The sequence below is a fragment of the Rhamphochromis sp. 'chilingali' genome, assembly GCF_963969265.1.
Source record: "Rhamphochromis sp. 'chilingali' genome assembly, chromosome: 20".
In the NCBI taxonomy this organism is placed as follows: domain Eukaryota; kingdom Metazoa; phylum Chordata; class Actinopteri; order Cichliformes; family Cichlidae; genus Rhamphochromis; species Rhamphochromis sp. 'chilingali'.
The window spans coordinates 26,383,876-26,528,054 of record NC_137947.1 but is presented as its reverse complement, the minus strand read 5'-3'; the positions used below and the strand labels follow the sequence as shown (position 1 = coordinate 26,528,054).

At 39.8% G+C, this 144,179-nt stretch overlaps 2 protein-coding genes across 6 annotated transcripts; one reads left to right on the top strand and one right to left on the bottom strand.

Annotated features, from left to right (window-relative positions):
* The first annotated feature begins 26,190 nt into the window (after window positions 1–26,190).
* Window positions 26,191–121,322, top strand: LOC308388062 (contactin-associated protein-like 4). Of its 3 annotated transcripts, none has more exons than XM_080868536.1 (25): window positions 26,191–26,326; window positions 31,280–31,572; window positions 48,552–48,662; window positions 59,198–59,391; window positions 64,118–64,265; window positions 65,850–66,053; window positions 75,235–75,410; window positions 75,530–75,655; window positions 77,390–77,654; window positions 78,332–78,481; window positions 78,712–78,883; window positions 83,646–83,752; window positions 85,979–86,098; window positions 86,275–86,475; window positions 87,107–87,269; window positions 96,700–96,827; window positions 96,966–97,136; window positions 101,222–101,440; window positions 103,229–103,468; window positions 107,922–108,158; window positions 113,457–113,590; window positions 113,830–113,917; window positions 115,253–115,471; window positions 117,311–117,382; window positions 119,198–121,322. In XM_080868536.1, exons 2-25 carry the CDS (start codon window positions 31,338–31,340, stop codon window positions 119,392–119,394), a joined length of 4,077 nt encoding a protein of 1,358 aa, XP_080724662.1. In that variant the 5' UTR covers window positions 26,191–26,326; window positions 31,280–31,337; the 3' UTR covers window positions 119,395–121,322. The 3 variants fall into 3 exon arrangements, with proteins under 3 accessions (XP_080724662.1, XP_080724664.1, XP_080724663.1); XM_080868537.1 differs by lacking the exon at window positions 26,191–26,326 and adding an exon at window positions 30,949–31,069; XM_080868538.1 differs by lacking the exon at window positions 119,198–121,322 and having other exon boundaries at window positions 117,219–117,332.
* LOC308388063 (uncharacterized protein) lies at window positions 87,535–96,627 on the bottom strand. 3 transcript variants are annotated; one of them, XM_080868540.1, is made up of 3 exons: window positions 96,211–96,627; window positions 95,930–96,103; window positions 87,535–90,108 (listed from the first exon to the last, which is right to left on the bottom strand). In XM_080868540.1, exon 3 carries the CDS (start codon window positions 89,721–89,723, stop codon window positions 88,041–88,043), a length of 1,683 nt encoding a protein of 560 aa, XP_080724666.1. In that variant the 5' UTR covers window positions 89,724–90,108; window positions 95,930–96,103; window positions 96,211–96,627; the 3' UTR covers window positions 87,535–88,040. The 3 variants fall into 3 exon arrangements, with proteins under 3 accessions (XP_080724666.1, XP_080724665.1, XP_080724667.1); XM_080868539.1 differs by lacking the exon at window positions 96,211–96,627 and having other exon boundaries at window positions 95,930–96,137; XM_080868541.1 differs by lacking the exon at window positions 96,211–96,627 and having other exon boundaries at window positions 87,535–90,098; window positions 95,930–96,137.
* Window positions 121,323–144,179: the final 22,857 nt, after the last annotated feature.

Sequence of the window (144,179 nt, the reverse complement as noted above, 5' to 3'; positions counted from 1 at the left end):
ATATTGTAACAGAAAACAGACAAACTTGAAATGTCAAGTATCATTGAGAGCTTTTCCTAAAGACTTCTTCAAGAAATTCTAAGAAAGCTTTCCTAAGAGAATTCAGACTGTTAAATAATAAAGGTGGTCATACCAAATATTGATTATCAAGCTCATTAGAATTGTTCAAAATCTGCTTTTGTCTTATATACTGTATTTCCATACATATTCAACAAATCTAACCTGAAAATCTGGGCAAGCAACGATTGTGAAACATGTGGCGCTTTCAGATTTCAAAGATCAGAAAAAAAAGCATAAGCACAGGGGATGTTTTATTTCTAACAACAAAGAGACAGCCAAAGGATGAGCTTTCCTCCCAAACAGATGGCTCCTCTTCGCACACTGCCAACCACAGAGAAAAAAGACACAGATGAGGGCAAAGTGGAGAGAATGCCAAGCCAAAATGTCCAGCATCTAGACTGACACTTGCGATGAGGATGTTTGTGGTTTTATGGTTTGTTTGTTTTTTTACTTTATGGAAGTAATTCCACATGTGTCATCCTCTTACTCTCTGAAATATAAACTCAGAACCTGGTTCACAGCTGACATAGATGGTGGGATGGAAACATGTACCAGTGAACCCTTTTCTGTGCATATATAATCAAACAGAATATGAAATATTGAACATAATGAGGAAGCCAAGCCAGAACTGAAGCAAGTGCCTCTCTATTGGCAGTCCAGTTAGTTCAAGCAGGCAGAGTACAACACTACACAATGCAAATTCAGGAATTTTAATAATTAATCATCCTAAGCTGGAGAGTTTTCTCTTTTTCTTTTGTTATTGTGCAGCTGCCACCTCTACATTTCTGGCATGCAAACATTTGCATACAGAATTTGTTCTTGTTTTTGCCAAATAGTTTATTCTGAATAACCCTTGCTATGAAGTGCTTTTAAAGTGGTTTACACTGACATGATACATACCATAATGTACAGCTGTAACTAATGAGAATAGGTGTAATTCATTTCATGTACGATTAGGGCCTTAATTTGTTTGGCCTCTTCACAGTACAACAGAGTATTTTAAGGGGATGGGGATGATATGAAGTGCAGACTTTCAGCTTTAATTCTATGAGTATTTCATTGTTGAAACCTTGGCACACCAAAAGCAGCCTCAGTGTGTCCTTCTCTGTCCAAGTTCCATCCCTTTCCTGATATATTCTAGTTTGGATTGTGGTTTGGTTTGGAATTTTTGTGCCTTCCATCAATCCATCAGTCAGTTCATCCATACATCCCTTATGTATGGATCAATCATCCCCTCGAATCCACTGGTAAAAACTGACGCCAACATACCACCAACATGCCGCTTTTTCTGAATGCAACCCAGACTGGAATAAAGATCACCTCCTCTCCAGGAGACTGGTTCCAGAGCCCAAGCACAGCATTGAGGTGAGCTTGACTATGTCTATCCTTACGCACTAGTTCAGGCTCCATCCTCACCAGACAGGTGACGTTCCATCTCCCGGTAATTTGGGAAGTAATGAAAAGGACGGGTGCATTTAAAGTATTGATTCCTCAAAGTTCCTGTGTAGACACCGGCAATTTGGTTACAAGAAGTAATTTACAATAAATATTCTTCTAAGTAGTTTTTCTTTTAAATTTGTCATCGGTTTCATACAATTCAAAATTTAGATTGTTTAATAATAAAAGAAGAAATTGAACTAATGAAAAAACTTTTGAACCTCAAGTCATACATGATCAGTTGCAGGAAACAAATAAAATGAAGCACTGGCTTTCAGATTTACCTGGTGGAAATGAATCTATTAATGAATAACCGACGCTAACAAGCAAATCTCAAGAAGGTCAACATAAATTTTTCAAGAAGGAAAAAAAAAGCTTAAGCTGGCATGATGATCCCAGGTGGGATTTCTGTATTTCAAAATCTGAAGTTGGGGAGTAAGTTGGGAACGACTGACTTAACAAATGGGCCCATCTACAGTTAAACTGTAAACAATAATACATACACATTTATTTATCACAGGTGTTCAGAAGATTTCATTTTAAGTCAATGTGTAAATATGAATCAGCCCTGTTAATTAAGCTTTAAAGTTATTCAGTTATGTGACAATTTTAACATTTATAAAGTTAGATTTTAGCATTTGCACAGAATATATAATGTTACACTTATATATGCATTCCCAGGTAATACACTGTTATCACCTCCAACAGTGAAAAACACACATTCCTCCTTTTACTGTTGCACACACTAGCACACAGATAAGGTCCGATAGAACAGATACAGCCCACAGTTGGTAATCGTGTGTTACTCTCACTGTGCAGAGCTGTTTATTCATCCAAGTTGACTCCCAGATAGTATCACTGATGCACTGTCGACACTGCCCTGATACAAGTGGAACCACGGCTGTTTTTTAATGAGACAAAATAACACACTCTTCTCACTGCATCCTTTTAGCTCTGACACCAAAGTGTCTGCAAGGCAGATTTCCTACACAGTTTCATACCTCCTGCTGCTTGAGGCGTGTGTCTGTGAGTTTGTTAAAAACAGAGCGATAAGCTGGCTAGCAGGAGGTACATTGAATGAAGGGAGGTGAGAATAGAGCCGACGAGTTGAATCTGTTTTTCAATAGATTCGACACCACAGTGTCTGCTCCCACCCCCACAACCTCACCTGCAGTCAGCCTGGAATCCAGAGCCACACCACTGTGCCAGCCTCTCTCTTCACATGTTGCCTCCTGTGAGATTCCTGACACCCCTCCCCCACCCATCACCTTCACTCAATACCAGGTTGAGATGCAAATGAGGAGACTTCACTCAGGCAAGTCTGCTGGACCAGACGGAGTGAGTCCCCTTGTCCTCAAGGCCTGTGCCCCCCAGCTGTGTGGAGTCTTTCATAAACTGTTTATGCTGAGTCTGAGTCTGCAGAGGGTCCCGGTGATGTGGAAGACATCATGCCTCGTCCCTGTACCAAAGACGCCTCGTCCCAGTGGCCCCCAGGATTACAGGCCCGTGGCACTGACCTCCCACATCATGAAGACCCTGGAAAGGCTCATCCTGGACCAGCTGCGACCCATAGTAAGACCACATCTGGATCCCCTTCAGTTCGCTTATCAGCCTCGTCTCGGAACAGAGGACGCCATCATCTACCTGCTCAATCGTGTCTACACCCATCTGGACCAGCCGGCGAGCACTGTGAGGGTCATGTTTTTTGACTTTTCCAGTGCTTTCAACACCATCAGGCCGACCCTCCTGGGTGATAAGTTAGCAGCGATGCAGGTGGATGCTTCTCTGGTGTCCTGGATTGTTGATTACCTGACAGGAAGACCACAATATGTACGTCTCCCACAGTGTGTGTCTGACAAGGTGATTAGCAACACAGGGGCACCACAGGGGACTGTCCTCTCCCCCTTCCTCTTCACCCTCTACACCACAGACTTCAGCCACTGCACAGAGACCTGCCATCTTCAGAAGTTTTCTGATGACTCTGCGGTGGTTGGGTGCATCAGCAGGGATGATGAGACAGAGTACCGGGCTGTGGTCGACTCCTTTGTCACGTGGTGTGAGCAGAATCATCTGCAGCTCAACGTGGCAAAGACCAAGGAACTGATCGTGGACTTCAGGAAGACCAGGAAACACTTGACCCCTGTTTCAATCCAGGGGGTCAGTGTTGACATTGTGGAGGACTATAAATACCTTGGAGTACACATTGACAATAAACTGGACTGGGCTAAAAACACCACAGCACTTTACAGGAAGGGCCAGAGTCGTCTCTATTTTTTGAGGCGACTGAGGTCCTTCAACATCTGCCAGAAAATGCTGAGGATTTTCTATGAGTCTGTGGTGGCCAGTGCGATCCTCTATGCTGTTGCATGCTGGGGGAGCAGGCTGAGGGTCGCAGATGCCAACAGACTTAATAAACTGATCCGTAAGGCCAGCAATGTTGTGGGGATGGAGCTGGACTCCCTCAAGGTGGTGTCGGAGAGGCGGATGCTGTCCAAGATAAAGACAATGTTGGATAACACCTCCCACCCACTCCATGACATGCTGGTCAGTCACAGGAGCACGTTCAGTGAGAGACTGAGATTACCGAAAAGCACCACTGAACGACACAGGAAATCATTCCTGCCTGTGGCCATCTCCCTGTACAACGCATCCACTTAACACACTGTTTGCTGCTACAACTACACATGTTTCTTTTCCAAATATTTATTTATAAGTGACTTATGTATGTATGTATGTATATATATGTATATATTGTACTATTCTTAGTTAGCGTATTGTCTGTCTTGTCTTAATGTTGGTTTAAAATGGAGCACTGTAACAAAAAATAATTTCCCCCAGGGATCAATAAAGTATTCTGATTCTGATTCTGATTCTGAAACAGTGAGACAGATGGAAAACAGAGAAGGCAGGACAACGACAGAGAGGGTAAACACAACAAGATGCAGAGCATATGGAGAAGCAGGTGGAAAGAAATCCCGCTTAGCCATGCTCCCACTCCTCAGTGGTATTTCATGCCTTCATCCTTCTTAATGCATCGATAGTTATCAAATCATTAATTAAACTTCATCAGATCTCCATGGCTCAGTGTGGAAATGGAGGCAGAAGATATCAAAAACAATCAACCACCTGCTCCCCACGCATAGTTAGCATGGTTTCAGAAGTGGGATGTGATGCACCAAACGAGGGCAAAAAACATCTAGGCAATAGGGGTTCTCTTAATTTACTAATCATTGCATGTCTTTAGTTTTGGTGTTATCTTGTAATTTGGGTTAGTAAAGCAATCTGTGAATTAATTAATCATTAAAGTGCATAATAACCAAATCAGCAGTCATCACAAGTCACTGGTGGAACTTATCCAGGTTTTGTGGCTAGGATGTTCTTGGAGGACCATGACCTTCTTAAAGGCAAGTCATAATATCAATATAATATTACAGCAAGACAAAGACACTTGCCTGTGCAAGTGTGGGTATGAATGGCGACAAACTATCTCATCTGACAGCAGGTGTGGTCCCTGAAAACCTTTGGTAAGTACAAGTATCATCCATTTACAATCAAGCTTGGTATTTAAGCTCAAACTTCTCCACTACTCATTTGCAGTTTGTTGACCTCATCTAATTGTATTGTGTTGCTCAGGTTCTAATATCTGCTGGTGCCGAGTAATCTATGAAACATTCGTGCTCCTTTCTTCTCCTTTGCTCAGGATCCTCTTTGGAAAACCCATCCCATTATCATTGTGCCTGTTTGCTATTCCCACTCCTTTCTGCGTGCAATACGCTGCTTTACAAGGGCCAAACACAGTCACTGGTATCCAGCAAGGAGAAGGGAGATTGGTCGTTACTGTGGAATTCATCTACCTTCTCAGGAAACAGATCGTAGGTTGCAGAGTGTCCAGAGACTATGAATCTTTTTGCATAACTAAACATTCCAGCACTCAGTGGCGTTCCTGCTTGCTCGTAAACCTGAGAATACTTGTCTAAGTTTTGATTACTGGTCTGCTTGCACACCTTGCAAATCCACCTGTACCCTGCTGAATTAACTCCTGATTTACTTATATTAAAGTATCAAACTTTTTAGCATTTCCTGGGCCTAAATCAATATAAGTAACATTGCTAAATCATGTCTCTTAAAAAAATGTTTCCGGTGATGCTTCCAGTGATGCGTGCACTTTCCTAACCAAGCAGACAAAACAAAAAAAGTTATTTAATTTATGCTTTTATCACAGATATTTTGTGGCTCCTATAATGTAACTTACATAGTTTATATAGTTAGTTTACATAGCTTACATAGTTAAACATAATGCATTTTTATTTCAGCCCTGAATGATAAGGCTGAAGTCCCCTGAAACCGACAGACTTTTATGTCTATTTTACATTTGAAAACGCTTTCAGTATAGATCTAACGGATGATGAAAGTTCTTCAATATACACTTGGGGAAAATCCAGTTATTTATTCAGCAGCAAGGACTCAAACCTTAAAGTCAACCAGATTCAGCTGGAGGCCAGTAGAGGACAGCCAGTGCAACGAAGGCGTTTGCTGATCAGGAAGTCTGGGCTTTTTTGGAAAGCATATCCACTGATCTAGTGTTCTTGACTGTGAATGTCTTGCAGTTGTGCTGCTGCATCTGCCCTTGACCTTTACACTCCCTGAAGGAGGACAAATATAAAGATAAATTCCCCACAGAAAGAAATCAAAGCACATTATTATGATTAAAACTACTTTATGCAGCTTTTTGCCTTGCACCATTGAAAGCGTGACTCCCATTACACTTGACCTCAGTGGCTCACATCCCCTCATGTCACTCAACATGATGAGCTGTCTGCCTTGAAACGGCATCAGACTGAAGCTAAAATGACAAGTGTCTAGAGGAGCTGAAGAAAGCAGGCAGTGAACATAGACTCTGTAATTTCTTACTGATGGTAAGACTATATCTGAACAGCTCATGCCTGCAGTAAATGTGTGCTTGTATAACATGCATATACTTGTTGGTACCGTGTAATTTATGACATTTTATTACCTTTAACCCTCTCAGGCTCAAATTAAACTTTTTGTTGCTAATTGTCAATAGGAAATTGTACTTAGTAGTCAGTATAATCTTTTAATGATATAAGTTTGCATATGGTAGAATACTGCATGTAATCATTAGTGTTTAGAAGTATATAGTTGGTGGCATATTGAAAGAATGTCTCATCCTAGGAGGCCTGTAACTTTCCAAGGTGCTCTAGCTTCACCCCCACATCCTGGGAGCATGGGAAGAGGTCGTACCTTGTCTTATTGTTTTACGGTAGGATTAACGTAGCTATATCTGTCTTAGTCTAAGTGCTTTTTGGTTTGATGAACTACTGGACTTCGAGACCAGTCATTCGAGTCATTTATGGGGTCACACTCTGACCCCACACACACACACACACACACACACACACACACACACACACACACACACACACACACACACACACACACACACCTCCACATTTCAATGTAAGGAACAAACACTCACCGAAGCATATAAATAAAGACCGGGGCAGTTTCTCAGTGCGAGTCTCAGTTCTGGAGGCTGCCCTTGCTAGCAAGAAGTTCTGTGTTTTTCTCTTCTCTGAGTCTTTACTGAAGAAGTGTTTTAGAGTATACTTCTTGACACTAATGCTCAACCAAGTCCTGCAGTGGTACTTCTGAGTAAAAAAACCTTGTAAAATATGTATGTGGGGTAATCAGGTTGTTAATTTTTAACCGTTGCAATTCGGCAACGCCTGCCTCGAGAGGGTTAAAGTAAAACAGATTCTGGTGGGACTACTGGTTCATAAGATTTAGGATCACATTATTTAACCTTCTATACAGGAACAGGATTAAATTTCAAATGTGGCTCATCAGCATCCTCGTAGAAGTTAGGTAAAGTTAGTCTGACAAAAGTTGTGATTCTGCAGTCCAACCACAGTTGGCTTCTTCGGGCCATATTTCACTGAGCCGGTGTCTCAACTTCCATTTCATTCTGTTAACGGAGCAATGCAGAGGCTGTTCCAACTGCTGATTACTCTAAGATTATATATGTATGAGGCGGTGATGACAGGTAAACCTCTCAATCCCAGATTTATCTGGACAAACAAGAGAACCCAAATCACAGGCAGACCCCACTGCAGGTTTGACAGAAAACTGTAATGTTTGTTTTTAAGATGTAATCACAGCTTTCGGATTGGCTTTGATTGTGCAGAGCAGTGAAAATGACACAGTTTCTGATTCCACAGTCATAAACAGAATACTAAATGGCAGCGTTGGAGCAGCTGCACTCTAAAAGTGAAAAGGCTTTGAAGAACATTTAGAGGATTCTTTTTTTTTCTGACTGCAACGCAGAGGAAATCGCAGAAGCTTTCTTCAGAGGTTTCACTCTGACTGTGATGACATGATTATATATGAGTTTGCGTCCATTTAAGCTCTGCTCCTTTTGAAAAAATGCGTTGATCAGTCATGTTGTGGTATGTAAGCTTGCATCACTGCTGATATATTTCAAAAGGAGTCTTCACTGCACACATTCTGCTTTATATGTTTTCTGCCTTTTTACAAATATTTTCACAAGGTGAGGAAGTCTAGGGAGAAAAAATGGGACAAAAAACTTAAAGAAATTCAGTCTATATTTAGCTTCCTGACAAAGTATCTTCTACTGATAAACCCTTTGGTGTTGGAGCTTCTTTGATTGCGCTAGAAAGTGAAAGTGTAGCCATCAGTTGCTTGTATATTATTCAAAATTTTTGTAGGATTTAAAAAGGCTCAGCAGTAATGCAAATAATTCATGACATGCACTGGACCTTCAAAGAATCTCAGATAAAGTACATTTTTTAGAGCATGCAAGACCTTCTCAAATGAAGAACAACAAAAGGGGAAAATAATTTTTAAAAACTAGGAGGAGATCCAAGCCTCCTTTTTCCATTTCCCTTATCACTGCGTGCACACAACAGAATGAAATGCAAGAAATGACAAATTTACAAAGGGACAGGAATGCATTAAACAGGCTGTTCACTGTGTGTCCCAAAGTGAATACAGTCCTTTCATCTGGCTGGGTTTTGTCACCACTTCTTGATAATCATTTAATGCACATGAAGGACCCAATTTCAGCTGTTTGTTGCAATTTAATATGTTAATCTCACCCCTGTTTGGAAGCAATTTTCAGTGATTTGAGTTTGTCTCTTCCTACATCTTTCAAGTACATGTTGACTTTTTGCAGAGACTAAATTTACTAAAAATCCTGCTGCCTAAAACAAGTACAAGAATATCACAACACCAAAAACCCACAGTGGACTGTATTTGCACTGAATTACATAATTTCCTGTACATCTAACCATAATTCCAGAGGTGGGAATTAACGAAGCACAAATACTTTGTTACTGTACTTAAATACAATTTTCAGGTATCTATACTTTACTTTGGTAGTTTTTCTTTATTTTCACTGCTTACATTTTAAAACAAATATTTGTACTTTTACATTTCAAAAAAGGTTAGTTACTTTTGCTTTAACGCAATTGGGAGGAGTTATTATTTCGTCACTTCAAGCCTTCGAACATCAAACTGATTTGAGCCCAAATAGAAACAAATGAATGGCACTCATGTTCGTTTATTAATCACCAGAAGATGTCGCTTAAAAAGAGATGATGTGTGTCAAAGTCAGGGGTTATAGTGGGATGGTGTTTTATGTTTTGTTTTTGCCTGTTTTATGCCACAGCACCTGAACAACTCAGCATCTGGCTAACTCTATAAAAGAAGAGCAAACATAAAGGGAGTGACTTTTTAAAAGTGTTAGGTAATTTAAAATGCAACATTTCTATCAGCTCAACAAAGAGTTTGTCTGACAGTGTGCTAGCTAAAGATCCAATTGCTGTATTTCACAGGGAGAGAAAAGAAAGAGACTGAACTTCACTTAGAGATGGAGAAATTTAGAAAGACAGGACAGGAGACGAAGAAGAGATGTTATATTTAAAGGTAAGGACTGCTCAGTGGTGTTTAATAAACTGGAAATTTAAAGTCCTCATGTTTTTAAATCAGATATTGGGTTTGTACATGTGACATTGTGTTTTTTCATAGTGTGAAACATGCAAAACAAACTGAAGTAGACTAACTGTTATTTAAAGGCAACATGAAAATACTCTGTTCTTTACTTTAAGTCCATCACAGTAGACTAAACTAATCTAATCTGTTTATCCTGCACTAACCTGCAGTGTGTGGCTGCTGCACTGGTTTCATGGTCGGAGGTAGATTACATCAAGTGTAGCAGATGTAGTGTAGCAAATATGAATTTTGGCTGATGATGCTTATATTCATCAACTGAATTCCACCTTTATACCATCTAGAAAAAAGACAGCATAAACAGTGTACTGTCAGTGTAGAGGATGGAAATCAGCCAGGACAGCTCATGAAACATCTGCTGACATCTGGTTAAATTCAGTTGTGTACATCCACAAAGAGCAGCAGGTCAGCTGTGCACTAAGAAAATCTACTCGAGCTCTCAATATAAATTACTGTGAGTTGTGATTCTTTTCCTCAAACTGAGCAATTACAACCAATTTTAGGGTTCCCCCATCTGCTGAATCCCACTCACTGCTGTTCAGAGGCAAAGTCACCCTCTACAGTGTAAGCAACAGAAAATAGATATTTTTTATTTTTCTTCTTTTTCTTCAGATTCAAGCTGATTATAAGCAGAATAAAAAAAGTTAGACTGAAGTTTGTATTCTTATCTACTGATATTTTCTTATTATAATGTTTTAATGGCAAAATGTTGTGTTAGGTTTGCACAAAGATAGAAACATCTTCCAAAGAGCTACTCTTTAGTTTGTTACTTTGAGTATATTTCAGAGACTGTACATTTTTACTTTTACTTGAGTAAAGAAGTTAAATCAGTACTTTTACTGGAGTATTTATAAACAGTAGTGCTTGTACTTCTACTTAAAGTATAGAATGTCTATACTTTCACCAAGTGTGCATAATTCCCACCAATCCTAACCTTCCCACCATGATATCCTTTATCTATTGTACCACTCTCTGTTACACCATGAGTAATAACTGGACAATACACACACATGAACACCAGTATAACGGTGTATTTAGTTACAGTTATGTTCTGTAGATTTATTCATAAACCATATGTGTAAAATGCACAGGCACACATTGACTCATTAGTGCTTTGTGGACCATTAGAATGCTCCAAAGGGCACCATCAGCAGGTTTAATGACTCAAAGTAGTGAATGAGGCCTAAAAGACTGGCTCCAGCTGCCCGTGTTAGGAGACAGCATCAGTGTGGTAATACTCCTTATTCAATTATAGAGACTGATTTTTTTTTTTTTAGATCAGTTGTTATAATGGGCGAAACTATCAATAGAGGCCAAAACTATAACAGGCTGTCAGTTTTTTTTAATAATAGTAATAATTTCTTGTGCTATTATGTTGGGCATTTTAGCTTGGGGGTCTGTGGTGATTGATTGGAACCAGCCTTTAGTGTTTGCCACTTTGTTGGCTTCATTTTTCAGATATGGAGGTGGCCTTGTGATACACAGACCGAACCGTGCAGGGAATGCAAGTTTAACAAGTCTCTCTTACACGTAAGCCCAGTTTGTTCTTGTTGTTGTGACTCTCATGGACCGTGGCCAAAAGTGCTGGTGCACACCAGGCTTTGGTATCATTTTGGCTTTCATGAACTGCAGATTGCGACAGCTTGATAGGTGATGTTCTGGAACAGACATTCAAGAGCAAACTGGGGAAAAAAAACCACAACTTGATATCTTTTCTTCCTGCTTCTACTTCTACTTCTATACCACTGCTGATAAACTGCCTTTTTTCTGGTGTTGTCGGAGCCAATATGACCATAAATTTATCTTCACTCTTGAAACCCTGTCTATGTATAAAACTGCTCTCTAGCAGACAGCTGGTCTCTATTTAACATTCCATGCTGTCATTGCTCAGATGACATATTTTCAATTAACAGTATCCTTTGCTCCTAATGCTGGCCTCAAACCTGAAGCTCACAGTTCAGATTAATTTAACCTATTACCGATCGACTTTACTCCACTATTAATTTTCTTCCCGTCACTTCAAGTTGCCGAATTTCATTGACGTTCAGTGATCTCTGTTTATCATGTAGCTTCTTGTCTCTTCCGTGTGCTCATCTCTCATGTGCTCAGCAGGTCATTAGCATTTCAGGTTAATCCTTTTCAAAGAAAATCAAAAAGCGCCCACCTCAAAATGCCTTTATTCCATTTTTATAATGGTAAAATAGTTTTAAAAACATTTAACATAGGAGGTCTCAGTCTTAACTAACCCTAACTATGTTTTTGAAAAAAAAAAAAAAAGCATTTATTTAGAATAAATAAAAAATGCTTTTTTTCTTGTTTGTGTGTTTCCAAGATTTGGTAGAACAATTCTAAAAATAATAAAATAAAATAATATGTTCTGATAGCAGACGTTGTCATAGTTGTGAAACATTGCCTATGCTAAGACTGTCAAGCAAAGTGCTAACTCCAGAGCTATTAACAAAACAATCCAAGCTGCAAAAACGAAACAACAATTCAGCATAACTGATGACACTGCACTAAAATAAGTTAGTCTTACTTCAGCAAAAATGAAGTTTTTTTTGTTTATTTATTTCATTTTTTCATTATTACCACTGCAAGTGTCTTTGGCCCCACAGACAAAAGGAAAAGTTTAGTTATCTGATTTATCATCCTCTTCCTCCAAACAGACAGAGAGAGACAGAGGTAGAGGCAGGCAGCTAAAATTAATTTTAGCTCGGGTGAAAAATTGCCCACATGACGACCTTCAGTGCAACAGTGAGCAGAAACACAACAAAAAGACAATGCAAAGTCCAAAACTGCCACACAAGTAAAACAACTGAAGACTGTATAGTGTAATCAAATGGTAACAGTACCTAAATTGTGGTTAAAACAAACAGGTTAAGGCTCTGCCTAAGTTACGAGTGCATTTATGGTAAGGGACTCTTTACTCTAATATCCAGGCTGATATTAGGAGTGTGACACTGAATAACATGTATTTTAATATTGAAACTCGAAATATATGAATATCTACAGAAAATGAAAATGTCTGAAATATTTTGTCTTTGACATTACGCAGAACATATTAATTTTGTGTGTAATTTGTCTCAGACCAGAACCAAGATGAACAAAATAGATTTCTGTAACTGAGCAATCATTCCTATCATTTGGTCCTCCAGTCTAACAGCTACTACAGTCTAATAGTGAGATATTTATAATTAGAGCTATTTTGTTACATTTAGTAACTTTTGAATGTGTTGTATTGTTTAATATAGTTTAGTTACTGTCCCTACTTACTTGGAGCAACGGTGAGCACATAATTTCTTCAGGGATTGAATAGTATTCTGATTCTGAATACCTGTGAGCCTGTCTGAAATGACATTTAGGGGCATTTTCACTAGTGAGAATCAATAAAATCTGTCTTATATATGAAGCAAGGGAGCAAGAAGCAGGACACACACACAGCTTTTGGCCACTAGAAAGGTCTTTGAGTCTTTTCCATAGCAGTTCATTCTTCTCAGTATAAATGATAGACAGGCTGCTGACATGTGAATACCTGACTTTTCTTTGCTCCTCTGGATACACACCACACAAACTCAACATTGTGCACTTTGTAAAGAGCATGGATACACTTGACCTATCAGGAAGGTTTAGCAAAGTCTCTTTTGGACGGTTCACAGCTTTCTAGGTCTGTTCTGTGTTCCATGCACAGGCTGCAAAGTCACCTGCTCTCCGAGTCATTCTGTCCCACCTTTCTTCCTGGAGCTGAACTAGAGACCAAACCTCTGTCTCTTACAACTGCTTTTTGCTTTTGTTTTCACTCAAAGTACGACATTAAAAAATGTCAGAAAGCTTTATCCTCTGCATTTTCAAGGTTTCAGGTTTCACCCCGTCTAAAGGGGCTAGATTCATTTTCTGAAGTAGAATAGTCACCCCCACCCACTCCCTGTGTAACTAAACATGTAGGTAAACAAATATAAAGACAGAAGGTCTGGCGGTCACCACCTTGCATCATCCTGCCAGACCACAGAGTATGTTCAGTTTGAAAGTAGTGTGGAGCATTTGGTTTTGTTTCCATGAAGGTCATCACACTATTCCCCTCATCTAGTTTAATATTCCACACAACCAGATCCTTAACCTTCTGCTTTGGGTTTATATTGCAATTGATCAACGGCAATGAGTAGTTGACTGCAATTAAAACCAAACATCAGTGTCATCAAACGTTAACTATACTTATGAGAAGTGAGAACAGAAACAGTATCCAGATAATGCTTCAGTCTCATTTCCTCTGTTTTCCCTTCTTAGTTTTGCATTTCTTCACCCTCCTATTGTCTCCTACATGCTTCATCCTGTCCTTCTCACATCTCTCTATAGCGCATTACTTGTCATCGCTGTCTTAGATAAGTAATACCCCATTAGCCTGGTGAACCTGACCAAACTGGTTTCATAAAAGGTCGGCACTCCTCAACAAACACTCGTAGATTACTTAATTTAATAGACTACTCATACAATAAAAACATCGAAACCATAATATTATCTCTAGATGCAGAAAAAGCATTTGACAGAATTAATTGGAAATTTTTATTCGCAACTTTACACAAATTTGGTTTTGGAAACTCTTTCATAAACTGGATAAGAATATTATACAATTCCCCAACGGCTCGTATCAGAACAAATGACCAGACATCCTCCAGCTTCTGTCTCCTGAGGGGCACCAGACAGGGATGCCCACTCTCCCCTTCACTTTTTGCAATTTTTATCGAACCTCTAGCAGCAGCATTTAGACAGGCTACAACAATTAAGGACATAAAATGTAAGAACATAGAACATAAAATCAGTCTCTATGCGGATGATGTGTTGCTTTTTCTGCAAAACACACAAACCAACCTCTCTGAGGTAATTACTTTAATAAACTGGTTTTCAAGAGTTTCAGATTATTCAATTAACTGGCCAAAATCTACAGTTCTCCCCATTAACTGCTCCTTCCATAATTCTTCCTCTGCCCCACTGCAATCCGGAAATATTAAATATTTAGGTATTAATGTCTCTCCTAAGCTTTCAGACTTAACTAAACTAAACCACATCCCACTTCTAAAGAAAGTAGAAGGCGATCTGACTAGATGGAAATCTTTACCCATATCACTCATGGGAAGGGTCGCCACTATAAAAATGATGATCTTGCCAAAAATAAATTACTTATTTTTGATGATCCCTAACAAACCATCACAAGATTGGTTCAGATCTCTGGATTCATATATTTCCAAATTCCTTTGGAAAGATAAATCCCCGCGTATTAGCTTAAAAACGCTACAAAGAACCAAGGATAGAGGAGGATTAGATCTGCCTAATTTTCACCAATACTTCTTAGCCAACAGGCTTCAGTTCATCTCAGAATGGTTAAAACATACCTTCTTAGTTGAGCCCTGGCTAGATGTTGAACAGGCACTATGCAAGGATCTAGAGATTTCAGACCTACCATTTATTAGCTCAAACATCAAAAGACATGAATGCTTTAAAAGTATCAACATCAGCTTTTCTCTAACAGCATGGTGGGAGTTTCTAAAAATAACGGAGTCTTCATTAATCCCATGCAAACGTACACCTATCTGGAATAACCCTGACATATTACAAAACAATAATATGATTAATTTCCCAGAATGGAGTTGTAAAGGAATTAAATACTTAGAACATATATTAGAGGGAACAGAATTTATTCCATTTGACAGACTAGTTGAACAATATGGGATCAACAAGACAAGGTTTTTAGAATATCAACAAATTAAATCCATAGTAAAAAAGAAATTTAACCTCAGTCAAGTTGAATTACAAACACCACTAAGTGCGGCACATTTTCTTACTCTTAAATCCCCCAAATTATTATCTAAAATATACAGAACACTTTCTAAATTAGATGAATCAATATCCCTTCCTACTGCAAAGTGGGAAGCAGATTTATCAGTCAACCTAGACCAAAACTTCTGGTCTCAGATTTGCTTAAAAACTTTTAAATTAATTAAAAATCCCAGTCTGCAATTAATACAATACAAAATACTTCATAGAGTGCACTATACAGGTCATCGGATGTTCAAGATGGGCTTTACATCTTCCAACAACTGCTCACACTGTCAAGGCAATACACCAGACAATTACATCCACGCTCTTTGGTTCTGTCCACCAGTGCAAAAGTTTTGGCGCGAGATATGTGAAGACTTATCAAAGTGTCTGAAATGTAACATTCCAACTTCCCCCTTAGTGTGTCTACTGGGCAGCTTAGATAATGTCACTTCAGAAAAGAATATAGCCCATATGATCTTCACTGCCCTATGCATAGCCAAGAAAACAGTCCTCATGAACTGGAAAAATAAAAATAATCTTAATTCTAACCAATATAGAAATTATCTATTAGATTACATTAGTCTTGACACAGCCTCTGCCACCACATTAGATCAATTGCTCTGGGCCCCTTTTATCAGCTCCATCACCTAGTGGGGGTGGGGGGTCATAGTTTGGTCCCGCCTTCACTGTTGTGATTGGTGAGGGGGTAGGGACAGGCTTAGGGCGTCGGGGGATTCCCCGGAGGCATCTTCCTTGGGGGGCTCAACCCGGGGTAGCGGTCACGTCCGGTTGGGGGCTCTGTTGGCTCTCAGGTGACTGTTTCCTCGCGGCTGCGTGCAGCGGGGCTAGGGGAGGGTCTGTGCTGACGGGCGTGGGTTACTGACCTGGCAACCTGGCTGCCCCTGGGTGGGTCCGGGATGGGCGTGAGGTTCTGGGGGCGCTCCGTCTCTGGGCTGGGGCCCGGGCCGGGCCTCGGGGGCTTGGGTCCTGGTTGGTGTGTTGCCGGGGTTGTGGGCGGGTGGGTGCATGGGGGCCCGGCCCTGGAGCAGGGTGCCGCCGGTGCGTCGAGCCGCCTGGGGGGCTCTTCAACTGGTGGGGGGGATGGTCACATCTTGCAGGAGCTTTCTTCTCTTCAGGAACTCTCTGCAGGAGGGGGAGATACAGGAGAGGTGGAGGAAGATCTCAGCCTGGGCGTTTACCGTCTTATGTAGTCTGGAAGATGTGTGGATGGTGGGGTGGGTGCAGTTTTCTCTGTGGTGGGGTTGGGTGGACTGTCCAGGGCTCTGTGGAGCCGGAGGGCGCTACTGCACTGGGCCCCGGTCTGATGGGCCTGGGCCCCCCTTCCCTGGCGGATCGCGAAGGGTGGGAGTGCCTACTGGGGTCAGCGGGGGAGCTGGCCCCAGGGAGGGGTTACCTGCCCCTCCCTTCCTTCCCTCCCCATCTCCAGCTGCCTCCCTCTTCCCGCTCCTCCACAACCACCCACACATGCAGGGCCTTGGAGTGGGGGTATGTCACCAGGGTGCAGAGGAGGCTACCCCCCCCCCCCCCCCCCCCCCGTCCCCTTCTGGCTGCCTCTGCCTCAATTTTATCCCACAACTTAGACATTCACATTATTCACACTCTCATTACACATACATATAGGATCTTGGGGGTGGGCACAATCACGGAGTCCAAATTACCATCAGGGTGTACACCCCACCCCTGACGTCGTTGCCCACCTCTCAATTTTAAATACACTTAGTCATTGAGGGCTAGCAGGAGGGACTATGCGCTTACCTGCTGCTCCTTGGCAGGTAGCTCCATGCCCTCCTGGGTTTTAATTGCTGCGGAGTCGGGGTGGTCTGCCTCTCCCCACCGCAGGGAAAAGGGTAACACCACCTGGGTCTGGGTGCAATTCCCCCCTCCAGGGGCAAGGGTACCTAGACCCGGTTTGTAGAGTACGCTTGGGGAGTGTGATTGTGTGTACAGCGTCTCTTTATGTCTGTCTCCACGTTGGTTGAGTGTGGAGTGAGTGCATATGAGAGCATGAGGGTGGGAATGGATGTTTGTGTCTGTGTGTGCCTGTATGTCTGTGTATATATGTCAGGTTGGGTATCAGACGCCACCTCTCTGGGGACACCTCAGGCCCTCCAAGGTTTGGAGGCCTATCTCCACCCACCACCACTTCCCCTGCCGGTGGCGGACTCCCTCAGGTGTCGGTGTGTTGGTGGTTCTTTGTGTCTGGGGGTGGGCGTCCGGGTACACACCGGCTCACTCCTTGGCGGCCGCTTGTCGGGGCCTGGGGCCTGGGGCTCGCTCGGGCCCCTTTGGAGGTGGGGTGCCCCCGGCCTCTCGGCCTGGGGCTCGGTCACTCAGGCACAGCTGGGGGCCGGCGGAGCTCACGGGCGCGTCACTGCAACTCCCCCTGACTTCTGCTCCGCGGCTGCTGGGCGAGCCCTCATCTGGGACTCTCCTCAGCTCTTACTGGAACAGTGGCGCGGCTGCCCCTCTGTTGGTCTTCCATGGTCTCTTGTGTTCTGGGGGCCTCTGGATGTCTGGAGTTTTGATCTCCTCCATACCCGCTTCACACCCTGGAGGACGGGGCTGTGGCCCCCCCACACTCCCTAGCAGATCATTACATGGAGAAACCTTTGGAATGCAAGCATGCTGATCCACACAGGTATGCACACATGGGTATTCACAGACACGGACTAAAGCTTTCTTGGCTGCTGCCTCAAAGCACACTGTGCGCTGTCTATCTTGCGTGCTGCACAATATCGTTTATTATTTAGTAAATATTGATATCTATGACTAGCTAGTTTATTGTGATGGTGCTTTGTTTTCTCTATTATTATGTTGCTCTTTGTTGTTTGCTGTCTCCTCTGTTTGTTTTTTTTGTTTGTTTGTTTTTTTTTCTCCATACAGGTGACCCAGGAGTTCTTTTTTTTTTTTCTCTCTCTTCCCCCCCTTCTCACCGTCTCTTCTCCCCTTTGGTTTTCTTTCTTTCTCTCCCCCTCTTTCTCTCGTTCATTCCCCCTGTCCTATTTATTAAAAAAAAAAAAAAAAAAAAAAAAAAAAATGACAAAGGATGAACTGAAGCTCTGCCATCACGTAATGTCGCATACTGCTGTTTCTGATGTCATTTAGAAAAAAAAAAAAAAAAAAAAAAAAAAAAAAGAACCTGGAACCACTGATGCACAAAAAAGCTCCATTACCATCCTGTAATGCCGTTAGGCTCTCCATTAATTCGTCATCTCCATACACTGCTGGTTTACCACAATAAACTGCCAGCAGCAGGCAGTTCAATCAGCCAAATGATTAAATGTGCACAGATTCAGTGACTGATATGGATTTGAGATGAAAATGTATTCATAACACTTCACAAAGCTATGTAAATTTTAGAAGATGAAGCTGCAGAGTTACCTACTGAGATTATGTCATTTGTTGGCTGACAGGAAGAAGCTTAAGGTTCATATAATTAAAAGAAGAGCTACTTTAGGAAGCTGTGTATGCAATAAGACACAGTTACATTTGGCTTACTGCTTAAGAATTACTTATGAGCAGCTTTCATTTAATGACATTACTTTAGCAAAATACATGATTAATTACAAACTTTCACTGAGGAAAAGGAATATAAATCACAAATTAGTATCTCTCCTAGATTCATATAGTTATTTTCAATATTATTTGATCAATCATTCCTTTTTGGCAAATGATGTTGAAAACAACAGCTGAATATAATTTAGAATGTATGAAAATATAAAGTAGGATGGACTAATAGGATCTTTGCAGGTAATATAAAAAAGTAAAATAAGAGAAACTGCAATAGGAATTTATGGTGCACTGCACAAGCAATTGCAAATCAAGACATGTGGAAAGGCAATGAATTCAAAGTTTCATTCTTCAAATGACAAAAACGTCCTATCCTAAATACGAGATCACTGAAGGTCCTAAATTTAAAAATGTATTTTTATTGTCAAGTTTGAATGAAAAATTAAGGATTTCACGTGTCTTTAATGACACTGAAATAATGTAAACAGCAAAAATAAAACCCAGAACTTAACCATCCAGTCATCCAAGTATAGAAATATTGGATCGTCATATCTTGACTTGAAAAGTAATGTAGCTAACCCAAGTAATGGAGCTATTTCCTCAAGTAAAAGTTAGGAGATTATCACTGTGAGCACGACTGAACCTGAACAGAGAAACCCCGTTGAAATGGTTGGTTTTAGAAGAAAGAAATGAATAAACATATGTTACTTTACACTTCAGAGTTAATTGCAACTTGCAGAGGTTACAAAAATAACAAAAAGGAAGGCATGCTGTACTTTACCTCCTGTAAGAGTGAAAATCAGTTTACTCAGATTAACACAGCTCTTGTCAGCAGGAGATTGTCTGAAAGGAAATTGGTGTTGGCAGTGACAGACAAAAAGGACGTCAGAGACACAAATGAAGAGACGACAAAGAGCTGAGGTAGACAGAGAGAGAATTGTTAGCTTGGATGTGGATGGAGAGTGGGTAGGAAACCAGAGGTTATCGTTGTCCCTGGTCTTGATCACTGCATCATAAGCCAGGATTGAGAAATCTGCCGAGCCGTTTCAGAGAGATTTTTGTCGCCTACATAAATTTAATGGAGCACTCGCTGAGAAATGAAATGGCAGCCTCATATGTGGGATATTTACTTTATAGTGCTCCTGTGCCTAACGGTGGGGGAAGAAAGAATTCAACTTTATGAACAGATTATACACTAAACAAACCCACTATAAGGGTCAGAGGTCACCACAATGACAGATTCACTGACTGAATGCTCTTAACAGCAATGCAGGTCAGATAGAGTGAGAAATCCTTAAACCAATTTTGCTGGTTATTGGTGAGATTTATCCACATCTCTTCCAGTATATTTTTGCCTTGCTGGAAACTTCCTTTTATAAACGGCAAAGCTAAGGTTGATGTGCATTGTCTCCCCAGAGTTGCACATTGAACTAAGGTCTTTCCTATCATCAAACCCTCTGACTCAACTCCATATTATCTCAGCACCAGTTCTGGCTGCAAGATCCTCATCTCGCTGGATAATGACAGAGTAAATAAAGGGTGAATGTAGCCTCAGCAGGTACAGGCACATCTTATTTGCAAGAAATGTGCTTGTTTTGAAGTGGTTTGCATACAACAAAAGGAACCGTATGCTGAATTGATTTAAATTCATGTTATAATAAATGTTGCATGGTTTAGTACGTCCTCTCTGTCCCAAGCAAATTTACCCTCTGGCACTTATCCTGTTCTCTAGCTAGTAAAAGTCACACCCCCAAAGTGGTGTTTTCTTCCAGCTGAGTGGCTCCTGTCAGTCACTGCAGATGGGTAAGCATTGCTCTGAAATCGTTAAGGCTCTGAGGCATCTTGGCTCAAAGACTTGCAGCTAATATCACGCTTCACAAACCGGTCAATACCCAGCAGCTCCGTGAAAAAGCCCAGCCTGAGCCTAAATGCCCCCAGAACACTAGAGGACATGCTTTCATTCACCCCACTGCTCACTGAGGTCGGAGCCACCAAGAACAAATCAGCTGTCATATGTCTGGGAAGTGTAAGAGCAGTCACTCAATCAGCAAGACAGCCAGACAATAAATATGAAAGTCAGTTTTTCAGCTAAAGATCGCAGCTCGGGTGGTCGACTGCAGATTTTTGTTTGTTTGTTTGTTTGATGTCACAACCTTTAAAATCATTAATCAGTAGTGACCGGCTGATTCTGCTTATAATCTTATCCAATTGAAAGTTAACATATTAATGTAATAGGGACTTTTTTGGAAAAAAGCCCAGCTTAGACATTCATGCCAAATGAACACGCAGGGACACACTAGTGAGATTTATAGAAAAAAGTTTTGTGTGGCCTGAAGCATGCGAAGATTATTTTAATGCTTTTGAACCTTCATTCACTAAGGACATAAATCAGCAATTGTGGGAGACTATCAATCCATTTTCTTCTGCTTATCCAACTAAAGGACACAGGAGCCTATCCCAGCTGTTTTAGGACACACTCTGAACAGGTGCCCAACCTGTCAAGCCAAATTATTATGATTTTTTTTATTATCCAGTCTCACAGTGGGCTGTGTGTTTGTAGCAGTAATTACATTATTATGCATACTTTGACATTAAAGCGTACACCAAAATATTGCCATATGTAGACTAGTAACAAGGAGTGCACAATGCTGATTGGATAAATTTCTATAACATAGAGAGTATCCAGAATTTTCATCAGCTTCACAGACAGATATGCTGTTTATTTGGACTGATATGGAACTATCCTCTTTCTTATGCATGCTCCATTGTGGTCTCATAATCAGTTTTTGACTTGTGTTTGGTGCCGTGACAGTCATTAAATTAATCTGCTGTCATGAGTGATTGCTGGGGCATTAATATATGGAAATTTAGAGTGGCTGATATTTTGGTAGGTTGAGCGGTGCAGTAGCTCTGTCATGCAAGTGAATGGGGGGAAGGGATTGCCTTGAAAAAGTCAGAGCCCTGAGGCCCTGTTGTACTTTAATTTGCCCTTGTATTACAACCTCTGTTTTCTCCACATTCTTAGGGTTGACTGAAAGCTAAGATACCAAATCTTACATTATGCATGTACACAGTTTTCATGGATGACATTGATTTTTCAAAACAAGAAACACAAGTGCTGTATGAATCAGTCTGTTTCATCAATGTTTATTAAAATTATTCATGCATTAGCTGTTTTGGAGTTCAGCTGAAATACAAAGAAACCAAGCATTTCTCATGGCCAGTAATGAAAGTGAAAAAAGTGAAGTCAATAGTGGAAACAGCCACTTCTGTGAAATTAGCCATGGCAGCATTCCATGTAGAGGAATTCTACCTAAAGTGCTCTTAGTCATATTATTTAAGAATTAGCTGCACATTCAATTGAAACAAATAATCAGCTAGGCAAACACTGCTGCTACCAAAGTGAAGATGCACTTTTCTGCAAGAAAGTGCTCCAGGCTGCCAAATAAACAATGCATGCCAGTGGTTTGCAGATACCCCTCATAAATAAGTCAGTTTCTTTGTTGCAGGATAAATTTTCATTAATATTCAAGGTGACCAAAGACTGAACATTAACAACCAACACTATTCCCCCTTTTAAGGTGTTAACAAAGAAATCTGTGAATTTCTTTTTTTTTCCCAATGCAGTGAATGAAGAGAAAAAGAGCAACATCACCGGTTTAAATGCTTACCATTTCATGGCTATCACTAGACCTTGACTAAAAGATCATGCTTTTATTTATGTATAAATAACATTTTCTGCTCAGGAAAAAAATCTAACTCCAAGCAAATCCAAAAAACAGCTCTGCATTTGCTAAATACTTCAAAACTGACAGCATTTTTCTCAGTGGAAGTTACACTTAACATCTCTTCCTAACATTTATGATAAACACTTGTAATTGTAATTAGGAAAACAACCCATACATCACTGTTACCCTGTAACCACTCATACCCACTTCATAATGAACCGCAAAAAAGCAAAAAGCAAAATCAAAACACTGACCACCATTAAAAACTGTCCTTGGTCGTCATTACACGGGGTAAAATCAGCAGTAATTCCTGGATCAGATTGTTCTGCAGTGGTCATGGGTATTTATTGGCTCCAGCTCTCGTTGTCAGTGATGGAAATGTGGTGGACATACAATATTTTTCCCCTTTTTTTATTTCATGTCCAAGTACTTAAACCAATAACAGTGCATATGAGAAAAATGTTAAGAGATGCCTGACAACAACATGATAATAGTGTCAATAACCCATACGATTGTACCATTAACAGGATACATTTGTAACCTCACAAAATTCATATTTAGTTTAGACTGTGAGAAAAGTCTTGGATTTCCCTGTTTTGACATTTGGCAAGTTAATAATAAATATAAAAAAACAGGATGAATTTTAGCTTTCCCCAAAGACAAAATCTTTACACAGACAGTGAAGTGAAGCAGAGTGCGAGTACATCAGTCATTGGTGGGCTTTATTTGGTATGCAACAATAAAAACGATTTCAATAAATGATCCCTGACACGTGGCTTCAGAGGGCCTCAAATACAGCTGCAAAGCAGAGGGACAAAGTCAAGGCAAAATAAGCACTAATGCACCAAAAACACAATGTCAAAGTAATCTCAGTTATTTTCACTTTGATACAATTCATAGGAATTCATTAGCTGTTTGAGTTGCCACCAGGCAGATTTGGAAATGACATCCAGTCAACTACTATAGGAACATGCATAATTTATACCATTTTTTTTTCTAAGAGAGCAAAAATGGCATGGTTTGGTCGAAAAATATTTTTCACATTATAACCCAGATGGTAGATTTGTTGATTCAAAAATGAAAAAATAATTCTGCATCCAGGATGAAACAGCAGGAAAAAGAAACTAGCAAAGATCTACTTAAAGGAACACTATTAATATGTGACTTAAGTAAATTAGGTTGGAAAAGGCTGTACTCAGTTGTACCACAAGAAATCGAATGGATGATATGTTTGTTGCATAATGTACAAAATACTGTATTTGTTAGTTTTGATCAAAAAATATTCTCAGCTCTCAATCTGAATAAAAAATATAAATTAATTAAGTGAATTTATTAACCAGATGTTTTAGTTGCTTCATAGGTGCAGCATATTTAGACAAACTGCTCTCAGTAAAGGGAACCAAATATTGGAATAGCATACGAATGGCAATGAAAGAAACCTCTACACATCCTCTACACAAACAATGTATGATGGCAAACCAGATCTGTGGTCACATTTAGCTCACCTTTGTAAGATACTGAATTTGCTTTTGTTTTTGTTGTGTATCTTGGTTATTGTAAAGTTTCATTTGCCCAGGGACCACATATGCCTTTGTGCATGGCATTTGCCTGTTCTACCTGTGCCTGCATGGGTCCTCTCTGGGTTATCCAGCTTCCTTCCACAGTACAAAGGCCCACAGATGTCTGCTGAGCCCAGGACCTTCTGCATCACTGGGTGGCCTAATAAAGAAGAAAATCATCATATTTTTCAAAGATCCACTGAAATGATGGATAATCACTAGATGGTTTTTACATCAGTATTTACACAGTGAATCTGCTGATGACACACAGAAATATTTGAAAATGCTGAGTAAATATTATCCATGGAAATATTTACAGTCAGCTTGGTCATTACCCTACAGGGCACTGAGTGTCATCCTGTCACTTTATAAAGTCTATGCAGAGTAGAAACTTTTTGGAAATGTCATGCTTTTTAGAAATGAAGCAATGATAAGCTTAATGCATGGTAATTATTGCTTGCACACCTCCGGGATACTGAGATAAGAAAGCGTGCTCTCCCACCCATCCCCCTGGAGATTGCAGTTAGGGTTCATCAGGACAGATTCCTCATGGCACATGAGCACTTTCCTTCCTCATGCATTGGACTTCTTAACATACCCTACACCCCACTCGCAAACCTACCATTGGTCAGGACATAGGTGATGTGTTACGATAACACACTTATTTGCTCAGGCTGTAACATTTTACACACTAGTTTGATTAGAAACTCTGCAGATCATGCTTTCACTTACATTTTGCACATCTCCCTGCCTGCTGTCAAAAACATGCATCCAGGCTCAAAAACGTCCTTGAATCTTATCCTTATCTGTCCCTTTGCAAGTTGTACCTCAATCAGATGTTTTTAGTGTTTCAGTGTAAAAGTGTATAAATATTTGCCAGATGTTTTAGTCAGTAAGCTTCTGTCATAATAAAGGCTGGAGATTTAACCACTCTTCTTAGCAAAATTGGTAGAATTTATTTAAGATGGTTTGTTAGATTATAGATCATGATGCTGCCATCACCATGCTTGACATGAAGGTTACCATTATTGACAGCAGGTTGTTAATATTATGAAGCTTCACCCTTACTCCTGTGTCTTGTCTTCTTGTCAATCTTCCTCCCCTCTCACCATTAAACTTTTCTCCAGACTTGGGAAGCTTGGTTTCCACCCTCTTAGTCCATCTACAACTTGCTTCATTGTGGACAGTGATGCTCGTGTTACAACAATTTCCAGTGCATGGCAGGCTTGAGACTTTGGATTATTCCTGATCAGCCTAACCAATTTCCTAACTTTTCTCTTATCCTCTCAATTTTATCCCAACTTAAATCTCTTCTCTATCTTCTGTCTCTGTCTGTTCACCGAGTTTGCTGGACTTTCTCCGTTCTGATTGTATTGGTCAATCAGAACGAATGCTTTTGACTTTTTTTCTGGCAAAGAGAAACTATTAGTTTTACTTTATCATAATCACTAGTGTGACGTTAATAGGCCTTGGTCTTGTGAAGTTTTTTTTTTTTTTGGCCTGTCCCGTTTGGCTCTTTTGCCATCAGAATTGTTGTCTAAAGGCAAAGGTCTTGTGAAGTTAAAAGATACTTTGGACTCTTCAGTACCATTTATTCAAATATTTTAATGAGTGTATGCATATATTTGAGGCTATACGTAGAGTTTTAAGCCTGTGTGGATTAGAGAAAATCCAAACTAAATTCAAACTGTGCAAGCTGTGCGTTGCTGACCTACAGCAGACAAGAGCTTCTGGACATCTGGACTCACAACTCCAACAGTTTTATCGCCGATCTCCGACTCATCCCAGAGATCTCCAGAACACCGGAGGCTGCCCACTCTCCCCGGCTGGGCGGAAGTGCACGCAGACGGCGCCGAGATCGTAAACAAAGGCGAGGTAGGCGCGGAGGGCTACGGGCTAAGCTAAAGCTAACACCACACCGGCTGCCTTTACCCAGTATTTTTCTCGCCAATGTCCGTTCTCTGGCAAACAAAATGGATGAGATACGGCTCTCCATCACTAACAACAGACGGATTATGGACTCAAATGTCATGTTTTTCACCGAAACATGGCTGAACAACAGCTGCCCGGACAATGCTATCGAGTTAGCAGGACGCCACACACACCGAGCCGACAGGCTAGCAGATGACTCCGGCAAGACCAGAGGTGGAGGTTTGTGCATTTATATTAACAATGCTTGGTGCATGAACTCCACTACTACTGAGAGTCACTGCTCACCTAATGCGGAGTTTTTAATGGTCAAATGCAGACCTTATTATCTCCCCAGAGAATTCACTTCGATCATACTCACTGCCGTGTATATACCCCCCGACGCTAATGCTAGGTTGGCCATGAAAGAACTTTCTGCAGCCATTAACAAACACCAGAATAAACACCCCGAGGCTGCTTTTATTGTTGCTGGCGACTTCAACCACACCAACTTAAAGACAGTCCTCCCCAGATTCCACCAACATGTCTCCTGCCACACCAGAGGAGACAAGACTTTAGACCATGTGTATTCCAACCTGGCTGGAGCCTACAAAGCCACACCCCTCCCCCACATTGGACAATCGGACCATCTCTCCCTGTTCCTCACACCACGGTATTCACCACTCATCCAACGTGTGAAACCTGCTGTGAGGACAATTAAAGTGTGGCCAGAGGGGACAGACGCAGTGCTCCAGGACAGATTTAAAAACACAGACTGGAATATGTTCACCCACACAGACCTGGACCAGTACGCCTCATCTGTACTGGATTACATCTCCAAAACCACAGACAGTGTCACCACCCAGAAACGGATCACCATGTACCCCAACCAGAAGCCTTGGATGAACCGGGATGTTCGTCTCCTCCTGAAGGCCCGCAACACTGCCTTTAGGTCAGGAGATGCACACGCCTACAGTACAGCCAGGGCTAATCTAAAGAAGGGCATCAAAAAAGCCAAACACCATTACAAAAAGAAGGTAGAAGAACACTTCTCCAACTCCAACCCCCGACGCATGTGGCAAGGACTCCAGACCATCACAGACTACAGGACCACCAAACCCTCCCCCGCATCCTCTGATGTCTCCTTCCTCAACGAGCTCAACAACTTTTATGCTCGTTTTGAGCGAGGGAACCCCACAACCACAACCAAAGCAGACATGACGCCAGACCACCAACCTATGACTCTCTCCCCCACCGATGTAGGAGCGGTGCTGAGCAGGATCAATGTCCACAAGGCTGCAGGCCCTGATGGCATCCCCGGGCGTGTTCTCAGAGCGTGTTCTGGGGAGCTTGCAGGAGTGCTCACAGACATATTCAATCTGTCCTTGGCCCACGCTGTGGTACCGGCCTGCTTCAAATCCACCTCCATCGTCCCGATACCCAAAAACTCCAACCCATCTTGCCTCAATGATTACCGCCCAGTAGCACTCACCCCCATCATCACTAAGTGCTTAGAGCGACTGGTCCTAGCACACTTCAAATCCTGTCTCCCCCCCACCCTGGACCCCCACCAATTCGCATACCGCCGGAACAGGAGCACAGAGGATGCAGTCTCCATCGCACTGCACTCTGTCCTCTCACACCTGGACAACAACAACACCTACGCCAGAATGCTGTTTATAGACTTCAGTTCAGCATTCAATACAATCCACCCCTCACAACTCATCAGGAAACTGACAGACCTGGGTATCAGTTCCCTCATCTGCAAATGGTTACTGGACTTCCTGACCAACCGCCCCCAACATATCCGGCTGGATAACCGCTGCTCATCTACCATCACAATGAACACCGGTGTACCACAAGGCTGTGTGATGAGCCCTTTCCTCTACTCCCTCTTCACCCACGACTGCAGACCTGCTGATGGTTCCAACACCATCATTAAGTTTGCAGATGACACCACGGTGATTGGCCTCATCAGTGACAACGATGAGGCCGCCTACAGGGAGGAGGTGGATCGTCTGGCTGAGTGGTGCGACAGAAACAACCTGCTGCTTAACACCGAGAAGACCAAGGAGCTCATCGTGGACTACAGGAGGAATGCTGACCCACATCCACCCATCCACATTAAGGGGACGGCTGTGGAGCGTGTGAGCAGCTTCAAGTTCCTGGGAGTCCACATCTCCGAGGATCTCACCTGGACGACCAACTGCTCCAAGCTGGTCAAGAAGGCTCACCAGCGCCTCTTCTTCTTGAGGACTCTGAGGAAGAACCACCTGTCCTCAGACATCCTGGTGAACTTCTATCGTTGCACCATCGAGAGCATCCTGACCAACTGTATAACAGTCTGGTACGGGAACTGCTCTGCCTCGGACCGGAAGGCGTTGCAGAGGGTCGTGAAAACTGCCCAGCGCATCGCCGGAGCACCACTTCCTGCCATAAAAGACATCTACAGGAAGCGGTGTCTGAAAAGGGCTGGGAAAATCATCAAAGACCCCAGTCACCCATCACATGGACTCTTCACCCTCCTGCCCTCTGGGAGGCGCCACAGGAGCCTCCGGACTAAGACCACCAGGTACCGGAACAGCTTCTTCCCCACAGCTGTCAGACTCCTGAACTCTGCCTCCTGACATCTGACCCACGTTAAACTCATGGACTGAACATACACACACCCACAATGGACAACTGTACCCTCAAACACAATAATAACATGGACTGAACCACCACTCACAACCACTAGCACTTTATATAGCCTCTGTAGAAACTATCTACACCCTCACTTATCTTAACTGCACTACTGTATAGCTCTGTGTAAATAATCATTCTGTACATTCGATAATTTTTAATCCTACAACTGTTTACAACTTGCATAGTTCCCATTTCTGTATAGCTGTATATCTCAGATTTCTGTAAAGTTATTTATTTCATATTCTGTATAGTTTTTCATATTTATATCCTGTTCATATCCTGTACATAGCTTGTACTCACTACAGCCTGTACATACTTATAGTTATAGAATATTCACAACATACTTCATACCGTGTACATTATAACATACCATAATAGACCCATTTCTGTAATATACTCACATATCTATATTATTGCTAATATATATTGTAATATATCTATATCACTAAAGCACTTCTGGATGGATGCAAACTGCATTTCGTTGCCCTGTACCTGTGCATGTGCAATGACAATAAAGTTGAATTCTATTCTATTCTATTCTATTCTAAACTTGTTAACCTAATTCTTTTCTTTAAAAGTCATTTTAAAGTCATTAAAGGTGCATGCTGTACAATCATTCCACCCTGAAAGAACAGAAATCAACCCCCCAAATTACCATGACATTCATGTTCATGATGGTTTTATGTAAACATCTGACCACATCTGGATATTCCATTTCTGTACCACTCTTTGCACGGCACCAAGCCAACGTCTCTTTGTGTAAAAGCTTGCCAATAAATGTAATTCTGACTCTGAATGACCTTTTTGCTGACATATAAATACTCAGAATACCCAATGCATGTTCTTTGTGCGTGATAGGATGAGAGTGGGTTTCAGCTTCTCACTTTCAGAAACGTTTAAAACTAAAATTACACTTCAATAAGATGCAGGCAGCTTCAGCCCGTATCTCTAGTTTCTCTGTCACAGTGCTTACTCATTCATATGCAGCCTGCCTCCCTGCTCCTGAAAAGCCTCTCTCACATTCCTGAGTGGCTGCATGGTAAGCCATCATGGCAGATAAAACAAGCACAGCGACGTGATCCAGGAATAGTTATATTAACTGTGATAATGCCACAAAGACCGCCGTATTATCTACTTCTTCATTCAGAAGAAGTGAGCTATTTACACAGTATTCACATCAACGTGTGAAAACCCAATTTAGACAGAGAAATTACTTCTCTCACCTCCTCATTATGTGTTGGTTTCAAATGACAGATGACTGCGCAGCAATGTCGGACTTTTCAAGTGAACAATAAAGAGTATTTTTTAAGACAGGTGGTGTTTTATCAGGCCTGTTTTTCTTGTCTTTTTGTTTGAGTACAAAGACTGGAGGTGGCGAGAAGAAAAAAAAACAATACCTGAGGCTTTCTGTCACAATCCAAGAGCATTGTTTCGATTTGGCAGTTTTTTTTATTACTATTTTAAAGCTGTTGCCATATTGCCATATACATTTTAGAAGCAATAAATATTTATATCTGTTTATAATTGGTTGGAGTTTAGATTTTCCCATGCTTGGACTCGAATGTATCAAATGAATATAGAGATGAAGAAAATTTGAAGCCTAGATTTTGATTTCTAGCTTCCATGAGCAGAGAATAAATTGTTCTGGATGTTGGAGGAGTTCGGACTAGTGTATATAAATACTTGCAAATTACAACTTCAGACCTAATTAAAAGGACTTCTGTTTTCATGCTATGAAGCACTCATTGCCAGCAGGAATTTATACTGTCAAACCAAAGCCAGTGTAGTGCTAAAATCTTTAGATGTGATTACAAGAGGGCGTAAACTCATTATAATTATAATTCTTCATTGATTAAAGCTGATTGACTAAAATACTTGGAAAATAATACAGATGGTGATTAGCTTGTATGTTCAAAGTGGTTATATATTTGTGCATTGACCTTATTTTAACCAGTTTATGGTGCATATGTTGCATTTATTGCCATAAAAATATTTTCATGTATTTTTGGGACAGTTTCTGGATCTAGATTTCGCTCAGAGTAAAGATTAAAGTAACAGCGCTGAGAATCAGACCTTTAATTTGAAGTCATCCTTTAAATTCCTGTATCATCCTTCACTGTGCTGCTTTGGCTGATTTGCAGTGACTGAGTAACTGTGCTGGGGATCCCGTCACTGACCACTGGACCTGAACTGTTGGATTACACAATGACAAACAGACCGTGAGCAGGAGCCCCGAACCCAGTGGGACCTAAGATGACTCTTTTTCTCAAATGTTGCTGGAACACAATAGCCCAGCCTGCAGTGGGTTTTCCATAGTTTTCCACCAAAGGATTCAAGCACACTAGAATTTCTTTAAGTCCTCTTAATGACTAAAGTACCTTGCTTTGGCGCTGTGACATAATGAAAGCTTTCTCACTCCTCTCTCTCTCTCTCTCTCTCTTTTCTCTTTCGCTCTCTCTCTCTGACTGTGTGCCTCTCTCCCTCACTTACTTCTTTCCCCTCACTCTGCAGAGTGCAGCCAAACAGAGAGCAGCCTTGCTTCTGGTGCTATCTCTTTGGAGCCAGGCGGATGTTGGTAAGCACGTTGGACGCAGAAGCAAAAAAATTCATCAGGGATCTGGGGAGTGAGAGAGTCTGGAGGACTGAAGTAAAGAGGAGTGGAGAGGCAGACTGTCTCCCTCCTTCCCCGTGCTTTTCTTCAGCATCGTTTCACTTCGTCATGGATCTCTGGAGTAAAACAGTCCTGGGAATTAATGCACATGTCGCCCTTATATTATTCAGCTTGTATGGGGCAGTGAAAGCTGGTGAGTAGAATGAGATGTCATGTAAAGTTGTTTTGCAGTTTGCATTAATACAAGTAGCTCATTTGCCTTGGAGTTGGAGTTTTTGAGCTCTCAGATATTTTGCATTCTGTGTGTCATCCATAAAAACTAACTTTGCTGTTTTACATGCTTTTTACAAAAACAATATCTGGATTTGGGAAAATGCACTCAAATCTTTTCATTGATTTTGTTTCGGTTAAAAGAAGGCACTGGGAACCAGTGCATGAAGCATGGGGTTGGGAAAAGCGAACAAGAAACAATTTCTTCTCCCAAACCTTATTAAGCAGTTGCCCTTGAGCAAGGCACCTGCTCCAGTGAAGCTGCATACTTTAGAAGCATGAACATTGTGAACCAGGGAAAAAAGATAAAATAAGTTGTTGTTTTTTACTTTAATAATTCTTCATTTATTTCCTTAGTAGAATGTAGATATCAAAATGCTCAGAGTGTGAGAAAAAAGGCCTGTTTGTTTCTGAAAACTTAAACTTCAGACTAAATTCACTAAGTTTTACTATTTTCATCTTTTTCTCCCTGTTTGTGTTTTGCAAATTCTTTTGCAGTAACATGTTTCTTTTGATTTATTTCTCCCTTTTTTTGTTTTAAATCAGTTGCCATGTGTTTTTTCTGATTTGGAACTTTTGAAGCACAATTGCTGATGATTTAGCAAAGCATAAAAGATCAACCGTAGGCATGAATCAAAGTATCCTGCCCTCACAAAGTGAAATATATCCCAAAATGCTTGTGTCACATAATCCCACTACACCACTGGGATCCAGATCACACACTGTTTTGATGGAAATGTTAACAGAGGGATCACTTTACATCTGAGTTGTTTGCATGTGCCACACACTGGTGTATCAGTGACAAAGCTGCTAACACAGTGGAATGAAGTGGGCAAATTTCTCCTCTCCTAGAGGTGATGGTGTATTAAACTGTATTTTGAGTCAACATGCCTGAACAAATACGATTTATTAAGCTTTTCAGAAACACCACAGGCTTCATTCGGTGGAGGCAGCATTGGACAGGCAGATAAATGGTAGATATTACTACGTCAGGCTTATATTCCCCTTGACAGACAACAGCCGCTGGACACGGAGATGTGCTGATATTATGGGCTTTGAAAGAGTGAAAAAAAGAGATAAAGAGATTTCTCTGCCTTGGAGGAAATGGTTTGGGCTGAACAAAGTGCCTACCAGAAACTATAACTAAAACAAAAGAAAATGCAGCGGTCACTCTCAAATCAATAAGGCGTACTTGTAACCCATTTCTGCACTCTCGGAAAGCAAACATACAGTACATCATCCACTTAATAATCTCCAGTGCCCAGACCTCTCTCCACATTTTATTTGACTTTGTGTTAGTGCTGAGCCAGTGCCATAGGCAAGGTCTGACTCAAGCTATTTGTCAGAGTGAACAAAGGAGGTAAAACCGTCACAAGAGGGCAGATGCTTCTGTTTCTGCAGCTGGTCACAGTGACCCTGCCGTCCACCCGCTGCTTCTCCCAAAAGTACTGAAGCAGCAATGTTCTTTTGGGAGAAGCAGCAGGTGGATGGCTGGACAAACATTTCTGTGACATGACAATTCAGGCTTCAGACAGGTCTGTAATGGGCAGCCTGTTTGCCCTATGAAGACTTCTAACGAATGAAAAGGCTCAACATCAACAACAGCAGGTGTTCTGATTAGTGGGTGCCAGCAAAGATTTCAAGAGAATACATGAATTATCTCAGGTTATAATCATTAATGTTGTAGGAAGTTCTTTGATATTAGCCATATCCCATCTTATGAATTCCAAATGATACCAGTAAAAAAAAAAAAGTGGGTATTAAAGTGTACCCACATGGGAAGTGTTGTGTGAACTGGCGTGATGACCAAACGCGGATGAAAATCAGTGACATTCTATGCCCAACTCTGAGGTAAGCAATTAAAGTAACTAAATTAAGAGCACAAGATACGAGTGATTGACACATGACAGAAGAGCATTAGAGGGTTACCTAGGCAACTGGAACCTGGAATGTGCGTTAGTAACCAATTGTCAGCTTCATAGTGATGTGAAAAAAATTGAATCGCTACCTGTGTGAAAGCGACTTTGTGATGGTCTGCACACATGGAAGCTTTGCTTCAATCAGTCATGTCCTACAGAATAATTTGAAAGATGCTAACAATGGACATACACCCACTGGTAATTTAATGTATTAAGAATTAGCATAAGTGTCCAGTTTTAACATTCTTAGGGTTTTAGGGCTGTGTACACTGATATACATTGATTGAGGAATAGTTTACAATTTTAAGTCATCCCTCTGGACCAAAGAACCACAAAGAAGAACTTTTTTTTCCCTCCAGTGTGTTTCAATCAATTTGTGTTCACAATCTGTTTGTAATTTGCTCCTGATGAACTAAAACAGCTGCTCAGTTGGTGCCCTTGACTGTTTGTACAGTTATTTTCTGCAGATCATAGAAAGCGCAGATGCAATTTAGTGGTGGGATTTGTCCAGGATCACCAAGCTCCCTAATGAAGTTGTGGCTGTAGGAACAGCAAAGTAAAGACAGCTGATAACGAAAACTCTGAGGAAGGAGGAAAGATGAAGCTGATATAGCTAATATCTCACTAACACTGCACCTAACTGTTAACATCTTATCAGAATCATTCACATCCCAGCGTGACTAGATATCCTGTTCCAAGTCTCCCCAGTCTCACCTGAAGAAAGACAACAGTGGTTGATTTTTGACTACAGATTAAACGACATCTTGTTTGGATGATAAAAGGCCACTCACCTAAACACATTTTCCGTGTCTCCACAGGCCATTGTACAATAAAAATGACTCTCTTCTCATTAATTATGAGGCATTCATTAAATTCACATCCAACTTTCAATAACCGTTTGTTTCTCATTTCAAACCAACAGTCAAAGTGGTTCTTTTTACTCGCAGGTTACAAGTCTGCCGTAACCAACGAGAGTGAATTTTTTAACAATGACAGCAAAAAACCTTAGAGTGCTTAAGAAAGCCAACCCATGATCCTTCCCTACAGTATATATAAGAAAATTTTAAGCAAAACTTTCCCATTATATTGCTGCATAATGATGTGGTTATTACTATAGCTATGATCTTACCACGAATATGCTTTATTTATTTATTTCTCTGTCATCTATAAAATTAAAAGCTTAGGTTCTTTTTCAACCACAGCCTTCCTCTGTTACACCGTGCTTCAAAGACACGTTTTTCCGCTCCAAAATGGTCCCGCATAGGTTGCGTGAACCTGGCACATCCAGCTGAATGCACAGAACTACTTATCTCCTCCAATTATCTACACCACGTTCCTCCAAATTCACATGCTGACAAACACAGACCGCTAATGACGAGACAAAGCACGCGTCCAGACTGCTGTGTCTGTTCACACAAGACTTTAGACACCTAAAAGAGGTGCGAGGGATGTTTTTCTCTCTCTCTCTTCTTCTACTTGTCTCTAAAGTGCAACGTGGGATCATTATCTCTTCACTCAGCTGATTTTGGACTCTGTGAAATGTGTGTTTCACCCGGGGCCTAATGACAGATAATACCACTTCTCTTCTAACCTGTGTGTCTGTGCGTAGGAGCATGCATGCGCTGATGTGTGAAACGTGTGCATCCTCTAACAAGAGGATGTGTGAACATGATGAAAGCAGAGCAAAGGAATGCTAATAAGAGATGTGCCTGTGAATGCACACATGATGGCTAAAAAATGTTTACATAATGCATGAATCACCAGTCTTTCACACATACTAATAACCAAGAAGAGAGGTTTCCAAACTGAAACACATATACGGTACTTAACTGGCAGTAGGTGCTGCATCTCGTAAGAACAAAAAAGCACAAGGAAGTGTTGTCTTCTTTAAGTTCAGTTTCCTTTTATAGTTAATGTCGTGCAGGCACTTGTGGAGATTCTGGGGAAAACACAATAGAACAAGAAAAGTTTCCAGTGACCTTAAATAGATCACCTTATTTTCAGACAGGGTAAAAAACAAAAATCTGAGGATATTTCAGCCTAATAAACGTAAACATGATCAAAGGCACGGAGGCTAAAGCTTATAGAAGACTGACATTAATCTCAAGCACGGATATTTATGCCAGTAGAAGAAATTAGGAAAATATATGTACATAATTTAAAAAAAACAAATGCAAAATGAACTTAAATTGCAGGAACTGAAACAGTCATATTAACGTGAAACTGCTATGTGAACCTTCAGTATTTCAGCCACCTTCTACTTTAACTACAATAATTGCTTGGCAATATTGTATCGATACAGGAAAACCAAATATTGCTTTTCTATTAAATAAATTAAAATAACCTGGGAATAATATGAACAAGAGGATTCATCTCATGGATCACCATCTAATCTGCAATCATTCTCAGAGTGAGCTCAGCCAATCAGGAAGCTCTGTGAAGGTATGTCATTTCCTTGTTACCTGGAAGCAGGAGCTGAAAGTTTACCATCAGTGCTTGAGCTAAGCTACCGGTGCTAAAGCAGCTGGTCATGAATGAATCAACTTTTGAGTACTCTCTGCGGGGTTTTAAAAATGATGAAATCTTTATATCACTAGCTGAATCGCTTGTTCTTATTATCAGCATAGCAGCAATGTATTCATGTTTAATATATATTATTAGCTCACTGATACAGTCACTACCCAATTTACATATTTTATGGAGTTTCCTGATTTTCTAATGGCTAACTCGAAATTTTGAGTTATTTTCTCAAAATGTTGCCTTGTTTCAAGTTGCACAAGTTGTTCAAGTTAGTGTATGAGGTTTGACTCACTTTTGGAGCCAGCCTCAAGTGGCCACAAGAGGAAGTACAGTTTGGTCAAGCCGACATTCTTTTGTTCACAAACAGACTGAAGATGCATTTTCTGACACAGCACATTTATGTGCTCATAACATAGTCTAATGTTCAAATATGAAAAACTGATTTTAACCAAAAACCCTCGAGCACTATAGAGTGTGTGTCTGTTTTTTAAACACATTTTGGAAAATAAAATCTATTCAGTACTCTCAAGATGATTAAATTTGGTTGAAAATTGCATGAGCTGGGTAAATTAGCACCTGCCACAAGCCAAATTCCAGTAAAATATTTAAGTGGTTAGTATATTCCATTCATAAAATGAAAATCAGAAGTAATTATTTTGTCACTGGATGTTACATTTTCACATTTTATGATGTTAATTTCTCACCCTAGTCCTCAGAAAGATGTAAGCTGATGGGTTCCCAGAATGGGCATCAAATAACACCCTAGGCAGATGACCAGTACATCATAGGTCCAACACATCAAGACAGTGATTAGCAATGTGGCATCACAGCCAAAAGGTCCTGGGTTTGAATCTACAGCCCGGCTGTCCCCCATCACTGTGAATGTTGATGTTCTCCCCATCCCTGTGTGGGTTCTGTCTAGATACCATGACTTCTTCCCACAGTACAAAGACACGCACATTACATTAACTGGTGATGCCAAATTGGCTGTAGGTGTGAATATGAGTGTGAAAGTTTAGCTCAAATTCAAAACTAGGGATTTTTGTCGAATGAGCTTTAAAGAGATTTACACTAGACAAAGTGGGTAATTAATGAAATGCTGGATATGTGATTTTCCTTCAAGATTCGATTTGATTTCAGACTGTCCATTTCACATAGAATATCCAGATAAAATTTTTACTTTTCACTGTTTTGATATAAACATAAACCTGCAAATTTCATTAGTGAGGAAAGTGTTGTGCATTTCTTTACGCCTTTGATGTGATGGTGATGAATGATTCATGAGACACTGGTTTGTGACAGCAGAGATGAGAAAAGTGAGAGGAAGCTAAGGAGAACCCCTTGTCATATTTCTTCTTTAGTGTCATTTATGAAAATGTGTGTTCAGAGAAGGCGAGTCATGAATGTGAGTTGATGAAGTCAAGGCCACGTTATGGCGGCGGCACCCTTCAGAGTAAACTTGGAGCTGTCAGTCAAGAATCAGGATTTATTAACCCAGAGACAAGTAGTTAAGTGATAAAACTGACAGTCCTGTGCGGTCCATCCATCTGAGTTTGTGACACACTGATATTTGCTCAAGGCCAATGCCCCTGAATCTCTGGCTCCCTAAACACACGCTCATTTATCACAGGGTCCTGTCATCACTGTAGATCATGTGTAGCTGGTCCAAGAATCTGTCAAACTCTGCTAAGATCATTGTGTTCGGTCACCGCATTGTTGTGGGTCCTAGTTTGTATAAGAAGAGAACTTCAATTTACTGGTTGAAGATTTAAACCTTGCTGTAAAGAATCACTTGAGCAAAGTGTGAGAATCCCAACATACTAGAAGAATAAAGTGATGTTAAACCTAACTCAGGGCCAGATGTATTCTTTTCAGATTTCTAAAACTCTCAAGGATCTCAAAAGTTTGATTAGCCAGATTTAAAATCCCATCATTAGCTATGAGCGGAGTGGCTCCATAGTGTCATGGTTAATACATTCAGCTTACAAGCAAATATTCTTGTGAGCACTCCCAGCGGGGGAGGGATGTGTGTCAGGAAGGCCATCTTGCATCAAATTTGCGTGAAATCAAATATGCAGACTCATCATGTGACATTTAGAACAAGAAAAGGAATTTCAGTGCATTCTTATTTAATTTGGACGTAAAATCAATCTTTGCACAAAAGGATATTAGACATGGTAATGAAGACAGCAAAAAACAGAAAAGTTCTCATAAGAAGATTGGAAGATTGTTCGTGAGTAAAAATCCTTTCTCCAAGGACACTGGCTTTGTTTGTTGGACCTTGATAGTTTTGCGATATAGTTTTTTCACTTAAAACATCGTTGAAGGGTAAATATGTAGGCCTCCACATTATATTTAAAAAACAAACAAACAAAAAGAAGTCTCTCTTTTTGTTTTAACTTGCTCTTTGTTAAGCTTGTGGTTAGGATTAGGAAAAAAGAAATTGGGTTAACCCCAAATAATAACCCCATGTTACAAAGGTCTATTTCTATTTTGCTACACTGCCAAGTCACACCCTGACAACTTGACCCCAAAAACAAGATTTTCACAGTTTTTGTAAAAATACTACCCTTGTACCAACGCAGCTGTGACATTCTGCTCCAAGTCTGAGCTCATGCACTGTATCTCTCTCATTAGCTGATAGACATGTTGTACCTACATGCATTTCTTCACAGAAATTAGAATGTGGAACTCCTCAGTTACATAAAAGCCTTTCTACAGTACTTCTGGGTCATAGTTTATTATTTATAATGTACTGTTATAATACTTCTACTTGTTAGTTTTAATTAGTAAGCATGCAGTATTCCTTCTGTGTTTGGTGTTGTACGTATTTATTCTGCACGTACCGTACATTGTTTACCGGTCATTTATTACACCTGCCCTGACTGTAATGCATTAACTTTAGGTTGATTTAATGGATGTCGCTGACAGCTGAATGTCATCTCTAACATGCATATTTTACGAAGAACAGGGACAACGTAATGTATTCATAATTCAGAAATAATTTAGCTTGCCACATGTATGCTTTGTCATCCTCACATTCCTTTGGACTGCAAATCATCTTCTGCAACCTACCACACTCAGAGCTGCCACTGTAATTAGATTAGATGCAGCATCGTGGCAAATGTGAGAGCGGTTGAAATGCCAAAACATAATCTGATATTGAACACCTTGGGATAAAGCTGAGTCAAAGCTAAAACTTTGAGATGTAAGAGAAATGTATATCTGACAAGCAATTTAACGATTCAGTAAACGAGGCTGAAGAAATAGCAGAGAAAGATGAGTGTGCACCGTCAGAGTACTGAAACTTTCAGTTCCATTCATTTTATGTTACTTCACTATATAATCAGTTTGAGAATAGCATCCCAGCAGCTGGCAAAGATTCAAAGACAAAAATCTACACCAAACAGCTGAGAAAACTCCCACTGTAACTACTGTGACCCCAAATTATGAATAGGCTAAAACTTATGCATTTTACATAATAATAATTAGCTGGTGACATAAATATTTCTCACTGATTAAAATCTAGCATCATCTCATTTGAATTGTTTTCATCCTTCCCTCTCATGCATACTAATCCTTCTTCCAGAAGCAAGCAGAGAATTGTTTGTAATAATCATAAAATCTGTCAGACAGCCACGGTTATAAATGCGTCTCTCTGAGATGAGATAATGAGTAGCAAACATTGTTTCATTTAGGAAAAATCATATAAGAATATGATCAGTAACCTAATTCAGTTCAAGTTTAATGTGTAGAAAATAAGATTTCGCAGCAACACTTAAATAATTACAAATACATGCAAAATTAATTTTTTCTTCATAAATAAAAGAAAATATAACAGTTATTGTTGCATCAATGTTGCATCCTGTCATGTTGTTGGCTTTTTGGTGTATTCGTTGGCTTCTGGTTTCCATGTTTACTTTTCCTAGTTCTAGGGTCACTGCTTGCTACAGCCCATTTAATTTTAATGATATAGGTACACTAACTGGTCCCTTTGTCTGGTACCCCTGTTCAGCTGCTGGTGAACGTCCAAACCGAGCATCAAGATGGTTGAAGAAATACGATTTAAGTGACTTTGAATGTGAAATTGTTGCTGATGCCAGACAGACTTGGTTTGAAGATTTCAGAAATTGCTAATTGCTAATTGCTAATAAAAAAATATCCAATGAGCAGCACTTCTCTGAGCCAAAATGCCATGATGATGCCAAAGATCAGAGCAGAATAGCCAGACTGACAAGCTGATAGGAGGCCAAAAGCAACTCAAATAACCACTGTTACAAAGGTGTGCAGAAGATTATCTGTAAACGCACAACATGTCGAACCCTGAAGAACTACAGCAGCCGCAGAAGACCACAGCGAGTGCCAAGTGCTAAGAAAAGGAAAACTAAGGCTATAATGTGCACAGGCTCACTAAATTTGTCAATATGATCCGAACTCTCAGAGTAATGCTTCCAGTACCTTGTTGAATCAATACCATGAAAGTTAAAGTAGTTCTGAAGGCAAAGTGGGGTCCAAACTGATACTAGCAGTGATTGGTGAGTGTATATTCCAAAGATTTTCCTTGCGCTTGTTCCTTTTGTTGTTGTACTTCCTTCACATGTTTACATTGTGTTCACATGCTCAAAAAATTAAGTGAACCTTCAGACATTGAATCTTATTGAATGGAATTTTAAAGTTTTAAATCTCTACTAACATATATTGTGCACTTTGTTAAAAAAAACAGGAAAAGGTCAGTGGAAACCAAAATAAGCATTAACCCTTTGAGGATTGGTTTTTAAAGGGGGATATACTTAATTTATCCCAAATTTAGGAAATTACTAATATTATCAAGTTTTGAAGTATGTCCTCCCAACAGGAAGTCTTATATCCTCTCCTGTGTCAACAGACCTTACTAAAAATGTATTTGTGTGTAACGATGAATCCCTGCCAACTATAAAAGTGCTGATCATTAGTATATGGACTAATCTACTTGTGCATTACTAGTTCAGGAACCAATACAATGAGACACAAGAAAGAAAGGCAGATGAACGCTGTAAAATAAAATCTTTTGTTGATAGTTCTATAAACTCCTCAGGGTAGAGGCAGTAGCATGAAGCCATAATGAAGTATGGAGTTAAATATGGAGGTTAAGGCAGTTGGTGTAACTGTCATATAAGTTATGCACCCAATCTGTCTTTAACGCACAAATGTACAAAGATGAAATGGCTTCAGGTGTATAGCAACAGCTTAAGAGAAGTCCACGCTGTGCTGTCTTTGCACTGTTGTAAATTTATCTGCTGGTAAAATCCAGTTTTTGGAATTAGCCTCTTGGTTATTTTCTCAAATGGGAAATACTAAAAACTTGCAAAACGATAATAATAAAAATGTCATGCTGTGACAAAAAAAGGCTTCCTCTTCACGCATATATCATTAACTAGTAGCTCCCAGTTATTCCAGCAAATGACAGACTTAATGTGATGAGCTGAATATTCAGTATTTCAAAAATGCAAAACAGGAACCATCAACAAGCTCGGCCAGCAATGACTTGTTTTTGTTTTTTTAGTATGTTCCTTTTGATTTCTATGCCGCATTACGTGAGTAGTTGGGAGTCCAATATTTCATCAGTAATTGAAGTCTGTGACGTTTTGCATTGTTTTGCCGTATTCTGTAACCTTTCCGGCACTGAGGAACCAGGGGTTTCAGTTTTCTGTCACTGCAGATGGGATGGAAGTTAAACGTGTATGCAGAGTATTGTTCCTCTGGTACTCAAAGGATTACAGTCACTTGCACATCTCAAGTAAAGGTCTGTTTCTCACTTGAAAACATTTTCGTAATGTAGACAGCTCTCTTGATATGCTGCCAAAATCTTATTGAATCTAAATTTGGTCAGAAAATATGCTTCACCAAGCTGCTACTTTTTTCTTTGCCCTTGGCCTAAATTATATGCGAATGTGCCAAGGATTGTACCTAGGACATGCATGAGCGAACACAAGGTTTTGCAGCAGCATGAAAGACTTCTACCTGTCTTGTTCCCTAAATATTCCTGCAATGAGCACAAAGATGCTTTGATATTGTTAGAATTCTGCACCATACACAGGGGTCAGGCCCTCCCACCAGGGGAGGAAGCCACAGTTTCTGCTCAGTGCAGGAGCCCAGTGGAGATTTAATGCGTAGCGCATTTCTACATATTTCTTTTCCTTTTTCTTCTTTGATTTCTCTCTGGTCTCTGTTTTATTTTATTTGTAACCAGAATTTCCAGAACCTTATATTTGCATACTAAAGAAAAACATTGTCTCTGTGAACTTATTTTTATCTGTTACTCTTAAAGAATGAACTGCGAAAATTCCTCAGTGATTGTGGTTCATTTTTTTTTAGAATTGAAGACGTGTGTAGGATGAGTGGTGAAACATCTTCCCTAACTCAAAGAACTCCGGTTGGCTTTATTGTACACGTCAACATGTACAAGTTATTATGTGACACATCCCACAGCTGCCACAGATTTGTCAGCGGCACAACTATAATGCAATTATTGCAATCCAGCACATTCTAAAATTGCTCTACTGGACTGAAATCTGGTGACAGTGAAAACCATTTCTGTACAGTGAACTCACTCTCATGTTCAAGAAGACAGTTTAAGAGTTAGATTAAATGTTTTCCTGCTGGAAGCAGCCATCAGAAGATGGGTATATGGTCATAAAGGGATGGACATGGTTACACAACAGTACTCATTAAAACGATACCCAACTGGTACTAAAGTATACCAAGAAAATATTCCCCCCACCGTTTTACCACTACGGTGATACATGGATCCATGTTGTTTACACTAAATTCTTTGTGTAGCCTCAGTTTCCCATCAGGAATGCAACCCAGTGTGGTCTTCTGCTGCTGTAGCCCATCTGCTTCAGTGTTTGATGTGTTCATTCAAACATGCTTTTTTTCATACCTTGGATATAACAATCGATTTCATTTGATTCTCTGTTGGATTTCTGTCAGTTTGAAGCAGTCTGGGCTTTCTCCTCTCACACAACAAGTCATTTTCATCTAGAGTAAGGTCTCAAGAACTCAAGAGATGGTTGTGTAGGAAAATCAAAGCAGTTTCTGAAATACTCAGAGCACATCTGTCACCAATAACCATGCCATATTCAAAGTCACAAAAATCACCTTTCTTTCCTATTCAGATGCTCGGTTTGAACTTCAGTAGGTGGTCTTGAACATGTCTACATGCCTACATGCTTTGAGCCATATGACTGGCTAAACTGAAATTTGTGTCAGCGAGTAGTGACTGTATTTCTGAAGGTGTTACACGATCAATAGAAACAGCAATGTAACACAGTCTAACACAATATCCAGCCTCAAATATAACTCTACTTAACATCAGCATTAAGACATTATGTGTCATTGTTAGGTATTTGAAAATAAATCTACTCATGTTGCCTCTTTAAAAAAAAGAAAGAAAGATGTAATACGCTTTGCAAGATATGACTTGCCCTGGATACTGTGTTTGACAGTGAACTGAGCTACTGACCGGCAGTTTCTGAGTGGATAAGCATCCGTTTCAAACAATACCCGCATGCCAGAGGTGTTTATAACAAGGCAGGACTGGAAACATTTTTTTTAGCATTCAGTCGCAGCTCAGGAGCTATTCAATAGGCAGGCTCCTGTCTCAAGCCAGAGATACATGCTGGAATGAAGGCACGCAAGTCAGAGCAGAAGAGAGATCTCCCCGATGAAATGCCCCATTCTGCTACCTATATACACTAGCAAAAACGTGACATTACGAAGCTTATTTTTAATTAAAACACAACTGAAGACACACATACTTAATTGGGTCTGTGTAAGCGCGCCATCATGAAAAAATGCAGTCCTGAGATCCCAACTGTAGTGGGAAGTACCACAGGGATGGATTTAAGTACTTCAACAGGTGTTTAGAAGTCTGTCTTTCTCTCTTTGGACAGATTTGTCAATACAAGTAGTCCCTAGGTGCTCACAAATAGAAATATAAACATCGTAATGGGCATTGCTGCCGGTGTGATGTTACTGCAAAATGGTCTCTGGTGCACATAATTCACAGTGATCCAGAGACTCCACTATTATCTGTATAATAATTTATCACCTAGTAATTTTTTCAACATCTGCCCCTAAGCAATGCAAGCCAGCCTGGCATTGCAAAATCCGAAATAAATAATATGCCAAATGATTAAATGTTATCCCCAGAAATACTTTGCTTTTTCTTTGTATACTTTTGGTATCCTGTGATTAAAGAAAATGTAAAGGTGAGTGGACAGCTCTTTTTCTGGATGTCCGTATGTTACACCAAAACTTTAATAACTCCAATGGCAGTAAAAAAGCACAGGTGTTATTGTTTGTGGTCATGCTACGGAACTCTTACCCTGCTAATGGAAACAACTTCCTGGTATGTATTACTGAAACAAACTGTTGTATTTGCAATAAGTACTTACAATTTTTGTTGGAGGATTTATTTTAAAACCTATTTTTTGCCTTTTTACAGCTTTATTTGAAAGGGTACAGTGAAGAGTGACAGGAAAGCAGATGGAATGACATGCGGCAAAGGGCCACAGGTCGGACTCGAATCCGCCTGCTCATCCCAGTGAGCTTAACTGGCACCTTCTTATTGGAGGATTGAGGAAGATTTGAGTTTGAGGCTCTAATATTTTTTGCTCGGCATTACTGGCTAGAAAATAAAGTCAGTTAGACATTAAGCACCACTGTATTGAGAGTCCAGTATCATTAAGGAGCTCCATACCAATAAATCTGACAGCTCTTGTTCATTTAGGTGAAGCCACTCATAAATGCTTCTGCTATTTCACTAACAGAGTAAAGTTGACTGTATTTGGTGACACAACACGATGGCAGGATGCATGAGAGAATGTGTGTAAAGTTCATTCTTTTGGATATATATTTATTTCATACATGCCATGGGCGTGCAGAGCACTGGGAGGGGTTCTCTTTTTATAGCACTCTCAAAGTCACAGGAGTTATGATTATAAGAGCTGTCAGGGCTAATGATTCACAATATCACTATTTAGGCTGAGGCCTGTCAAGCTAGCACTCCATTACTAGCCCTAACACCCAGTCCTCTGAGAGCCTACACTGTCTGCTTCTACATGGTGTTAAAAATATGCTAAGGCTGGAAACATAAATCTGGAAAGAAATAACCAAAAAAGTGAGTATAATGAGTACCAGAGAATTTAATTGTACTGTGTGGTCTCTGTTTTATGTCTTAACTCTTCCATGAGAAACTGAGCTCCAGTTGAGTAAGCAGTAAGTGTTCAGAGCCAGCTTAATTCATTATGCACAATTCTGTGATTGTCTATGCAGCTTCACAGCTAACAACACCAGCTACTGGACCTATAAAATGTTATGATTGAGTGAGTGCAGACCTAATAGTTAAAGTTAGTTAAACTTAAGTTTTCTTAAGAGAAGCCCTTAAAAGGTATTACAACCATTAGAATCCAATTTGGAAAAATTACAACATTTATCAATCCACAGGTTTAGCTTCATATACATGAGTGTGAAACAGCAGAAGAAGAAGTTCTATTGGGCTTAGTTAGGTTGTGACACTCAGGAGGCAGCTGACAGGTACAAAAAGGACAGTTGGAGTGAGGTCCTTGCAGTACGTGAAGCAAAAACTTGGATGTAGGAGGAGTTTGGGTAGGCCATCGAGCAAGACTTTCAGCCAACATCACGGCACTTCTGAGAAACCGTCAGGTAACTGCAGAAGGGCAAGCAACCTCCTTTTCAAAGTGTATACAGTGGGGACAGAGTGGTGCTGACCTTAACTGAGGTTATAGTCAGTTGTTGCAAAGAATACTTTAAAGAATGTGAGAGGAATTGAGGAGATCCTCAAAGTGGAAGCAGAGCAGGGGACGATGGGGATGACTCGCTTATCAGGGTGGCCGAGGTCACTGAAGCAGTCAAAAAGTGACAAAGCTTTGCTTTGGGTTTCTTAAAGTTGACTGACACACCTCTGCAGCGTCAGATAGACGTTAGGGATAGTGCCTCTGTATTGACACCGGACAGTGGTCACCCTTTTTAAGAAGTGGAACCAGGAAATGTGGTCCAGTTTCAGAAGCATTGCACTCCTCAGCCTATGACTTTATCCTGTGCTTTCTGTTGCTAAATGTGCATAGGTGAACTCAGTGAAGGTCTTTAATTTCAACCCACAAAAAGCTGCATTTCAAATATGTAATAAATGAATAACTGGACACTGAACAAAATAAATAAGAACAAGGTCTCGAAGTTCTCTTTAAATTTCTTTTTAAATGGACACGAGAAATTTCAAATATATTTTAAATCATTAAAATGTTGACATTCAAGAATGCCTGAAATATCTTGTATTATAATGTTTCATAGGAGTTCGAACAATATATTCAAAGATACTGATTATTATTATTATTGCAGTTTTGAATTATATCTTTATCACATATGTTTGCTGGAAATACAACCAACGCCTAGTCATCCTGCATCATCACATTCTGCCTATTTGTGAAATACCTGTCTCACTATGTAGAATGTCACCTTTGCTTTTAGTCCTTGATGCACTTAATGCAGCAATATTTTTCCTGAGAAATTAAAACAGTTGTGTTTTAAGGCACAAGGTCTAGATTTGGAAGTTAGCAGGGTGTTGTGGTTAATGTCCTGTTTGGACATTTGTGTTGCAAGTTTCTTTTTTTACTTAAAACTAACTAAAACTACATGGTCTGGTTTAACTTAAATAAATGTTTGAAAAAAATCAGGAAAGCGTGACGTATGAGCACCCATATGTGACTAGTTGGAAGTGAGCTATCCATCTCACTACTGTCGCTACACACTGCCGCTAAAGGACACCTTGTATTCAAAATTAGCTTTGACAGCAACACAGAAATGGGAACCGACTACATAATAACTTCTCCGCTTAAAGAATCAAATGATCTCTTACTCATGAAAACTTTATTTCTTATCTTTGCATAATTTTAGACACACAAAACCACAAACAGTACACATTATACCTCTCTTTCATATTAATTTCCAACCTTGGCATTCTTGGAAATCTATATAGGTATTTTGTTTCGTGTAGGCAATGGCACAAACACCATGGTATGCCTAAACATATATACGGTTTTAATCTTCGGTGTTTCACTGAAAGAAGATCTGTTTACACCTTAATTTTCAACTCCAGACTCTAAGTGTCTTTTTCATACACATTGAAAGGGGATGAAAAATGCAGCTGTCAGCTTCACCTCTCTCAGTTGATAATTGAAAAGATAGACTAGATGGCACTTTCATTCAGGAAGGGGTGGGGTGAAAAACTAAAAATATATTGCAAATCATCAATTGTCATAGGAACAGGAACACCTGACTGTAGACAATTGTGGAAGTCCTTTCAAGTATCAAGGAGACATTAGTAGATTTTTATAATTATGCATTCTCTTTAAGTTGCTCCCCTTTATCAGCTGCCAGACACAGGTGCTTTTGTTTGGAGATGAATTGCACAGATGTAGATCTTTCAGAGTAGAATCTTAAAAAAAAACAAAAAACATTTTATGCAAATAATCTTTAAACTGTGTAAACACACAAATGCCTTTTACGCTTTATCAAAAAGTTCAATTGTATTTAGCTTCTGATCATTTTTATCCTTAATGTCAGTACTTTTGTTTATAATCCAGAGTAATTTTGTACTTGATTTTTAATGCTTTACTTTTTACATTGCAAAAATCGCTGTACCGTGTTGTTTAAGCACAATTAAAATGATGAAAGTGAAAGCAAAGTCAAACTTTCTGTCTAATTTCCCAGAACAGGCAGAAATCCAATATCAAAGCAGGAAGGCAAAGTCTGATTAAATCTTGACTAAACAAAGCTTAAGATGCTTCATTTATATAATCTCACCAAGAGATATCTCTCTCTCCAAGCTCTCTAAGATATTTGGCTCCCGGCCACAAAGATCATCTAGCAGGAGGATTTAGCTGAAGTCCAATCCTCAAGTCACTTCAGCGGATTACTGAACATTTTAGTTTGTTAAATAACTGTTTATCAGACATGAATGCACAAAAATCTGCATATTTCTTTTCTTTATTGCTTATAACTGACAAAATGTTGCCTTGAACTTATGCTTGCAGTGTTTTTTTAAATGAACGTAAAAATGTAATTATGTATATTCATGTAATCCTTGGAGAAACTGATAAAGCTGAAAGATGCTGCTGAGTCTGTAAATTGAAAGAAAGGCTAAATGTTGTATCGTACCACACTCGGCATCAATTTAATATAGTCAATAAGAATTAGACAGTATGAGTAGCCTCACATGACATGACTGATCCACTCCACTGTTGGCCATTATGTTAAATGAATGTGTTTTGTCAGATGGCGAGAACACTACACAGCTTAAAGCTAATCATGAACATTAATCTCTATTGTTGTTTAACATTTGCAACAATGACGAGGTGTATGCTCACCTATTGTTTTAAATTATGTGTTCTCTGATTCTCAGAGGTGTGTCACAGTCCGCTAGTATCCAACCTGCCACCATCATCGTTCAGGAGCTCATCACAATTATCCGGCAGCCATGGACCCGGCTTTGCCAAGCTGAACCGGAGAGAAGGTGAGTAACAGTAATTACTGCATTTGTCTTGGCTGAAATGTTTTTGATCAATAAATCAAACTCCATTAGCTTTCCACATGGATTCTCCTAAGTGTTGTTCTTAGGGCACAAGGTAGGCATTACTTTTCATATTAATACTTACTCAAACGAAAGTGTGAAACTGTGTGATATGAGCGATTCTGCAGATTTTAGCAACTCCATCCACTGCTGTGTTTCAGCAACCCATGTACAACTGTCAATATGAAATTGGAGGGCATAACTCTAAAAGGAGCTGTTGTTAAGAAGCTAGATAAATTAAAGTTTAGTTTTTCTATATAGCACAGATTCACAAACACTTATATTATGGTAAAAAGCCCCTTAACACCTACAATATTAGAGAGTTAATGCCAATGATTTAACAGTCCTTTTTGCACAAGGACAGCATGATGCTTGGGAGCAAGATAGCTCTGAAATAACCAAGGCTCAAGTAGCAGCAGTCATCTCCCTCCCACACACTGGAGGCTTAGGGGTAAAGAAAGGAAAGAAAAGCAATACCTCTGTACAGGACAGAGTAGACAAAAGGTAATGACATGCAGTTGTGGCAGAGATTGCATGCAGAGTTTAAAAAAATAAATAAAAATTGAGAGTCATTGAGAGTCCCACTGAAGTTTCAGTCTATTGCAACTTGACCCAGCCCTAACTATAAACTCAATCAAGAAGTTTTAAGCCTAATTTCCTGAACTCAAACTAGGAATAGTTTTCACAGCAGAGTAGACCAATAGCTAAAAGTTCAGCCTCCCATTTTATTTTTGGAAACTCCTGCAAGTAAGCCTGCAGTTTGAGAATGATGTACTATGACTAAATATTATGGGCTGATCATTCAAGAGTTTGAATCCCTTCTACTCACAAATTAAATCTGGCATTGACATTTAGGAGAAATATGATCTCTCTCCCTCCTCCCTGTTAGTGCTCTCAGTGTGGTTTTTAAACTCAACTGAATAACTTCACAGGGAGCTTTGAGAATAAGCTAATAACAAGAAATTATTATGTATAGGCTAGAAGTTAGAAATGCATGGACTAGAATATAACCAGTGTTGTAAGTGGTGGAAAAGGGACAAAAATTAAGAGGTTTCAATGCAAAACTTAACAACCTGAACCTAAGTTAGTTGGATTATAGAAGTCAGTCACAAATCCAAAAAACAAATATAAACAGCAGAATCAAAAGTCACCCAGCAAACATGAGGGACGACAACAACCAAGCAAGGGACACAAAAAAAATCTAACACAGGTCAGAGGAAATATATGGCTATTTATACACTAAGTTAATTAGGACAGAGTGGAAACACCAGGGGAACAAGACACAGCTGAACCAAGTCTGAAAATGAGACATGAGGGGGTGTCCAAATTCACGGGCTGCATCCTCCTGAGGCCGCATTTGTAGGCCAATTACGTCACAGCGATGCGACGAAGGCTGTCCAAATTCGTAGACTCAAATGCAGCCGACAAATGCATCCTCATTTTCCCCGAATTTGAAGGATGGGTCGGTGTGTCCTTCGTGGCCTACCATATCCCAGAATTCATAGCGCGGCTCAACCAATTCCGTGTGTGAATTATTTAGGACCCAAGATGCGGCAGCTCTGGTGCAAGTGAGTTTATTTAGCAAAAGTAGACACAAACAGAGATGGTGAGGGTGAGCTTAAAACTAAGAAAGCCTAAACTGGGAACAACTAAGGAAAAACAAACCTGAAATTTTGAGACAAGAAACCGAGATACAGGGAGACGGAGACGAGGAGGAGGAGGAGGAGAACATAGGGAAAAACCACACAGGATGACGGCGGGAGAAACGCAGACGAACCAGCAACTAACAGAGGCAGACACAAGATTTAAATACACAGAAGGATAACGAGGGAATGAGACACAAAAGGAGGGCACAGCTGGGAGTAATCCGGCCTGACGAGACAGGGGAAAAGTAAAGTGAACACACTGAGATCAGACACGGATCTTCAAAGTAAAACAGGAAACACATACACGTAATGACATAACCCACAACCTTAACACAGACTGGGGGACACAGAACATAGGAACATGAACCATGAAACAGAAGAGTACAAACACCCAAGGTAACCAAAACCACAGAATAATAATAATAAACTAAAACATAAACACGGAGTCACAGACTCCGGATCATGACAGGTACTAAGTTTTAAAATTACTCTTATTACTCTTTCTGGGTCACAAAATAAACTTTTAACATATTTTCAGGCGAGAATGTAGCTGTGTAAACTTCAAATATGCTCAGTTTATCAAGATATCACATGTTTGCAAAACGTCTTCGGAGACGTCTGTTATCCACCAGCTTGATAGCTAGCCGGAAGCTCGAGGGTCACTGAAGCCACCGAGAACGGCACAACTCCCGGCACATCATTTTCAGATCACCGCATTCTTTCGCTACTCAGGTTAAACGTAATTTATAAGTCACTTAGACAACCTAAAAATGTTATTGTTGGGCTTTTTTCAGTGTTTAATTTGTTCGTGAGTAAATCGGTTTGATTGAGATTAAAGTCATTAGATTAGATTTGATAAAAAAAACTTTTTTAATCCCCCGGGTGGTTTTCACACAGCTGAATAAACATCAAACAGAAAACCGATTAAACAGAAGTGAGAGATGGTCGAGAATTTACACCACTGTCCTGTTATATTTTAGATAGGAAGGAGCAGACAGCTGAGTTTATTAAACTCCACCGATACAGCGGTGACGCAGATCTGAAGGCTAGACCGTCACAGCCGTTTACTTCCGGTCTACCTGACCTTCTGAGGACCCGGCCCACGTAGACCGCAAAGGCTGGGTCCTCAGGAGGATGCAGCCCACGAATTTGGATGTGACTATGGGCAAGTAAAAGTAAGGAACAAAACACAAATGACTATCAAAATAAGACAGGAAGTAACATAACATATAAACATGTAACATAGAGACAACCAATTGATAAGATACAAACATATACAAGCTTGGAATAAACGAAAGCACAAAGGCTTAAATATAACTGAACACTAACAGAAAATAGAATACAAAAGTAGTGAGAACTAAAAACTACAAATCCTAAAGACTAAACACAGAATGATGATGGACTTGATGCAAAATAAAAGGAATTCAAAAACCCAAGAATATTAAAGAAAACCTACAAAACAAAGAAAAACAATAACATAAACTGAATATAAAACTATATGACACAGAGTTACAGAGGTATAGGAAACTTCATATATTAGGAATTTAGTATATTCCTCCCCTCTTTTTGAAGAAGTATTATAAGTGACATTTTCAATGCTCATATTTCAGTCTGTGCTTTCACCGGTGCCTTCTAGTATAAAAGGAATCCTGGGCTTGCAAGACTTTTAAAATAGAAGGTGCGATCCTCCAAAATAGATTCATAGAGCGTTCTCCTATTGTGTCAAAGATATTATATATTTCTTAAAGCTAATAAAAATCAAATAATGGATTTGAAAGCTTCTGAAACCTTTTCATATTTCTGTGACTCACCACTGAATCCTATGATGAAAAATAGAGTGGATGCAATCATTTATTTATTTATCTGCTTATTCAAATCAATAACTTTTCCATCTTATTAAATACTGTTATTTGACCAGAATTGGGACACTGATGCAAAATGTAACCAGCTATGGGAATCCTTTCCACTCTGATCAAGTCATAACTTTTTAAAATGTATCCTCTTCACGCAGATGTATAGATTTTATTGTAGATAAACATTCTCATTTTCACTCTTTAATTCCACTGGTGGGTTGAGCGAATTTCCTGAACACGCCTCAGAGGTAGCTGTCTTTAAACCAGATGTATGCACTTCAGAACCCCAGGATCCTGCCATCTCATTGGCATTTACCAACATTTTGTTGTTTTTAGATTAAAATTTTTCATGACATCTACTCGTCATCTCAGGAAACAGGCTCAAAGGTAACAGGCAAGGTTGGTGATGTAGTTAAGCCAAAGAGTGTTACAATAGTTTAACTATTCTATCCCTCCCTCTGCTATACTCACAAGTATTCACATATAAAATTTAGAAGTTTAACATTAATAAATTATTGCTGCATCATTGTCATTTTTTTAACTCTCCAGTGTTTTCCTTGAGCAGATGTAGAGGGAAGCTCTCCTTTGTTTCTGCTCTGATGGTGCAGCAGCGCGTCTGATGGTGCAGCATGCAACATTAAAGACACATTTCAGCTGGATTCACATCAACTGACACCTTGTGATTTGACTAATCGGCAAAGAGAATATTTTGCAAACACATTAGAAGATAGAGGTCAACAACTGAATGTGTGGCTACGTGGTCACTGGGAAAAAATTTTGGTGCATCAGTCACCATCATTTGGCTGCTTTACACTCAAACCAGAGACATAAATCAAAAAGGAAATTTGATGTCTTTGTCTTTGACACAACTCAGGATGTGAATGATTTTCACCACCTAACAGACAGCAGGAAGCGCAGCCTGCAGGTTTCTGTTTCCTCGGTGTGTTTGATGGCAAAAGCTGTGAGCAAACACACCCACTGTGTTTCTCCACTTCTGTCAACCTGTTCCGTTTGTTTACGGATCCGAGTTTGATCTGCATAACAGAAGATGTGTTGCTTCTGAAGGAAGATTAAGTACATCTGAACAACATCAGTTAGTTTTTCTTTTTTTTTCCCCCGCACGGCTAAAAAAAAATCACCAAGGAGATGAAGATAGAATAAAACTTGGAATAAAAACGAAACTGAAGCTAATGATGTGCGTCAGATTTTGTGCAAACAAGAAACTACCATTTCTAAATCAGAGCACTCATTTTGCCTGTGCATGTGTACTGTGTCACTCTATGGTACTTAATTTGGCTCCACGTTTTGTTTTGGCATATTGTTACACTGGATATCCTTCGTGATGCAACCCGCAAGTTAGTGAAGTTTCACTTGTTAGGGAAATATGTTACCCACCATAGGGCCTTACTCATATTGATTGGTATATACACATGCACAGCAAGATACAGCTGATTTGCATGCAAGGTGTACAATATGTTTTAAACATGAGACAGTATGGAGCCTCTGAGCTGAGAGGTTTAACTGTTTGCTAATACAGAATCTTGCAGGCTCTACTGTTTAGTATCAGTGAGGATTTAAGTTATTGCTAATAATAAGAAATGCTTCATTTACTTATCTCTTGCACTAACAGCTGGGATCATTAAGGTTACAAAGCCTTATTAGTTTTCTAAATCTAAAGCTGAATTACTATGGATTCCTTAACAGATTGCATTTCGTTTTGAAAGTATTAACACAAAAACTAGAAAGAATCCAAAATTTGTCCATGTTAACAGATTAATTAACCAGAGCTGCTTTTATTTTAAAGTCCCAACTGTTCTCCAAAGAAATCAGTGAATAAATCAGCAGCTTCTGTTCATTTACGTCTCCTCCAGCTGCTGCTAACACTCCTCATACTCTATAGTTATTCTCTAAGGAGCCACCTTATTCAGAGTTAATTTACCAGCACATTTAGCAGACTCGTATGGAACAACACAGATGTTTAAGAGAAATGGATTGCTAATTTTGCTTCGAATCACTGCGCATCAGTCTTGTTGCACTGTTAACCCCAGCATTAGCCTGTGAGCAACCATGATTATGCAAATGTTGCCTAAACCTCTAACTGGCCTTCTTCATATCCTAAAACAGTTATTGTTTCCTTATTTTACTGTATTTTGTTTATTATTTTTTTGCAAATTTAATTTAAATATTTGGGAACAAATTATTGGAAAAATAAAATGGAGCTACCATGTGTTTATTATTTCTATGATTTCTAAAAAATAAATAAATAAAAATGAGCTGAAGGAAACAAACTGTTTAAACATTAACTGATTTCCCACCAAAATCAAATCAGAAAAACTGCTTTAACATTTAGAAACGTGCACAACCTATTCAGCCATGTAATTCTGTGTGAACTGCAGGCTAATCAGGAGTACTTAAATTAGATGAGAGTAAATGCAGCGGTGCACTGAAAACAGATCTCATCCAAGAAGAAGAAAAGTTTATCCTACTGTAGCTTGCCATGTCAACATATACTGTGAAATCTCAGAAGTAATGAAATAATGATTACTGTTGTTTTTACTGTAATAGTAACAATAGTCATAAGAATGCTAATCTTGTCATATCACCTACCTTCATGATATCATTTTTTTTCTCCAGTGTCCAGCATGGACACCAGCAAACGCTGCAACCAGTGAAACTGTCACAAATATTAAACCAAACCTTCACAGTCCCGGGTTCTTGTTTACTTTTTATTAAGTTTTGGTTCTTGTTTAGATTTTACTGTTTGCTTTTATATTTGTCTAAATTCTTATTGTTTCATTCTCCCCCTTATCAGTTCCCAAGTAGCATATCCTCTATTCCTGCCTTTATTCCTCCCATTAGAGATGGGATCAGAGGAGGCGAGGAAAAGATGCAAAAGGAGAGGAGTCAAAGCAAACAAAATGTAACAAAATGAGACCTGTTTGACTTGGATCAAATATTTTAAAGTGTCAATTAATTATGATGTTTGATGCAATCGGATCATAAATAGTTTTGTTCATCGCCCAACTACATCTCTACTTTATGACATATAATAGTATTAATGATATTTTTTACATTTATGACTACTTTTAATTCATTTCACAACATGTGATAAGATATTATACCTTCTTTTGAATATACACGGAAACAGGGCTGTCAAAGTCCAGTCATATGATATGAATCATATGAATAAAACCAGTGAGTTGCTAAAAGAGCACTCGTGGTTTGTTTACAGTAGTGCTCCAGTCTTTGGGTTTGTCTGTCCTGACTTAATTTTTTCCACCTGCCCCATGTACGTCCCCATGTATGTCCTCCATGTGTGCATGCATTCTCTTTGTCAGATCATGTTGGACTTTTGTAGAGCCAAAAACTCAACAATTCACTTTTCTTTTTAAAACCTGCTTATGTGTCCTGTGTTTGGGTCCTCTCTCTCTCACCCAATACGTTAATTCTGATCTGTTCAACCTGAAAGCTTCAATTGCTACACACAGAAATTGCTGCAACATTCAAGTACAGACAAGATAACTTGCCATTTTTTGGATAGGTTTGGTGAGCTGCGGTATACAAGATTTGGACAGATGAGCACACCTTGGAAAAAAAAAATCAATCAAGCAGCTGATCAGACAGCCCAATTTTTTTCTTTTTTTCCCATTTCTATTAACTTATGATCGATCAAATGTCCACAAAGAACAGTACTTTTTAATCTTTAATTAGATCTGTCCAGTTTTTCTCAGCCTGACATAATTTATGCAGTGAGACTGACATGCTTGATGTCTTTTGTCCATTCCTTGCTTTTCCCCATTTCAATCTTTTCCCTTTTTTCCTCACATAGCAGAAATAATGGGAAAACAGACTTTTGTTAGCTACATGCAGCTAATTGTGAAGCTGTCACTATTGAGGCAATCTGGCCATGGCATTGAACACATCTGAACTACCAGATGAGGGTATTCAATCATCTGTCTCTTTGGACAAACATGCAGGGCCCAACTTTGAGGTCAGCTTCAAAATCCTAATGTGTAATCTCACGGTAATTAAGTAGAAAAGCTGGAAATCAAAATGATAATATCTCGTTTGGAGGGAAATTGATTCCTCGAAGAACTATCAGATTCTGGTTCCAAAAGGGTTGGCTGTGTGAAAGTAATATCACTGGCTATGCAAAAACATTTAACTTTTTCTACATTAAATTGGATTTGGGAGGCCTTTAATGTTCTCGGAGAAAATTCTGGAACTTCCTACTCCTTGAGAAGATACAAAGGATTAAGTGAGCAGAGCAGAAGTGATTTTTCTTTAATTTTTGCTTAAGTCTCAAACTCAAACTTTTAATTCTACTGATACCAAGTGACTCAGCGGGCTTTAATCACAGACTCAAAAGTTTTTCACAAAAAAGCAGACATTGCATTCATATATTTCTATTATCATTGTCTTTCATTATAAAAAGAATTGTGCTGGGAAGATAATGATACTGATGATATTTGGTGATATCTGTATGCATTCTCCTAAATCCACATTTAAACCTTTCAATTCTGTGTATCACTGTACCTTACAACTCATCACAGGTGATTCTTCGTCAGCCATGAAAAATGTGATAACCATGTATGTACGGTGTTTATTTAGGAGGCTCTATACTGCAAAGACTGCCTGCTTACCTCTGCTTTCTGACTCAATTTAAACACAGCACTTACAATATCAGATCCCAGGACACTTTAACATCAGCTGTACCTCTTATTCAAACTGAGCTTGGAAAAACTGGATTTAAATACTTTGCTGCCTATAAATGGAATGAGCTACAAAAAACCCAAAACAAAACACAACAAAAAAACAAAGAACTATGGCGTAACATTCTCTAATCTCTCTAACAACAACAACAACAAAAACAACAACAACAATAATGAACAATAGATTTGTCAGCCAAAAACACACATATAATTGAGCACAAGCTGCTTTAACATCAGAACGAATTATAGCTGTTTTTGGTATAATCACACTTTCTCTATAAGGACCGTTTCCTTTAACCTTCACAAAGTTGTTCAGTGTGTTGAATAATATTTTTTATGCTTTGATTATAATTTCAGCTTGGCCTGGGATAAAAAGTGACTGATGCTGCACAATTGACTGAGAGTTACAGAACCCCTGAAGTCCAAAAAGACATTTAAAAAAATATATTATGTGTTCAAATTATTATCTTGATAAGATAGTTGTCTTATGAGAACAAATTATCTTATTCAAACTGGGGTTGCTGATTCATCAAATAGGAAGTTGCTAAATATTGTTTTTTCTTACTAACAAAATACGTTTGAACACTTGTGTACTGTTTATATCTATAGTTACATTAGATATTGTTTTGTTTTTTACTTTGATGACAGATTTGACTTTTTCATATTATTTTATTTATATATTATTTAATTGCTTTACCCATTATCCTTAGTGTACAAGGACAGTTGAAGGCTACAGAAGACATTAGTGCAAAATATATAAATAGACATCTGTGAACAGATCCTCTCATAGGTTGTCCTCTGTGTCCACATATGGTCTAAAGATCAGTCATTACTGGGCAGAATAAAACAGCTGTCTATAAAGGACATGATCCTCCCATAGTTTTACTGCTGTTCTGACATTGTTTCTACTAAGCTTTCAGTGGAAACAACTTGTATTCACAGTGACAGTCACATCTATTAGTGTGGCAGATATATATAACAAGGTGTCTGCAAACATGGGAAACAACTCTAGTGTTGGTTGTCTCTTGTGTCTAATTGTGTTAGGTTTTAAATATCTCTTTGTGTTCATCTAGCGTTCTGTTAAGGACTCTAAATTACCTTTATTCTGAATAGTGCAATACAAATAAGTTTGACTTGACTTGCCTATGATTATACTTACACTATATGGTCAAAAGTACTGGGCCAGGACTCTTAGTCCTTAAATTATCCTGTAGTCACAACCTGCAGGATATTTTTGAGATAAAGTGTTAATGACTAATTTGCAAACAAATTAAAAGAAAAAATAGGAAAAAGAGTTATGAACTCTATAAGAAAGGCAGTTAAGTTATGAGCCAAAAAAATCAGATCTGCTAATGAGGGAGAAGCAGGATTAACAAAAGCATCTGTTTATAGTTTGTATACAAAAAACTTTTTTTTTTTTTTGGTAACATCTATTGTTATTATCTAATTTCAGTTGAACGTGACCCAGTACTGCAAACATAAAAATCACCTTTTGGTATTTTAATAATTGCCTGTCAAGCTGTTTGTTTTTGTTTTTGCTTGTTTGTCAGTGAAATTGTGCAAACATGTCATTTGTTTTTCCAAAGGAAACATAATGAGGTAGAGGCCAAATAGAAAAATGCTGGTGCAGTGCCTTATAGCTTTCTTTAACATTTCTGACAGGAAGAAATCATCCTGGGAGGAAGAATTCTTTGATTTTATCTTGTCTTCACCGTATTATGAGCCTCTGCCATGTACGGTGGTAATATGGAGCCCATGAGCTCAGGGCGCAATTATTGTGTACTTGAATTGAAATGTCTTAGTTGCAGCTTTTATTATGCACAGAAAATATTTTAAGCCAGAGATTAAACTCTTTACTCCAAATTAAACATTAAAGAAAGAAGCTGATAAAGCATTTGCATTTAAGGTGCTTGTACTACAAAAAGAAGTTTGTTTAGTGAAATCAGTTTCGGAAGAACTTGCTCAAATTTGCCTGAATGCTTTTTTGTTCTTCTTAATTATGAAATTGTATTTAAAGCATTCAACAGATGTTTTTGTATAGCTTAGTGCTTCTTGATACTATTTAATTTATTTTATTCCCCTTTGGTGTTCTTTTAGTCTTAACTTTCTTGAGAAAAGTTTAAAGGTATTGTACTGTCAAGGTTTAACCATTTTTTTTTTTGAAGCTCCAAAAAATATATAATGAGATAGAAAAGTCAACTCTCAATTCCTCTGGTTATTAAGGGTGTTTTTCTTTCCCTCCCCTCTCTCTTTTTCCCTCTGCCCAGGAGCTGGAGGTTGGTCTCCTCTGAGTTCAGACAGATATCAGTGGTTGGAAGTCGACCTGGGTGGGCGGACACGAATCACTGCTGTTGCAACACAAGGCCGCTATGGCAGTTCTGACTGGCAGACAGCCTACCTGCTGATGTTCAGCGACGCAGGGCACAACTGGAAACAGTATCGACAGGAAGGCAGTATAGGGGTGAGTTTGTTGTAATAGCTCAGAGTCATCAGAGTTGGAGGAAAGTGAGCCTGAAGCGTGACTAAAGAAAACAACATTTTCTGAAAAAATCAAGTAAAGGTGTTAATGTATTAAGGTTTCCATCATCTACAATTATGTGAACATTTTGAGCTGTGGAAATAGAGAACAAATCTAAGTCTTCAGGTGTTTGCTATTAATTTACTGCAGATGGAGAGCATCAAGAGAGATTTAAAATGTGGAAGTCAAACCTCTAGTGTTAAAAAAAGAAAGAAAAAAAATCAGGATGGTGTTTCATTTATTTAGTGTATTGGTTAAGTCAGGTTTTTTCTAATGCTAATCAGGAGAAGTTGTTTCATCCATCCACTGGTTATATGAAGTGGGAACAGCAGGCTAAGCAGGTTATTCCAGACGTCCTGCTTTCTAGGAATGCTTTCCAGTTCCTCCTGAGGGATCCCAATGTATTCCTCCGCCAGATATATAATCTCTAGAGCAGGTTCTGGGTCTACCTCAGGGTCTGATGGAGGTAAATATCCACAGAAAGACCCTCAAACTACTATAGTGTTCATGACCATTATGTTATTATTTACTGGTTATGAAGTTTTAATACTGTAACTATGAGCTTTATGATCTTTCGCCCTGCTAGCTATACTAACAAGTTGACTGCTAGTGTCACAACTCTAACTCCACATGTTCAACTCAGTAGTGAATCCGAATGCAGGACGCAGGGCGCAGGATCTATTGATTAATATTTGATTATTATTGGCTCCACTCACCACTGTCTTACTTTTTTTTCCCTCTTCCTCTTTTCCTGTCAGTCACAGAAGAATAACTCCTCTTTGTTGTCATTACATTTGCTTAAACAGAATCATGTACACAACTTCGACGGCAGTGAGTGTAGTCAGATGGAGCCCCTTGAGGGAGGTCAAGTCTCTTGTACACGGCCACTGTTGTAGTTTAAAGTTTGTCAGCCCTTGGGGGTCTCCCCACTGACCTGGGGCCCTAACAGTTTCTAGTTTTAGCTAGTGGCAAATGGCGCCTCTGGGCACATATGAGACACCCTAATTAAATGCCTGAACCATCTCAGCTGGCTTCTTTTGACCTCTGACTTAACTGCACTGGAGATATTGCCCTGAAGCGGGAAAAAAATAGCATCAATTTGCCGCCCTGTGGGTTAACCACACGCCAAGACAGACACTAAGGTCAGGTGCAATGTGACCCAAGTGGGGTGCAGTGGCAGGGGCCTGGGGAGACTGACCAGCTGAATTGCAGACTGATTTTGGGGGATTTCGATGTGAAGGGAGTTACTGTTGAAAAATATAAAACATACATTATTCATTTTATTGTAAAATATATGCTTTTTAATTTTGTATTATATAAATATGTGTATTTAGTAAGGTGCCAAGCTTGCATTCCCTCTTCTGACCTGACCAAATTTAGGGGAACCAATTCTAGAAAAATCCCCTGCAGTGTTAATTTAGGTGACGCTGCTTTCTCGTCATTGGTGGCAAAGATCCAATGTTGTTTAATCTGCTAATATAACATCAGTCTTCAACACTAATTGGTAGAGTTAAAGGTTGGGTGGCATTTAAAAGTTTTACATATATATATATATATATCAATTTTGCCCTTGAGAATGTTCCATGTTATTTTGTAGAATTGATAAACCAATTTTTCCAGTTGTGGCAAGGACAGAAAAAATTACAAAGATTTTTATATTTTCAGTTATTCTTTTAAAGGTTTAAAAAAAAAATGCTGAAATTAAAAAAGGAGTCTAGAACCACGTGGAAAGAAACAGTGCAATGTCATGGCAGTGAAACTGAAGGAGCTAAATGAAATTCAGCTATTGTTACTTTCTTTCTTAAACCTCTGTGTTTTTTCTCCTCTATGTTCTGATGTCTTCTTTGGTGGAAGCAAGACTGAAAAAATTATGTTATTATAACAGCATTAATAATTTAGAAACTGTTAAAAATATATGACCGAGAGTGTGTTCTTAGGTGATCTTGGGCTTACATCCAAATGCATTGTCTTGACTAAAATGCTGGATCTAAAACAGAAATCTGTTGAAAGTAAGCAGCAAAAATATAAAATATCAGAAGTCAGTAAAGCAGATAGCTTTTCAGTCAACTAAATAAAAAGATCACCTTTCCAGGAGTCTGCATTTCATTACTAGTGATAATTTTGCTTGGCCAGAAACTGAATATTAACAACTACCTTCCAGTTTATTCAAATGTACAAAAGCCAAAGTAATTAGCATCGCATTTTCTGATCACTTTCTAAGATCTAACAACTTTTTGCTTAAACCACACCTAGTGGGTAATGAATCCCAGTCATGCTGATGCTGTGGCAAATAGCTTTATTTTAAAGATTAGGAGAGTTAAGACTTTCACAGCAAGGGTAAAACTAATGTCAGCTTAATACTCCTTCTGAGGGAGAACAAAAAAGACTTCTCACAGCTTAAGAGCTTGTTGATTTCACACACAGCATAAGTCGGTATAAATCTGTGGCATGTCTCAGAAGTCCTTCCAAAGCTCTGCATATTAGTCAGCCTAGTTTATCACGGCTTTCAGGGTACAGAGTCGACTGCTGAGCAGCTTCATCAGTCACAATTCCTCCAGGACCTCTTTTTCCTTTAAGCTTAGAGGACAGAGTTTGTAAGGCTGAGTGAAGCGCTCATTCTCCAATTTTCGCTCTCATCGTCTCCTCTTTCATGCTTCGCATCAGCTGTTATGGTATAAAAGAGCAGGTTGTGTTGGGGATGTATATACTGTTCTAATTAAGAAATACAAATTCTTTAAGTGTCAGTAGAGGTAAATTTACTAGATTTGCATAACATATTTTCATTTCCTTCTGATGCTGATTGTCTCTTAAATATTTTTCTGTTAATGTTAGTGGAGCAGATTTGTCCTGGTCTATGTTATGACTCCTGGATGTTCGTTGACTTTGTAGGTTTAGTAGTGGTTAAAGTGTTCTGAAGCAGCATTCTGGCACCTTCAGTTCACAAGCAATTAAACCTTATACACAGAATAATACATATTATGATTTAATTAGTTCGTTTTTTGTGTGCTGCAGATTGACAGCATGGAGATTTCTTGCCCAGTAATAAGAAAATAATTACATCCCACAGCCCACTTACACCTTCAACACATCCCTTCTGTTTTCTCCTCCCTTGAATTTGTTCATAGTCAAAATGTAAATAAAGTCTTGGCCACAATTTAAATGAAAAAACGTTTCTTTTTTAAGAGGCCGGTCATTTCAAATGAAATTATTCAAGCAGCTCACATATCATCATATGTAAACATGGATGCATTTAGCATTTCTGTGCAGTTTGTCACAAAATGTGTCCTCTATCAAATTCACATTTGTTCTACATATTTGACACTTTGAGTGTCATCAGTGACGTTTAAAAAAATGGAAACTTAAACTATGCATATATTGTCTTGTTCATTTTAAACTACTGTTTGTAAAGCAAGTGATATCTAAACGTGTGTTGCTGAATTATGTTTGGTGCACAGAGGCTGTGGCATTCATGGTCAAATGTTAGGATGTAGATCAAGGGTATTAGATATGAGTCTATATTTAAGGTGATGATGCCTCAAAAAGCAGTGAATATGAGCTGATCACAACCAGCTGAAAAACCTACTGCTGCTCACAAAACAAGTTATTATGAAAGAAGTATTTGCTCCCTTTGGATCATCATACATATGTTAATGTAAGATAAAGATAACCTGAGTAATAATTTACTATTATTATTATCTAACCAAACCTACCTGGCACTTCAAACAAGGTCAAGAAGTCCAATGCAGTGATTTGAATTAGCGGCTAACCTCATGCTCCACACCCTCCTGTCAGAGCCTCGAGCAAGTGGGGACTGAATGGTTTGTTTAAGGGCTTTCCAGCTGGGCAGATGTCCTCCATGTGAAGGACGTTGCTCACTGAGCCATCCTTTATTTCCGCGCAGAGCTACAATTCTGCTGTTTAGGTTGAGTTTACAGTATTTGCATATTAATTAAAAATAATGATCAGAATAGGTACACAAAGTAACCTTTCAAGTGAAACATTTTAATTGAAAAGCACCAAGAGAGGGAATATTAAGAAAAAGCATAAGCACTTGTATTTTAGGAAAACAGACTAGGTTCTGCAATTTATAATGGAAGTCATTTACTTATTAAAAGTCTTTTACTTATGTCCCTGTTGGGTTCTGGGAGGGAGAAGAAAAGAAAAACAGTCAGCTAAAGGTTTAAAACGTACATAGAGGAATTTTAATGCATCACGTTAAGTCCAAGTTGAAGCTGAAACGCTAAAACAAAATGCAGACAGGCTGTTTTAGGATTGCAGAAGTTAATAAATGTTATTCTCCACGGACCACATGTTTACCAAAGCATTTAACGCACATAAAACTACAACTACTGCTTCACAAATCTAATTTTCTACCTGATTGAGAAACCATTCACCAGAAACCTGGCCCTATCTCAACAATATTCCCTCCATTAGGAGAAAAATCAAACACATCACTTCTCACAGATACCTTGGGGATAGTAGTTCAGCTTCAATGAAGAGATGAAATGTTCATTTTCTGTAAGAATCCTACTACAATAAATGTCCACAGGAGGAAATTTTAGTTATCTTTGTAGTGTCTCACAAACAAAAGATGAGTCGACTGATGCATGAATGCAAATTCACAAAACCAGCTAACTGTGATTTTATGTCTTTGTTTGTTTTCTTTAAGGCATTTGCAGGTAACAGTAATGCAGACAGTGTGGTTCAGCATAAGCTACAGCACCAAGTGATCGCTCGCTACGTCCGCCTGATTCCTCTCAACTGGAATCCAAATGGTCGGATTGGACTCAGACTGGAAACCTATGGATGTCCTTACAGTCAGTTTTTGTTTTTCAGTACTTGTTTCTCTACACTTACAGACATTAACTGAAAGCATGACAGTAGATTAGACACTTAATTTTGTTTTTGCGTCTTGAAAAAATTATATAACACTTTGTATTTACTGTATATTCCTATTTGTGTGACTTTGAAGCATATTTTGGGGGTAAAATACCAAAATGGTTTTTTTTCAGTGTCTCTTTTCATTTTTTTTTTTTTGTTATGCTTAGCATCTAATAGGGACAGGTTTGCATCATCTAGCCTTGTGAGAGGGTTGGACATCAATGCATTTGTTAACCAATTTTTAGAATTAAACAATAAATTTCATTTCTTTTACCTTTGGAACCTTACCAAAGATTTCTTTCCTCAAAAGGCGTAAATAAAACAATGTGTACATAAAACAGGGGATGTAAATGTACCTTGGGGGTTGGTGAAGAGGCGGCAGATCAATGCTGATTACAGTAGAAATGAGCCACAGGTGAAACAGACAGTAGGAGCTCACCAAACACCTGCTCAGAGGAAGTGTTGATGGAGAGGGTTAGGGCGGAGCTATGGCCATGCTGGTTCAGCACGGTGTGAAAATATAACCTTGCAGCTTTACTGTTAATGGTGTTGATGCTAATGGGTTTAATTAGACTTTGACATGTTGCTGGCAGCGCGCAAACGTTTTGTGACTTTTCCGCACAACTCTGTAACTCTGTAACTGTATGTGATCTCCCACTTTGTAAATAAAAAAACAAAAGTCTTTCAGATCCCCAAAGATTTACCCCACATAAGGGCATCTTATATGAGTTCATTTTATTTACTTATTAAAATCTTATATGATTAAGGAATTTAAATTAATTTTTCAGTTGTTTTTTTTGTTTTTTTTTACCTGCACTAACTTCAGTGTACACACTTTGGTAACAGTGGTAGAAAAGAAGATTTATGTAAAGCATATAATATACCAGCCCTGACAGACAAACTTTTGAACAATTTCAAGGCATATTTTTTTTCTGGTGCTTTCAGCCTTTCTGTCACTTGTAGAAGTTCAAATGCATTGGATCCAATAACTCATGTGTCTGAGTTGGCGTTTCTAATTTGACGCTTCAATAGAGACACTGTAGGCTAGAGATTTGTGTTCTTAAGCAACACTTTCACCATTAGTGTATAATTTTCTTCAGAGTGACATGAAAGCTGCACAGTGGTCATTAATCTGCTTTCTATAGTCAGACATAATTTGAATATTAGCTTCTCTTCTTCTTTTATTGATGCTTAAATATTAATTTGCCTTTGGGAAGCGTTTACTGTAATATTTTATATGTATATGAACACTGCAGGTAGAAGATGAAGAATCCAGAATGTATGTTTTGCAACAGAAAATTGCAAAATGTGCAGCATATCAGATGGGATTTCTGGAAAGCAGGGTTGCATAATTAAATATTTAATGAGTGTAATGAATTATAACAATTACAAGCATCTGAGTCCAGGGTAATGATTTTGTGTGTGTGTGTGTGTGTGTGTGTGTGTGTGTGTGTGTGTGTGTGTGTGTGTGTGTGTGTGTGTGTGTGTGTGTGTGTGTGTGTGTGTGTGTCTTTTTAAAGATTCTGACGTGTTGAGTTTCAATGGCCAAAGCAGCCTCATCTACAGGTTGACTCCCAGGCCGAGGCAGATGTCCAGTGAGAGCATCAGCCTGAAGTTTAAAACCCTGAAGAACTCTGGGATACTGCTTCATGCAGAGGGACAGAACGGGCACAGCCTCACCTTGGAGTTAGAAAAAGGAAAACTTCAATTGCTCATCAGAAAAGGTACAAATCTGAGGTTTTTATTTATGCAGTGTGGAAACTGCCTGTGCTGCTGTTTTTATTGAACAAACTAAAAGAACTAACAAACAATTTGTTGGTGAATTACTAGTAGCTATAAAATGAAAGTTGTGTTGACATTGCAGCATTTTCTGGTGGATGTATTTCTTGAACATTGCTTGGTCATCATTGTTATTAGACAGAGGGGTTTGTGTATATGCATAATCTTACACCTGTTAACTCTTAGATGAAAAGAGCAAAGACTTCCCAATAATAATAATAATATAAAAACATGAAAACAAATTTCACTACAAGGGAAACCTCACTTTCAAGGTCAGGGCTTATCATTCAAGGTCTAGAATTCTGGCCCACTCAACTTTACAGCACTCCTTGAAGTTTGTGGATTTTCATTTATGCATAGCTCTCTTAAGTTCTCACCACAGCATTTCAGTTGGATTGATGTCTGACTTTGACTAGACCATTGAAACACCTTGATTCATTTTCTGGGAGATCCCTTAACGCCCACTCACTTCCTGGGCCAATTGATCTTAGTAAATCACATGATAGGGTAGTTGATAGGGTAGGCTAGCTTTCACAGTGTGTTCACCCAAAACTAGGGATGGGTATCGTTTAGGTTTTATCCGATACCGGAGCCAAACTGGTACTTTTGAAACGGTGCCTGTGCTTAAACGGTGCTCGAACCGGTGCTTATGGAATGGAGAACACAAAATTGGTCCAAAAACCTCTCATGTTCAGCTGTTTTCCACTTTTTCTTTGGTCATTTTAGCCTTTTTGGCCAGGGTGACGGGAGTATCTGCCATCAAACAAGAAGACAGCTGCATGTAACTATGACGGTGTTTGCTAGTTCACCTTACATGCATTAATTTAATAACGTGGTTAGCCTACTCAACGTAAATTACACATGAACAACATTAAGCCACTCACCCAGAGAAGAACGGCTGCTGCTGCCATCATCATCCGTCATCATTTCTGCTACACTGGCAGGGCTAGGGGCCAGGACTCTCCTCTTTGGGTTCTTGGGGAATGTTGCTAACTCCGGGACTGATAACAGGCACCACACCCGCAGTAGATGTGCTGCTAAGTGTGAGGTCTTGCAGCAAGCTATCAAATACGTGCATTTCTCGGCTTTTAAAAAAACACTATGCGTTGCCGGGTGTTTCATCAGATTCGAGGTGTTACCTCCTTTGCACAGTATCAGCTTAAAGCACTTGTTGCAGGCTGCTGAGTTTGTATCTTTTACTGTGAAGTACAGCCAAGGCAAAGCCTTTTGACCGCTTTGCCTTGGGCATTTTTAATCTGTAGCTCTGCTCTAAAAGAACGTACGTACCTGGGTCTGCCTACTATCCTTGGAAAGGGAAAATGATTGGCTCGAATCAAAAGTGTATGACATCTCAGGGAAAAAAAGCACCAAAATAAAGCACTGAAATGTGCGCTGCTTTTCGGTCTGGTTACTACCGTTTATGTCAGAACACCGGATACCCATCCCTAGCCGAGACCTTGGCTGATTGTGACCCACACCCGTTTTCACACCTTGGCTCATGTGATTAGGTAGAGGATCAACAAGGGGTCCATGACCCATTCTGTTATAGATTTGCTAATGTGCTTGGGCTATTGTCCTGTTTCATGACCCAGTATCATTCAAGCTTTGTCTGGCAAATAAGAGATGGAATCATGTTTGAGTCTAGAGTACTTTGATACTCAGAAGAGTTCATGGTCGACTCAATGACAGAAAGAAGCCCAGTTGGTATAAGGTGCTGATATGCTGTGTTTGGTTTTCACCAAACCATACTTGTTCAGTCTTTTTCTAATTGCAGTGTTATGATAACTTTAGAGTCTGAGATGTAGTTTGTCTTGCAGTTTATCTGAAGCATTGCATTTTCTGACTTTGAGGTGAATTTGCTAGGACATCCACTCCTGAGAAGATTTTGGCATTGTGTAGTAACACACACCTGAATGCCAAAACCTCTGCTTTTATGGAGGTGATGATGTCACATCTGATGATGATCACTTAGGTGGGCTAGATTAGTAGCACCTGGCTGCTACCTACCCTCCTGATTCCTCTGGAAGCAACAAGGTTGTTTTTTCCATTATTGCACAGAGTCATGAGAAAACTTTCTTTTTCACAATATTTTATTCCATCACACTGCTATTTCAAAGAAGTTTGCTATGTTAGATAATATTAAAAGAACTGTAAAATATATATATATATAGTTTTTAAAGAAAAACTCAAGTAAGAACCAGCTGCCACAAGATAACCTTTCAATGGTTTATTTTATTGGTTTTTCATTTGGTTGGCAAACTTGCCAGCTTTATTAATGTTATCCCAGAGATTTTATGGTGGAGAAGAACACATTTATCTATGGTTTATGCTTCTTCAGTTCATCACTACAGGATATGCTGAATTTACATTTACCACGTGTAGTACAGTAATATTTCATAAAAGATCTTCCTTCAAGTAATTCTCTGGTTTTAATTAAACGTCTAACCTTTATACTTCTGCTGCGCTTCGTTTAATTTATTTCACTAAACAGGATATTCATTTTACTTTTATGTGGATAAAATGAAAATATCCTAGATCCTATCTGGGTTCAGTATGTCATCATAGGGACTTATTATTATTATTGTCACTCTCCAATCTCGGTTATGCCTCAATTAAAAACAAAAATCCACTCTGTCCATATTTGATTGGCTAGCTGACTTTTTGGGCATGTTTTCTCTCTGGTATTTTACTTTTTGTCATTCCACTCCCTATTTTATTGGCTGCTGTGGTTGGGTTTATCTCTGCCCCTCTGCCCTCTGCACTTAGTCTCTTCTTCTGCCTTAACAGTTCTGCATTAGTAATTTATCACCATCCTTTGAATATGTCATTCCAGTTCTCTGCTTGCCTTTCTTTTTATGTTTTGTTTTGAAATTGAGTCATTTACCTTCCATTAACTGTGGGACTGTGCTTATTTGTCCTATTCTCTCTCATTATTTTCCCACCTACTTGCCCCCTTCTTCCTATATATGTGCAACCTGAAAGCAATACTTTCAGGTTGCATATACAACTAACAACTTAAAAATATACATTTCTGTGAAATTCGTAGTAAAGTTCCAAAACATAGGGGGTGAGAGGCAACACATTATTCCACTTGAATTACACTGGTCTCAAAGTTATGCTGACCCATGAGACCTGACTGAAATGTCTAATTTACAACTGTAGTTCCTGATTGTACTGCAGCGAAAACAAATTCCTCAGCTTGAACATGATCAACACAGATTGCTTAAATTTGTTGAAGGTTTTTAAAGAACTGTGTGATAATAGATTTATGTTTTTTCACTTTTTGGACATGCAAGCTTGAATGAGTTCACTCAAAAACATTTTTGGCCATGACAAAAATGTCACTGTTGGAATGGCGACAGTAAGGTTAATTTTGTAACACGATCTTTTCTCTTTTTTTCCTTTTAGCTGCTACACAGATATGAGACTTTGTCGTGAGTGGAAGTTGTTGTCTGAAGCAGCTCTCTGTGATTTGTGTTTGAATTTTGGCCTAAAGCAAATTTTATTGCTGAATGTGTTTTTCTTTAGAGAGCATATGAATAAACATCAGTTCATCCAGAATCCATCCTCGATCTGTGGGTTTGTTCCAAGATGCTGAAAAGAATAAATGCAAAAGGCATGCAGCCCACTGAGATAATCACTATGAAAACATTCAAAAATCAGGTTGAAGTTGACTGAGATGACAGAGCTTTTTGAACGCTGACCTCTTGATCATGACAGCATTTGAAAATCAGGTTTTTTTTACACCAGCCAAAGATCAACCTTGGATCAAACCTTGAGTTAATGTAAAAAAACTGACAGGAGATTCTTCAAAACACTTCACAGGTAAAGAGAAGAAAGGACAGTGTAGCTTAACTTTCACACATGGCTGAAACATGCATTTTTGGATGTCCCTCTTTTTCTGCACATATTCACAGAACTGCATGGATAGAGCTGGCCGTGCTATGTCTGATCAGTTTTGTTGGCCCAGTGAATCACTCTGTGATAATTCAGCCCTTTGTCATTCTGTGCACTTCTTTAAAAGTTTAACTTTCCAAATTACAGCAAAGGTAATAACTGACTGATTTGCACCTGTACCAGCATTAGATTGAGAGTTTTATTTGCCCACGTTCACAATGCAGCCTTCAGCAGTATTTAACAGACGATGCTTAGCTCTCGAGCCCAGTTTGAATAAATACGCTGGCTCATTAAAATTCATGTGTTCTTTCCAGAAGCAAACCATTTCATGGTTACTATACATTCATCAAATTCTTGGATTATAGTTCTCAGGGTCATACCTATTTAAGCTTGTAATTAAGCTGAGTTCTCTTTTATTTTGGCTTTTGATTATTTAGTGAAAGCAAATCTGCCAGCAGTCATTGTTCACTGATCTTGTGCCCTCTGGTCAAGTGTTTTTGTTAGGTGAAGAATGAAGACAGTGCTGCTTAAAAAATGTAGCACTTTTCTCTTGTAAAATAAAGAAGCTGCCTACCAGGTATAAGATATAAATATATACATATATATCATGGAAATATTGGAAGTTTTCTACATGTAAAAATAATCCCTTAGGAGACAGGTATAAAATATAAATGCCTTTTTTGCAGAAATATGTAATATCAAGAAAATGACAGATGAGCAGACAACATCCCCAGAGTTTTCGCTATAGCTCCTACAAACACACTGTAGATATTTGCAGTAATAACAAGGAAAGCTCTACTTAAGGCCCTTTTTTCAGGCACCACAGGAGAGGGGGAAAAAACTCCAAAAGGGACTCCTTCAGGCTTCCCCAAAATAGTGAGGTTCCACTAAACAGAGGGGTCATGTCCCAAGGCCAGTAACTGTACACAACAGTATGCATTTAGAGTTGTTGATAAAGTGTGTCTCTTTTACTCACGCTCATTTGCACAAACAGAGTACAGTTCATTTACTGTCCATGTAGGCACACATGACAAATCAAAATGACAAACTGAGGAGTCTTAGGCGGCACATCAGAATGCCGAACATGTCAAAAGTGACTGGTCGTATTTTACTCCCAACAGGCAGCTGGGAATCGCCTGCATTATTATGAGCACTCAGAGCTTTTTATAGCACATGATGAATTATTACAGGTGTAAAATATTTAAATATTTCTTGTCCTTTAGTGGCTGTTCTTCTCGACCCTGCTGTTGGATGCAGGTGATGACTCATTCTGCCAGCTCAGCTGTCACAGTGAATGGTGGGCTGCATGTCATGTTCAATACCGTCTTACAATATTGACTTACCTTGTTATTCTGCTCTGCCTGTATTGACTGATGCGAAGGCGTTGCAGGTTTACTCAGTCTTACGGGGTTGCAAATAAGCTGCTTAGCTTTCATCCAAGAAGCAACATGCTCATGTCAGAAGGAGCCGACTGTGTTTAATTTTACAGCCCACAGCTGAATCATTTCAGTGACACAGAGGCTATGTTTGACTCACAACTGTAAACTGATTAGCTGTAAGCCCTGTGAGACTTGGATGGTCTTGAGTTTGGAGCAGGCCCAAATGTTTTTGGATTTGCTTGCTATGTTTAAAAACTACTGAATATGATCTTCTGGATATTCCATATTGCTTATGCTCCAAAGGAGCCAATTCTTTAACAATGTAACAACTCGGGTACATGTCCACTTGCTTTACTTTTTGATGCATCTCAGAAACAATCCAGCAGTAGAGTAGTTGTACTGTAAATTCTTCATATCGACTTGATTTGCTATGTTTCTTGCTTCCGTTTTGTTTTAAACTGTAATTCCTTCTTTTTTGCTTACTTTTTTTTTTGCTTGCTTGAGAAACTTTTGCTCCTGGAGCAGCAGCTTGTGTTGTGAGCACATTTAGAGGTTGTTCATTATGCTTGTGTTGACTGATTGTGCACACCGTCTCAATCATTTACTCTAAATAGAATAAAATGAAAACACTGAAACAATTATATCAGTCTGTCATCTATCAGTGCCTTCTAACAAAATTAGATTTAGAGCTGCAGCGAAGTGCTGAAATGCAGAAGTAGACAGCAGATTATGAGGAGGTATTGCCCTGGGTAGCTGTCTGAAATGATTTAAAACAAGGACCTATGTGAAAATTAAAACAGCTTTGAGGAACTTTTCACAGTAAAAAAAATCTTTTTTATTCTGAGGGCATACTCTAAATTAAGATGATGTCATACTGGGAAATTTCCAAAAGTCCATCAGATACTTATACAACAAATATTCCAGAGAAGGATTTTCTGGACAGGAAAAAGCTTTTACGGTGGGATAAAAAATTCAAGAGTTTCACATTGTTTTGCTTATCTTCGTGGCCTGTTTCGAATAATTTAAAGATGTCATGTGAACTTTTCTGGTAAATAAAAATTATGTATACATTCAACAAATGTGCTGAATGCATTTCCTTCCTCATAAAACATTTTTAAAGTTGACTTCTTGCACAATTTGAACTTGTATTGAATTGTTTACCTCCATGTTCTTTTTTTTCCCCAAACCTCTCTCTTGCTTTCGGTGCCATAATGATGTAATAATTATAATAAATGTATTTGTCTCTTTGGCACCTGTTGCCAGCTGTTTAACACTGGAATATTGTGAAACCATTGGTATGAAGGTGTATTGCATCACTGGTATGTGTGTGCATGAGAGAAGAATAATGTGGACTCAGCTGGCACGAGAGATGGTGGTTTTTTTATTAATATTTCCAGTCATCTGTTGTCAGGTTTTGGTGAGCACGCGTGGAGTGTAGCCTCAGTTTTATGTTCTAAACTGACTGGAGTGGCATCCAGTGTGGTCTTTTTCTGCTTAAGCCAATCTGCTTCAAGGATTTATGTGTTGTGTGTTCAGAGATGCTCTTCTGCATTCCCTGCTTTTAGAATAATCCTTTAATTGTCCCACAAGGGGAAATTTGGATGTAACAGCAGCAAGAAAGACACATATACAAACAAGTAGTACACAAGACACAGAACAGAAACATACACAATTTTTACATATTTACATCAAGGACAATGGTTATCAAAAACAGATTAAATACAGATAAGAGGCAAACCCTGGTTATAGTGTGAATCGGTTGATAAAATAGTGCCAAGTTACAGCGCTGATGTAAACATCTATGTTTTTTGGGAGCAGTTTTGATTGTACAGTCTGACAGCTGCAGGGAGGAAGGACCTGCGGAAACGCTCCTTCATGCATCGAGGATGCAGCAGTCTGTCACTGAAGGAGCTCTGCAGTTCAGCAACATTTACATGCATGGGGTGGGAGACTCTGTCCATCAAAGATGTTATTTTGGCCAGTGGGTCCAGGGTGCATCCCAGAACAGAGCTGGCCTTCCCAATGAGTTTATCCAACCTCTTCCTCTCAGCTGCCGATAAACTGCTGCTCCAACATACAACGCTGTAAAAATGACAAATGCCACCACAGAGTCATAGAAGGTCTTTAAAAGTGCTCCCTGGACTCCAAATGACCTCAGCCTCCTCAGCAGGTAGAGTCTGCTCTGACCCTTCCGGTAAAGAGCATCAGTGTTGTGGCTCCAGTCTAGCTTATTATTCAGCTGAACACCCAGGTACCTATACGAGTCCACTATCTCAATGTCCACTCCCTGGATGTTCACCGGTGTCAGTATGGTGGGTCTGCGTCTCCGGAAATCCACCACCAGCTCCTTGGTTTTCCCAGCATTGATCAGCAGGTGGTTCTGCTGGCACCAGTCCACAAAGTCCAGAGTCCACTGTCTGTACTCTGAGTCATCCTCACCTGTGATGAAGCAGACTATGGCAGAGTTGTCAGAGAACGTCTGTAGGTGGCAGCGTGGGGAGTTGATGGAGAAGTCTGCAGTGTAGAGGGTGAAGAGGAATGTTGTCCCTCTGATGTTGTCCTGTTTTGGTTATTTGAGTTGCCTTCCTATGAGCTCGAAGCGGTTTATCCATTCTCCCGTGACCTCTGGCATCAACAAGGCATTTGTTGTTGATTCTTTGTAAACCCTAGAGATGGTTCTGCAGACAAATCCCAGTAGTTCAGCAGTTTCTGAAATACTCAAACCAGCCTGCCTGGGATAGTGTGACAATACCACATTCAAACTCACCTAAATCATCTTCTCCACTGTGATGCTCATTGTGAGCTTGACCAGGTTGTTTTAACTATGTCTACATGATTACATTCATAGAGTTACTGCCATGTGATTTGGTGTAATGAGCAGCTGAACCAGGTGTAAAGTGGCTTGTGAGTGAATATTTTACCCAAAACATAGAAGTTATTAGTATAGTAAAAAGAAAAAAAAACAGTTGTCAGTAGACTACACCTTTGCTCAGTTTCCCTGTTTCTCTTCATCCTTGTGCGGTGCAGACATCAGTCTGCTGATCAGTGATGACTACTCCCATCTCTTTCTCAGGTCTCTCCCTCTTTTGTGCCAACTATCTGTTTGACAGATCAATTATGATTGATGACAGAACACAGTGAACTTGGCCCCAGTCTGTCTCCCTTTCTCATTCACTCATTCTTTCTTTCCCCACACAGACAAAGTAGTCTCCTTTCAAACAATATCTAATTCATATTTAATGACAGAGTGCATTTAGCTCCCCCATCACTCAGTGAAAGTGCTTCACTCTGCTGACACTTTAGGGAGTAGAAAGAATCAGAAGCATTTCACTGGTCATTTTTTTTTTATACCCATCTACCTCTCTTTCTCTTTTTCTCTACCCCATTTAGTGTTAATTACTGAATGTTTCGCCATCTGCGTTTTCTGGTTCTTTCTGAAATGTAGACCTAGCCTTAGTTTTGTTTCCAAGATATAAACCCCGGCAGAAAACTGTGACACCGTGGCACCACTTCAGAGACCTAGAAAACAGCGGGGAGTTCAAGTTGATGAGAAATTTGAAACTTCATTTCCAGAGAGGAGGAGGAGGAGAAGCGATAGCTCCTGCTGTGCAGTTAGAAATAAATATGTCAGAGTCAAATTCTTTCACTGCAGAAATCATTTGGAGGAAAACAGAATTAAAATAAACAGTTTCTACATGGAAAAGATCCTGACAGCCTGCAGAAAGAAAAGTCAGTGATGTAATACTTATCGCCATTGGTAAAGAAAAAGGTTTTAAGATTCAACTGTTCTCTCTTTTAACCACTGTTACTACATGATCATGTCATTCTTCGTCTTCCTCCCACGCGCCAGGAAAAAGTTTGTCTCCTGACAGCCGGTATCTTGTGACTCTGGGCAGCCTGCTAGACGACCAGCACTGGCATCACGTTGCAGTGGAGCATCACAGCAATCACCTCAAGCTCACAGTGGACAAAAGCACAGAGTGGGTGCACATCTCACCAACATTTGCACATTGGGACCATGATCAGGTCTGTATTTGAGGATAGGATGACAACTCATGAAAAGACAGATGGCAGAAAGACACCCACCTCGCAGCTGCAGACATTTTATTGTATCTGCTTGTTTGTGTACTCTGTCTCCTGTACAGATGATACTGGGAGCACAGCAGGGCTTCAGCTATACGTCATTCTATGGCTGTCTGGAAAACCCAGTTTACAATGGCCTGAACCTGGTAGACCTCGCTAAACAAAAAGACCAGCGGGTTACAGTGAAGGTAAACTTGCGCATAGTGTGCTGCTGAAAAAGCTATTTTGTGTATCTTTCACAATGTGTAGACAGGAGTCAAAGTAGAACTACCTAGTTATAAGTAAAAGTACTTGATTTAAACAATAAACAGATAAATAATTCTTAAAGGGGCCGATGTAAAAATAATGTCACAATATTCATGTATTTAAATGCATGTAAAAATGTGATTAGGAATTAATTTAGTTTTAAAAAGTTCAGTATAGTTCAATGTATCTCTCTGCATATTAAATATTTTCTGTCAGGCCTCTATTATGATAAAAATGGCACCTCAGACCAACATCTAGTCAATCTAAACTCCAGGTAAGTTCTGTCCTCTTGATGTCTGCCTGGAGGTCTCTGTCCAGGTGTTTCTTGACTGTCCTTTCTTTCTCTTTCCTTCATTGCATGTTAGAGCTTCTCTGGTGATGCTTGGTGATGATTTTATGATGACCTCACCTGGCCAGCTGCTTTTGAATCTCACACCGTGAGATTAAAACTTCCAGATGTTGATACACTGATAGCTTTTGAGTCTCTCTCCTTCTGTGAGGGGAGTATCATCTTCCAACTTGCCAGTCCTGTTTGGCTGGATGGCATCCACCTCCTAGACTCATTACTAGCAGAGTGATCTTACATTTATGTCTATGCTTTACACATATTGACAGCATGGGCACATATTGTATCTCATTTTTCTTGTCCTGTTTTTTAGAGGAAAGTTTGACTTTCTTCTTTTTTCTCATTAATTCTGGAGGCCCTTCTGCTATCTACACAAATCTCTAACTATTCATAATGTGGAATATTTGTTTATAATGAGCATGGATGCTGAAACTGACTACAAACACACTTTGTAGAGACAATTTTAATGGATGTTGAAATGATGAAGTCGGGTAAAAAACAAATATTTTAGTAAAAATGGTGGAAAACTACAAATGCAACACATAAGAGAACATACTGGCATTTATATAGTGTCGTTCAAGTCTTTAGTGGACCACTCAAAGTACTTATGCCTGCAGGTCACAAAGTGCCTCATCACATATATTTATGCAGCACTTTACTTGTTTTATTTACCTTGCGTCCACATCTGCAGTCAATTTAAATTCACCAATTAATCTTGTTTGCTTGTGTGTGTGTGTGTGTGTGTGTTTGTGCACATAAAAATGTATGCGTGGCTTTTAGATCTCATCAAGCTACAGCAATATGTACAAGAAAACTGACCATCTTTAGCTTTCACCTCTTCAGTCTGCATTACTCTATATTGCTTTGACTACCCCACAAAGAGCTTTTAGATTTGATCAAGTGTCAGTGTGCTCTGTGCTGAACTGAAAATAGAAACCCAGTATTCCCACTAGAGGACACGGAATGGAACGTATCACTGTTGCTGCCCCAGCGGTGGATTTACTGCAATTACCACTTCTCGAAGCCTGCTTCTCACTCTCTCGCTATCTGTTTTTGCCTCTCCAAACTTCTGCTCCCTGGTGTGACCTTAGAAATCTTTTGGCTGACATTGGTCTTCACTAAGATCTGTGCTTATATTAAGCCTGACTATAATCATCATGGTAATGCTCCTATGCTTTTTAAAGGAGAATTGCTGATGACATCTTTGTGTATTTGGGTAGCACCAGACAGCCTTGGAACTAATTTATATTCAGACATGATTGTTTTCTATACTCATTCCTCTCTATTCATATATTTTCCTGTCTCCTCTTCTCTTTTCCATCTGTCTCAGGGCAATGTGACCTTTTCATGTTCTGAACCCGTTTTTGTTGCCATGACGTTCACCGGCCCCCAGAGTTTCCTTCGGTTGCCAAGGATAGATCAATCTTCACTGGGTATCTCAGTGGGGCTTCAGTTTCGGACATGGAACAAGGCCGGGCTGCTCCTGACCTTTGAACTCCCAAATCGAGAAGGCAGAGTCTGGCTTTACCTGAGCAAAGCCAGAGCACATTTACAGATCCACAAGTCTGGCAGGGCACCCCTGGAGCTCAACGCAGGTCAGTCTGACAACTCAAAATCATGTTAAACTCTTTCTCGGGTGCCTCCATCCTGCCTGCACTTACTAACTGGACTAATTTAAAGCCGTGATGTAAAAAAGGAGCTTAATGTTAGAAATTCAGTATCAAAAATCGTGATAAAAAATTTCTGTTTTGAGCCCAAAACACTGGAAGGCAGCAAGCTGATATCATCTAAACATCCAAATTTACTTATCAAGATACAAAATCCTGACCAACTCCAGAAAGACATTTTTGTGGTTAAAACTGACTCCCAAATATCAGATGTCCAAAGTGAACCATAATAAGTCTGTAGTATGAAGTCTGTTTGATGGCTGAGTGTTCAAATGTGAGAATTACACAGGTATTTTTTAGGTATTCTTCTTTTTGTATGCTTGCATGATTTTTCCAAGTGTCACCATTTCCTAATAGAAACTACTTCCAGGAGTGATAATAGAACTGAATGAAACTATGTCCTGTTATAGGCTGTGTGGCATTTGAGAAAGTGCAAATTATTCTTCAAGCATTGTTGGGAGTTCTTATGTTAAAGTAGTTGTAATATCACACACTTAGACATTCCTGAGCAAGAACCATCTTCTATTTTTTCCATTTTCAACAAATTATAATTGAAACATGATATCAACATAAAAACACTTAGACATATATGTGTGGCTCTTCAGGTTCAGCTCTGAATGATGGTCAGTGGCACTCTGTGGACTTGATATCAGGAGGAGGACGTCTGACCATCACAGTGGATGGTGATGAAGGAGCCAGTGCTCACGCGAGCCCCTCATTTTTAATTACCACAGGAGGTCATATATTCTTTGGTGGTAAGCGAGAAATGAACGATAAAACACATGCATCATTATTCATCTTTGTCTATATAATCTAATCTTGCATCGCAGCGCATTCAGTTTAGTTTTATTTATATAGCGCCAAATCACAACAACTTCTTTATATTGCAAGTTAGAGACCCTACAATAATACAGTGGTATGGTAGAATGATGGCTTGATTTCTCTTGTGTTTCATTTACTGATTGATGTTTTCTCTTCTGTCCAGGTTGTCCTGCTGAAGAAAATAGCCAGGAGTGCTTGAACCCCTTCAAAGCTTTCCAGGGCTGCATGCATCTACTGACTGTGGACAACCGGCCAGTGGACCTGATCAAGGTGCAGCAGAGGCTGATCGGAAACTACAGTCACCTGCAAATCGATATGTGCGGCATTATTGACAGGTAAGACCTAAAGGGGCCGTTTGCGACACTGATTTATGTAAATGCCATGTATTGGGTATTGCTTATGTCTGTCTCTCCATTTGTCCAGGAAAAGAAACGCATTATTCTATGTAATGCATTTGTTGTATTAACGAGGATTGTCAGAAAAGAGGATTCACTGGCATTAAAATGTTTGATTTTGTTGTCACGCTTGCTTTGTAAACCTCCTTAATCTCCCTCTGAAGCCTTTTTGTGAAATGGGGTCGCATGTGGATTATTAGGCAACAGTGAATATGATACAAACGCAATATGGCGTCAATGTTTCCCGAAATGTGTTCTGGTTAAGAAAACGTCATAATTTTTCATGTAGCTTGTCTCTGTTTCAACTGGTATGAGGAAAATAAACCTGGAGGCGTTCACACACACACACTCCGAAGCAATTAGTGTTCAGCAGCGTGCTGATTAAACTTTTCTTCAAGTTTCCTAATTGCTGCCTCTTCATTCCTGCTCTTCCAGTGGTTATCTGTGTGGCTGTGCTCTGCATCTGGTGCTGTGCTTTGTATTGACAGTATAACATTTTATAAGGACACCAGCACCATGTATGCATACATGCTGGGGACTAAAATGCTGTAGCTGAAAAATCCTTTTTTACCGTCTGACAGAATCGATATTTCTGGGATTTCCATATCATAAAATAGTTGAGCAACTGCAGCCACTAACATGTCTATTTTCTCTTTCCATACTGCAGAAAATGTCAAGTTAAGCTCCTCTGTGTGAGTTTAATGTTGTGCTGTGTGTGAGCAATAACACATTGCTCTCAGAACATGACATTAGACCTTTTTCCAAATCATTAGAGCCCACTGGTGAATGGCACACATATTACCCACAGAGCAGCTTTTGTTTCAATAAAATGTCAACTTGAAAAATTGATTTACATTTCTCCAACCCCTCACCTCCAACCCACAGCACACTTTGTTGAAATAAGTGGTGCTTGATTGATCATATGTATACCAAATGTATCAGTGGACTCTCAGGCTTGATTGAAAAATGTATAAAAAAAAGAATGATAAATGCAAATATTTAAAGTGGTGGAGGAAATACGGAGTGCTGCACCTGGCTTCATGTCAACTTACTTTAAGTAGAAAAGAAGCAAAGAAATTGGGTGTTAAAAAAACAAACTTTACCATCTGACAGAGCTGCTGAGTAAGTCTTTTTCTAACAGCAAATTTCCCCCTGACTAAAAGATTAAAAATAGATGCTGCTCTCCCTCCCCTTCTTTTTCACTCTCCGCAGTCACAATTTGCTGACCTCATTTCCCCTTCCAAATATATTTACGTACTCATTCACTGCTCTGTTCATCCAACCTTCGTTCCCTTTGTTGCTCATTCCTCTCCTTCAACACACCCCAAACTTTATTTCCCCTTTCCTTTCTCTCCATGTTCTTTTTTTCCTCTCGCTGTTTCTGATGTTCCGCTTCTTTTCCTCCAGTCATCCGCTTTGCTGCTTTCCGTGTTTTACACAGGAAGACTGAGGAGGAAAAAGTTAACAGCAGCACAGTTTTCTCAGACTTGTTCTATGGTGTGTAATTTTGACACGAATTGCTGTGAAAATTCAGGTACTTTTGTCCAGTGATGTATTATTCTCACATATACAACTGTGTACTGTAAATCTGCAAGTTTCCTTTCAATCTTATAATTCTATATTTTCCACTTAGGTCAGGCTTGACTCTCATGCTTGAAGCTGCCAATGCCTCATCCAAGTAAAATCACAATGCATTAGGTGCAATTACTTTATTTAACACACACTCACATTAAAAGGCATGAAATATTTTAGCAACTTGAGGTGGTATTTGCTCAGCATACTGATGGTTCTGTTTGCATCCATAAATAGGAGGTTTTGTAATGGCTGTGCTGAATTTAAACATCACTTCTTGTGGATGATTAATCTGGTTTTGCAGTATTTAATATGTGAGGTCCATACAGCACAAGCAGGGCCTGTAGTGATTTATCCTGTATGAGGGTGTCTCACTTGCCCTCTGGCCTTAAGTGCCACCCTCCTGTGCAGCTGATTTTACTCAGCAATTAGGCCACAGTATTAAAGACCGGGGGGGCGCTCCAGCCCTGAGAGCCTTTGTAGCTTTTGCTTGTGAGCTGTGTTTGGCACCGCTTCATCCCACTCAGTGGGATGAAGTGGTGCTTGAGTCATTTTGTCTTATTGACTTACTGTTTTGTTTGGCAACAAACTTACAGTTTTATTGTCTTCTTGTCATGGTCCTGAGTCCGACGACTCAGTGCTCTGTGTTTCTTTATAATATTCTGTGTTCGTGTTTATTCTGTTATGTCTTGTCTGTTATGTTCAGTGTCTTGTCTGGTTCTGTGTCTGTTAGTTTCCTGTTTTATTCTGAAGGTCCTTGTCTTATGTGAGTGTGTTCACTTTACGTTTCCCCTGCCTCGTCAGTTGTGATTTCACCCAGGTGTGCTTCCCTCCTGTGTGTATTTAAGCCCTGTGTGTTCTCCTGCCTGTTGCTGGTTCGTCTGTGTTATTTGGTGTTTTCTTGTCTGTGAATCTCCCTCCGTCATCCTGTGAATTCTCCCTGCAAGTCGCTTTCTCTCGTGTTCAGGTTTGTTGTTTAGGTTTTGGTTTTCCCAGTGTAGTTTATGTCTAAGTTTGGTTTTTCGCCACACTCTCCTTTTGTTTGTTATCACTCGGGTTCTGTGTCAATAAAGCCCTCTCACTTCACTGTATATCCGCATCTTGGGTCCTTTGTTAAATTCACACGGCTTTCCCCGGCAGCCCGTGACACTTCTCTATTTTGATGGAACTTTTTTTAGTTTAAATACCCCCCTGGACTTTTTAAGGAAACATAACAGTGGTTAAGAACAAGGTTTAGCCAGCAGTGGGCTTTCATAGACTCTTAATGAATAATGATTTGCGTCCAGTGTGGGTATTTTTAAAAAGGTAATATTTATGTAAAGAAAATTGTCGCAGAAGCTGAGATATTGGCATAGGCGTGTTATGTGTGTCATACACACACCTGCACATACAAATAGCAAACCCAACCTTCTAATTTAGTGGTCTATTTCTGTACAACTGGCACCAGTCTGCTTTGCTGTCTAATGTTTCAACCCCTCCACCTGTCACTGGGGTTTGTAATATATTTGTTGTTTTAGATTTTTATATAAGTTGGGTTTGTGTTTCTATGTGTGTATAGTTTTGTTTTTTTCCACTGCCTTTATTGACCATCTTTTTATGCGAGGAGAGGAGATCATTCCATCCCAGATGTCAAAATGAGGCGCCATCCAACCATTTATTAAAAATATCAACTTAATAGGCAAAGTGGCACACATCATGTAAATATTAATAATAAATTTGCTTTCCATTTGCATGACCTGCTGGTATGTTTTGAATTTTTAACAACAGGCTGTCAAACTCACAGCTGGTGCAGCTGCTGTAATAAAATCTGCTTCTTGTCCAGATGTTCCCCTGCATGAAGAGCGTAGAACTATATGAGCTCTCTAAATCAAGTTTATGTGCTAATTGATCAAAGTGTGTTTAAAGTTCACTATAGTTCAGTTGTCTTTACTAATGCCTTGGAAATGATGATGAATTAATTTTCACTTTGACTCAGCTGTGGTAAGTGACCAAAGTGAATTTAACTTTGGTCACAAAACTCCAAACCAAGGAGGGGTAATTGAGTTGGACTACTTTCCAGCAGAAAGCCTATATGTTATCTTTAAAGTTCCAACTTTTGTAATGGCATTATTTTTATGTTGTGGTAAAAAGTTTAAAATAACAGAGTAGCGGTAAGATACTCATTTTGTAGTCCATCTTATGAACAGATATTAACATTCTTAATTCAAGCCCATTAGACTTTGTGTAATGTACACATTACTGGAGATAAATTTCAGGAGTGGGTCCACCCCTCCTAACCTTTCGGTTCTCACCTATGTATGTTCCCCCAGTTCACCAAGCTGTTCATTCTTGTTTACTGGCCCCACCTTCCCTCTCCTTTTCAATTCTTTAACTTCTTCACTTCTATTTAGTACATGGGGATCTGCCAGGCCCGGGAGCCATCACCAGTCCCCTTTGAGGCCTTCCCCAAACCGCAGCTCAATTCATGTCCAAGCCATTCACCTTTACCTACTGAAGCACTGTCAAACCTAAAATGAGGACGTGGGCCCAGCTAGTGAAGTTTATTATAAATAGATTTATGAAATCCTTCATCCAGCCATCCATTCGCTTCTGCTTATCCTTTTCAGGGTCGCGGGGGGTGCTGGAGCTTATTCCAGCTGTTATAGGGTGAGAGGTGGGGTACACCCTATACAGGTCGCCTGTCTGTCGCAGGGCTAACACACAGGAACAGACAACCATTCACACTCACATTCACTACCGCATTCACACCTATGGGCAATTTAGATTTTTCAATTAACCTATCCCCACAAACTGCATGTCTTTGGACTGTGGGAGGAAGCCGGAGTACCCATCTTTTGTCTTCAGTTGCCTTTATTGTCTTTGAGACTAAGCAAACAAGTTTTAATAAGACCCCAGAACTGATGCATTCTCTCCCTTTCTCCACCAAACTGGGCATCGAGAGCTACTTGCACTGTTCTCTCATGACGATGGGGTATTTTAAAGCAATTGCCTCACTGAATAACTGATGCATTAAGCTGAAGACCAATAACACAGAATGATTTGTGTCATAAAGCAGTTCATTAAGTAGTTCCCCTGCAACAATGTTACATAGATATGGAGACGTGTGCTTTCTTTCCTGTCTGTCTCTCAGATGTTCCCCCAGCCACTGTGAACATGGAGGCAGCTGCAGTCAGTCATGGAGCACCTTCCACTGTAACTGCTCTGGGACCGGGTACAGCGGAGCCACTTGTCACAGCTGTAAGGCCATGATGGTTTTTTGAGTGGTGTCGTTCAAAGGTCACAGATCTGTATTTCAACTCATGTTTGGGAGTTTCCGTTAACCAGCGGTCCCCAACCTCCGGGCCTCGGACCGGTACCGGTCCATGAGTCGTTTGGTACCAGGCCGCTAGAGTTGAGGCTCAGGTGTGAAATGTATGGTTTTCAGGGTTTTTATCAGTTTTCAGCGTTGTCATTTTTTTTATCGTTAACTCGGTTTTCCTGGGTCTTTTCACGTGTGTTATGAATAAATCTTCTTTTTTTCGGTACCGGTACTAGTTTTATTTTGTTGTATTTATCCACGACACCTTAAATATTGTCGGGCATAAACTGGTCCGTGGCGCAAAAAAGGTTGGGGACCGCTGAATTAGACAGCCTGCTGCTTTAACTTTCCCTTCAGACATTTTTGTGGCAGAAGGTCAAGCAGAGATCTAACTTCTTTCCAGCAGTCATGATTGTAAGCACTCATGGAATAACTCTTAGCACAAAAACAGAGTGATTTAGAGGTCACACAAGAAATAATGAAAGAAGTGATACACAACTCTATTGGAAAATACATCCTTTATAAGCACTTTAGTTTAAACCATGAGGCAGTTTCTAAGACGAGCATGTAACATGTGCTTCTTTTTAGCAAATTAATGAATTTCCTTTGCAAAAGCGTTGCTATTTTTTTCTTCCTTTCAGGGCTTTGTAAAGTGCTCATTTTTGACCATCTAACAAAACTGAAAATCACTGGATATTTTACAGGACAAGCATGGCTATGCAGTCTTTGTTCAGCAGTGGCAACAGCAGCCTCTGTAAACCATAAGTGGTAATTACAAGATTCTAGTGCATTAAATTAAATGGTAAATGGACTGGTGCTTGTATAGAGCTTTATGTAGCACTCTTGTAACTGGGCACTCAAATTGCTCTTTACACCCATTCACTATATTCACCCATTCACAGTGTGCTTTATTCCATGCTTTCAAGTGGTTTCAAGCAAGCACAAGAGCACAAGATATGATATCCACATCTATTCATCTGCTGCTGAATAATTTTTGTTAATCAAGGTGCACCAACCTGTGGACATAGATTTGGGTTTAGAGAATATATCTTCAGCTTTTATTGAGGTTTCCATTTTTTTTTTCATTAATTTGACCAGTATAAACAGTACAATCATAATTCATATTAATATAATAATTACAATTATTAGGCAATAATTCATTTTTTGTTGCTTTGCACTAATATAAGAGTTAAAAAAAAAAAGACCAGCAAAATTAAATCAGATATATTAGCATAAACTTTATTCAATAAACCTTGAAGATATATAGCCAGATACACTTGCAACCATTAGGTGCAACTTTTTTGTACCTGGTTGGACTTGAAAAAATGTTCTCTAGTCTGATGATTCTCAATCTTCTATTGTCCAGTCTTGGTGAACTGTGAATTGTAGTCTCAGTTTCCTGTTCTTCCTCAGTGGCACCCAGTGTGGTCTTCTGCTGCTGTAGCCCATCTGCGTCAAGATGTGACATGCACCTCTGAATGCCTTAGCTCTACTGGTAACTTCCTATCAGCTCAAAGCAGCCTGGCCTTTCTTCTCTGACCTCTGGAATCACCAAGTCACTTTCACCCAACTACTACTCGCTGGATATTTTCTCATTTTCAGACCATTCTCTCTAAACCCTAGAGAAGGTTGTGTGGGAAAATCATCAGTTTCTGAAATACTCAGATCAGCCCTCTATCGCCAACAATCACGTCATGTTCAAAGTCAGTCACATTTATTCTCAGTTATAATGTTTTCCATAAATTAAAAAATACTAGTGCATTAAATTAAATAGTAAGTGGGCTGGTGATCTATATAGTATATAGTTAACTTTATGAGATTGTTTTGACCATGTCTACATGCTCACATGCATTGAGTTGGAACCATATGATGAAGTAATTTAACATATTCATTAAGCAGCAGTTGCACAGGTGCACCTATTAAAGTGATGAGTGTATTAAATGGTAACAATAATATCACTAAAATGTAGCTAAACAGATAATCCAGTGGAGAAAAGTTGGTCCCTCTGCATCTACATTGTAAAAAAAATCTTAAGTTACTTGCAATATGTTGAACAAGACCAGATGCTGAAAAACGAAATGAGCAACCACTGTGCAGTTGCATAGACAGAAAAACAAACTTAAATGTCTGCAGTGATGATGACGAGGATGTCTCTCTCTCCTCAGCAATATACGAGCAGTCCTGCGAGGCTTACAAACACAAAGGCAACATTTCGGGGTATTATTACATTGATGTGGACAGCAGCGGACCCATCAAGCCACAGCTGTTATACTGCAACATGACAGGTAGCTGATACACACATCAAAACACACACGCGTCAACATGCCTGGCGCACAATCTCTTCCCCTCTCGCTTTCATCCTGCCTTATTCTTCCTCTTTCAGTCCTGCATACATACAAATACAGATACAGGTGAAAATTAAAAATACACGCTTTCCCTTATTCTTCTTTCATTGCACCAGAGGACAACACATGGATGGTGATCCACCACAACAACACAGACCTAACGAGAGTCCAGCCATCACCAGAAGTGAATACACATGTAGTGCATTTTGAATATGCATCTGATGAGGAGCAACTAGCAGCAATCATAAGCCTATCAGAGCACTGCGAACAGGAAATTGCTTATCATTGCAGGAAGTCACGCCTACTCACCTCACCAGGTAAAGACCTTGGATGATCTTTAATGCCAAATTTATGTATTGTTGTGATGCAGTTTAAACAGGCAGTTGAAGTTATTTTGGACCAAGCATGGGTACTTCAAGACAATAGTTAAGACTCTTGCATAGTGTGTATTGTGTATCACATTGCATCATAACAGGTTTCTGTTTTTAATAATAATTAATTGTTTTTTATAATGTGAGATATGATCAACAGAATGTCTGTTTTACCTTTGGCAGCCAGCAGTAATAAAAAAATAGGACCTTTTGACTCAAGGCAGCACAGGTCACTGTGGTTAGCACTGTTGCTGCACCGCAAGAAGGTCCTGAGTTCAATTCCACCATCAGGCCAGGGTGTACCCTGCCTCTCGCCCTATGACAGCTGCAATAGGCTCCAGCCTGACCCTAAAAAAGGATAAGTGGAAGCGAATGATTGGATGGACCTTTTGATTGAATTTACTACCATATAGTTGTGGTTGTGGTATAAAATCATTCAGTATAGCCATGTCTTTTTCTTTTTGTGTTTCTTTTTTTATTGATTACAATAGTCTACAAAAATGTGTCCCATTATAGAAACATAGCTACCATCTGGGGATCGGTCACTTGATATAAGTGATATGTCTGTGTGTTTCAGAGGGCTCTCCCCTCAGCTGGTGGGTAGGAGGCCCAGGTGTGGGACAAATGCACACTCACTGGGGCGGAGCTCCACCAGGGAGCCAGCAATGTGCCTGCAGTCTGCAAAATAACTGTGTGGACTCCAGATATCACTGCAACTGTGATGCTGACAGCAATGAATGGTACTGTATATCATAATACTCATATCAAAACAATTATAGTGTGACGTGTTCCGCTATAAAAATAGCTCATATCCTCACTGCATTTATAAGTCACCAAATTTGCTGCCAGTGCAGCAGATTTTTGTAGGTGTGGCAGCTGCAAGAGCATAAATCAACAACATGTATTATCCTTTACAGTGAATCACATTTTATGCTAAAGATAGTGTCAAGGGTTGACAATTTGTTCAAACACAGTAAGAGAGAAATGAGACACTGGCAGACCGACTCAGAGTTTCAAAGACGTGCGCACGGGTGAGAGTCTCTGAGCAGACTAACACACCGAGCACCGTTTACTCGCTTTATTTATAAGGCAAAATGGGTTACATAATACTTCCTCTTTCAACTGAAGAGGGGAGAGCTCAGGCATTGTCTTAGCTATCTAACTTCTGCACACAAACTGAAAAACAACGACACAGCAGTATTCATGCTTATCTGACATCGCAGACACTGAAGTAAAGAATGCATGTATATGTCCTGTCTTTGTCAAACATCTCACACACTTAAGCAAGGAATACATTGTGTTCTTTTCAACAGTAAGCTTTACCGTGTGAAAATATATAAACACTTGATTATAAGGCATACTTGTTTCTACTTGATTATACTTTAATGATTTAACTAAAATAAAAATTCTCTTAACATTCCCTCCTGATGTTAATATATTTCACATGTTTTACTCAATGCATAGTCACTTGTTAGTCACATTTTCAACTTGCACGTCATTCAGTGAAATAATTAAACAACAAGCTTGTCAAGATTGTCATAGAGATTTTCTTCTCTCTCTCCCACACTCAGCATACCATACTGACGATAGGGATCCTCCATAACTGACTGAGCCAAGACATGGTTTCCTAACATACGCTTGAACATGTTTGTCATTATGCTTCTCAGACATGGGATAATACAAGCAATGAAAAGGCAAAATAGTAACATCACACTGAAAAGGGCCAACAGGCCTTTAATCAGTAGAGATTTCCAAGAGCCGCTCAGCAGCCAGTCCCACCAACCTTGAGTATCGGTAACGTAGTCCTGCTGCTGAGCGTCTCTCAGTTGTTTCAAAACATTCAAAGCATTTGTCATGTTTAATGAATGGATGTTATCAGGTATGTAGGTACAACATGTAGTGTTAAACAATACGCAGAGACCACCTTTCTCTGCGAGAATGATGTCTAAAGCCACTCGGTGCTGCATGACAGTGATGCGAATTGCATCAATTTCTTCATTCTGTCCTTGATTAATGCGGGTTGAAGCATTTAAAAATAATCCAAAACGATAGTCCAGGGTTTCTATCCGTAGTGCGTGTTTCCCTACTCCTATCCATGGAAACAAAGCGTGTATTACCTTCTGGCTCTTGGTCCAGAGTTTGAAGTCATCTGGTACATCAGAACCAAGATATGGATCATGGGGCTTGAGGCCTGTGCTACGTTTAGCTCTGGTGTTGCTGTTCACTGACATCTTAAAGGTGTGGTCAGATACCAGAACAGGGGCACAGAGTCCGGTGCTGTTTGGTGGCAGCATGAAATAGACTTTCAGGCCACACGCCCAAGCTGCGCCCTGTACCCAGTATGTACCTGTCGATGAGCCGATGCCATCCCAATCTGGTGCCGCCAGGATCATGGAGCAGTTTCGGTTTTGTCCTAATTTCTTCAGACCCTGGGGCGTACCTGTTTGTCCGGTTGCTCCTGTGAAGTTAAAGCACACTGGGTGTTGTATGTCAGGTGGCAAAACAACTGAGAATGATTTCAGTTTTCTATGGCTGACGTTTATATGCACCCAGTAGGCTTCATTGCAGGTGTAGTTTATATTTGGGTACTGGTGGGTGCAGTTTGTTATGTTGTAGATTAAAGACTTTACACTCTGTGGGACTATATATTGTGTAGTGTTGTGGCATGTGTTGCTGTTTTGGTCCTTTATGGATCCACCTATCACCATCACAGGTTTTCCTGGTGTTGAGCAGGTCCCGGTAATGGCTTTGTCATATATGCAGAGTGCTTCAGCCTTGGTTGGGGGTTTTCCATACACTGTGGCATGGAGTGCTGTCGTGGGCATATGTGAGCAGACATAGCAGTTTGCGGCATTGTCTTCTCTGTGCACTCTGTCATGGACATACCGGTACCATGCATTGTTCAGCCACGGGTGGTTGTGTTCTTTGTCTATCTCCTTCAGGTGCGAGTTGTCGTGGGTCCACCTCTTAGGTCGGAGAATAATTGGTACTGTCTTGTGGGTTCCACTGGGCATCAACCAAAAGAGTGTCGTCATCAGGAGGATAGCCATTAGACAGAATATGTAGCACATGAGTAGTTTTCGTTTGATGTCACAAGCGCCCAAGCACAACAGCTTTGGGGCTGGAACTGGTGCTAGCATTGATTCTGAAGCTGGTTCTTCTTCTGGATTTATCAGGTTGTTTTCCTCAGTCATCTTGTTGAGATTTTATTCAGGCGTCCCTGGTGTTATTATTGGTTCTGCTCTTCGGTGGGATAGGTCAGTCTGATCTTCAGGGCGACCAGGCACACCCGAGCTCCCACGTGAGTAGCACTGCCGAGGAAGCACAGGGCGGGAAACCCGTTCAGCCCTGTCCTCCAGCAGGGGTTCACGTAAGAGTCAGGGGAACCGGCGTCTTATTGTGGTGCAAACACTTTCTTCACGTGGGATTGATGAATCCACGAAACTCGTTCGGCTATCTTACACGCTGTGGGTGTGGTAAGTAGCACCTGGAAGGGACCTTCCCACTTTGGAGCACTCCAGTTTTTCCGCTGGAGGACTTTAATCAGAATCCAATCACCGGGGTTCAACCTGCAAGAAACTGAAGAAAAGTCACTCGGCAGTTGATTGCTTAATCTCACTTCTTTATTCTCAAATAGTTTTGTCATCCATTCTGCCATTGTTGTTTCTGCAATAGATTTATTAATTGGCTCACTCATTATGGGGAGTGGAAAATGTCTGCCATGTACGATTTCAAATGGCGTTAGACCACCTGTTCCTTGAGTTATTCTCATCCATAATTTAACCAAGCTTAGACATTCAGGCCAAGGTTTTTTAGTCTCTTCCATACATTTCCTCAACCTTTGTTTAATTGTGCCGTTAGTTCTCTCGACTAATCCTGCACTTTGTGGATGATAAGAACAGTGATGTTTTATGCTGAAGCCTAAAGCTTCAGAAACTTTACTTATTACTTCATTTACAAAATGTGTGCCATTGTCTGATCTTATCAGAGATGGAATACCGTACGTTGGAATAAAATGATTACATAGACATTTTGCTACTGATATTGCATCTGCTTTTTTCACTGGGTATATTTCTGGCCACTTGGAAAATACATCAATTATCACAAGTGCATATTTGGAGGATTGTGATTCATTTAATTCTATGAAATCCATGTGGACAGTGTGAAATGGATGCGGTGGTATAGGGAAATGCCCTCGCTTTGGACGTAGATTTCCCTGTGCGTTGTGTCTTTGGCAAATCATACATGTTCTGATAAACTCTTGTGCTGAACTTTCAAAATTTTTTGTATAGAATTGTTTATTAAGAATATTAATCATCCCTCCTGATGACACATGAGTTTTCCCATGTGTCACTAAAGCAGCAGTTCTATGCAAAGATTTTGGAAGCACTGGTTTGCCATTACACATCATAAGGTTGTCTTTTAATTCTGCTCCATCTTTCACCCAAGATTTTTGTTCACTCAGCGATGCTGTTTTCTGTGCATCTGCTAGTATTTCTAAAGGTATTAGATCTATGGTTTCTGTTGTTAAAACATCAATTTGTTTTTCTGCAGCTGCTTTTGCTGCTTTGTCAGCAAAGTTATTTCCTCTCGTAATTTCTGTGTCATCCTTTTGATGAGCTGCACATTTGCATAGTGCTAATTCTTTTGGCAACGTTATTACTTCTAATAGCTTTTTTAGAAGGTTTGCATGTTGAACTGTGTTGCCTGAGGAAGTTGTCATTCCTCTGTTATGCCATATTTTAGCGAAATGATGAACTGCTGAATAGACATATTGACTGTCTGTGTAAACATTAACACTTTGACCCTTATATAAAGTACATGCTCTGATGACTGCGGTTAGTTCTGCGCTTTGAGCAGAGTTTGAGGAGCTGAGAGCTTTTGCTTCTATCACTTTATCAACAGTTGTGACCGCATAACCCACACAATTTCTACCGTGAATGTCTTTTGACGCTGAGCCGTCCACAAAAACATTACTGAAACTGCTCTGGGGGGAGCTGTATATATCAGTGCGAGGTTTTGTATCTTCCTCTAATTTTTGAATGCAACAGTGTTGTTCTCCGTCCAGAGAAGTCGGCAAAAGTGTACTTGGGTTTAGCTGGCCACACTTCTCTATTTTTATGTGTGATTGTGTAAGTAGAATCCCCACATAAGAAAGTTGTCTTGCATGCGTGAGGAAAGAGAGGTTCGCTTGGAGCAAAATAGAGGTCACTGCATGTGGGACTTTGATGATCAATTTATGTCCTAGAACAATGTCTGCACATTTTTTAACTGCCTCTGCTGCTGCTGCGCATGCCTGAACACAGGTAGGTAATCCAGCAGCTACAGAGTCAAGTTTGCATGAGTAGAAAGCTAATGGACGTTGTTTTTCTCCAAAAGCTTGAGTTAAGACTGCTTTCATATACCCTCCTGCACCATCAACATGGAGAACGAAAGGTTTTCCATAGTCTGGTAATGCTAAGACGGTACATGTCTGCAGTGCTATTTTCAAATCAACGAAAGCTTTTTCTGCTTCTGGAGTCCATTGTACTTTGTCTTTTAATGCTAGATCTTTACCATAGATGAGGTTCTGTAGTGGTTGAGCTAGTAATGCGTATTCTGGAATCCAGCATCTACAGAAATTGCACAGTCCTAAAAAACTCATCATTTGTTGTTTAGTTACTGGTTTTGGGGCATTTTGGACTGCTATCTTTCTGCTCTCTAACAGCTGCCTGCCTTGTCCTGTCAATTTGTGGCCAAGGTATGTTACTTCCTGGCTCCACAATTGCAGTTTATGCTGTGACACTTTATGGCCTTGCTCTGCGAGATGTTGCAAAACTGTTAATGTGTTTTCTTTGCACTCATCTTTTGTATGGCCTGTGATCAATATATCATCTACATACAACAAGAACTGCCCTGGGGCAGGGAGCGTACAAGATGACATTGATTTTCTCAAAGCCTCTGCATACAGAGTTGGGCTATTCTGGAATCCCTGAGGCAACCTTGTATAAGTATACTTTTGATTGTCAAAGGTGAATCCGAATAACTTCTGTGAGTCAGGGTGCAGAGGTACGGAGAAGAAGGCATTGGACAAGTCTATTACAGAGAACCACCGTTCTTTTGGTGTTACTTGATTTAGAATTGTGTGTGGATTTGCAACCACTGGAGGTATTTGCTCTGTTACCTCATTTATTGCTCTTAGATCATGAACTAAGCGATATTTTCCTGTATTAGCCTTTTTTACTGGAAAAATTGGTGTATTACACGTGGCTTCATTAGTTTTCACGAGAATACCTGCTTTTTGCATCTCTGCTATGACTGGTCTGATACCTTCTTTTGCCTCTGCACTCAAGGGATATTGTGGTTTTACAGGCCTATATGAGGTTGTAGTTTTCACCACTACTGGATCTGCTCCTTTTATTAGGCCTACATCCGTGGGTCCTTGAGACCATAATGTTTGTGGCAGCTTCTCTAGTTCTGGATGTGCTTCAATTGTTAATACTTGTCATTCATCTTGCTCTGTTGTGGCTAAATGTGTGGCTGGTGTGGCTGTCACCGGCCAACACAGCGTTAGCCTCATGCACCCAGTTCTACGGCCTTTTTGCCAGTCCTCACACTCTATTTTGTCATATCTGTCCATTTCTACATTTCTCAGCACTGTGCCTAACTCAGACCAAGGCGTTTGGTCGTTGCGTGCAACAGATACATGAGGGTTGCATATCTTATTTAAGCGCTGCACTGCATCTGTCTGTAACACTGAGCATACTGCATTACCACTCTGTGTCACATACAGGTGTTGTAGGACTAGTTTTTGCGGTCCTAGTCTGTGCACTTGTTGATCATAAATTTTGTCTGGACCTGGGACATATTTATACCACAAGGTGTTGTGATATTTTGCTGGGTCCTGTCTATGTGAGTGCTCAGGTAAGTACATATTAGCTTTGGCCTCTAATGGTTCAAGTTTTGGTAAATCTAAGGCCCAGTAATAATTTGGCTCACCTAAACCTTCACAAACAAAAATATCTTCAGTTTGGCTCTGACTTTCAGAGAGTAGGAGTCTGGCTTTCATGCCACTTTCTTCAGGAAAAACTCCTATTTTTAATTTTGTTAAAGCATCTCTTCCTAACAAATTTAGTGGACAAGATGGATCATAGATGCACTGATTTTTGCAGGCACGGCCACTATCTCTATGTGACATAAAAAGGGGGTCGGTTAGATGCTGTTTTGTCACATGTCCTGAGGCTGATTTCACGATTAAGGTATCTTTTGAAGAGGTTAAATTTGGGACTTCTACTGTTAGGACAGTTTTACAAGCACCTGTGTCGCAAAGGAATTTTATTGGGACCCCGTTAACGTGCACTATAACGGTGGGCTTTGCTTCTGAGCCTAACAGCAGTTGTTCAATGTTGTAAACTTCCCCTTCACTTGTTTCACTTCCCTTTTCTTGTGCTAGTCATTCATCACGGCGTCTGCGCCTGTCATCTCCACCTTCCTGTTCTTGGCTTACATTTCTACAGTTTCGAGCAAAGTGCCCGATTTTACCACAGTTATAACATCTCATATCTCTTCTATCTCTTCTTTGTCCTGCTTTTTGCTTTCCCCTACTTTGCTTAAAACCTGCCGTGTGTTGCTGTCCTGAGAAGGCTATAAAGCCTGTCTCTGGATCAATCATGAAAACTCCTTCTGTTTTTTCTTTTTGTTTTTGAATTTTGACTGCATGCTCAGCATATTGTAGGGCTTCAGGCAAGGTTCCTGTATTTTGAGTGACCCAGTGTTTGTCTACATGTGCTTTTATCTTAGGCAGTAGACCATTTAGGAAGGCATTTTTTAATTGTTGTTGAAAAGCAGACAGTGGATCGGCATCATAATTTAGCCCTGAGTTTTGTCTGAAAACTGGGCGTAGGCGATCCAAATAGTCTGATGCTGTCTCTCCTTCCTTTTGTTTGCACTCTCCTATCTTTCCATAATCTGGCCTTGGGGCTAAAATAACTTCTATTCTGCCATACAAGTTATTAAGCTCCTGTATTAATTGGGGAGTGTCTGGCCCCAACACGTCACCGTTTAAATCATTTCCTGTAAATTGACCTCTAGCTCTAGGAAGACTTAAACCTAATAAATCTTGAAAAACTTGATGCATCTCATGACCATTTAAACCCCACCCCTGACGGATCAATTCCACTGCATCTCGCCACGGCCGGAAGCCTTCTTTAAGGGGTGGCACATCTTTTAGTACATTCTCTCTGTCTTTATGAGACCAGGGTCGGAATGCATAAATTAAAGGCTCACCGTCTACTGGTATGACTCCTTGGGCGTCTGGGGGACCAGTGGGTTGACCGTACCTGGGGTTAGATAAGGCTACCATTGGAAACTGACCTACAATTTCTGTTTTTTTGGAATGACCATGCTTAGTCATAAGATCAAGTTGTTGTCTGGCCTCCATATAGGGATTTGAAACAAAAGGTTTGTGAGGAGAGCTTACAGGAAGTGCTGACGTAAGGTTAGGTGCAGTTGCTGCAGGCTGTGCAGGCTGAAGAGCATAAGGAGGGGGGTACGGTTTTTCTTCTCCTGCAGTTTTCTGTTTATCTTTAGTTTCCTGCTTTTGGGCACGTTTAGCAATGCGTTTATCGTTTTCTACCATCCACGCCTTGAAAAGGTGCCATTCTGCTAAGCGTTTTGCTTTTTTCTTTTGGCTCTTTTCCTCAAATAATTCTTTTTGTAAAGCAGCCTTTAAAGCAGTTATTGATTCTTGATTGCATTTGCCTTGCCAGGCTGGGCAATAAATTTTATGTGGATTTCTCCACCTATTTGCACTGACTCTTCCTGCATTTGGACAGTTTTTTTCCAACCATCCTTCATCTGCTGTTAATTTTACTTTAGTTTTAGAGTTACCCATTTTGAACTAATTACGTCAGAACTGTGACACCTTCTTTGGCATGAAAAAGTGAGAATGGGTTTTCGATAACAGCCTTCTACTCTCCCACTAATTGAGAGAGCGGTTATCAATTTTACGTGATGAAGCACAACCCTTTTTTCCACCTTTACCAATACGTGAGTGTACACAGGAAAACAGTTTGAGAAGTGGTTCGACCGCGTATTGGGTCGTAAAAACAACTCACTCCTCACAAACAAAGCGCGTTTCTATGATTTTTATTGAGATTTTCCGTAGGCCTATTTATTTGTGTAACACCTTCACCTTCAGCCACTCTTCTTGAGTGACCGGAAACCTGTTCCGTTGCAGCCACTCCCAGAGCGACCGGAACTTTTAATAGCGATTTTTCTAGAATTTCGCTCTTGCCTGTCGTCTTCTTAGTCCCGCATGGACACTGAGATCTGTCGGCGTACCTAGGTTTACACACTACTTAAAAGAAAAATCTCAATATCAACGTATTTTAGCGCTTGGTGGAATGCGTGTCATATTCACCTCTACTGTGGCGCTGCGTTTTAAGATCCGGTGCTCATCGGGTCCTGGAGCCGTGAAGGCCGAACGCTGACCGGAGATCGAATTCACGTTCCCGGGTTTTTCGTTTTACTGATCAGATTTCTTCCAGCGCAGGCGTCACGACGTCAGGATCCGATGGAGACCGTCTGTGGAAAACTAGACGTTAAAATAACAGTCAGTTATCCGGCTCGAAGGACCAATTAAATGTCAAGGGTTGACAATTTGTTCAAACACAGTAAGAGAGAAATGAGACACTGGCAGACCGACTCAGAGTTTCAAAGACGTGCGCACGGGTGAGAGTCTCTGAGCAGACTAACACACCGAGCACCGTTTACTCGCTTTATTTATAAGGCAAAATGGGTTACATAATACTTCCTCTTTCAACTGAAGAGGGGAGAGCTCAGGCATTGTCTTAGCTATCTAACTTCTGCACACAAACTGAAAAACAACGACACAGCAGTATTCATGCTTATCTGACATCGCAGACACTGAAGTAAAGAATGCATGTATATGTCCTGTCTTTGTCAAACATCTCACACACTTAAGCAAGGAATACATTGTGTTCTTTTCAACAGTAAGCTTTACCGTGTGAAAATATATAAACACTTGATTATAAGGCATACTTGTTTCTACTTGATTATACTTTAATGATTTAACTAAAATAAAAATTCTCTTAACAGATAGATATGTCTTTCCCTCCTCTAGTTTGGAGTTTGTTTTTAATAAAAAAAATTCTGCTCCTTATTTTTTAGGACTAATGACTCAGGCCTGTTGACCCATAAGGAGACACTCCCGGTTAGATCTCTGGTGCTGGGTGATATCCAGAGACCTGGCTCCGAAAGCACCTACAAGGTGGGACCTCTCCGTTGTCATGGAGACAGTAAGTCGAAATCAGAGTGCCAATGTCAGTTTGTCACTTTGTACATGTTTTTAAAATGATGCAGGTGTGTCATGTCAGAGTTGTAAACTCATTCCTGTACCTTGCTTCATGTTTAAAATGCTTTCATGCATTTTGCAGAAAATGTTTGGAATGCTGCATTTTTTGACAAGGAGACATCATACCTCCACTTTCCTACATTACATGGAGAGCTGAGTGCCGACATCTCCTTCCTGTTTAAAACCACTTCATCATCTGGTGTCTTCCTGGAAAACCTGGGCATCAAAGACTTCATTCGAATTGAACTCAACTGTGAGTAAAACCTCTCTGGTGAGATGTCTAATCTAGACTTCACTTAGATGTGAGTACAAACTGAGCAGGAAGAAGAGTCCTCCGAGTTAAAGTTTCATGTGGTTTTAACTCAGCCGAGGTGATGGTGTCCATCAACCCTTCAAAAGAAATACTTTACAGCAGCACTGCCATTTATTTCTCCTCCTCTGGGAAATCACAGAATTGTTGTTTTTGATGTTGTTGTTGCAGCCAGCTGCAGTGCTTTTATAACCACCAGAGCGTGTAGCTCTCTATCACTCTACTTAAAACACTGAACTACCATGTAAAAGAAACATTTGACCCACCTGCAGTCATTTATATCTGCTGGTGGAAGTCCCCACAGACATCCCTGCAGAGCAGACATTATGACCAGGGGTGCATATAAATGGTCTGTAGGTGTGCATGTGCTGTCAAAATAAAAAACGCGCACCAGATAAGAAGTTGCAACGCACGTTTGCGTACATAAGATTTTCTGGAGGGATTTTCACGGCATATTTTGCACCACATCTCTGTTCATTATTTGTTTGAAGGCAGCTCACCTCCAGTAACCACTTTTCCGAGAATACACACTTCTTTCGCGGTTCGGACTCCTTCTGAAATTTCTTTGGAGGTGGAGGAACACCAAAGTAATTGCTTAAAGGAGCTTCTTCGACTTTTTTAAAATTTCTAAACAAATGTCTGTCTTTCTCCAGAAAATCTTATGTACGTAAACGGGTGTTGCAACTTCTTATCTGGTGCGCGTTTTTTATTTTGACAGTGTATGCGCACCTGCGGACCACTTATGTGTACCCCTGAATATGACAACAGACTAGTCTAGCATAGTATTAAAAAAGAGATGCTGGCATGGTCTGTGTGTCAGTTTATGTGAACTTGCACTGAGAGCATATGATGTGCCGCTGTAGATCAGGAGGCAGTGCAGCCTGTCCAGTAATCAGAAAGAGTGTGGTTTGATCACGGGTCTCATGCTCAAAGTATCCCCAGGCAAACTACTGAATGCCCAGCATATCGATTGTGTGTGTAGTGTTATTGATAAAGTATGCAGAATAAAGTGGTGTATGCAATGTATGCTTGAATTGCCTTGTACAGCAAAAAGTGCTTCGAGTAGTAAGACTACAAAGGAGCTGTATAAATGCAAGTCTATATACTTACAAGTCTATTTACTATTGTAGTTCAGCTTGACTGAATTGCTCCAGTTCAAACACTGATGTGTGTGCTGTTGTTGCTTTCCTCTTTGTTCCTCTCTTGATGAGGTGCTTCACTTCATGTGATTGCAAAAGAAATCGAATCTACCGCTGTAGCTGGTTTTACCTTAAAAAGAAGTCCATGTAACTATATATGCTTAAGGCTAGCAATCAGATCTGACACTCGATTCAGTACTTTCACAGTATTTTGCCGTAAGGCTACAACTGTTGCACTGTAAGCAAGACAGTATCTGCAGTGTGGAGGTACTGTTACTTCCTTTCCTTTTTTATATTCTCTTATATTATTTGTTTCATTTTCTTTTCCAGACTAAGCAGCTAGCTCAACATGCAACATATTTCAGTTAGAATAATTAGAGCTTGAGTAATAAAAATGATGAAGGCAACAAAGCAATAAAGGAGAGCCGGTCCTGCTGAAGATAGAAAACAGGAAGAGGGAGAGCTAGCCTTGAACTTAGATGTGGATTGCTGCTCTCTGAACATCCAGAAAAGGGATTAGAGACTAACGGACTGATAGCAGGTGGATGAGGAGGTTATTTGGCCAGGGGAATGATGACAGAATTAAGAACAAACTGAGTTTGGTAGCATGGGAACTCAGAAGTGAGGAAAAGAAGAGAAAAGAATAAGGATCTTTTCAAATATCCTTTTTCCTACTTTCCTACCTGCCTGACGTTCCTTAAAAGCAAACCCTGAAAAGAATTTTAAAATGGCAAACATTTACAGCATATATATTTTTGACATAATTTCTCCTCCTGTGAACACCATGAATTCCTTGTACAAGACTGATTCTTTTACTACTTAAGTGATATATTTCTTCATATTACTTAGGTAGTAAAAGAACTTCCCCAGGATGAGGCTTGTCCTGAGTTCCTAAAGGCTCTGGATGTTATAGGGCTGTCTTGGTTGACGCAGCTCTTCAATGCTGCATCGAGATCAGGGGCGGTACCTCTGGTTTGGCAGACCAGGATGGTGAAGACCGAAGGGTGTGTTCCAACTATATGGGAATCACAGGTTCAACCTCCCCAGGAAAGTCTGTGCCAGGGTGCTGGAAAAGAGAGTCCATCTGTTTATCGAACATCAGATTCAGGAGTTGTCGTCCAAGGTTGCAGAACACTGGACCAGCTCTTTACCCTCTCAGGGAAATTTGAGGGTGCATGGGATGTACTTCTGGAGTATGGGGTGTCTGCCCCATTCTTTGCAAGAGCTTGGTCCACATAGCTAGCAATAAGTCAGACTCATTCTGGTAGGTGTGGACTCCACCAGGGCTGCCCTGGGTGCTGGCCCACCTTGGTGTTTCCCCAGAGAAGCTGGAGGAGGTGGTCAGGGAGAGTGAGGTCTGGGCTTCTCCAATTAGGCTGCTGGCCTTGTGAAGCAGAAGAAGATGGATGGACATTGACTCTACATCAATAACTTTAGCTTGTTTCTGTGAAAACAAACTAGTGCTTTATCTTTGTAGCTGGTTGTCACAACTACAGTACTTCATTTTTATCTTCCAAAGTTGTCAGCAGTTTTATGTGACATGCTTACGAGCTGCTTGGTGTCAGGTTGTGTTTGCATCACTTAGGTGATACATTACTTCAGCCTGAAAGTGTTTTTTCTCATCAGAGTTCCAGTGGTGCTCGTGTGTCAGCTGCCTCTGTTCCTTATCTTTCTTCCACAGATGATGTACTGTAGTTCTAACAGAGAATGAGGACTTCAGAGTGAGCATGCTGACAAGTAAAAGGGGAAAGCAAGAAAGAGTTTAGCAAGATAAAAGATCCTTTGTGGTTCCACTATAAAACAACACAAAGTTGCTGGTGTTCAAAACAAAGGAACATGCTCTACTGGTAATAATTCCTGGCATGCAAACAACTTGATGTGATCAGATTTGGCTATGAAAATGTTGCTCTGTGTCCTTTCTTTCTATTTTCTGGGGGAAAATAAATAAATATGACAGACAGATGACAAATTAAAGGACATTGTAGTGAGTGGATGCAGTGGCTGTGTTTAGCTGTGGATAGTGTTTTACTGGCATGGTTTGTGTCCACCTGTCTCTTCAGTTTAAAAGGTTATTGTAAATCAATACAAAATGGCTTTGAGTTGATCACCTTTAACCTACCTGAGTCAGAGACTCACCAGGCAAGGCAGGAAACTGCAGTGGGCTGCCAAACTTTAAGCTTTAGCAGTGGCAATGCTCAAAATTTGCAGTGACAGTGGGAGAGACCTGACTTGACCTGGCCCCGCCTGACTCAACTCATTCTGCTTACCGACCGAATGCAGTCTTTGAGCCTGAGGGACATACTGTAATAAACAGCATTTGCACAAATCATGGCCCCCAACCAATATTCACAATGTTTTTAGATGGTGTCAAAATAGTTATAACATAACTATGATGAATGCTGGTTGAAGAGGCCTCCTGTGAATTGTTGCCTGGCGCCTCAACCGACTCTAGAATTACCACTGAACAAAGCGGTCTCCTCCAAGGTGGAAGTGCTCCCATCCATATGATGTTAGAAAATGATTTGAATCATATGCTATGGTCTTTGCAGTCATCAGAACTCAAGCCACCTGAAAGTCTATTTGAGTTTCTGCAGAGAATCAATACCAAGATGCAGTGAAGGTCTTCTTTTGGCAAGGTAATAGCTCAATACATTAGTAGGATAATATTTTTTCCTTTACACTTGTTACCCACCATTAATTAGTTAGAGGTTAGACAAACAAAAGCTCACTCAGTTAAATCATGCAAATAATGAGCACATCTTTGTGTGTGAGCTGCCTTGTGTGCAGGGCAACAAGTACCAAACAAGCTGCAGGAAGGTACAGGAGACACAGAAGGTGCTTCTTACATGTTCTAAAATAAGTCTTATTTTTCTTTCCTCTCTGATGCAGCCTCCAATGAGGTCCTCTTCTCCTTTGACGTGGGTAATGGTCCATTGGAGGTTTCGGTGAAAGCTGGATCACCTCTGAATGACAACAGGTGGCATCGTATTCAAGCCGAGCGAAACGTTAAAGAGGCATCGCTTCGCCTCGACGAGCTTCCTGCTGTCACGCAGGAGGCGCCGGCTGATGGGCACATCCACCTGCAGCTGAACAGCCAGTTATTTATAGGTGTGCAATCAATTCAAAGCTGCTTTTTTTTGAGGTCCCAACAAAAACAATGCGACATTTAGTTTTTACTCATGTAATTATTATTAGAGATTAGGATTTCTTTCATTTCAGTCCATGCTTGTTGTTGGAGCTGTCAGATTTCTACTTTTATTTCTTAAACTTTTTCAAATAGTCTGTTTTCTGCTCGGTCTTTGTTTCATTGTGTCCCTTATTTTTACACACAAAACCGCTCTGTGCTCATAGGGTACATTTTCATTGACCCCCTGGGAGGTTGGTGGATTTGCATTCTCGTCACAGAATATATAATCTTCCACGACTCCACACTTCCCTCATAGTGCACAAAGAACATATTGCATTGTCTGCTTATTGATCCGCATTGATGCTGACAGGTTTAAACAAGTCCACAGTAAAGCAGTTCTTGTTTCTAAACCTTACTTCGATATAAGCTTAATAGACTTAATAGAAAATCCCCACAAAGTGATAGAAATTCCCTGGGGATGTGTAGAAAAAAGTCACAGTTTTGTGGTCAGTGTCCTTGCAGTAACCTTGGTAGAGTGTTTGAACTCAGTCCATTAGTTAAGGTAGTCATTTCCTGACAGGTCCTGATGAAACTCTTGGCCCTGATACGAACCTCATCAACTCTGCAGCCATGGGAAACTGTTTATCTCATCATAACAGTCTTGAGATTGCCAGTTTGGCAGTCTGAGACAATTATAATGTTGCAGAGCGTGAACTCTGAGGACAGCTGGAGGTTGTGATGCGAAAACTCAGAAAACAATAACTTTTTGAGTTTAAATTCTGACCTGGAAGGAAAAAAAAAATATTTTCCTGTCACTGTCAGCCAACCAGACAGGACAAGCAGACTGTCAGAGCGATTGGCAGGTCGCTAACTTTCTAGATAACAACAATCAGCTTGGTGCTGGGTGAGCAGAGCCACAGCCAGTGAAATGTCAATTTCTGGAATTTTTCACCGGCCAGTTTGGGTTTCATTGTGCTTCATTTTAAAAATTCAGTATGAAACAGATGACAGGCCTTTTTTTCTTGGAGGTGCAGAGTATGTTCTGCCATTAATAATAGAATCAGATCAGTCAGTTTTGCTTAAGAATTTGATAACACAGATTGTTTGTCATTCATGCGTGTCTGTACAGTATGAATGCATAAAAATCATATAGGTAGTGTTTTAGATTAAGATAAATTACATCTAAAAAGATAAAGCACTGCAAATATGTCTCCTAAGTTGCATTGTCCTGCAGCACTTTTATTTCACTGTGAATGATAAATATATAAAAATAAACTGGTTAAAATAGAGTTACATTCAGTTACATTCATAACTTTGTTAGTTCCAATTATCAAAATTATCTCTTTTTCACCTATTCATCAGGTAAATCCTAGACAACCTAAGACCAGGTGGCTAAAAATGTTCCCACAGACTGCCACAGTTAGAAAAGGTGTTTTCTTTTTTAAATTAGCAATAGATACATCAGCTTTCAAGAAGGGAGCCTTTCTGCATGTGCAAGAACCATATTTGCTAGATTAGTTTTATGGCAACTGTTTCTCAAATGCGAGGATTTGTGATTTATGCCACTGTGTTTAAATATATTTTGGGTCTTGGACAAACCTGCAATTTTTAACTTGTTCTCAAGGCAACTGTTAAATGTTTAAACATCACTGGGATTATATTATTTCACGTTGGTGGTTTGCACAGAAACATAAGTAGAATAAAATAGACAACAGAGAAAATTCATTACAGTGTATGCTTTTTTTTCTGTGTGTCTCCTGTGTGTTCAGGAGGCACAGCTTCAAGGCAGAAGGGCTTTCGAGGTTGCATCCGCTCTCTGCAGTTGAATGGCGTCACTCTGGACCTGGATGAGAGAGCAAAGATCACCCCTGGGGTTCAGGCAGGATGCCCAGGCCATTGTAGCAGCTACGGCTCGCTGTGCCAAAATCAGGGTCGCTGTGTGGAGAGACCCACCAGCTTCTCCTGCGACTGCAGCTCATCCGCTTACACTGGACCTTTTTGCAACAAAGGTACAGAGACTTGGTCTTCAAGCTCAAAGATGCACAATGTCAAATTGAAAATTACATTAAAAATCACTTAAAAGCTTAAATTTGGGGTTTAATAATATGTAGCCTTGGGTCACTTTAGCAGTAGTGCAGTTCTTGTTCTTCCTCTATCAAAAGTCACATAATCCAAATTAACACAGGAACCTGAAGAATGAGTGTATCTTTTGAAATTTTTAAAAACCCAGTCAGCATCTCTTGAGCAACTGTAGTTGCTGACCTCCAACACAGCCACCTTCATATGCGCTACAGTGCAGCACTTGGATGGCCTATAAATAAAACACATATACAGTAATGTCATATATAAGTGAGGTCACACCCAGCTGTGCTGGGGCACACTGCATACTCTACTGTATATACACAAGGATTAGCTGAGAGGTTTGGTTTGTACATGTAGATGTACGACGACCAGTGTTGGAGACCAAAGTACAACCAAAAGTATTGCTATGATGTGCATCAGACGTGTGCTGTTTTTGCCTTTGAAATAGTAGTTTTAAAGATAAAGATTAGGAGATGCATCATAGACAAGTTGCACTTATCGACACTACTGTAATTGATTGTGACATGTTGGCCTTTCTGTTTATATTTATGAATTAGACAGGAATTATTTGCTAACCTTTAGCAATCCGTTTGAGAGTGATTGCAATCAGTCAAAGCTGGACAGCAATAGGAGACAAGTTGCTTCCCAATCAAAAGGCAATCAAAAGTGGTAACCCAGAGGCAGTGTCACATGCCCAACTTCAGATTAACTATTTGAAACTACTTGTAATCAGTTGGTGAATGTGTACAAACTCAACTGCACAGACTGGGATGTATTCAAGGTGCAGGACACTGACAATCGTGTCGCATTGGACAGTTACACCTCCACTGTCTTGGACTACATCTGTTTCTGTGTGGACAATGTAACAACTTGGAAATGATTCCGTGTGTTCCCTAATAATCCACCCTGGATGACACACGGAGTTCAACAACTTATTCGAACAAGGAACAACGCTTTCAAATCCGGGGACCAGGAGGCATACAGTGCTGCCAGGGCCAACCTGAGAAGAGGCATCAAGACTGCCAAGCAGCAGCACAGGAGGCGTATCGAGGCCAGGTTTGAGAACAACACAAACCCAAGGCAGGTCTGGGAGGGCATCAGGGCTATCACGGACTACAAAAGAAGAACACCATCACCCTCAGCCGACAGTTCTACTCTGGCTGAGGATCTAAATCTCTTTTATGCCCGTTTTGATAGGGAGAACACCGACCCTGTCCTGTCCCCTCTCCCCTCAACCGACCCTGCTCCGGTCCTGAGCACTCATGAGCTGAGGCGTGTGTTCCGGAGCATTAACACCAGGAAGGCGGCCGGGCCGGATGGAGTGCTGGGCCGGGTGCTAAAAGACTGTGCTGCGGACCTGGCGGACGTCTTCACCTCTATATATAACACCTCGCTGTCCTGTTCACTGGTACCATCCTGTTTCAAAGCAGCAACCATCGTTCCCATCCCAAAACAGTCAAATGTCACATGTCTGAACGATTTCAGACCTGTGGCACTCACCCCCATTCCCGCCAAATGCCTGGAGAGACTGGTCATTAAACACATCAGAGCTGCTTTTCCACCATCTCTGGACTCGCACCAGTTTGCATACAGGGAGAACCGGTCAACCGAGGATGCGATCGCCACAGTGCTACACACATTACTGAAGCACTTGGAACACAGGAACACCTATGCACGGCTCCTCTTTGTAGACTACAGCTCGGCTTTTAATACCATCCGGCCATACAAACTCCGTCCCAAACTCCACCAACTGGGACTTAACTCCTCTCTGTGCAACTGGATTGTGGACTTCCTCACTAACCGTAGACAGAGTGTCAGAGTGGGTAAGAACACCTCTTCCACCCTTGTGGTCAACACCGGTGCCCCTCAGGGGTGTGTTCTGAGCCCTCTGCTATACACTCTCTTCACCCATGACTGTATTTCCTCCTGCGCGTCCAATCTCATTGTTAAGTTTGCAGATGACACCACAGTGCTCGGACTTATATCCAACAATGATGAGACAAACTATAGGACAGAGGTGCAACAACTAGAGTCATGGTGCCACGACAATAACTTGGTCTTAAACACCAAAAAGACCAAGGAGATCATTGTAGATTTCCGGAAGAGGGGTCATAACAACCATCTGCCTCTCTTCATTGGCAGTGAGGCGGTGGAGAGGGTGAGCAGTTTTAAATTCTTGGGGGTAACTGTGACCGAGGACCTGTCCTGGGGCAACCATATCACCTCAGTTGCACGGAAGGCCCAACAGCGCCTCTACTACCTGAGGAGACTGCGGAGCGCACACATTCCCAGATCTCTGATGTTGAACTTCTACAACTGTGCCATCAGCAGCGTTCTGACGTATGGATTTCTAGTGTGGTTCCCCAGCTGCACCAAGGCCGATCAGCAAGCACTCCAGCGGGTGGTGAAAGAAGCTGGCAGAATTATTGGAACAAGTCTGCCAGAGATCAGTAATATCTTCCCCACTTGCTGTCTGAGGAGGGTGCACAGTATCCTGCGGGACCAACATCACCCTGCGCGCCACCTTTTCCATCTGCTGCCCTCAGGGAGAAGGTACAGGTCTATACAGGCCAGAACATCCAGACTGGCCAACAGCCTGTATCCACAGGCTGTGAGGCTCCTGAACTCTCTGCCCCCCTCTCACGGACAATAACCATATCCAACTTCTTAATAGCAATGAACTGGTCTGCATTGGTGCATCATATCTTTATTCTCTTCCCCCTCCTGCCCCCCCCCTCCCCTCTTTCTTAAATAGATAACTATCATATCTGATATCATATCTCACAGTACAATAATATTGAATGGGTTGCATTGTTGTATTTTGTCATGTTTCTCAGGTCTTTGTCTGAATTTCTACGAACATTATTGCTAAGGATTGTCTTATTGCATTGGAGTCACACTGGGTTAAATATGTACACTTGGGTTTTAAGGGGTATTTATTATTTTCTTCTTTTTTTTGGGTTGTATGGAAGCCCCAAACGCAATTTCATTGTTCTTGACAATGACAATAAATAAATAAATACTAAAAAAAAAAAAAAAAAAAATTAAAACGTATTTATAAAACACAAACAAGGTCAAAAAGTGCCTAAAATCAAGAGAAAATATAAATAAATAAAACAAATGAATGAACAACACTGTTAGAACATAAAAGATACAAGCTTACCAGCTACCTTTTCTATCACCTTAAAGCTACCAGTTTTTCCTGTCTTTAGCAGGTTGCTGTCCTATTTTCGGTTTAGTGTGACTGAGACATAGTGTACTATCACTTGTGTCTTCATTCTGAAAGGCAAAACTAAGTTTTAAAATCTACTCAAATCCTTTATGATGAAAAAGGATCAGTACCGCTGCTGACCAACACTGCTGCATGCAGGTGTATTTGATGTGGCATCTGCCGTCAAATCTAAGCCAAAATGCTTCGCATTCATTTTGGCTTGGTCCCGGCACTGAGAGTGCAAAAGCTTGCAACCTTAATGGCAGGAGTAAAGCCAGCCCAGGCAGGAGGAAAAGATAAGAGCCAAAGAGGAGACGTATTGATGTGGTGAGAGAGGAAGATCAGTTATGTTGACTTCTTAAAGAAGCCAAAAGAAGAGGAGGATTTTAAAATGGAAACCAGAAGCTTTGTGAAGATTTTCAACTGAACTTTTCTGACAAATGTTTCATTTTCCAAAAACTGTCAGTAAAGAAGCCCCTGCTGGGCATCCTGATGGAGGGATTCTGTCATAACACTAGTGCGCACCCATACTTCTTTTTATTTAAGTTATCAGAGAAATATTGAGTCATTACATCGGCATAGTAACACAGCTTATCTATATTCAGTTATTAACAATCCCAGCTGCGTTGCTTGTTATAACTCTGCATTTTTATCTACAGTGGAAATCATAACTCTGACATCCGACTCTGTTATAATTAGAGAGCCAGATTTGTTGTTTTTTTTTCACCTGTCAGCTGGTTTCCTGTGGCTGCCTTTTCACCAGCTCACTAATTAGGTGTTGTCAATGAAACAGAGGCACAGCACATTTAAATATATGAATCATTGATATTGTCTCTTGTGAGATTAGTTGTCAGTATAAAGACATATTATTTATAGCCATGTAAATCATACTATACAGTATCTGCAGAATGATGTGGTTCAGTGAAATGACACGACTGGGATAAAATGTTTCCGGGGCTTATTTATCAGGTATAATGTGTATGAAATGATAAAGAAATGCTTGATGTGAGGAAGAAGAACTCCTAGCTAAAATCTAAAAGCTCAAGTAAAATCTTTCACAGCTTGTAAATTAATCATCTACATATTAAAATATAATGCCCGCCACAACTACTGCATAACTGCTGTAACTTCTATGTTTGTAATTCAATTTATCGACTTACTCCCTACAGAGGTTTCAGCCAGCTTCAAGTCAGAAACATCAGTCACCTATGCCTTCAAGGAGCAGATGGTGAACGAGCTGAACAGGAGCAGCAGCAGCAGCTCCTTCCCCTCCTCCATCTACTCTGACATAACCCTAAAAGCAGAAAATGTGTCCCTGAGCTTCAGGACCAGCCAGAGTCCTGCTCTGCTCCTGTACGTCAGCTCCTACCACAGAGAGTACTTTGCTGTGCTGCTCAGCAAGCCAGGTGAGCACTGAGATCCTCTCTGTATTTTTAATAAGGAAAGTGTTCTTGCATCAAATACTTTGACTTGGCCTTTATAAAATAACCATGACCTTTTGTTGCTTATATTTATAAGTTGTAACAGTGGTGTTGTAGCATAAGGCAAAAATTGTAGCATCAGTTTCCTGTTTTTAGCTCGCAGGAGTGGCACCCAGTATGGTCGTCTGCTGCTGTAGCCCATATGATTCAGGGTTTGAGTTGTTATTTGCGTTACTGTTGCCTTACTATCAGCTCGATCAGTCTGTCTATTCTCCTCTGACATCAACCAGATGTGTTCAGTATTTACTCTTTTTTTAGACCGTCTCTGTAAATCCTAGAGATGATTGTATGGGGAAAATCCCAGTAAATCACCTGCTTCTAAACCAGTAAGCTTCAGAACCAGCCCGGACAGTCTCATTCAAAGTCAATGAAATCTCTTTCCTTCCCTGTTTTAATGCTCAGTTTCATCAAAATGTAGACATGGTCATGGTCAATGGGCCTCCATGTTGCTACCATTTGATTGGCTGATTGCGTATTTGCCTTAGTGAGCAGTTGAACAGGTGTAACTAAAAAAAAAAAGTGAGGAGTGTTACAAAAAATGAAACGTTTTTTCAGTCTTATCAAAATAACAGATTTAAATGGATTTCTAAAGCTATTTATTGGTGTTTCTGTAATAGGCATGTAATAGTGAATGACATAAAAATCAAGAATTCAGGCTATGAAGGCCTCATCCATAATTTCAGCTCGTCTCCGTTTGTCATCCTTCTTTTTTTTAATACAACGAGTCTTCCTGCCCTCACTCACCTTCTTTTTCCTATCATCAAGTTCCCCTCTTCTCTATTCCTGTTCACTTCTGTGTTTAATCAACTCACTGTGAGTTCAGCCAAAGAAAGAGACAAGAGGGGCCCATCTGAGTCGGAAAGGACAAAGAAGGCTGACAGACCTATTGAAAGTGGGATACCACCTAAATTAGCTGTAAATAGACTGCGAATCGGCTGCTTTAATAACCCAGGAGGAAGCTGATGACCAGGAGGTCACACAGTTTCCATGGTGATCAGGTAGTCAACATGACAATAAACTGAAGCACCCCATTAAAACTCTTGGACAAGCCTTTTCTGGTGAAAAGACTCTGTGCCAAGACTGCGAGCAGCTTGGTTGATGTGTCGCTGCTGCTGCTGTGCTGTTACTGCACCTGTGTAACATTTTTATTTTTGCTGTAGTTTTAAACAGGAAGATTATATTTCATCGCATGTCTAAATAAAGGATACGTCTGCTGAAATTCAGCACTTTTGTGATCGTCAATAAAAAAGATGATCAAGCCAATGATTAACCAATCTACCACCATGTTTTGGTGGGGCACTTGGGCTCAGAAGGCAAAGTTGGTCCCTGTCTCCTCTTGACTGCATGTTGAAATGTTCTAGAAAAAAGTAAGATACAAAGGTCTGTAAAATGGCATTTTAGTGTGAAAGTGCTTTAAATGGTCAGTAAGGCTAAAAAGTACTGCATGAACACCAGTCTATGCACCATTACAATTGACACCAATCAATATTTTCAGGTCTTGTTCTCTGCTGTCGTAAAGAGAGGCGAGTGTGAAGTCGTACACCAGATTGATTAAACTATTCCTGGATCTGTTCTTTGACAGAAAATGTCATCAGCTTCATCCTTTTGGCAGTTTTAGCCCACACCACACACATTGAGATGATTCTGGGACCGTAAACATGGTTTGCACTGTATTTGAATTTTAGTGGAAAAGTCAGCTCGTGAAATTTACCTTACTAATATTCAGTGTTTTGTTATGAAGCTAATGTTGTCTTGTAGGCTAACAGCTGTGAGTGAACACAGGTTTTGAAAATCCTGATGCTGAAGAATTTAGAGCTTAAAGCATTGCATTCAGGGAGCTACAATAGTGAAAATTATACTGAATACAGCTTGAATGTGGTAGTATCATTACATAATTTACCATAATTATACTTTTTTCTTGTTTTAAAAAGGTTAGAAGGAAGGGGCTTGTCTTCGGTAGCTGACTGAAATTCCTTTTATAAGCCGTGTTTCCACTTTTACGCTTATAATTCGTGAAACCAGTTGTTAAATCAGTGAGGCTCCACCTTCACTTTCAACCATTTAATATCAGACTGCTGAAATGACAGAATTAATACCTCTTATTTCATCTTGTTTATCTAATAACTCCACCGCTGAGCACATGTGGTTAATAAGTACATAAGAGGTAACAGGTGCACTGAAATTTGGGATTCATTCGTGGGATATTTTAGCTACCTGAAAGCGGTAAAAGTGAAAGAGTGATTTGACTGTCTGTAAACAGACTTATTCTAGTTTAGACCCATCTAGTAAAAGCATGGAAATGCCTTTTCCCACACTTGAACTGTTATTTCTACAGGAAAATGTGTTTTAGACAGCATTTTATAGGCTTTTTTAGGGAGTCTCTACATCCATTCGTGGATGATGATAAGAGCGGAAATTAGCCTCGGGCACATACAGATAATATATTTCTAATAGACTGAACAAAAACAATGTGCATGCAAATTTCTCTTTTTTTCCACACAGTTTTAGTTGTGAATCTCTAGAGTTTTATACTTCTGGCACCTGGTGTTGTTAGTGATGGCTGAACCTTTCATCTTCAGTATTTGCTAACTTTTTACCACCTACTAGCTTAAAGCTTGCTGACAAACTCTCTCTGTGGAGTAATTTCAGTCTGTCAGCTCAGCAATCACCTCCCCTGACTTGTTGATCGTGGTCATGTGAACACACTTTATAACTGCCTTTGGCTCACTGCTGTTTCTTCACCTTTAATAAGCACGGTTCAGAAGCCAAACGGGTGTTAAAAGTATTAAATTGGTTAAAAAAAATTATTAGCAGAGCTGAAAATATGAATAATGCATGATTTGAAAGTTGGAACAGGTTTCTTTCTCACCCCCATTTTTTTTCTGCTGCTCTCACTTTGTCTCTCCTGTCATTGTTCTCATAAGCAAATTATTATTAAAGATATGCTGATATGAATAGGAGTAAACTAAAAATAATGTGTTTAAATTCGCAGTGGATGACGGAACATTTGCTTTTGAGAAAAGCCTGATCAGCAACACATCTTCCTACAACCAATGGAGATCAGTCATTATTCATTTAAAAAAGGTGTGAGGAAAATCAAAGTACTTCATGCTGTAGAGAGCCTGGCTTTTCCAAATACTGAATTATTTCGGGATATTTTTTGGATCATTGTTCAGTTGCTAATACCCTTGAAGAGCTAGATCTTTTGAATTAATATAATCTTCAATATATTCATGATTATATAATGAGGCATGTTTATGGAGAAAATTTGATTGGGTCTATTTTTAATATAAATAGGAAGATGGCTTTTAAAATGCTACAAACGTAAAAGGTTTATGTTTGGAATTAAGTCATGAAGGTTTGAAATTAGGAATTGTGCACTCACCGGCTGCTTAGTTACAGTTTTTATAGTACTGGTTAGGAATATGTTTTGTCTATAAAAATCTCTCAATTCTTCGTGACACCTTTATACTCCATTCTCATGCTAGGTTTGAACTTCAGCAGCAGAACTTCTAAAGCCCCCCTTATTTTAAGCACAGGCTGGAGGATCCAGAACAAGGACCTCTGGAGCATTTAAAAAGGTTTAATGGAGTGAATAACACCAATATAGAGAGCTGTCAAAATGTCAAAAGAGGAAGCACATCAAGTAAATGTGATGAAAATGGCAACAGAGAGTGGACAAGGAGGGAAGTGGAAAAACCTTTGCAGAAGAGCAAAAAATCACTCAAATGTTATCAGAATCAGAATCAGAATACTTTATTAATCCCTAGAGAAATTTTGTGGGTTACAGTTGCTAAAGAACAGTAGCATTAACAATAACAAATTAGACTATTTATCAATATAATATGTTAATATATGAGGAATAGCACAATATATACAACAAATACAAGTCACCAAGTAATAAATATTCAGGGTTGACAGATGTGATTATAAATAAATATCAATAAATTGACAGCAACATTACAGAGTAAGAACGAGTATGTGCAAAAAGGATGTAACCATTGCTTGATACCACACTGATAGCAAAATCAAGGGGAGAGTAAGTGACACGACCGCATTATATATGCAACAGGTTGATGAGTGGATGAGATCAGGCAGAAACAACATAAACAGTTCTGAGACATGACAAAAACTATTTACTGGATGTAGACACTCCTCCACTTCATAATTTGCATCTAAATTTGCCATTTACACCTCAAGTTATTAGACACTGCAATTGAGACTTTTCTAGGGAAGAAGTGCAATTTTCATTAACACATAAGTGGAGGAAAGGAAATGTGAGTTTCCAGAAAGATGGCTCGAATAACTTTCAAAGCAAAAAAGCAACAGAGGATCATATAAACAATCCTACAATGAAAGCACACTATTATATAAATGAAGTTACTGATAACATTCACAGTAAAGTTGAAAAGGTAAACTGTGCATATTGACAGTGGTGTGTGAGTTTGAAAACAGAAAATGTAAATCTTGGCTGTTTTTGTTTCATATTAACCTCCTAAGACTGGAACTCTTTCATGGCATGCATTTTTAATTTCTCTTTGCTATTTGGGCTGATTGGGACCTGATGAATGTGAAAACAAAGAATTGCCTGATTTTTATTTTTTACCTGATTTTTGTTTCTGACAAAAATGATCCACATATGAGGACATTCATTTTAAATTTCAAAAGAACAGTGGCAGTATAATGTCCTCGTAAGTGGATATCAGGCCCCTGTGGGGCAAAATTTGTTTTTTTGGGTCTAGACAACCCAAAATGTGATGTCTACATATGTTGACGCCAGGTCCTAGGAGGTTAAGAATTATTTTTTTATTTCTTCTTCACCTTATAAAGTTCAGCATGCTCTTGAAAATGAGCATCACATAGTCTAGAATATGCATGAGATCCACACCAGCCACACAAAAATCAGTTGGTATGAAGGAATTCCAATACTTAATTTGGTATTTTAATATCTAACGCCAGCTTATTAAAAGAAAGGCAGGGACAATGAATCCACACAATGGACAGAGATGGCAAAGAGGAAGGATGCATGGCGGCAATGAAAGCTTTCTTTTTTGAATATAATCGGAGAAGAATATCTCTTATGTAAGGTGATTTTAGACAATATTTTCTTCAACTACAGGAGCTTTTGAAACTTCCCATTTAAACATGTATTCAATGTTATTCAGTCCTGTCTTTTGTGCCACACAGAAATATAGCAGTTTACTGTGCTGTTGCTAACCACAGATAAGCTAGAGGTGAGGTACAGACTGGACAGCAGCAAAGATGCAGAGATACTGAGGAGCAAAGTGAAGAACCTCGCCGACCGACAGCTGCATGTTATTACCATCAGTCGACTGGCAGACGTTGTCTCTATGCAGGTAACACACACGTGCAAACAAAAAGCACTCAACCCGTCTTCTTAGTCAATAATAAACAATAAGTCAGCCTCTGTCAGCGGAAAAAGCAACAGACAGGAGGTTTATGAAATAAAACCTCTCTGAAAATCAGTATTTACATTATATCATTTGTTGTATATACCAAAGTACTTACTAACTATTCAAGTGTTGGCGTTTATTTGAAAGCCCGTTTTGAAGGGAAACCTTTTATTTTCTGTCAGATTGACCAGAATCCCAAAGAGGACTTCAACCTGACATCTGGTGTAGAATTCAATGGCATAAGGTCGCTGGTTCTTGGCAGTGTGCACGGTAAGTGAGACAGCAAGGCCTTTCAGGCTGAAGAGCACTCAGACAGAATATTATTTTTTCTGCTATATCAGACAATAAGGCTTTCAAACCTTTCCTCACTGGTTCCCTCACTGGAGGCGGTGTTGTCTAGACTATAGGGTGTATACGACACAAGGTTTGCTTTCAGTTTTACTGCACAAAATGACAAGAACAAAACTCCTTCCAGGCCAGAAACAACTATTCCCTGCTGTTAACATAACACCAGCTTTACTACAACTTTACAACTTCATTAAGTGCTAACCATAGACAGTATACAAAATGAAAGCTGCTGTGACATCACCCACCGGTTCCTGAAAGACTGAGACGAATGTTTCTGCCATTGCAATCTTGGTTGCATTCAGTTTTCTGTTTTTGAGACTTCTAGATCATCTATGTATATTTTCCCCTTCTGAAAAAACTAAATCAATTGCTTAATATTTTTTAAAGGAATTTTAAAAAAAAAAGCCAGATGCAGCAAAATACATTGCAAGTTAAATTATTTTTATGCAAATTCATCAGATGGCTTAATAAAACTTCTGTTTTATAAACATTTGAATTTTCTGGCAACTATTTAATCATTCAGGCTTTAAAGGGTTAAAGCTGTGTGTCCTGACTCCAGCCAAGCAGCTAAAGCTTGACTTTCAACAAGTAACAAAATCAGTGACCTCAAATGCACTAAGATTCGTTTCAGGGTCACGTCACAGGCAAAAAGTACAGAGGAGACAATGAGCCAAAGAACAGAAAAGCTTCATATGTGTCTTCATGCTTTCTTGAGTATTTTGGGACTTTTTTGTTTTGTTTTGTTGGATCCTCCAGTAACCTTGTTTTTGTTCCCAGCCATTTGTCAGCATTATTTGTCCTTTTTTTAGTCTTTGTATAAAACATTTGATCATTTGTAACAACTAAATGTACGACATTAGCATCTTTAATAGAAGGTTCATTGATGCCAGTTTTTACCTCATAGCGAAACTGCATCAGTAACCTCATCATTGTCATCTTCTCCTAGTAATTATGAGTGCATTGTAGTGGAGTTAATAGACCTCAGACTATTTGGAAGAGAGAAAACCAGACACTGATTATTTGGTCAATACTCTAAATCAGCCGCTGCACCTACCACTTTGAAGCAATATTCTTTCAGCTTGTTTTCTTATTATCTGCTTTTGTTATGCCCAAAGTATTATTTTTCCTTTTTGTTCTTTAGCAGAGTTACAGTAGCACTGCTAAAGCAAAATCAATTTTAAAAAAGTGAAGTAATCACCATCCTTACTGTACATTTTATAAAACATCACAGTCTGTGTGCTTGTCTTTTCTCTATAGATTCTGAAGGGTTGGATCCGGACTTGGCTCAGATTGCTTCTCTGGGTTTCACTGGCTGTCTATCTGCTGTCTTCTTTAACTCCATCAGCCCTCTGAAAGCTGCTCTGCTCCACCCAAAAACTAGTCCAGTTACCGTAACTGGTCCGCTGATCCAGTCCATTTGTGGCTTTACTTCAGCCAACCTCTCTCATGCAACAGAAACCACACACCATCTATCAGGTAAGAGGGTTATTTCCTTGCTCTCTTTATTGGTATTGGAGATTGAAGGAGATTGGAGTGGTGGCAATGATGGTCAAACTGTGTCTCCAACACAGTTTTGTTCTGTCCCTCGCATGGCTTCAGATCACGCAGAGAGAATTTCAGAAGCAGAGCATGTTGTCTGCATGGGGTCATCTGTTTTGAGAGTTGACTGGATTTTCTCTGCTGTTCCTGTATCTGACTTCCTGCTCCCCTTATCTGATTTGTTCAGCTTGAAATGGCTTACATAAAAAAAATAGAGCTGGTGCTGTTTGCGTGACGCAGAGTGATTTGCTTTGAAATCACTGGCTGATTTCTTTTCTTTTCAGGTGCTTTTTATTTTTGTTTCTTTGGACACCTCAGTTTAGGCATCTAATTCAGGCCTCTTTACACTAACTCTGCATGTTGCAAAGTGTCAGTTAGCTTGTGCATGTGCATGTGGCATCAGGAGATCCTTTAAAAGCATCCATATGGGACGAGTTAAGAATGACACCACTGCTACTGCCACATCAGAAATGCCAAAGGACACCCGAGACAGCAAGTGTTTTGCCAAATGAGAATGAAAATTAGAAAGGACTGGTGTGTCATCGGCAGAAAAAGTATTACTTACTTTCACTTTAGACCGTATATGTGTTTAAAACTATTAATACGTTTTGAAAATATAATATTGTGTCTCTACCAATGATATCTGAATTTCTAAAGCTGCACATCCTATTTAATGAGCTGTTGCTTCCTCAGTTGTGTTATATGCAGATCTGGAACCACGCATAACGACTAGGTGAAGACAATCTCGACGTTTCATGGGGCAATTTCTGCTGGATGATGGTTTTTCTGCATTATTCCTGCGACTAGGATAGTGTCAAACATCAGTTTTTTTATGCCAGCCTCTACAGATGTTCTTTTTACAATTGCAAATGCATGTGTCAGGGAAAGGAATTAAATGTAATGACATTATCCTGGTGGTTTGCATAATTAGAACATCATCCAAATAGCTTTGAATATCATCATAAATGCAATGTCTGGTCTCCCCCTGCAGATTTTCAAATAAACACTGCTACAAAAAAAAAGAAAAGAAAGATGCTAAACTGCTTACCACTCAGACTTATCATGTCTCAGGTTTCTGCACAGCGGAGCAACAACAGTCATAAAGGTCATGTGCTATTCTTGTAAAAGTCAGCCTAAACGTATTACAGAAAATAAAGGCATATATTAAAACACAGATTTGTAGTTAGGGGACAACGCTTGGACATGTCTCATCTGTGAAAGCTACAGCATCCTCCACACAGGTCAGATAGTGAGTAGCAAACACATCCTCCAATATTTGTAATGTTCCTTTACCGCACAGCCACGGGATTATGTTTCCCATCAGACTCAAATAATTAATATTACTGAAATTCCTATCATAGGCACTTCTGTGTGGGTGATACCTCTCCAACTTCATGATGTGGATGACTCTAATGCTGTTGTGCACTGCAGTAACGGCTAGAAAATGAGGCAATTAATTTGAACCAGTGGTGAGAGTTTGCGTTGTCATATCCTTCCCCTGTGGTCACTCATCTAATCCACTCTGAAGTCCCACCGTAGATGATTCCTGTTTCCCCCTCTCTGCATTCTCTTTTCAGCATGTCGCAATATCTATTTTTTGCCTCACTAATGGCCATCCTTTGCTTCCTTATTTTTCTTTTTCTCTTATCTATTCTCTGTACTTTATTTCATCATCTTCTTTCAGTTCCCCTGTGATGCTTGTGCTGCAAATTCCCTCTTTTCTCTTTCATATTTTCATTCTCCCTGCACCTTTTCTTCTATGTCTCTGTTCTGCAGGCCAGTCTGGATCAGTGGGAACAGGTCAGCCTTTAGTGAATGCCATCAGGAGTGACTCAGCTCTCATCGGAGGTACTGTGGCAGCAACCTGTTTCAATGTGGCTCTGCCATTATCATCAATCATGAGACAGAAACTGTGTACAAAGCCAACGGGGATAATGTGATGTCAAGTCAGTTAATAGACAGTTTCAAACTTGTTCTCCTATCACATCTTTTTTCCTTTATTGGAATTCATTTATACCTTTCTTTTGACACACCTCAGTGCAGAGGAACTGGCATTGAAATGATGATTAAAACTGAACTGCATGTTGTGCAAATGAAAGCCCACAGCTGCCTCTCAAACAGCTTGACTGTGTCTGAATACACAAAGGAAAACATGGCTAATTAGAATACAAATTACGTTCGACTCCAAGTACAATTCCTGTCAGTTTTTGTTATTGCTAACATCAGTGTAGATACCTTCTAATAGCTCAAATTGCCCAGGGAGCCTGGAGAAAATGTGGACCCTGCAGTACTAATGATGAAGCAAAGCAATTTTGTTTCCTGTGTCTGTTGGGCCACTGACCACTCGCCTTCAGATAGGAGTTTTATTTCATAATGTTTTGTTTCCAGTTTGGCTCTCCGGTGATAATTTATTCCAATTGAAAATAAGACAAAAGCACTCAATTGTAACCAGTTTAGTTTCCTGAATCTGCTTTCACTGTAGAACAGCAATGAATAGTTTCAGCCTTTTTCAGGAGTTTCCAGAGGTTGTGTGTGTCCTGCATTATGATTTGCATAAAGTAGTCCAGATGGTGGGCACATGCCATGAGTCTATAACTGGTTTTATTTCAATATGTAAAGAATTAAGAGAGTTGCAGTTATTTTTACAAGAAGAAATGTTAAGATGTATGCAAACTTGAAGAAACTTTTAATTTCAGCTTTGACAATTAACAGGTGTTAACAATTCATGATGCATAAAACGTTTTTTCTTTTGATCACATACAGTTCTGACATATTTTAAACTGTTGCAGGTATATTTTCAGCAACGTATTATAAAATAATATCTCACCTCCATGTTACACATATGGCTGGGTGTTTCATTAGAGACTGCTGCTCCTTTTTCTCCCGACTCTCTTTCCTTTACTGACAGCTTGTGTACACCGTACTTGTGGTTCTGATGAATTATGTAAAGCAAACAAAAGAAAATCATGACATCCTTAGAACAGGGTGATATGTGCTCTGGCTTTCTGTGGAAGTCTTGTGAAAGACAAAAAATATATACCAATGAGGCCAATTGAAATTTCCTGAAATGTTCAAAACTCAGTCCAATCCACAAATTGCTGGCTTGAGAATTTCACAAGTTTTTCATTAGACATGAAGAAAAAGCAGAAACATAGACTCAAACAGATTGTCTCTACGAACACTGACTTTTAGGGAAAATGCTAGTGTGATACCAAGAAATTATGAACAAGAGTTTTCATTTTTATCAAAGGCAAAAAAATATGCTTTGAATTTCAAAATTACATTTTTAAAACTGTTCCATTAACACTGTTCAGGTGTGTTAATGGAATTGTTCACTGTTCACTTTTTATTTTTGTGAGTCAAATCAGAACTTTTTGATTGCACCTCATAGTTGCATACCCTGTATTTGCTTTTTTAAGTAAGGCTGCCGTTGTCGTATACAGTTTGCATGGAAGAAGTCTCCAACAATTCTCTATGTCTACAGAACTGGAGCCTAAGCTAAGGGATGTTCCTATTGGCTGCTTTAAGGCACTTTAGTATCAGCTTTTCAGACTGAGAAGTTACATCCACTGTTTATGTGAAGTCTATGGTTGATGTCCTTAACATATACTTATATTGCCTCTGCCATACTGTTATAACTTTGTCCATTTATTTGCTTTGCAGGTGTGATAGCTGTGGTGATCTTTGTAACCGTGTCTTCATTAGCCATAATGGCCCGATTCCTCTACAGGAGGAAATGCACATGTCAGCGCCAGGAAGTAAAAACAGTGAAACCCGAAGACAATCCAGAGTTGCCATTCAGAAGTCGGATCACTTCACAGAACGGTCCCACTGAGAACCAGAAGGAATATTTTATTTAAGTGACGGTTCAACTTGCTTCTGACCTGGCAGTGTTGGAGCTGAGGGGACAGACAGAGATAGAGATGCCTTGTCAAGCCTCAGTGCTTTACACAACAAACTGAGCCTGACTACTGGCTCAACAAGACAGGAAGACGCAGACAGAAACTCATGTTCTTTCATTTTGTTTGCTTTGTTTTTGCTTCTATGGTAGTGTTTTTAAACTGAAAAACTGTACATAGAAAATGATGTAAATGTTACAATTCTGACTTTATATCAACCAATCTTGTGATTATTGAAAGAACAGGACAAGAACAGGAATGATGTTGATAATGAATGTCTGCTATTTTATCAGTGAGCTCAGTTCATTTATTTTAATGTTATATTTCATGGTGGGAAAGAAAAGTGTATCTGTTCACAATGAACATGTTTGTGTTCTCTTTTCTTTAACATCTGTTATTCATGCTTCTTTCATTGTTACACAAAGCAAAGTGTGGCTTGTGTTCATTTTCTGAAATCTGTTATCTGAACAAAGGTGGAAACCACAGATTGGTAGAAGTTGAGGTACTGATTTAACTTCTTTGCTCAAGTAAGTAAAAACCAAAAGGCTTTGGTTATGTAAGGACATTGCTGACTATTTTGGTTCAACGATAGCGGACTAATGTCTTCATTTTCTCTCACGGTCACTTTTCTCTAGCGCAGGCATGTCTTTGCTTTCCACTCATATTCCCTGCATATATGTTTTTCGTCTTTCATCTCTATCACATCTTTTTATATCACGCATGATAAACACCAGTAATGGATACACCACACTTCATTACTTCCCGCCTCCGGTTCCTATGAAGGCATTCCACTTTTTGTCCCAATATCATTTTTTTCCTTTTATCTGAAAGTCAGTTAAGTATGAACAACATTTTTATGTATCAACTGGCGCAGACCAAAGGACTATATGAAAAATGTATAACATAAATATTATATTTTGAGCCAAGTACCTCCAACCCACTCTCTGGCCAAATAAAAAACCCAAATTGCTCCTATAAGTTTCACCTTCATTGAAAACAACTTGTTTAGGTTTATCAAGGTTTGGTTTAACAACACAAGAAATATATTGCTGTACTATGTAAAATATTTTGTCAACCCATCACTCCACCCCAATCTCTTTTCTGTGGAAGGTTAGTGAGATTTGAAACACCTCATCTAAATTCTTCAGTTTCTCTCATTGTGTTGATTGCTCTTAGCCGGGAATGGTGTGAAAATTAAATGTAGTGAACCGCTTGCACACACAGTATATGGTCATGTTTTTGCTGAGAACATTGTAAGTTGTCTTTTTCTATGGTGTATTTTAAGCAAGGACTGGATTTCAGTTTTATTGTATTTTCTCTTTTCATCCCAGATGTCATTAGATTTTATTAGCTGATTCAGCAGCATCTTCGTGTGCAAGTTAAAAATTTTCATTAAAAAAGTGAGTAAATGACCCCTACGATAAACCCGAGTTGAACTGAGGAGAAGTCGTGGAAGTGTGTTTCAGTGATGGCACCAAATGCTTGAAGACGATGCAGGGCATGCTGGGAAAAACGACATAGCTTTATCACTCCACTACATGTAGAAGCATGCAGACGGGCCTGGAGGATGTGGATGTAATGAAGAACAGAAGACCAAATAATAATGTTGATTAAATGCAAAACCACAGACTAAAGAGGACACTGAATCAGTTTATATAGTGTGAACTCTTTAGTGAATGTCGTGTTGAGTTGTTTTGAAGAGTACTTTTCAAGGTGGTGTTGATAGGTTTGGTTCTCTTCTAGTAGTGCTTCACTTCTGAACTATAGCAGCACAATCCTTTTTAATCGTACTGAAGGTTTACTGTGGTGTTAGTGAGTTAGAGTGACCTGCTGTTAGAGTTTAATTTGTACAGCTATTTTAGTAACAAACACGGTTTTTTGTCGTTGAATTGAAAATAAATGATCTTTTTCTGAAGTGGCTTTATCTTTTCTTTCACCTGAATTATAACCCTGCAATTTTATTGCATTATTAACCTTTTTGTTCTGTTACTGAAGCTGTAATTTTTCCATCACTGACTCCATTAACATGAGCACAGTCTCTGCGAAATGGTACAGAGTAGAGTTGAATCGATGAACATGAGCTTTAGAGCTTGATCAATGAGCGGCTTTTAGTACTTGCAAGACGCTCCATCAATTGAGATTTAGACAGCTAATGTCTGAATCAATTATTTCTCTGTTAAATTAAGTCGAAACAGCAAATTTAATTACCATACATTTACATCTCTGAATGTTAGACTCTATAAAAGTTAGGTGGGACTTTTTCTTCGCCATGTGACATTTCTAATGGATATGAATATGCATCTATCTGCAGAGAGGAGATAACTTCACCGTTTGCTGCTTTGTGATGCATTCAGGTGCAGAAGATGTCGATGTGCACCTAGCCTCTCTCCGAGCTATAACAATAACACGTGAACACAAAGCTTTGACATGACTGTGCTTCCCACGATTGCTGTCCACCTACTTTGTATGCACTCACACACATACACACACATGCCATGACGATTCAGGTGACAGCAGCTGGGTGGTTGTCAGCAGGTATTATTTACAGGAAGAGACACATCGGTGCCTCTAATAGCACCTCATTAGGGAGAACAAGAAAAGGACTTGTTGTAATGACACATGCTGCGGCACTCGGAGGGAAACAAATCAGATCACGAGTCAAGATTATTGTCAGTTATTTGAGGTAAAGCAAGTTTTCAGCAATGTGTGAATGCGTGACAAGGCTGATGTTATTCTGATTGCTTAAATTAGATTTAATGATTACCTAAGGAGATACTGACACCAAAACTGTGAGTTTGGTTTGGTTTGAGAAATTGCTATTGTTTTTGTAAGCCAATGAAGCAGATGGAATCTGATTTTCTAAGAAGGCGAGGGAAGAAAAACAGAATCGACTATTATTGCATGGTGATGGAAAGACTGTCTAAAAGCTTTTTTTAAGCTTTAATTTAATAGGGACAATGTAGTTTAACACTGGTCCAAAACAGAGCATGGAACTGATGTACTGCACAGAGTTTACAAGTATTGCTTTTTTCCAGCTGTGGTCCCCTATTGGGCTTTTGTATACATAGTACACAGATAGAGAAGATTTACAGTGTTTAATTACATAAAGCCAAAATACACCATATTCACAAGACCATTGTGATACCAATCATCTCTGATTGGGGTTTTAGGTTTTGTCAAGTCAGCAGTAATCTCCTCAGACACGCTTGGGAAGTACTTAAACTGTAAAAAGCAGTACATTATATATACAGTCTGGATTACAGACAGCCATGTGTAATTTGTAAATCTCATGGGAGTTTACCAATATAAACTCACTTACTTGTGTAAAAATTCCCATCATCATAAATACCATCATCACTGACTTTGTGTTTCTGCATGCACTGTAAACATGAGGGAGAAAAGGGTGTCCACAATGTGCATGCAGGTTTTTGATACTGTAAGAATCTGCTGTTGACAGACTCGAGATCCTGCTGTGACTCGTGTCAGCTGGTCAGCGATGTTAAAGAAACCTCGCTGACAGCATGCAGACCTTCTGTGCTTGCACACCAACAGTGATGTCATTGGGGTCAGCAGCACGCAGGCCACAGGCGGGACTGCTCAGGCGAGACAATTTTTGTGTGTGATGATTTTGGGGCTGAAGAAGTCAACGGGGACACAATGAGACAGGGACCACGAGAATCATAGGAACAGCTGCTTCTTCTTTTTCTTTCTTTAAACCTCCACCACATTAGTGACCACAGCAGGGTTATTATTCTGTCCTCCCTTCTTTTAACTTCTACTTTTCTGAATTGTGTGATTGCAGCACCCGTGGGACAAATCACACACCGGTTCCCATTGATGTCCATTCTTCATATAAGATACTGACAGCAATATCACCGCCATGTGGCCTCTTAAAAGTGGATGTAAAATTAGCGCATGCAAAATTATTTCGTGGTTACAACCTGCAGATCAAAACAGCATCATAACTACCTGCCATTTACTATTTTTGCATTTGGATCGAGTGCTACTAGCTTATCATTAATCTTTTTCTCAGTCTTTTTGCACAACCCACTGTCATTGTTTGTTTTGCACAACCACCATCATTGTTGCACTTTCTATTGCACTGGTATGTCTGCACTGTCTTGTGTGTGTATCGATCTGTTCTGACTGGTGTTGCGCTGTTTTTGTTTTTTGCATTTTTTGCACACTTGCAATATATGTAGTCCTGTGCTGATTCTCTGTTATATATTATATGTAGCACCATGGTCTTGGAGGAATGTTATCTCGCTTCATTGTGTACTGTAACAGTGCACGTTTGAAATGACAATACAGCCACTTGACTTGACTTGATCTCTTATCTTTGGGGCAGAGCATGACGGGTTGTCAGCTAACTGGATGGTAAATGGCTCTTCCAGGCCATATATCATATCATTTGTGTTTAGTGTTGAATAAAATTGAATTAAATTGTTTGGATTGGAAAATGTGGCGTATAGATGTGTGTATAATCCGTATTACAACTGTTTCTTTGTTTTTTAAACACAATTACACTGAGCCTGAAGTATTCAAGGAGCTGCAGTTTGTGGGACCTCAACACTGGCGGTTCAGTTGAATTTGTGGGGACTGACTCACTTTTGGAGCTTGCCTCAAGTGGCCACTATGTAACTACTGGAATAAGTGTAACCACTTTAGTAGCAGTCCCACACGTGATTTATTTTGGATGTTTTGCTGATGCAGATGGTGTTTGTTGTCTGTCTCGTTTGGCTCTGTAACATTTTTTTCCTCAGTCAATGACTTGTTTTTGTTGAGAGTTAATTTAAATGGCCCTTCTGAAAGTCTAACAGTCTTTTATGGTTTATAGAAATGGCCCCAAACTGCAATGAGTCTTTGGGGAATATCTATGAGATTATTTTATTTGAACATCAGATGCATAGCTGAACTGAGATAAAACTGAGCTTGGCTGCAATGAAGAATGAATATACCCAGGGGATGTCACTAATCTGTAACTCCCAAATAACAGCTCTAGAGGACAACTTTTAATCAGAGTGTTTGAAGATGTGACTGAGTCTCTTTGTGAGTGAAAAGCACAAGAAATGGGTGTTTTTTTTTAAACGAAGTGGATTTAGCCACAAAAAATATTACTTAGAAACAGCTGGTTTCACAGGATTTCTTGTTAAGTGTGACTTGTAAAATTATATATATATGTGTATATATATATAGTAGGGTGGGGTGCACTTACTTACTCACTCAAGTTTGTGAGGAAGTGGAGTCCAATTTTTTGTGCGGCACGCCCTTTTGTGTGAACCTGAAAAAGAAACTCTGGGTTAAAGAAAGTTGATGACCACCAATGTGATACCACTTAACCATACTATAACCAGAGATTTAGCCAGTTAACACAAAGCCTGGCTTTCTTCATCATGGATGAGATCATTTGTCATTTCATGGACATATTAACAACATCATTGTGAACAAAAACAAAACTATTGGTCCTCATCACTGGCTCTGTCCAAATGTTGTAAAAAATTTTGGAGGGTAATTCAAACTACAGCAATCACACATCTTTGCTGGCTTGGGTTCCTGAAATCTCAAATGAATGCATAAAACTTATCAGTGCTTAAACAGATCCATTATTCATATTCCTAAGGTAACCACAAACATTTTTGAAATAGCTCAGTCTTTGATTGCTTACTTCAAAAAAGCCCCCTTGCTTCTGAGTGGATGAATACATTGGCCTTTTGCAGAGCTGTTGCGCAAGACAGGTCAGGACTAATTAACATTTCTAAAGATCCTGCTCACCTTTGTTTAAAGATGTTTTAAAATACATTTGCAGAGTTAAATTTTCCCAAGTTTCTCCTTGTTTTCTGTTTTTACACAGTACAAACTTAAAGTAAACTCTGATTTGAAGATGTAGCTTCACAACAGCATGTTCAAAGCTCATCCACTTCCACATCGCCTGTGGTAGTAACATAGTGAAACTTGGCAAGCAGCTGTAATCAGGTCCGAGTATTTGATCAGCAGCTCTTCAATAAAGAAGACTTTATTGAACAGACTGAATTCTAAAAGCAGTAAAAGTTCAGTTTGAGTTTATACTTTAAAAATGCGGTGCAGTCAGTTCGGAGGTGGTAGACTCAACTTTTGACAAGGAGAATGGAGTTCAGCTCTCATCTGACATCAGTATTAAGTTTTGGTTTCAGTTCCTTTTTAAGCTTTCCAAAAGTACTTTGTGTGGTTAGCAAAAGATCTGGTCTGAGTTCAAATACACTCTTTTTACAGAATATAAAACATTCAGTGGCTTTTGTCCCACAGTGAAATGAAAAGCTGATGCACACAAAGATCTATATTCTAGGCGCTGCCATGTGTCTGTGCCTTTTTTTTTTTTTTTTTCTTTCTCTTTTTTTTCTTGATGTGATGGACTGTTCCCCAGACTCGCACGCGTCCGTACGCAGACTTTATCGATACTGTTTTTTTCCCAGCACGTTTAGATCTTTTTCTCACCTGTTTGATGTTTAACATCTTAAATTTAAAGCAGCTTCTATGAGCTGCTTTTACGGCGACTCCAAGGTGACCAGTGTGTGTTAGACTTTGCTGTAACAGATATATTGTTTTTTTTTTTGTTTTTTTTTGTTTTGTTTTTTTTTAAAAGGTTCCTTCATGTAATAATCTGCTAGAGGGTGTGGGGGGGCCACAGCCCCGTCCTCCAGGGCGTGAAGCAGGTGTGGAGGAGATCAAAACTCCAGACATCCAGAGGCCCCCAGAACACAAGAGACCAAGGAAGACCAACAGAGGGGCAGCTGCGCCACTGTCCCGGAAAGAGCTGAGGAGAGTCCCAGATGAGGGCTCACTCAGCAGCCGCGGAGCAGAAGCCAGGGGGAGTTGCAGTGACGCGCCCGTGAGCTCCGCCGGCAGCCAGCTGCGCCTGAGTGACCGAGCCCCAGGCCGAGAGGCCGGGGGCACCCCACCTCCGAAGTGGCCCGAGCGAGCCCCAGGCTCCAGGCCCCGATAAGCGGCCGCCAAGGAGTGAGCCGGTGTGTACCTGGACGCCCATCCCCGGACACAAAGAACCACCAACGCACCGATGTCTGAGGGGGTCCGCCACTGGCAGGGGAAGTGGTGGTAGGGGGAGATAGGCCTCCAAACCTTGGAGGGCCTGAGATGTCCCCAGAGAGGTGGCGCCTGACACCCAACCTGACATATAGACACAGACATACAGGCACACACAGATACAAACATCCATTCCCACCCTCATGCTCTCATATGCACTCACTCCACACTCAACCAACGTGGAGACATACATAAAGAGACGTTGTACACACGATCACACTCCCCAAGCGTACTCTACAAACCGGGTCTAGGTGCCCCCGCCCCTGGAGGGGGGAACTGCACCCAGACCCAGGTGGTGTTTCCCTTTTCCCTGCGGTGGGGGGAGGCAGACCGCCCCGACTCCGCAGCAGCAGGAAGGCTCCACACTCCAGACCGCAGTCGGACGGCCAACTCCTCCTCCTAGTCCTAGCCCCCCTGCTCCAGCAGGTCGCAGAGAACGGGGGTGAGAGAAGACTCCGAACCTCCCTCCACCCGCTCATTGTAATGTTGATGCATGTGTGTTCTAAGGTGCATTTAAAACCCAGGAGGGCTTGGAGCTACCTGCCAGAGAGCAGCAGGTAAGCGCATGGTCCCTCCTGCTAGCCCTCAATGTCTACGTGTATTTAAAATTGAGAGGTGGGCAACGATGCCAGGGGTGGGGTGTACACCCTGATGGTACTTTGGACTCCGTGTATCGTGCCCACCCCCAAGATCCTATATGTATGTGTAATGAGAGTGTGAGTAATGTGAATGTCTAAGTTGTGGGATAAAATTGAGGCAGAGGCAGCCAGAAGGGGACAGGGGGGGGGGGGGGGGGGTAGCCTCCTCTGCACCCTGGTGACATACCCCTACTCCAAGGCCCTGCATGTGTGGGTGGTTGTGGTGGAGCGGGAAGAGGGAGGCAGCTGGAGATGGGGAGGGAAGGAAGGGAGGGGCAGGTGACCCCTCCCTGGGGCCAGCTCCCCCGCTGACCCCAGTAGGCACCCCCATACTCCGCGACCCGGAGTATGTGCCTTTTAAAAGTCAGCGCACTGTTGGTCTGTTTGCCCACCCTAAGTGACTTTCTAACTCTGTCGAGTTTAGGACTTTTTTACATCATGTTATGCTTAATTTATGTCACTGCAGTTGTGTCTAATTTCATAGATATTACTCTACACAATGCCTACTACTTTTCATTTCTTTTAATAATCAGTTTCAATTTAATTATTCACTTCACTTTAAATAACACAACCCACTACGTCAAAGCACTTGAAAGTGGGAAGGAAAAACCTCCTTTTAACAGACAGAAACCTCGAGCAGAACCAGGCTCAGAGTGGGGTGAAGGGAAAGATGGAAAGAGTACAGACCAAGAGAGACAGGACAAAAGACACAATATACAAGAGATCCCAAGTTTAATAATTACTAATGATTAAATATAGTAGTGAAGCAGAAACACACAGGAAGTCAAAAAGAACTATATGATGTTTAGGAGCATTTTTTGGATGAACTTGTAATGTTACTAATTATCATTTTATCACTGCCTTCCACAAAAGTAGTCAGGGCACCTCTGCACAAGCTTGATTCACTCATTACAAAACCGTCTCACATGACTTTTTGTAACACCGACTAATTGTGTTATGTGCATCAAGTGTGTGTCTACATATCACATTTTCAGTCATGCAAATATTCATTAAACACCGATAGGAGGTTCAGAGTGACGGTATGCTCGCAAGGGGACGTTCCAGCTCCACCACGGTCACCCACATGCAGTGATTTTCACTCTGCATATAATCGTCTTTGCAGCAGCATCTGTGTTCAAGTTACACCTCTCCATACATATTTATAACCACTCGAGAGACAGCTGGGTTATGTGCTAAGTTTCCTCTCCTCTGCTGTGTAATTCAGTCTCGGTGGCTACAATACATCAGTAATGCTGTTTATGGCTCAAGGTCAGGGCCAAATGTCCACAGAGATGAGGCGGTGATGGATTACTGCTTTTCAGAGTCTTGAACTCTGTGGAACAGTGACAGATTTCAGCAAATCAAAAAAGACATTTTATTGACGCCTCAGACCTCTCAAAGTAAAACAACCTAAAAGTTTTCCTGTGTGTGCCTTCATTTGTCTTTTACCCAATCTGCTCCATCTAGATAATCAACAATCTCTTCAATTGTACAGAGCGCTTTAGTCTCTGAGCTCACTGTTAGAGTTTACATGTCCACCTGAAAGCAAAAAACGCTAAGCTTTGGAAAACACAGTCTGTGCAACCTGTTCTGTTTTTAAACACCACAAAGCACAAAGATAATGTGGATAAATGTGTAAAAGGTATATTGTTCGTGGTGCAGGGTGTATTGTGGTGGTGATTGTTGTTTGTGTTGGTTTTAGCATGTGTCTCTTTGCAGATTTGAGCATGATAAACAGTCAGATTCAGCATGGCGCACTGTTCATGCATTAAAAAAGTTCTCTTTGGTTTCACTGAGCTTCTAGTGCTCGTTCTTTTCCTCTTTTTAATTAGGCTAAGTTCTTTATTCTTGAGTCTTTGGTTTTTCATTTGACTTGATGATCAGTCTAGTGATAAAATTGAGTTTTGTAATCGTGTTTTGGTTTATGGTTTAATTTTTTTTTCTCTAAAAAGAAGAGGAAAGAAGACAATGGATGGATGGATGGATGGATGGATGTTTTACTTCCCTCAGTGTTCCTGTCTGTCTTGTCTCTTTGTTTTCATGTTCTAATGCGAGTCTTCTTGTTTACATACTCCAAGCAGGTGTCTTTTCCGTTGCTTCTTGTTTTACTTTGAAGATCAGCCTTCTATGTCTGTCATATGTCTATTATGTGTGCACCTACATGTGTTTATCTTTTTCATCTATTAATATTATTACTATTAATAATAATGTTTTCTTGTTTTTTAATGAGTGCCATGGGGATTGACGATTTTTATTCTGTTGTGCTGGTTACAATGACAATAAAGTTATTCTATTCTAGTCTAGTCTATTCTATTTTATATCCTAATTTACCTCCTGTCGTTGTAATCCATGATTCCTAATTGTTCCCCGTCTGTTAACTGTGTGCACCTGTGCCTAATCGGCTGTCTCCACTTTCCTAATCAGCCCTCTGTGTATATATAGTCCTGTGTTACCCTCACTCTCTGTCAGTGTCTCTTGTGCACAGCTGGTTTCTCACTGCCCGCTGACAGTCTATGACTTTTATACCTTTGTTATGTTCACATTTTGGTTTTTCCTGCATGATAGATAGCTTGATTTCACTGCAATCTACAGTGTCCGGCGTTTGGTTCCCTACTCCTGCACTTTATCTGACTAAACCTGTTGGAATTACTTGAAATTATATTTGCCTGTGATTTTAAATCACTCTCTCAGAATAGTTTACTCTAATCTGACTAATGTAATCACTGTTTAAATAAAAGTAATTGGCCTAATGTGTCATTTATACTATAATTGTGATTGCTAGTGATGGCCAAATGAAGCTTTCCGAAGCACTGAAGCTTGTATTGAAAAACGGTTCATTACTCGAAGCTTTTCAACACAGTCCTCTCCGGTGACATCTGGTGGTGAAAATTTTGAAGAGCAGCTTGAATCTGCAAAATAAAACGGACTGCTCAATTATCACTGCTCACTCAAGAGTGGAGTTCTCTCTGATATTGGGCCACCGTTCCGTTGCTTTGAACATGTAATTGGTTTTGTTTTCTCGATTGGGGGGCTGAAAAAAATGTAATGCGTATTTGCGTAATACATTTTGATCAATAAACTTTCCCTATTTAAACATGCACTATGGTGTGGCCTTTCTTTGCTCATAACTCCTTGATGTTGGTAAATACAATAAGTGAGCAATATATATAATATACATATGAGAATGCACAGCACATTATGGAGTATGCCCCTGCTGTGAAGTCCTGCCTCCATCTACTTGTCGTTTAATCACTGGACAGCTGGACAGGTTCATACAAAATATTAGATGAGGCCAATTGTCCTATACATATTTTTGACCTAGGGGTGGGATTGATTGTGAACTGGAAAGGGAAAATGCTTAGGGAGCTGAGTACGGCTGCATCGTCACTGATTTGTAGAATCATTTTTGATTCGATACAGGATCCGATTCAATTTGATTGGAATCTGGAAAGTTTTGCCTCAGTCAGAAATATTACAATTCTGATCATTTAACAGTATATATCCATAATTTCGTATCTATTAAAAGAAAGCTGACACATGTGAGACTTAATTAGAGATGTAAACAGAGTTATGAAACCTGCAGCTGCAGAAGCCAGCGGGGAAAAAAAGAGGCAAACACAGCGCGGACCCGACGACGCACCAAAATCTGACTCTGACGCGTCGGGTCCGCGCTCTGTGTTCACGTTTGTATGCAGAATCCGTAAACCTGCTCCCAGTTACTATTTTAGCTGTATGGTGTTTGACGACATGTTGTGAGGTTTAACCTGAGATGCTGGCGTTTCAGGCATAATAACGTTAATTTACAAATCGACACGGGATTTTAATGAATCAATATCACTTTATTCAATTTAGCATGGATTGTAATCAGAAAAGCGATAATCAAAACCCACCCCTAATCAAGAACTTGCAAAGTAAAAACATGCTCTATGTCAGGTAGCCCTTTTGTTATTTACATTTAAAAAGAGGATTAGTGTTACTGTGCGCTGGCTGAGTCTGTTTCTTTTCTTAGAAATAGTTTCTCCTGCCCTGGAGAAAATCCACTTGCATGGAACAGAAGAGGCTGTGGAGTGCAGGAACTACACTGCAAGCTGGTAGATATGCAGGTATTCCTGGGTCCTGCAGACTATCACCTAAAAACAATAAACAAAATGATTTTCTAAACTGTAGCAATGTAATGTACGTATAGTGTCAAATACATTTTTGTAGTCTTCATTAGCTTTAATTCACATGGAAGTGTTCCTAAAGTCATATGCTGTAATGATATTTACATTATGAAAACATGATTTTGGACATTTCAAGTTTTGCACTTCGGCAGATAAAATGAATTGAGCAAAATCAACTCAAAATATTCCCACACGCCAGAATGTCCTCTCTTCCTCGCTGGCTCCATATCTGTCAGTGGAATGATCACCTCGTCGCTATCTGTCACCATCAACACACTCCACGAATCCCGTGGATGATTTACTTCCTTATATCCGTTTGAATCAGGTACCGAAGCAGTTACGTGCGTAATGAAGCTTCGGACGTCACTGGTCACGTGACTTTTGCCAAACGAAGCAAGCCTCGACACAGTGCTTCTGAACCAGTGTGTTGTTTTTTTCGACACACGCTCCGGAGCGTCAGCTTCAAGCGGGCCATCACTAGTGATTGCAGTGTTTGCCTGAATTCAGTTTTGTTTCTTTGACCTCTTTTATGAGCTCAACATTTATTACTTTTGTAAATATAATTTTGGGAGGGGGTTAAATAAATGAAAACCATATTTTTCTAATAATTCCTGGGACCCCTCCTGTTTTTCAACTCGGTCCATCACATGTGGTCACATTATAAATAGCTGGGAGTCTCTGCTGTTCCCTCACTTTGAGCAGTTTTGCATTGTTGCTGTTTGATGCTGCTTTTGTAGAAATAACCCAATTCTTACTTTCTTGGAAGGCTTCCAAGAAACAGGTGAATTTGTCCTGGAAACAGAGAACACTGTTTCAGTTGGGATGACTTGGATTTGATCTGTAACTTCAGCTTGTCACAAGCTTGGATTTATTTTGGTGGTTATCATTTTTTAATGTCAACATTGCTTTTAACATCACAGGACATTTGAGCTGTTGGGCAGATAGCCTTAAAGCAGATCTGCTACTGCTGTGCTTTTTGCTTTGCCTCCTTTTTAATTTTGTTTTGGATGTTGATGGACCTGGGTACGTGTCTTGAAACCGGTCAGGTTTTTTTAAAACAACAAATATTTACACATACATCTTTGTGTGTTATATGAAAGGCTTTTATTGTTTTTAATATATTAATTTTGGATTATTTTAGAGCAGTTGGTGTGTGGTTAACAACTTCATAGTACTAATAGTTACTTTATTTGCTTTAAACAGCACATTAGTTTATTTTTGGTTATTTTGAATTGTTTTTTTTACACCACTCTGCTCCTGTCATAGAAAGAATGTATTTGATGGTTTTTCTTATGTTTTGGATATACAAAGAACACCTCTTTCTCAATCCACACTAGCAATGTGTACCTAATAGTAAAGTGTCTAGTGAGAGTATACAGTTGTGATGGTGTTATAGTCCACACAAGTTATATAACAGCTGGGTAACATTTCATTGATGAATATGTGTGTATGGGCTACAGGTTTGTGTTTAAAAAAAATCTCCAACTGTTAAGCTGTGTTGTGGCTCTATTTTTTTTTCCTCTTTTTATATATATATATATATATATATATATATATATATATATATATATATATATATAAATTTTTATTATTTTTTTTATTTAATTGTTACTTTCCAAAGTTTTTAAAAGCACAACTCAGGACTAACATGAGAGCCACACAGATAGCACAAACATGCAGATCAGAGGTAGAAAGTTGCCAGGTTTCCACAGAGGGTGCTTTTTATTGTGGGTTAGTCATAAAAATGATGCAGAAAAGTTAGACTCGGAAAATTCTGCTGCCTCAGAAACAGTTTTTATCAAATTTTTGAAATGGAAACTCATTTTCTTTGCATGCTGTTCCATACAGAAGCGTACCAACACAGAAAATGGCATCTTATAACATCATTTTATTCTCATTTTGATATCTGCACATTGTATATTAAGCGTTAACATCTATTCTCAGTACGCAGTTAACACTTCCAAAGTTAAAATTTTCATGTACTCCACAGATTACACCAATATCCCAGTTGATGGAAAAAAATCAGCTCCATCATTATTGTTAAACCAAATATTACATTTTCTACCCTGAAAAGAAAATGCAACATCTTCATTTTTGGTCAGAAATGAGTTTTGGACCGTGTTCACTAATGTCTGTGTTAGACACAAGAGGATGAACGATAAACAATAATCTTGCTTGCTCAGTCAACATATTACATTCTCTACTTTTGGCTCAAAGTACAAAAACAAGTTCTTTGCAGCTCCACACTGAACCGTTGTTACGTCTTCTGTGGAGGTTATATTTTGTTAGCACGACATCTCAAATGTGAACATTTTAATTAAATTTTGTTGTAAAGTTTATCTGTGGATCAGGAAAGAAGTGATGTTGGTGTGTTTGTGCGTGAGTGCACACAGGTTCAATAAATATTCATGATTTCTGCTGAACTTGTTACTGAAATAAAATTGGAGTGTGTGTGTGTGTGTGTGTGTGTGTGTGTGTGTGTGTGTGTGTGTGTGTGTGTGTGTGTGTGTTCTGATTCAGAATTATCCAACACATTTCTACCAGTTTGTTTGCTTTTTTTTTTAAGCACTGGAATACAAAACACTTTTTCTTGTTGTTTGTTTGAATTAAGAAGCTTTCTAGGTTACTGTATATCTGTATATATCCTGTGTTGGGTGCCTTAGGGAGCTTTGCTGGTACAAAACATTTTATTTTTAAAGCCATGCCATCTGCATCTTTCTGTGTTTTGTGTAAATGCTATGTTAAGCTATTTTAAGCAAACGTTTTATTCCCAGCATGGCAGACACTGCCATTCATCAAAGTCACTGAAATGTCATACAACTACAAGTTTCACCCTTAGTATCTATGCCATGGCTATATGCAGCCCATTCTTTTGTGAAAGCCACTGGCTTTAAACTAGGAAATTTTTTGCGTCAAAACCTGGTCAAACAGAAGTAAAAATCACGTGGAAAATAAGTGAAATGCACAGATGCCTAACATAACGGTTTCAGCAAGAATAAGGAAGAAATAAGAGGCAAACACCATATGCAACACTTCCAACCTTGTGATGCAGACTTTATTTCTTTAAAATGGCGCTATTATACCTCAGGAAATCTAGACTCTGGTCCCCACTGTATCACGAGGGCACCAAAGGAGCCTTTTATAACAAGGAAACACAGCATTACTTTGGTCCATGGACAGCTGCAGACAAAGACAAGCAGGTGTTCTTTGTGTAGTACACTTTTTGTGTTCCCAGAAAGAGGCACACCAGGGTCACTGCCATAAATGTTTTTAGGGGTTAAAACACATGACTTGCCATGTCTAAAGATTTCGCATTAATAAAAGCTCCATGTGTAAGAAGTCTTTTAACTAAATATCAATAAAAGCATTTCTGAAACAACACAGCCTGTCTTCACTTAAAAGGGTGAAGACTGGAGGTGGTGCAAAGAAACACGACTTACAGCTGACCGACTGAATGGAGTTCAAGTCTTTTTCACCCTTGAGCTTGCGCAGCTTTTCAGCTGCCTCTTTCAGCTCAGCACAACACATGCAGTACCTCCCGTCAGGTCTCGGCATCCCATTGAAATAGGGAATGCATGATATGGTGATGGAGAACAGCTGTGTGAGTCAGCCTCCCCTGACACCCCCCACTACCTCACCCCTCCCCTGCAGCTGAGCCACAAACCACACCCCACCACAACAACATGCTGTTGGGTAGATAATTCTATTTAAAAAGCGCTTCATAACCACAAACATGATTTTGAGGTCCAGTTCAGTTAGTTGAGTTAGTGGAGGTGAGGTGATCGGCTCCAGCTGCACACACACAATAATCAAAGCAGTAAAAAAAATCATCCACTCTACAGAGGCAAGGCAAGGCAAGGCAAGTTTATTTGTATAGCACAATTCAACAACAAGGTGATTCAAAGTGCTTTACAGAGACATTAGAAACAAGAACAAATAAAAAGCATGATTTAAAATTGAATAAAACAAGCAAATAAACTAACTAACTAATTAACAAACAAACAAACAAACAAACAACAGTATATAAAATCAAAACAGATAAAATCAGAACAGTAGATAAAATCAGTAGTTAAATGTAAGTTTTGAAATTTAAGCTTAAAGTGTGGATTTGGTGCTTTATTCAAATGCAGCTGAGAAGAGGTTATGAGAAGAATCCACATACACTAACGCAAAGTTAGCCTAGTTCATACGAGGTTGGAGCTACAGTTTTTGGCACATGCTTCGTTCTTCATCCCTCAGAAGTTGCCACTTGTCGGAGACAGAGTCTCTCTATGTAGACACTGGAAATAAGGCCAGGCTCTTATAGCTCAAACATGGTATCCGACTTATCAGCGAATTCTTCCAAAGAAAGTTAAATATTGAATAATGTGTGTAGTTGATCTCTTGCAACTACACACATGGTTTCTTTTAAGGTTTAGCACAAGAGCTCAGGGAAAGGTTACCAGTCTTTATTACAAAAGCCCTCCAACAGATATTCTAAGAATATGCACGGACAGGAGGTGGAGTCCAAAGAGGGGTTTTCAGTGAAAGTGAATGTTGGCCATTATCCCATCAATACTTCTGTGGTTTTCATATGTACTTAATAACTGCACAACCTCTGCCCCTAGAGAGACAAATTGTATTAAACAAGCAGGAGAAACATAATAATCCTTGCATACCTGCATTCAGTTTTATTCTAGTTTTAAAAACTTCATATTCTGCAGCACAGAATGTTCAGTATGAATAATCTGTGGTATTGTTTTTTTACTGTGTGTAGGTGGGCAGAGTACTGAATCACTGCAGTGATGTTAAAGAATGAGCATCTGTTCAGTCATCGGTATTTGAAGTGTTGAGGTGTCTCTAAAACTTACTCAGTATTCAGTCTGTTGCTGCTCCCTGTGGACTGATGACTGAGAGCTTCCTACTTTGTCAAATCCTCAGACACTGTCAGCATACCACAGTGCAGTCCCAGAGGCTCATGGGTAATCTTCAATCCATTGACTCTGTGTAAATACAAGTGTCATGATCTGACTTTTGATTTGTGGGCCTCACCAGCAAACACTTCGAACTTTGTTCCCGTCTTGTTTCTGCGACAGCTTGACTTCTTCCTAATCTGCTTCGGTATTCTTTTTATTAAATATTTGAATCAAACACAGCCTGGCTGTTCGTAAGGTAATTATGGGGCATACTGATAAAGAAAATGATAATATAGTTAAGGCTTCTGCTTTAGCTTTAACTATCAAATACTCCTTAGTGTATGTTGAAAGGTGAAAGGTGAGTTGTATGAATCATTTCATTTATGATGGCATCATTTATTTTCAGTAGGTGTAAATATAGAGATGTACTTCCAAGGCAGAGGGTTTACAAAAATAAAGTGTATCCCTAAGATTAAAAAAAGAGAGAGATGAACTAATAAATGGTAGAATTTAGTGACCAAAGATGAAGGACGAGACTTCTTGGATTGTCTCTTGGTCCAAATAATCACACACACTTGCCCATATTAAAGAGAAAATTCAGGCAAACGCTATCCACTCCTCAGTTTAGTAACTTAGACTGGCTGAGATGAAGCCTAGCAAGCAGCTAGTGGTTATAGCCACCTGTCAGTAAAATAGTTTTGCCCTGGTGGCACGAACCATAACCTTTAAAATTCAATCAGAAGAGTTCTAAAAAATAACATGCAGATATTATGTAGGACGATATTAATTATAGATATTAAAACTGTTTGGAGAAACTGCAGCTTTTTGCACGACTGAATTTTTGTCATTTTTCAACCTGATATATGGCTTAATCTCTTATGGTTTCAACCGTAAAAAAAAAAAAAGAGAGAAATCAAAAATTAAGTCATCAAAAACTCCAAACGTGAAGCCAGCTTGGATCACAGACATTTTGAGAAAAATGTTGTTTTTAAACGATCCTATCACCAGGCCAGAGCAAATTCTAAAACATGATTTCGTCTGATGAAACTCTCTAAACATTGTAAATAACAGTCTTCTACAAATGAAACCCTGATTTTACTGAACCTGTTCTGAAAGTTCAGCTCTGACAATGGAAATGAAGCACAACCATCCTGCATCTGTTTTAATTACAGTAGCACCAGGTGGCCTCCACTCTAAATGTGCCAGCCCCCTAACCATGGCAGCAGAATGAGGTTTAATAATAGATGCACACTTTCACTGCTGTAGGAAACTCCAGTGAGGAAAAGGTTAACAAATACAAAGAATTAGTCATATTACAATGAGGTCACATTTATAACATTCAAACCAGGCTGAATCAGAGGTTTCAGAAAAGTTTGGTTAGGACTGACCCACAAACCCATGCCACAGGCCAATTCAGGAATTCTCTACTACACAACAAACCATGCACATACAAAGAAGCTTGTACATATCCATCGGAAATATTTTACTAGGATGTTTGTCTTTTTTTTGTGGGGGGGGTTCACTTCTTTCTAAAAGGAAGGAAACAGTTTACTAAGAAACTCGGTTAGATTCTAAATAATGTCCTGTAAATTCCTCAGTCCAGCTGGGGAAAGCACTGTACACTTAATGGTATTCCAGTGAAAACACCGATCCTAAAGATCTTCCACAATTAGAAGATCTTTAATTGATTGGTATGCTATGCAAAGTTGTTTTCACTAGGTGAAAGTGATTTTATTTTTTTAATAGGCCATTGTATAGGCCATATTTTAATGTGCAGAAATTTAATATGCAGGTGAGAGGACAGGAGGTGTAAGAACAAGAAAGGCCGCAAAACAGAGTGAGCAGAAATCACAGAGGAATGTAAAGAAAGCTGTGACCGGAAAGCCTTAGCCTTAGGCTGTGGAGTTATGCTTGCTATGGACATCCAGCATAGAGGAGAGGCCAGATTCAGCAGTAACACTCAACATGCAGCACGAGACAGAGAGTCAACTCAGCTGCGAAAAGCAAAACTGAGTCTTTCTGTTACTGTTGTGGAAATGTTTTTTTTACACATTTTTTTACAGCTTTTATATGCTTAAGAGCTTTTAAGTATTTCTATATATTGTATATTTTCTTGTAATTTATTTCCTTAACTATTACACTTGTCTGTTTTTCTTTGTCACTATGCTTTTTGGCTGGTCTCCACCAGTTTCCCCTGTTAAATAGTCTCTGAGCGCTCCTGCTCTTGATCTAAAAGAGAGGTTGGACCACAGAAATGAGAACAAACAGGAGCATTTATAGACATATGAGAAGGAGGGGAATGCATGAGGCATGGTCCTGCAGCTGAACTTCAGCTAAATTATTTCCAGCAAAAAAGCACAAAGCTATTGTGTTGTTTCTGGGATGACGTGACAACTTAAAAGCAGAAAATGTGCAAAAATCCTTTGCACATATTATATTTTTAAATTCCAACACCTTCACCAAATGTTGAAGAAAACAGTGAACATCCTCCTAGCTGTGCTCATGAGCTTGGACTTGGACAGTTCAGGAGCTTGTGACAATCCACACAATAGCAATGTGTGGTTAACTAAATCGCGTGCATGATATCAAGCTTTGGTGAAAAGAAGCATATTGAAAGCAATTAATGACCACATGCAACTTCAAAACATGATGGCCACACATTTGTTCTTTTAGCTGTATTTCCCAGATAATAAAACCTTCAGAAAATCAGGAGGCTTTCCATTTTCTTGAGCACGTCTACACCAGCTGCAGGAATACGGATTGTGTCGCTTTGCTGTCTGGACTGCAAATGAGTCTGAGCAGCCCAACATGAACCCGTCAAATAATTTAGGACCAAGAACCATCCATACAGAACACAGCAATTAGAATCAAATTAAAGCAAATGTGAGTAGAAATGAGCATGGTTATTTCTTTGAGTCAATGGCAATTAAATTGACAACAGTAAATTGAAGCTTAAAACAAACCCTGAGGAATAAATGCTAGAGGCATCATGGCTGCTATGTTTGATAATTTTTACAAAAGTTCTAGTGAAAGCCAATTAGTTGTTTTAGCATGCAGGGAGTACAGACTCCCAACAAGATGTGCTCAGAAGCATCTAAAAGCTGCTGTTAGCAGTGCTGCAAAGTCTGTGTGACTCACGTCCAACTCGCAGAATTGATCAAGAAACTAATTTGATTAGCAAATTTGGCAGCTGAGGTCATCCATCAGACGCGGGCACTGTTTCAGCTGGCTGCAGTGTATTCACATCTTTTCTCCTTTTGGCATTCCTCCTCTTCCTCTGAGAGAATAGCGATCAAACACATAATGAATCCCTGATGATCCACACATGCTCGCCGTGCGCACACACACAGACACACAGGCACATGTGCACACAGACTTTGGATGAGCTCCTAAGTCTCTGTAGCTGTTGTCACTTTGTTTTCACCTTACCACTCACTATAGTGTGTGGTTGTGTGTAGGTGTGTGTATGTGTGTCTGTGGTGAAACATATAACAGATATTTGTTTTTAATTATTAAAAAATGATCTCAGTTTGAATTTCATTTATATAGGTCTAAATCACAACAATAGTTACCTCATGGCACTTAATACTGTAAGGTAAAGACCTTTCACTAGTACAGAGAAAATAGATAACACCACAACAATCATATGACCCCCTATGAGCAAGTACTCCCTTTTAACCCCCAGCAGAGCTAGGCTCAGGGTGGGGCAGCCATTGCCGAGACAGGGTGGGTGTAAGGTGAGTTGGACAGGACAAAAGAAAAAAAACTATAGAAACTAACTGATTATGTCAGTTAGCCTACATGTCTTTAGAGCAGGGGTGTCGGACTCCAGGCCTCGAGGGCCAGTGTCCTGCAGGTTTTAGATCTCACCCTAGGTCAACACACCTGAATAAAATGATTAGCTCATTACCAGGCCTCTGCAGAACTTCAAGACATGTTGAGGAGGTCATATAGCCATTTAAATCCGCTGTGTTGGATCAAGGACACATCTAAAACCTACAGGATGCCTGCCCTCGAGGCCTGGAGTTCGGCACATGTGCTTTAGAGCATGGGAGGAAATCAGTGAGTTCAAACCCAGGATCTTATTGCAGTTTACATGATCGTTTTTGTCCAGATTTATAATAAACATTAGTGTCACCAAATCATGCCACAGGCTCCATTCTGATCCTGAGATGTGACATTGAATAATGGCCAGAAAAGTGTTTTACAGAATATGATTTTTCCTGAGTGAAGTGAAGTGGACTGGCATTTATGTAGCACTTTTCTAGTTTTGCTGATCACTCATGATACTTAACACTGCTAACACTGGCTTTTTCATACATATTCATTCAGCATTTTCTTACATTTAAGTGCTTTATTCAACTTAAATTAGGAGCTCTGGCACATTTTGAATAGCCTTTTAATGTATCATGCTTTTCTTTGACTTGGGAGGAATCTGGTGGAACATGCAAACCTTAAAGACCCCGAGCAAACCAGGAGCCTTAAACCAAGAATCGCTGTGACTCAGCTGTAGAACGAGTGCACCATGCATAGAATTGATCCTTCACATCTAGCATAAAAATGGTCTTGCTTAAGCATTTTTGACATTTTTATTGTTTTTGTTTGTATTTAAATTCAGAAGAAAGTGACCTGAGGTCACAGAGACCTTAACCATCGACTCTAAATTCCAAAATCTAGTCAGTTCTTCCTTGAGGCCAAACACGTCTTTGCCAAATTTGAAACAAATTCCCAGTGTCCCATGGGTGTTGCTGGTGGATATTATTGTCATCAATTGTTTCATTTTATTTGTTTGATGCTGTGTTTTTTTCCCCCCAACTTTTCCCATTGTGTAATGCACATGAACAACATTACTAAGAGACACTCTGTGTAATAGTGTCATGCCCTTTGGAAGTCATCAGAAATAGATCAACAGTGTTTGGAAGACAAAGAAATTGCCTAAAGCTGATTTTTCTCAGGAAACATTCTGTGTGCAACACTTAATAATCGACAACAGATGCCAAAATGGGACTACTGGGCTACAACTGTACATTTATTTACAAAATATGCACTAGACGCATAATATCACAGAGGTCTGATACATAATCCCATAAGTCAGGGAGTAACAAGAGTTTGTTTGTTGTTTAAAATTGCTGCCTTTCTCCACTGTAGCCTTGCTGCTGTTCTCTGCACTATAATCACTTCTTAACCTTCTCTGTGGTGTTGATTCTTGGAACCTTTTTGCTGGATCCTGACAGCATGTTGGCATGTTGATACACCTCTCCTGTTTGGAGAGTAGGAGAGTGGGTTTCTTTCTAGCTTGTTTCTTGTTTTGTTTTTGTTTTTTGTTTTTTTTTTTTTTCCGTTTGTTTTAGTGCCAAAACACGAAGAATGAACCCCAGTTGTATCACAATGTGCAAATAAAGCAGCACCCTTCGTCTTCCTCCTGCTGTTGTTCATTAGGTTGGTCCTGACGTAGTGTTTTAAGTGTTATTTGTTTTTTGTTTGTTCTTTTCATCAGTTTGGAAACTTTTCCTTTAAATGTTTTTATATCCTGCTGCCATTTGGTTTTACTACATCTCTTCCTAAATAGGAGTTTCATCAGTGATAGCAGAGATATCTAAACAACCTCTGCATGTTCCATGGAAATTTCTAAGCCTGGACTTATTCCAGTGTTGAATTGACTCTCAAGTGTCAATTTAAAATCTTTAATCTCAGGTTTATTTGAGCCAAGTCAACAAACATGCTAACATTTCAGCCTTGTGCTCCTCATAGGACATCAGAGAAAATGAAGGTCAAGAAGATGGCTTACGTGACAGTCTCTGTGACAGTAACATTTATAGATTTCACTGTTTACTGGAGAAGTTAGACTAGCTGGGAATCTGTTTGACTTCATGATTGTGTTTGTCTGTTGCATTTTCCGTTTGAGTCCTGCTCTGTAATAGTGTCACAGTTTCTCGTAGACCAGGACAAAACATTGAGTCAGAGGCAAGACAAGGTGGTAACTTAGAAAACAAAGCATGTGTTTACAAGCAGGTCACTTGTATAATGTATGCATGGACTAGTTAATGAATGAATGAAATCATGCTTTAACTGAAATGGTCAAAGTCTGGGAGCCAGTGTCAGTCAGTGCTTGTGTGGCCCAGATCACTGGGCACAGGTGTAGCTCACTGCAGAATAAAGCACAAAAAACAAAACAGCAACAACTAGTCCCCCAGGCGGATGCAGACTGATGGTTGTGGGTCTGTGGCTCTTTCTGTGAGATTATCGTGAATTCATGTGCTTTTATTAAGCATATTCTTTACGAAACTGAGACTGGTCTACTTTGTCATGATGTTTTGCTTAAGTGCTATCTTTTTACCTTTTGGTATTCAACACGAAACTGCAAGATTTTGGTTTAGATTCACAAAGAAGTATGCTCTTTTGACTTTGTTATTTAAAGAAGAATGTATTTGTTTACATAACTGCGCTACTTTGGTATGTTTGCTATGCTGTATATCAATTTCATATGGCATGTATTTTATTTTTCAGCATTTTGCTCCAACTGTTTATATTAATCAAAATAAACTAAACATAGACACACGTGAGAGAGACATTTGTTAAAGAAATGTGTTAAACTCATTGCTTGAGTTGTTTCTCTTTGACCGATTCTGCAGTTGTTGTCTTTGCTTTGTGCAGTAGAAGCTGTAATAATGGATTGGATTTATATAGCGCTTTTCAAGGCACCCAAAGCACTTTACAATGCCACTATTCATTCACTCTCACATTCACACACTGGTGGAGGCAAGCTACGGTTGTAGCCACAGTGTAGCCACAGGGCAGCTGTGGCTACACTGTGGGAAGCGAGGCTGCCATATCGCACCATCGGCCCCTCTGGCCAACACCAGTAGGCGGTAGGGTAAAGTGTCTTGCCCAAGGACACAACGACCAGGACAGAGAGCCCAGGGATCGAACCGGCGACCTTCCGGTTACAGATACGCTTCCCAACCCCCTGAGCCATGGTCACCCCATAAGCCATGGCATCTTGTTCATCCTGTTATTTAGCTGGGAGTTGTTCCTCCTGTGGGGATATTAGTAAGTGAAAGACTGATTGCCGATTGCAGTAATGCGGTCATAGAAAGTCTCTAAATAACAGAGGGTTTCCTTTCTCTGAAGTTTATCTAGAAGGCAAACGCAGCACTTTTTACAGCTTCTGTAGCTGTTTACTCAGGTTAATGTGAGGTTGTGCTTCACAACTAACATACACATAAATATTCAAATAACCATGTTGTGTGAACACAAACAAATTCCTACACATACTGATAAGATTTTTTTTCATTAGTCTTTTTTTGAAACTGAATATTCAAAATACTTGGATTTACCTTCACAGTTTTTCCGTGCTGTTTCTTTTTCTTTCCTCATTATCTCGTCACCATCTGCATATCTACACAGGCTTCTTTAACTATTAATCTAACCCATTCGATCAGTGTTCCATGTGTTTTTCTTTGTGCTACTCATTATTCTCTTTGTGGCTTAAATCTGGCTCGTGTGCCAGCCTGCCACTCATCGGCTGCCTGGCAGCTATCTCATCACCTCACCAGCCCACTCACCTCTACCAATCCAGTCTCTCTCCATGCTCTGTCACCAGCCAGCCTCAAGCTTCAGTACTTCCAATACTCACTTTTTACAATAAAACATTTAAAACTGACTCCTGGTCTGTTAGAGTCCATTTGATGCCTGTTAACATTTTGCCTGTTATTTTATCTATAACCTTTGGTTTGTACTGGGCCTTGTTCAAAAGTCAGAGTGAGAGATCAAAGCCAGATTAAGAAAAACCTAAACCTAAATCCTCTTTTCTAAGGGATTCAGATGGTTTCCTTTTGAGCAGGAGGCTCACTGCAGAAAAACACAAAGTCAATGAATCCTATGCTGAAAAATTATTATGCTGATGTGCGTGGCTCCTCCAGAATCATGATGACCTTCGAGAGGTCACTGAATGTTTTGACGAGTATGAATGA

What these genes read in the sequence shown, in the direction of transcription:
- LOC308388062 (XM_080868536.1), top strand. Translation starts at nt 31,338, where the DNA reads ATGTTGGTAAGCACGTTGGACGCAGAAGCAAAAAAATTCATCAGGGAT. An exon ending in AACCTATGGATGTCCTTACA is followed by an intron (nt 64,266 to 65,849) that starts GTCAGTTTTTGT and finishes GTCTTTTTAAAG; the next exon opens with ATTCTGACGTGTTGAGTTTC. An exon ending in GAACAGCCAGTTATTTATAG is followed by an intron (nt 101,441 to 103,228) that starts GTGTGCAATCAA and finishes CTGTGTGTTCAG; the next exon opens with GAGGCACAGCTTCAAGGCAG.
- LOC308388063 (XM_080868540.1), bottom strand. Translation starts at nt 89,723, where the DNA reads ATGACTGAGGAAAACAACCTGATAAATCCAGAAGAAGAACCAGCTTCA.